General features: G+C 41.9%; 2 protein-coding genes across 2 annotated transcripts; both read right to left on the reverse strand.

Annotated features, from left to right (window-relative positions):
• Positions 1-3,097: 3,097 nt before the first annotated feature.
• Positions 3,098-16,808, reverse strand: sec22a (SEC22 homolog A, vesicle trafficking protein). The gene is made up of 7 exons (XM_034147864.1): positions 16,541-16,808; positions 14,657-14,867; positions 12,518-12,681; positions 10,695-10,871; positions 8,688-8,806; positions 6,106-6,171; positions 3,098-4,565 (listed from the first exon to the last, which is right to left on the reverse strand). The coding sequence occupies exons 2-7, from the start codon at positions 14,836-14,838 to the stop codon at positions 4,365-4,367; spliced, it is 909 nt and encodes a 302-aa protein (XP_034003755.1). The 5' UTR covers positions 14,839-14,867; positions 16,541-16,808; the 3' UTR covers positions 3,098-4,364.
• A 14,654-nt stretch (positions 16,809-31,462) lies between these two features.
• On the reverse strand, positions 31,463-121,373 carry pdia5 (protein disulfide isomerase family A, member 5). Its single transcript, XM_034147372.1, has 17 exons — positions 121,268-121,373; positions 111,189-111,315; positions 105,868-105,955; positions 94,588-94,671; positions 94,399-94,444; positions 91,651-91,743; positions 89,017-89,077; positions 84,876-84,943; positions 81,142-81,233; positions 75,894-75,965; positions 69,185-69,321; positions 59,865-59,935; positions 57,786-57,949; positions 55,350-55,480; positions 46,044-46,114; positions 35,336-35,470; positions 31,463-33,520 (listed from the first exon to the last, which is right to left on the reverse strand). Exons 1-17 carry the CDS (start codon positions 121,286-121,288, stop codon positions 33,449-33,451), a joined length of 1,533 nt encoding a protein of 510 aa, XP_034003263.1. The 5' UTR covers positions 121,289-121,373; the 3' UTR covers positions 31,463-33,448.
• Positions 121,374-122,593: the final 1,220 nt, after the last annotated feature.

The raw sequence follows: 122,593 nt of genomic DNA on the forward strand, positions 1-122,593 counted from the left end.
ACACTACATACTGATATACACCTGACATCAGCAGGAGAGGACTCTTTAAAGTAGAGACACTACATACTGATATACACCTGAACATCAGCAGGAGAGGACTCTTTAAAGTAGAGACACTACATACTGATATACACCTGGACAACAGCTGGAGAGGACTCTTTAAAGTAGAGACACTACATACTGATATACACCTGAACATCAGCAGGAGAGGACTCTTTAAAGTAGAGACACTACATACTGATATGAACCTGAACATCAGCAGGAGAGGACTCTTTAAAGTAGAGACACTACATACTGATATGAACCTGAACATCAGCAGAATATGTCCTACATTGAAGAACAGTAGTGTTTCAAACCTGTTAACATGTTCACGTTGCTCACCAACAGATGGCAGCAGCACTACATCACTTTGGTTTTAAAACATGGAGGTCCTTCGTCTTCTTCTCATCATCATCATTACTGTTTATATGTGATGTAAGAGCGGGAAGCAGCATGCTAATCTGCTGATTAAAACCCTGAGTGTTACTTCATCTATTACAGCTTTAATATGTATGTTTGTATAGAAGTCAAATCACTGCTCATTACATTAGGAATTAATGAAGGGTTTTGAGTAATTAAATACACTTGTTTAAAGATGCAGTGCTGGACAGTTATTTAAATTAAATTAAGCATCTTTAGATAAAATAAATTAGGATTTGAGGATAATTAAAGGAATGAAAGTCCACTATACTGCAGGCTTTTCTCCGGGGAACTAAAGCACATTTCGGAGCAAATACAATCCCCAGTTTTAACGTTTATGACCTTTTCAGAAACAGCCACCCTGAGTGAGCTGTGCCACAAAAACATAGTCACCGCTGACATTCTGGGTGCATGCTGGGTTGGAATTGTGTTTCAAGTATTCAATTGGCACCCTTAGCAGCCATTTGTCATGAAAAAATAATAATCCTGCTACATGAATCTACATCTGGAGGAAATTGCTCTTCCTTGTAATTAGACTCGCACAAATTACGTCAATTACAATCATATTCATTATACCTCATGTGCCATTACCTGGTAATTTCTCTCTTCTCCAAAGAGATCATTTACCGTATGCTGGAGGCTGCAGATCTCAAGGTTGGGTACATGTTTTCTTTACATGATATCCCTCTCATTACAGGACGCTAGGGATCAGAGTCACAGATAAAGCATCAGATCTCCTCCTACGCCTCATTAAGCCTCAGCAGCGCTACGACGAAAAGGACCACAATCGCTGTTAAAGAAAAAGGATGTCATTGTAATGGTAATGTCCAAGATTTCTTTAATGCTCCATGGTTGAGTTCAGAGACAATTACAGGGGGAGATATGATTCAAGTGGATTTAAGAGGACCTGATATCACTATGATGAAGACATGTAATGTGCAAGAAAGAAAAACCCCACTTCTGCTCTTCGATATGCCTTAAATCCGGTTTTTACAACACATTATTCCCTTAATTTGACATCAGATATAAATGTACGACACACTTTCTTGTTGAAATAATTACTGGGGATGTTTAAAAAGGCATTGTTTTCACTTAAGTGTTAAATAAAAAAGCAGTCAAATTCAGAAAATGAGTAAAAACCACACATACAATACGTTCTTATATACGTTCATTCCCAAATAAAACCAAACGTGGATGCGGTAATGTTCCATATTTGGAGTATAAAAGCGTTGAATTTCAAACACACATTTACAGTAACTGCTGCAGGAAAGGAGAATGTGAAGCCAGTGGATGGGGCCCGAGCCATATTGTGAAAAGGAGCGATTAGGTCATGTAGGTGTGGTGCTGCTGTTGGAAAAAACATTCAGCGAGCCGGATGAATCATCAGAAATGTCCCCGGACAGATCTGTAGTGCAGATGCCAGATGGAGCTGCATAGCTATTCTCCATTTTCACTTTTAACATTTTCCAGAGAGACAGATTGTTTGAAACGAAAGACGTTATGACACTCCTGGCTCAACAGTAGAGTGAGCTGCTCATGGACAATACAACTCCATTCTTTGTTAGCATTTGTTGGGATGGTGAAGGAATTTGTACCATAATAATTCCCTGAACAAATCTCACACTGCCTAACGAGGACAAATGTAGCATCTCCTGACTTTAAAGGGGCCCTATTCTGCTCATTTTAGGTTCATATCAGTATGTAGTGTCTCTACTTTAAAGAGTCCTCTCCTGCTGATGTTCAGGTGTATATCAGTATGTAGTGTCTCTACTTTAAAGAGTCCTCTCCTGCTGATGTTCAGGTGTATATCAGTATGTAGTGTCTCTACTTTAAAGAGTCCTCTCCTGCTAATGTTCAGGTGTATATCAGTATGTAGTGTCTCTACTTTAAAGAGTCCTCTCCTGCTGATGTTCAGGTGTATATCAGTATGTAGTGTCTCTACTTTAAAGAGTCCTCTCCTGCTGATGTTCAGGTGTATATTAGTATGTAGTGTCTCTACTTTAAAGAGTCCTCTCCTGCTGATGTTCAGGTGTATATCAGTATGTAGTGTCTCTACTTTAAAGAGTCCTCTCCTGCTGATGTTCAGGTGTATATCAGTATGTAGTGTCTCTACTTTAAAGAGTCCTCTCCTGCTGATGTTCAGGTGTATATCAGTATGTAGTGTCTCTACTTTAAAGAGTCCTCTCCTGCTGATGTTCAGGTGTATATCAGTATGTAGTGTCTCTACTTTAAAGAGTCCTCTCCTGCTGATGTTCAGGTGTATATCAGTATGTAGTGTCTCTACTGGGACATGTCTCCATGCTTTAATGTTCAAAAAGCTCTTTATTTCTCTCATACTGCCTGTGCTGCAGCACCTCTTTTCACCCTCTGTCTGAAACCAGAGCCCAGTCTGCTCTGATTGGTTAGCTGGCTGGTTCTGTTGTGATCGGTCAACCGCTGAGAGATGTCCCACCCCTTAGGCTATCACGTACAATGTGAGGGAGCGCTAGCCAATAGAAGCGCGAGTGTTACATAGTGATGTCACTATGTTCCAGAATTAAAGAAGTCCAATGGAGGCGTTTGGAGTGAGGGAATTTGGGGATTTTAGCCTTTGAACACCATTTACATGCATCAAAAACTTGTATAACACACGACAGGAAAGTGAGAAGCATAATAGGGCCCCTTTAATAGACTGAATGTGATCGCCGTGATAGCATGCATTACACAGGCAGAGGGTGAGAGACTCAGTTTTTAGTCTTCTTCAGTGCATTGGCAAACCATTTCGGACCCAAAGGATCTCGAAGAAGATCGAGCCAGAGGCTACTCAGATACTCTGAGCTGCCTGTGGCCTCAGAAACACAGCAACTCGTCTTTACTGCCAACTCAGACCTGTTTATTCACACTTCACACGTGCATAGCTCACACTCGAATGCTAGCAGACTGTGTGTCTGTGTACTGGAGCAGGAGGTGCTTTAGGAAAACTGAAAAAGTCATAAAACATCACATACCTTTCCCTCAAACACATGTCACTGAATCAGTCAGTTAATAAATAGCAAAAAATGACATAACTCTATTGGCATTGGCTCCTGAATGCACCGCCACTGAAATGAGAACCACATACACACACAAGGCAGCATTGCATAGTTTAAAACCAAGATCTAAACCAGAGTCCTGCACCACGTCAGAAACACATGAGTTAATGTAAAATAAATGTAACAGACTGGATGTGATGGAAATGGGAGAAGAAGTAATTAAAAAGTAATAATGAGTCCTAACTGTGCACAAAACATTAGAGATTTCAAGGTGTTTAATTCAGCCGTGTAACGTGTGTTAAGCCTTACCTTAGGAATGGATATAGAACATTATTTAACATTAAAATGTGAACGGAGCTTGAGTTTAAGAAGCTGTCATAAACGTGTTTTTACTTAACATACAATAAAACAAATAATTTAAGTATTTCTTACAGCATAAGAACCAAAACACCAAGGCGAATTCCTTGTAAGTTAAAACCTAGTTGACAATAAAAGCGTCTCATTCTGATACACTAAATCAGATGAGCATTGAAACACCTGGAAGTTTGAATACATTTCTGGTAACAACTAAAGCTGAAGTGTTAAACCTCGCTATTTATTTTTGGGGTGTTGCAAAACAGGAAGTGGGGTGCAGGAGGAGAATGAGTACAAGTGGACACATGCAGGACTCTGATTTGAAAGTGGCTGCACAGAAAGGAAGTCCAAGCAAATATTTTGATCAGACAATGATGGGGGTTATTCTCAAATGATCCCAATCAAATCCATGAAGGATTCAGGCACCTCCAAATCCTCTCAGAGATCAGTGCACTGGTGCTGGTTAGTTTCTTTTGTGCGCAGTGGCGTCTCCGCTGTGTTTCCACGACTGAAGATTTGTTTTTGTGTCTCAGGTCTTTGTCAGACATTGTAGTCCGGAGCTTTGCCCTGAGGCTGCCTGAGTCTGATCTGCAGCGTCATGAAGGCTGCCACCGCCACGTGGAACAGGATCTGCCACATGTTCCTCAGTTCATACAGATACATGTTGGACAGGCAGATGAGTGCAAACGCCAGGAAGGACTTACTGTCCCTCCAGACGGAGAAGTAGGCGAACAGGAAGCACTGGAAGGAGAAGAATGGGACATTAAAAAGGACATATTTTACCGATAAACATTCCTGTTGTCATCTTGCAATATGCTCATTTACATAGACTACCGGCAGCTACTGTCTAAACTAAATACTGCGGTGATGAAACACCATATCATGGATTATCAAGGATTGTTTCTGAAACAGTATGGAGCTCAAAGGCTTTCTCTCTTGCCGGTTATACCACAAGGTGAGTTCCTTTTTACTTCCTGCTTCTTCACACACATGCTCTCCAGTACAGGTTAGCTCTGAGTGTTAGCGATGCTAATGTAAACACCGACCATATTACGTCCAGAACAGTCGGGCATTGTTTCTGATAGCAACGTTTCTGATAGGGCCGTGGGTGTAAAGCCAGCCCACATTTATATAAATAGTTATCACCGCAATAAACCGTATTTCATTTGGTCTTAATTTACATTATTTAATTTCATATTCTGTTCTTGTACATATCATATTCTATTGACATGTAAATAGACTTTTTGCACTACTTTTCATTTTGTATTTGATTATATATGTTGCATTGTTGGAGGAGCTCAGGTCAGAAGATTTTCATTGCCATTTCCACACTGTAGCTTTGAGCATATGACAATACAACCTTTGAGTCTTTTTCAGGTCATTTAACATGACACAGGGTTCATACACTTTTTCACCAATGATTTTCAATGACTTCTCCATGACCTTTACCTAATTTTCCATGACCAAAAAAATTACTCTTTCTCAGCGGTACCACTGAAAATGGTTTATTTTAACATGGAACAGGAAAATAAGGTCTGAAACATGTTGTGCCTATCTAAAACAAATCAAATAGGCTTACTAGCTTCTACACGCTAAAGCAACTCAAATCTCTCACCAGCAAAATACCTCGTCAGTTAAATGCCATTTTACGTTTCATTACTATACGATACAGTATGTATTATCATTATAGTATTACTATTTCGGCATTTGATGCAACTTTAGTTACATTTCCATGACTTTTCCAAAACTTTGGGAAAAATATTGTTTTCCATAACTTTTCCAGGGCCTGGAATTAGCATTTTGAATTTCCATGAGTTTTCCAGGTTTTTAATGACCGTAAGAACCCTGATGACATGTCTCCATGCTTTAATGTTGAAAAAGCTCTTTATTTTTCTCATACTGCCTGTGCTGCAGCACCTCTTTGGGATTTTAACCTTTGCAGACCATTTACATGCACACAAAGCTTTATATAAACGCACTACAGGCAAAGGAAATAGGGCCTCTTTAACCGGTGACGTCTTCATTGTGTATGTCCTTTACGGGACAATAAGCTCAGTAAGTAAATCCCATCTGATAACTCTGTTCCTCTTCATCAGTCTACCAATTAGCAGAGCTCCACTTAGCATCAGGAGCCGCACAAAAGGAGCTGATGAGAATGTTTTAGACGAGGTAGTTGGTGATTTTTTTCTAATGTTAGTCTAGCTGACACGCGGCCGAGCTGTAAAGTGCAGAGCTGTTAGTCAGACAGTCCCCCCCCCCCCCCATGCAGGCGATCACTTACCTGATACAGACAGGCCGCCGTGCCCAGGAAGAAGGCAATCACATAATTAAAGTCTTCGTCGTCATTCTGCACACAGAAAGAAAAAAGGTAATTTTTTTAAACCAGTCACGCACGTCTAGACAAACATCATAAAACCAACGACAAGAAAATTCATTTCATTTTTTCTCATTGACGTTAATTGAATTTGAAGTGACATCGAGGGACAGAATGGACGGCGTAAAGCAGACCGAGGATTCAGGGGAAGGACAGTTTAGATCCTCTGGTAGTTCATAACTTTATTTGTGAGTGCACACTTCACGTCGGTTATATTCTGTCATTGAAAAACTAAAATGATGAATGACAGAGTTGAAGCAGAGAGTGGCTCTGTAAACTGAGATGGATGTAACCAGCAGACAGTTTAGCTTAGCTTTTGACAGATTGTTTTACTTTTGACTGATTTGCCCAAAAGGTTTGACATCAATCTTTGTTTAAAATCTGTCTGAACATCTGCCGGCCTTCATTTTGTGCACCTTGTCACCTAGTTTGATATGATTGATAGTCAAAGCTATGAAAATAAATCAGAGGTCAGAGGAAGATAAAAACTGAAATTACTTGGATGTTACTACCTCAGGCAGACTGAAGGTTCAACTAATTAGGAATGCACAAAAATAACAAATGATAAAAAAGTGCGGGAAGAGGCAGGCTATTTGGGGCTTCCACCTTAAAGGAGACCTATCATGCTATATTTAGGCAATAGCATAGGTTTCAGATATATAGAAATATCTAAAAAACATGTCTATGAAGTGTTTTGCTCAAAATACCAAACAGATCACCCATTCTAGCCATGCCTCATATCCCTCTATTTCACTTCCTGTTTCAAAAGGGCTGATTTTGGGAATAAAGATGTTTTTTTTTTTTGAAAGAATTGATAAAAAAGGAGGGGTCTGAGCTCATGCGGGACCCGGCAGCTACTGTCTAAACTAAATTCTGCCGTGATGAAACGCCATATCATGGATTATCAAGGATTCTTTCTGAAACAGTATGGAGCTCAAAGGCTTTCTCTCTTGCCGGTTATACCACAAGGTGAGTTCCTTTTTATTTCCTGCTTCTTCACACACATGCTCTCCAGTACAGGTTAGCTCTGAGTGTTAGCCATGCTAATGTAAACACCGACCATATTACGTCCAAAACAGTCGGGCATTGTTTCTGATAGCAACTTTCTGATAGTGCCGTGGGTCCACATTTCAGATATTACGTCATATCGGACGCAAATCTGGATCAGCTCCGTTGTAGCCCCGTTTTTAGAGATTTGGGTACGGAGGAAAAGAGAGAGGGTTTTATTTTCTGACGCTGCGTGAGTTCCCCGACACACCGGGGACACATATTCATGTAGAAAAGACATCACAAAGTGCATTTTGCATGATAGGTCCCCTTTAATAATAGAAAAAAAATGCCTATTTAATTGAAAACACAAACTTAATGACAATTTTGATATTGGAAGTTATTAAACACATGTCACATATGTTTGTTAAGATAAAAAATGAATTCAAGGTCATATGAAAACCACAACTCAATTTTAAGAGAAACTGAAACTGTTTGAAATGTCTCCGTTATCCAATCCAACTTTATTTATATAGCACATTTAAAAACAACAGAGTTGACCAAAGTGCTATACATCAATACATATATAAAAAAAGCAGCATAAATAAATAAAATGTAGACAAAACCCATAGGACAAAAATAAACTAATGTTTAAGCACGAGACAATAGAGTGCCACAGTGACGCGTCCTAAAACCCAGAAGTAAACTCCTTCCGGTTCCTTCGACAAAAACGCAATGCAATTTCTCCATAGGATTTTAGAAAATAGCTGGAAATAAGGTCTGTGGTTGAGACACATTGAAGAGACGGATCACGTTTTGTTCAGCCGGATAATCTCCACATGTCTACCCTACTTTTATAATTTTCTAATCATAAATCTAGTCGTCAGAAGCAAAATGCTAACGTTATGCTATAAAGGAACTACAGCAGGGTCGCTGCTTCAACGTCACGCCAATTTAAGATCCATATTCAAACGTACAGATTCTAAATGGAACAAGTTGAAGCGTTTGTTTGAACAGTTTGCAGGAGGCAGGGACTTGCTTTCAAGCAGAACAGGGCAAACAAACTTAGAGGAGTGTTTACGTGTTCGGTGTAATGACGTACAACGGCCTCGACAACTTCTGTAGTCCTATTCAGCCACTTGTTAACAACCATCGTTTTTCAGACACGTGAACTCTTCAGAAATCACCAGTGGGGTCACTGCTGATGGATTTAATGTCGTAGAACAAAACGTGATCCGTCTCTTCAATGTGTCTCAACCACAGACCTTATTTCCAGCTATTTTCCTAAATCCTATGTGTAGAGATTGTACTGCTTTTTGTCGAAGGAACCGGAAGTGGTAAAATGCTAACTTACTTCCGGGTTTTAGGACGCGTCACTGCACCACTCTATAAAACCATACTTATAGCCACAGACTGAAAACCCTCATACATGTTGTAAAAACATTTAAAAACACAACAAAATAGAAAACCCCCAATTTAGAAAAATGTAGTTATGTGCTCACCTGCATGATGCTCTCTATAGCGTGCACCCCCCTCAGCAGGTTGAGGCCTCCACAGAGGACGCTGAGCACGCAGGACACGATGCCGGGGAGCGTCACCGGATCCAGCATCTGGGTGGGAGCTGGAGAGAGAGGACACGTTAATACAGGCTGAACACAAACTGCCTGACTAACGAACTGCAGAAGCACTAAGAAAAACCTCCTTCCAAAGGATAATAATAATAATAATGTATTTAATTTATATAGCGCTTTTCTAGAAACTCAAAGACAAAAAAAATCATAAAAACATAATAAAGATCTCCTCCCAAAGGATAAAGCAGACATTTCCTGAACTGTCATTATTTATAAACACTATGATATGCAGGATAAAACCATACATCCTTGAATAGCAATGAGAAGCCACACATTCACTGCTTTGAAATCTTCTCACAACTTATAATAATATTCCGGCACAGTAAAAAGAGTGATGCATCACTGGTATGAATTAGCATACTTCCTCCCTCAGGACAACATGATTTATGTTCTCAGAAAAGTGAGAGTGGCAAGGGCAGCGAACAGAAAGCGAACAAAGCGTGGAGAGCAGGATGTCAGGAGGAGCAGAGCGGCTCCAAGTGACCCGCGGAGGCACCGCTTAGCTGGGGGGGGGGCTCAGGTGTGACGGAGAGTACGAGAGGGGGGGTGTGTTCTGGAGCAGAGGGCAGAGAGGCCGAGACACAGAGCAGCCGTCGGACTGAAGGAGACGGTTTCTGACCACTAGGACTGCTCATCCAAAATGTATTGCAATATGGACCCGTGCAATATTCAAATCACAGTTATTAAAAATAGTTATTTAGGAATCTACAAGTTCAATGTGAACTGATCAAAAACCATCTCAAAAAGCAATGTGAAAAATATCAGGTGCTTCTAATGGCGCATTTCCACTGCAGGGCCTCGCTCGGCTTAGTACGGTATAGTTAGGCCTTGTTAGGCCAGGCTCACTTTATGCTGCGTTTCCATTACAGTTTAGTAGCTGGGGCAGTAACTATAGTAACGCAGTGTAGGCGGAGCCGTGACGTCATCTTCAATGCGAACCACAGAGAACCAACATCAGCCGTTAGCTGTTAGCCCTCAGAGCTCACAGCTCCTCATATCTGTTCAGAAACTAGACAAAAGTGAAACAAGTACAAACCACAGACTGTCTGTGTCATGGTGAATACAGTCGCTGCTTTATTTATGTCTGTATAGGCCGTTGTTGTGAGTGTGGACGGTCGGAGCATATACTGCGTTAGCTTAGCCGATCTCCATTCAGAAAACACGCATTTTAAAAGGTTTTTCGCCTGCCGTCTGTCTGCAGACTTGTCAAAGCATTAATTCATGGTTTTTACTAACCGGTATCAGTATGTTGTTACTTCGGCATCATTTTGAAACGTGTATTACAATTAAATCACGGTCAAATATGTTCATCTTGTTGTAGTTGTAGCCCCCTTGCCAGCGATTCTCTCTCTCTAGTTTAGCATACTCAGCCCGACTCAGCCTGGTTGTTGGCCCGCTAAGAACCTCGATTTTATGGGGCCAGAAAAACTGTGAAAAAGTACCCGCTAGCCGGAACTACGCCAAGTGGAAACGCAACCAAAAACGGGTCGGGCACGGCACGGCACGGCACGCTTAAACCGCGCTCTAGTGGAAATGCGCCAAAAGTCTCCAGAGTTGTCCCTTCACTGCCGCAGTATATAATATATCATTCTCAGGAAATCAGCAGTGACCCTTCGATGTCTTTGTGTTTCAAAGACCAATGTCACTCCTGTTAATTAGAGCCAGTAATGAGAGCAAGATAAGATAACACTGTATTGATCCCCAGGAGGGAAATTAAGTATTATAAGCATGTGTGTGTGTGTGTGTGTGTGTGTGTGTGTGTGTGTGTGTGTGTGTGTGTGTGTGTGTGTGTGTGTGTGTGTGTGTGTGTGTGTGTGTGTGTGTGTGTGTGTGTGTGTGTGTGTGTGTGTGTGTGTGTGGCTGCAGCTCATGTCCTACCGATGCCTTTGTATTTGGAGGATGTGTGTGAGAAGCCGTTGACGCTGCGCAAGTCGTCGGCGGAGAGCTGGTACGGCGGCCGCAGCTTGATCTCCGTCTGCATGTCGGAGAGGTTGATCTTAGTGGAGAGAGAGCGCGGGCTGTTGTAGCGCTGCTTGGTCTTCTGGATGAAGGTGTCTGAGGGAGGAGAGACAGCACAACGACAGAATGTGAGCTTGTATCTCCACTAAACATACAATCAGGAAAACCACTGTCTCATTGCATGCATATATTTTGCTTTCCATTTCTTTGTTTTAACATTTATTAGAACAGGTTCCTTGACACTGAGTCTCACACAACATGGTACAGATACAATATCATACTGTTATATACAAATATATATATATAATATAATCAAAAAGTACAATATACAATAGTAATTATCAACAAAGCATAAGAAATATAAAGTCCAATTAGAGGCTTACAATATATTCACTTTGCCAAATAGCTAACAACAGGTGACCATTTCTCTAAATACACTTCCATCTTGAGTTGTAGTTTCTCTGTTACATTTTCCTTGCTTTCCATTTCTAAATGACAAACACTGGTTATGCATTTTCAAAACCCAATAAAAAGATTTTGATCTGAAGAACAGAAGGAGTAAAACAAGAGAGGGGCAGTTTAAACATGTTCTCCGACATATGAAATGACTCGGATCTGCCTTTTGTTTCTTCATTACTTACATGTGCATTTTAGCAGCCGTTTACAATGACCAAAACTGATGTTGTTTTCCCGGCTCTTACTTGTGTCACCTAGTATACACATAGGGTCTCCCATGTGATAGTTAGCTGTGATAGTTAGCTGTAACATGCTGCTATCTATCTATCTACCTACCTATCCATCCATCTATCTATCTATATACCTACCTACCTTACCCGATGCCAGCCAGCCAGCCAGCCAGCCAGCAAGCGAGCCAGGATCGAGCGAGCGAGCGAGCGAGCGAGCGAGCGAGCGAGCGAGCTAGCTGAGCGAGCGAGCGATGCCAGCCAGGCCAGCCAGCCAGCCAGCGAGCGAGGAGCGAGCAGCCAGCCAGCCAGCCAGCGACCGACCGACCACCGAGCGAGAGAGCGACCGACCGACCGACGAGGAGAGAGCGACGCCGACGACCGACCGAGCGAGCCAGCGACCAGAGCGAGCAAGCGAGCGCGGAGAGCGAGCGACCGACCGACCGACCGAGCGAGCGAGAGAGCGACCGACCGACCCGACCGAAGAGCAGAGCGACCGACGACCGAGCGAGAGCGAGGAGAGAGCGACAGACCGACCGACCGACCGACCACCGACCGACCGAGCGAGCGAGCGAGCGAGCCAGCCAGCAGCCAGCGACCGACCGACCGACGAGCGAGCGAGAGAGCGACCGACGACCGACCGAGCGAGCGAGAGAGATACCGACGACCGACCGAGCGAGACGACCGACCGACCTAGCGAGCGAGAGAGCGACCGACCGACCGACCGAGCGAGAGAGCGACCGACCGACCGAGCGAGCGAGAGAGCGACCGACCGACCGAGCGAGCGAGAGAGTCGACCGACCGACCGACGAGCGAGATAGTCGACCGACCGACCGAGCTAGCGATAGATGCGACCGACCTACCGATCGATCTATAGATCTACCTACCTACCGACCGATCTATCTATCTATCCATCTACCTATCTATCAATCTATCTCTCTATCTATCTACCTACCTATCTATCTACCTATCTATCTACCTACCTACCTATCTATGTATACCTAAGGTCTCCCATGTGATAGTTAGCTGTAACTTGCTGTGAAACCCAGTGCAGCTCACCAAATTCGATGAAGGAGTACGGCCGCACGGCGTTCCTGATGCGTTTGGGGTCATAGGTCACGATGAACTCCTTCTGCAGCTCGTCCAGGAAGCAAAAGGCCAGGACGTTGGGGTAGCTGGCGGTGCAAACCATCAAGTATCCAACTCCCAGCGCGCTTGTGAAACTGAAATACACACACACACACACACACACAATACTGCTTTTAATGCACTGCACTTCTTTCTGGTGACAGAAACCCTGGGAACTTGTAATGAGGACACCAGGCTGAATGCTCTGCAGATAAAAGAAAAACACAACAGCATTTTGTATTCGCCTGGCTGCGGCTCTAAAACAGAGAACAAACACTATTCAGCACATTTGAGCCTCAAACTCACAAAGCTAATTAAACACAATTTCACATTCACATGAACCTTGGCAGGGAATCTCTCTTTTGGCCCTGAAGTGTTAATTGATAATTGCAACGACAGCAACATCTAAATTGATGCGAAACACGTCAACAAACAGAGCAGATGGATGTGAGCGGGCAGCGTCCAACAGGAGGAGGAGGCTTTGGCAGAGGAGCAGAGTATTTGCTGCACAGAGAAATTGTCTCAGCAATAAGAGTTTGGGCCAAAATATCCTGAAGCCAAACCCGGCCCGTTTTTTTGTTGCGTTTCCACTAGGCGTAGTTCCGGGTAGCGGGTACTTTTTCACCTCTTTTCTGGCTCTCCAAAATCGTGGTTCTTTCCGGGCCAACAACGAGGCTGAGTCGGGCTGAGTATGCTAAACTAGTGAGAGAATCGCTGGCAAGGGGGCTACAACTACAACAAGATGGACATATTTGACCGTGATTTAATTGTAATACACGTTTCAAAATGATGCCGAAGTAACAACATACTGATACCGGTTAGTAAAAACCATGAATTAATGCTTTGACAAGTCTGCAGACAGACGGCAGGGGAAAAACCTTTTAAAATGCGCGTTTTCTGAATGGAGATTGGCTAAGCTAACGCAGTATATGCTCCGACCGTCCACACTCACAACAACGGCCTACAGACATAAATAAACCAGCGACTGTATTCACCATGACACAGGCAGTCTGTGGTTTGTACTTGTTTAACTTTTGACTAGTTTCTGAACAGATATGAGGAGCTGTGAGCTCTGAGTGCTAACAGCTAACGGCTGATGTTGGTTTGCTGTGGTTCGCATTGAAGATGACGTCACGGCTCCAGTGTACGCACAACAAGTTGTTTTTAAAAGAAAATCCAAATGATTTAAACATTTGAAAAACATCTCTTTAACGAGACAGTCCTGGCCAAGATAGGCTGCAGCAGTTACAGAAAACTGATTTAAAAAACAAGAAAAGAAAACATCAAAATGTCTTCATACAAAGCATCCACAGTCTTGTGTTCCAAATATGTCTACATTAAAGTTAGCGATTAATGTCACCGATTACTCATTATTATGCAGAATGATAGCAAGGATTATCCTCCTGCTTTCATGACAAAGACCAATAACAGTCATTACAGCTTCTACGTCTCAGAGTATCACAGAACAGATGAACCCTGGCTCTAAACATCCTCCCTCATTCGGACCTTTACTCTCTTCTGACCTACTTCAAACGCTCTTATTGATGAGACTCTGATCAAAAGAGATGCTGCTCTTTGAAAAGGTATCGCTGGCTCATTGATGAGTTTCTTGTGAGTTCATGTCCTCTGTCTTAATAAGTCTAATTAGCTCTTCACAAACAGAGCTCGGGAGCGTTTCAAAGCATTTCCCCGAGCACCAGCGGGCCTTTTAGAAACAAGTTGACTCCTCAAATGAGGCCGTAGCTGTCAAATCACTCAAATTAAAAAGCATTTCTCCATCAAAGTTGTGTTAGAAGGTCAGAAACAGAGCAGACACGCTGTCAGCGGCTGACAGTTTAATCACCCAGGCTTGTCAAATCTATAAACTTAAATCTCTAAACTGTACTTTGTTGAAAGATATATTGAGTGATAGTCATACAAATACTGCTGCATTGTAACAAGAACACATAGCTATCCACATTCAAGAGGGTATGGCTTGATATACTTTGTTTCTTACGCCTGTTTGAATGATATCTTGACTGTAAAGGGTGCCTTTAAATAACCGAACACTCAACATCTCACGTGACCTACTTGACATTGAAGGGTCCAGTCTTCAGCGTGCAGCGGTCAGGGAACTGGCTGAGTTTCTTGGAGAGACCCTTGATGTTCTTCTTGGTTTCCTGAAGCTCTTTGTCCTGCTCGTAGTCAGTGGAAGCAGAGAGAGGAAGGCCGTCCCCGACCCGGACCACCGAGGCGAACAGCACCATCGACATCTTACAGCTCTGGCAAACTCACTGAAGCTCTACAGACAGATTGTTGAGTGTTTAGCTAATACATCTAATGTTAAGGTTCAACACAAGGCTCTTCATTCAAACTGTGAACCAAGCATTTTGTTCAAATGCATGTCTAAATAAAATGGGGCATGGTATAGCTGGAACAATGATAAAAAAAAAAAAACATTGATATCTGCGATCATTGTGATAGCTTAACAATCATTAAAAGTCACTGATTAACCAAAATCACTATTTGATGGAACGATATATCGTGTCGTCGTGGCGATAATCGCATGCATCACATCGCAGGACGTGCGATTTTGTTTTTTAGGACGTGCGATATTAAGTAGGCAAATTAACTCAAACACGTCATGTTACAATTATTTTGCTGCTTGCTACAAAAGGAAAACTTGTGCGGCTCTCATGTCAGGGGTACTTGAGTGACCAATCACAATCAAATCTCCAAAGCAAACGGACCCGGTGATTAAAGGTAAAAACACTGAATAAAGTAGTTTCATGTGTTTCTCCAGGGCAGTTCTGCGCTGCTAACCGAGCTAGCTCAGGTTGTTGCTCTGATAACTTAAGATCCAGACGTCCGTGACTAAAATCCTTCATCCGGTTAAATATAGTTAGAAAAATACCAATTGTATAGCATTAAAGTTCAAGAAAGGATGGTTTGCAGACAAAAAAAACTGTGTTTTCTTCAATTCCTGTATTTTTTCATATCGCAGGGGAAGAAAATCGCAATGTCAGTTTTTTCCAATATCGTGCAGCCCTAGTACAGACCATATGGTGATACCTAGTATGTATACATGTAAAAAAAAAAAGAAGTAAAATATCAGGGGGCTAATATCTGTAGGTTGGTGATTTCAACATAATCGACCCAGGGAAACATACATTGAACATTTGACCTTGGAAAAAACCGATCATTGCTGAGAACATAAACCATGAAAGCTCTACTTAATGGGCCATTTAAAAAATATATACTAAGCTGGGGAACATTATGGGATCCCAGGAACATAGAGACGCCCCATGGGACTCACTACATGTTACTGTCGGTGGCATAATGTTAATATCATGGACCTCTGCTGCTGTTTTAAATAAAGATTTGAAGATATATATGGTTGTGGTCGGTTGTGTGTCAGGACCATGGACAGCAACACACAGACTGAATGAAGGGGCGTTGGGAGGAAGAAGAGGCACTACATCACGACGAGATTTCAGCACACTGGTGGCAAAACATGAACATATCACACCCTCATAGCAGACTCAATGGTTCAGTAATACTAATTGGTTAATTAACTTAAACAGCAGGAACTAAAAACGACGACGGTTTGACAGAGAAAATACGTTTGTGCTAGATAGCTTAGCATGGCATAGAAGCTAAGAAGCAACGTTAGCTTTGTTTACACCCGTTTTCAAAACTATTCCTATCTACACGTTTCGTGTGTTGAACCGTTTGTCTAAAATGTAAGCATCCCGTGTATATAATAATAAAACTAGCAAACACCAGACCTTGTTAGCCAGCTAGTCACTGTTAGCGGCTAACTGCATTAGCTTTTTCACTAACGTTTCCTTACAGCTAACGTTAGCAGCTAACAGCTAGCTCCTCTGCGAACCTTAAACTCCGTAGAAAGTTAGAATGAAAAACAACACACATGTCAGACGGAGTGGGATATTAAGTGAAGTATTTAACACCTACCTAAACGAGTGTTGCATCCTGTGCTAATCTGTGATAGAGCAGATGTTACATTTAGCAGAGAGCAGCACTGCAGAGCAGCAGCTAGCAGGTCTGTTTACGTGGCTGCTTGCTGTGCATTGTGGGTAATGTGGGCAATGTGGGCATGTATCACAGATTATTTTTTTAAAGAGGCCACATGTGAATTAAAACGACATTCTGACCAAAAGTTGTTGTTTTTTTTTTGTTCTGAGATTTCCAGAAGACATCTTTTTAATTTAATTTAAATATATATCTTTTTTATTTTTCTCCTAATTCTGATTTTTAACTCAGATATTTTACTTTTTTTTCAGAATTCTGAGATTAAAGGTAGGGTAGGTAAATTTGAGAAACCGGCTCGAGATACACTTTTTGTTATATTCCATGGAATGCTCTTAACATCCCATAGCAATAAATATCTTAATGCTCCCATGTCATGCTTTTCCGGTTATTACCCGTCCCCTTGTGTGTTATGAAGGTTTTTATGCATGTAAACGGTGTGCAGAGTCAAAACCCTCAAAGTACACCCTGTAGCGAGTAAAACTCTAACACAGAAAATACCTCCCCAAAACGCCTCGTTGGAGATACGTCACTGCCCATTTGATTCTTCCGGGTACCGCCTGATGTCATGCGGTACCCGGAACGAAATGGACCAATCCCGAAGAGCTATGGCCACACCAGCAGCGGCGTGTTCCTCCTCCAGAGGTTCGAAGAACCGGCATTTCACAGACGAAAGCTTCCAAAACATTGCCCAGTTTGAGGCCGGATATGCACAGCTTGTTTGGACCGTTTGGAGCAGGGGAAGATCCGGGTATACAACCTGTAAATTTGCATTGTTATTTGTGTATTTATCAAACAAGACTGTTTAAATGTGTAAACTGTGTTGGACTGCTAAGCCATTGACACAGTGCTAACTGTGCTAACTAAGTTGCTAGAGTTTCCATATATCAACTCTAATATCAGCAGATGGCCTTGCATACATGTATCTCATAGCAGGAGAATGTCTGCATTCACACACAAAATACCTATTGACAGTATACTGCCGTGCGGTCAGTCGCGAAACGTAATTACATTATAGCTGGCGTAGCGTGTGTGCAACCGATCTAACACACGGAGCTAGAGCTAGATTTGGTCGGAAAAACATTTTTGTGATGCTACGTTGCTAGCGTTTAAATATATCAACTACAATGTCAGCAGATGGCCTTACATGTTTGTCATGGCAGGAGAATGTTTGCAGTCACACACACGGAATACTCATACAGTATAGTCCGGGTGATTTACCGTACATTGTGACAGTACATATACTGCATGTAGCTAACGAGGCTAGCTGTATGCTAGCGCAAAACAATGTATTCATGCAAGTTACATTGTATGACCGAACGTAGCAGAATACCCGTATACGATTGCAATTATAAACACGTTATTGCTAGCCTAATATGAACCACTAGCTTTTGTTCATAGTAGTTTTATTACACTGCATTATAGTTGCCTTTCCTCCAAGCTAACGTTCATATCGTGTTAGCTACCAAGGTAAACAAAGCTAGGTTAGCATATTAGCAGGCAAGCTGTTCATTACACAACTACTACTAACGAATCTAAAACAACTAAGTTTCTCTAATATTTTGTGATTTGCATTTGATTTCGTCCAGCCAGATCCTGGCGGACAATCCATGACGGGGACGGGACTTCTACTACTACTGAGGCCTCGTGCTAAAAGGCACCGCACCGCACCGGCTGTGCGCAGGCAAGAGGAGGAGGAATGGATGATATACCGTGTGTATATGTATATTTATGTTCATTTTGTACATTTCTAAAAATAAAGTTTAATGGAAATACTTAGTAGGCCTATCCTTTCTTCCCTGAATTCATATATTAGCAAACCATGATTTGATTTCTCATCAAACAGTAGTAGTTTATAACAGGTAAAAATAACTTACTCTTTGTTATGTCGGCTCGTGGGCCACAACGGAAAGGCAAGGAGACATACACGAGTTTACAAAACCACGGCACATTTATTGTGGTAAATGCAGAGATAGGTGGTCGAGGGGAGAGGGTCGCTCAGTTCGTCCTTCTGCAGCCGCTTTGGAGAGAGACTCCGGGCCGCTGGGATTAATAGCACCGGCTACGGAAGTGTCCGTGATCGCGCTGATTACCCTCTTCAGCTCCACCCCACCGTAAGCCCTGCAACACACCTGCACAAAGGCCCTGGGGCCGTCACACTCTTCTATAACAACAGTTGTAGGTTCAGTTCGGTTAGTTAGTATAAAATATCAGCTGTACCATTACACTGATGTTCCCCGAAAAAAGCGGGCGGAGCCTCTCTGGTGGTTGACTAATCAGAACAGAGTGGCCGAGCTGACCAATCGGAGCACACTAGGCTCACAGGGAGGGGGGGGCAAGAGCTCCAACGAGTCGTTTAGTGGAGAAAGTGAATACTGCTGAATACACATGCTTGACAGAGATGCTGTATGCGAAACCAATGTGAGTTTGGAAAATTGCACAGTATAAATCTATTTTAGTATACCTCAACAATGTAATTATGATCAGTGGAAATGGCCATGACATGGGCCCTTTAAGTGCTTTGACAAAAAATCCATAAAAAAATGTCATCTGTGGAAGCCGTAGTACTGTAAAAAGCACGACCAATCATTTTAGCCGGGCCGGCTAAAATAACTGGATGGCCTACCTGCCTGTCAGCCTTCCATCTGTGCACAAATTTATCTCGTGCCCTCATTGGTCATGTGCGCGTTCGTGTGTGTTGGAGGAGGGGCTCTATAAGGAAGTGGCAGATTTTCTCCGGTTGTGTATTTTCAAATTCTAGCGATCTCGAGCCGGTTTCTCAAACTTACCTACCCCACCTTTAAAGTCAGAAGAACTCAATTCTGTTAAACGTTTTATCACATCCTGAAAAATAATTGTCATGTGGCCCTAATCCTCTTCCGTAGTTCTGAAGCTATCTGGATCTGTATACATGGACCTACCCATCAACCATGTTACTATATTTGTAGATTTAACTTGGATAATATAATATATTTTGAGCTTCTACAGGGAAAATGTCTTCTTGTTAAAGGGGACCTATCATGCAAAATGCACTTTTGTACGTCTTTTATACATGAATATGTGTCCCCGGTGTTCCAGGGAACTCACCAAGTGTCAGAAAACACAACCCTCTCTATTTTCCTCCATACCCAAATCTCTAAAAAAGGGGCTGCAACGGATCTGATACAGACTGATCCAGATTTGAACACTTCTATGTCGTCACAGAAGTGGCACTACGGCTATTGGGCCAACTCTCCACCTATCAGGGGAATGTGGGGTTGGGCCACGGCCGGCCATTGCCGCTCGAAAGCGCTGGAGACGCTGTAGTACATATGCCAGGCCTGTAAGTGGCGCTGTAGTCTGCCACAAAAGCAGCGAAGAAGACTTCCCACCCATGGTTACCATGGTTACCCTTCTGTTCATTCACCGCTGTGGCTTTTTTTCTCCCTCCCCGAGGCAAGCGTTTGCTCCCGCTGCTGTAATTCAATGCAATCCCTCCCCGTCGAGGCAAGCACTGTAATTCTCTCCGGTTAGTCCACCAGCAGATGACAAACACCCACCTCTCCGCCTCTTCCAAGGAACGAGGGGAACGTGCGGCAGAGTTTCAGTTTCAGTTTCTTTCGCCGGTCAAGATGTCCGTTAAAGTTTCAATCTTCCGGACAAAATTAGAAAAGTGCCGGTCAAAGGTCTTCTTTGTTATTTATTGAGCTTTAAAACAAATGAATAACGACTCTATATAATAAAACACGGAGGACGGAGATCTCTTTTTCTCCCCCTCTTCTGACAGCCCAGCAGCTGATCAGAGCACGTCTCCCCTCTCCTGCAGGGGGGCGTGGTCAGCAGAATCAGACCCGTAGACAGCAAACAGCACATAGAGCGAAATGAGGCATGGCTAAAATGCATGATCTGTTTAATACAATATATACCTACAATATATCATTTAAATATAGCATGATAGGTCCACTTTAAATTAAAATTATAACAGCAGAATAAAAAAATACTACTTCTGTTGTTATTTTTTATCTTACCATGACCACCGACCATATTTCATTATATATCCCACAGCCAATGGAAATATGAGCATTAAAAAACCTCGAAATAATATTAAACTCAAGGTCATCTCAAACTGTAGACGTTGCAATTGCACAGTCAGTGTCATAAAGCTCTCAGTATTTATCACACAGGACAGCATAAAACAAAACACCCACGAAGAAGAGTGACAGTGCACGCTGGTGAAAGAGATAATGAACTGTAGAAAATACATTACATTAAAACTACTATTAGACATGTTAGGTCCAACAAGGTGGGTACACAGTAAATACTGTTCTACCACAGTATATTTCCCTCTATAACTGAGCTTGTTAATATTCATGAGCTCATTAACTTTATGATAGATTCTATGTTTCATAATTTACATTTTCATTATCTTTTTATTCTTTCCTCTCTCTCTGCTCCAGTTGCTACTTTCCCACTGAAAGCTGGCAACAAATGAGCCGCTCTCCGAAGCATCTGAGACCAAAATGTTTTTTTATGTTAAAATTAAAATAACATAAAGGATGAATAATGAGTACCCAGAGCCTGCAGAGCATTAGTGCTCCACACAGACCTGAAATAGGCCATCTACTGACATCAGCTTTTTCTCCTGCTATTTTCATACGTTTCTCTTTTGAATATGGAAGAAAAACATCTGTGGCGAGAGGAGAACACAAAACAGAGATGGTTAGTGGCCTCATCTTTCATACATGCCCATACAATCTCCCTGTAGCTCAAAAATGTGTGTGTGTGTGTGTGTGTGTGTGTCTCTCTCTGTGTGTGTGTGTGTGTGTGTGTGTGTGTGTGTGTGTGTGTCTCTCTCTCTCTGTGTGTGTGTGTGTGTGTGTGTGTGTGTGTGTGTGTGTGTGTGTGTGTGTGTGTGTGTGTGTGTGTGTGTGTGTGTGTGTATGATGGATGTCTGCTGCTGCTGACAGCTTGATGAATAGCCACAGGTCTCAGCGAGTGTTCAGTGCACACAGTGTCAGGTGTGGAGAGGCAGTGCCGTCACTCACTGTGAGTCTCGGAGGAGCAGAAACACAAGCATTCAAAAAGCTCTGAATATGTCTCTTTCTCCGCATGTCATCATTATACATTTCAACTTTGAGCTTAGCAACTCTTGAGGAATATGACAACTGAAAAAGTACAGCTGCAGGAGAATCTCTTCAGGATTTTGACAGAAATACATACAATTAGATTGTTAAGGGACGACCTGTCTTGAATGACAATCATTATAAATACATATAATGCAATAGTTATGGATCCAAAACGGTGAGGTATTGTGTTACAGCAGCAGCAGGTTATCAAGGCATTGCACCGGAGTGTTTATTTTAAACAGTAAATACAGTATATGCATATTAACCTGAAGGAGATACATATATATAGAGAGTGTCAAGAAAGTACTATATGACAGAATCAGAATCTGAAATCCTATATTTACATTTGCAGCATGACAGCAGCAATGATACAGTGGAGATTAAAAGCCAAATGAAAGGAAACTTAAATATTTCTATACTTAGATATATTAAATCAGAAGGCAAGCACACTTTATTAAGAAGAGTAAACAAATCAAGGAGCCTGTAATGTTAACAGGTGTTGCATAAAAAATGTTTAGTATGAACACCACTATGTGGTTTATAGACTATTTTGACTATTTAGATGTTCATATTTAAAATCTTGCATTGACGGAGACTTGCTTTTAGTCTAAGGCACCATCAGACTTACCTAACATACTTGTTATTGTTTGTAATTGTCTTTATATTAAGTGTATAAAAACACTACTTTGACATGTTATTTTATGGTGTGGTAAGGGACGTTAGGAGAGACCTTATATGTATTTCTTTATGTGCATGGATGACCTGATTGCCTTAATTGGTTTGTGTTGAAAGTATGTATTATCTAAGTGTTTCAATGTTTGGTGACTTCCATGTTTGTGCTGAGGACTTCTCCAGGGCTTATCCTCTAATAAACTTAAAAATCTAAATATGGATGGTGCTGTCAATGATATGAATGATGCTGTGTACCGCAGATTACATTTAAATGTAGGTTGTGTTGCTTTCAGGGCGTAGAGATGTGGGCTGCAAAATGAGATTCAATGAATAGAAAGCATTTGATCATTATCTTAAAGGTCGTTTTCATCAGAGATACTCACAAAGTCAAACAACAGTCCAGTGGCGGCCGGTCCATAGGGGCGCTAGGGGCGCCGCCCCACCTCTTCCCATATTGAAAAAAAATAATAATAATAATAATTAAAATTAAAATAAAAAAAAAAAAATATGTTTAAAAAAATATATGTTTTTATTTTTATTTTTAATGAACAAGGTAAATATTATATAATTGGTATCAGTAAAATGTATAATCTACAATAAAATCTCGTTTAAAATTGTGTTACGATGTCTAAAGTTACTGATAAGTCACATGTTTCCTGCCTGGCCTTGCCCATGCACCTTTTCTCGTCTGGGCGCTAAGAGAGGAGCCTTCAACCAGTGCAGCAGCAGCCACCAGCAGCTGACTGTTGCTATCTGTAACGTGTAAACTATGCCGCGAAAATATAATTTCAGCCAATCAGCGTCGTCAAAGATGACGGTCACCGGGCGCCAATGTCAGCGCCCAGTGCAGTCTGTGAGTAGTTTGGACAGTGACTCGTATCCGGTTGACGCAGTAGTTGATGAGGATGGCTTCGTGTGCAGGTGGAGTCTCCGGACCTCGGTCCCCGGCTAATTCTGTTCAAGAGCTAATCTCCAATCCTTTCGAAAGGAGAAGTTTGGCAGATAAATTGTTGCTTAAAGACCTTGCACCGGACCAACCCGATTTGAATATATCGCAGCAATCTCGTGAAAAAGACAACATTTATACACAAGGCTTCACAAGTAGCTGGTACACAAGAAAGGCTTGGCTAGCTGGATGCAAACAGGTAAATGCTGTCTTTTGTTTCCCATGCTTGGATATCACTTTATATGTAGAGAGGAGGTTTCCCATGGTTGTTAGAAGTTTATTAATAAGTGGGCATTTATCACAGAAGTGATTGTTCTGTCTCCACGTTTGTTGCATTGTCTGTGATGTATTTTCCAACGGTTATAGCTCCTGTTCTGTCCCAGCAACACTACACGGTTTGCAGCTCCACCACATTTTTGGTTTATCTTCGGTGTCGCTTAAAATCTGCTTCCCATCGGACTAAAACCTCCACGTAATCTGAAGACAGATACTTGAAGTTATTTAAACCTTTTGCAAACTTTATGTTCTTTCTTGCTCTAGCCTTGCCAGTTACATTGTACATAACACATATATTATCATTATGCTAACTGGTTGTTCGTGTTAGACGATGTAGCTTTTTCATTTCTGAGTTATTGCTATATGTAAATAAGCCTGTTTGTAAATAATCCTCAGAGAAACAAAGAAAAAACACAATTTATGACATTTTGTGCTGTGGTTATTTTTTTTAAATTGCATTTATTCACAGTTCAGTTTGAAATGCTGTAGTGACTTGTATTGAACCACTTAAATATTTATAATTAATGCTACTGAAAAGATGCTATTAATTTTATATCTCACATGCAGTTCACTGTAAAGCTACTTGGTGAAGGTGTTGGTTCATAAAACATGAACAGTTTTAAGAAAGAAAAAAACAGACCAGTTCTGAGAACACAAATTCCTGGTAAAGTAGTAGATGTTCAGGTTGATAAATAATATTTTCCACACTGAAGATTATGGAGGTATTGATCAGTCTTCTCATATTTTTAAGCCTCGATTTCTCCTTTCCCCCCCCCCTCTAACATCACCAGAAGTCATCATTTAAGGGGTCATTTCTCGAAAAAGAAATTTCGGGGGGAAACCCCCCGGACCCCCCGGGTAGGTCACTTACGGTACGTCAAGAGCCCCACCAAAAAAAAAGACCACCGGCCGCCACTGCAACAGTCATATATTAACGTTGTATGGTTTTCAGTAAATCTAGCTTGCATCTATTTGCAGAAACATGTATTGTTTTATGTGAGTGGAAGCTTTTCATTCAAAGGCTTTAAATCGATCAATTGTAGACATTTGACATTTTCATGGTACAGTTATTGATGGATTTCCTAAGCTTTCATTTTCAGATTTCTATCAGCAATATCGTAAAAGGGACGTTGTTCTTCACAGGGTTGATTGACAGCTGGATTGGATAGCTAAGAGAGTGAACATATGGATCTTTCCGGAAAGGATGCAAATCATTTTGATTACTGCCTCACGAAACAGAGGTCTCTTTATTTCATTGACGTCTGGTGTGTCAACCAATTTCTCACAGCGCTGGCTTAAAGGGGACCTATCATGCAAAATGCACTTTTGTACGTCTTTTATACATGAATATGTGTCCCCGGTGTTCCAGGGAACTCACCAAGTGTCAGAAAACACAACCCTCTCTATTTTCCTCCATACCCAAATCTCTAAAAAAGGGGCTGCAACGGATCTGATAAAAACTGATCCAGATTTGAACACTGTCCTGACGTCAGGACGGTGGCGCTACGGCTATTGGGCCAACTCCACCAATCAGGAGGAGACAGCCACGGCCATTGCCGTTCGAAAGCGCTGGAGACGCTGTAGTACATATGCCAGGCCTGTAGATGGTGCTGTTCTCACTGAATCAGCCCTTGCAGAGCAGAGCTAAAAAAAAGTGCAAATTGAGCGAAATGAGGCATGGCTAAAATGCATGATCTGTTTGGTATTTTGAAAACAGAAAACGTATAAATATACCTTATATAGGTATGGCCCTACAATATATCATTTAAATATACCATGATAGGTCCACTTTAAAGAAAAGCAGAAATAACCTTAAAGAACAAACGTAGGGTTAATAGAAGTTCAAATCAACAAAACAAGCTTTTAATAAAAAACAAGGGGTCATTTGGAGGCTTTTATACGAGACACATCAACAACATAATGATGATGTGAAGAAGCAGAGGTCAGGTGGAGGGTGCAGGTTGACGTCACGGAAATAAAATCCTGAATGGCCCAAAACACAATTATCCATAAAGGGAAAATGGCTTCTGTTAAGGGTACTTGAATCTGACCAGGCCTTGACTTTGTATAAACAACGCTGTGCCCTCCATTCCTTAAGCTCATACTGCACAAGTTTAAAAAAGCTTGTTCCTCCCCCTCCAAAAAAAACCAAGAAAAAAGCAATGCAAATCAGGGGAAAGTGATTCAAGCCCTTTGAAAATCCTCCAAAAGCAAATGGGGATTGAGAGGCTGTTTGTATCATTAATCAGGCGGCACTGCATGCATCCCAACAACACTTTATCTCTGCAGACCTGCTGCATGACCTGGAGACTGAAAACTCTCAGGTCTCAAAGTCACTCCTTCTCCGCAGCAGCACATCTAGAGAGAGCCTATACATAGAGAGGCAAAGTCCCTCCCTTTCCTCCATGGGACCTTATTTCGGAAAAGTTATGTATTGAAGTCAATGGAGAGAGAAAGATTATCTTTCGATCCCGTTTGAATTGTGCCACGAATTACACATATGATGTTTGTCAATTTAAAAGATAATTTTGCAAGTTAAAAAAAAAAAAATGTGTGGTAAAACTGTAAGTAACACTTTTTTGGTGTGAAACCGCTCAATGACCTACATCTCCCGTCTCGCACCACACACCAAGACGGCCGTCACGTTGGCACATTTCACTTCTTTCTTTCAGAATGAGGCGGAAAGTATTAAAAGAGGTGAAAATCACTCCAAGTCTGGGCATGTTGAGAGCTGTACATACACACAAGGGGAGTTAGTCGGTTCGTAAGAGCCAGCATGCGGGACCGGGATTCTGGGATTTGTAGTCTTTCTAGTTGCGTATTTTTCATAGTCTTATATTTCAACAGTTTTACGACAAACTGTGACTTTTTTGACATGGAAATTATTATTTAAGATTGACAAACATCATATGTGTAATTCGTGGCACAATTCAAACGGGATGGAAAGATAATCTTTCTCTCTCCATTGACTTCAATGCATATTTTTTCCGAAATAAGGTCCCATGGGTCGGAAGTAGATGGGCGGGACTTCGCCTCTCTATAGAATACACAGGATAACATATAAAGAAATAAGAGAGAGAATACAATACTAAACCAGACACACTACTACGACAAAAGTCATTTAATTGATTTATAAATGCACTCGCTAAGAAAACATAGTCCGTTCCACTACGTGTTCCTGTAAGTGTTTACTTCCTGTCCGTCTTCTTCTGTGGATTTCTCTGACTTCCAGCGTCTTTTAACCTCTTTCCTTACTACTAGGGACAGTTTAGCGCTATTCAAAAACGTATCCATGGTGTTTTCTGACGGAGAAAGCTATGACAGCTGACGTTGAATTGACCGGACTTCTTTCTGCGGATTGATATGACTGCCAATAGTCCCTTGATCCTCCTGAAGTCAAGCGTCTTTTAACCTCTTTCCTTACTACTAGCCATCATGAATCCAAACGTTTCGTGCTCTCCACAAATATAAAAATGTATATTCAAGAAGTTATCCACGGTGTTTTCTGACGGAGAAAGCTAATGTTAAAATGACTGGACTACATTCTGCGGATTGATATGACTTCACTTGATCCTCCTTCACAACGGTATGTTCTTCTTAGCAACGGTCTGTTAGCAAAAATCAACAACTTCTGGAACGTCCAAATTGACCAATAAGAATCGAGTATTCAACTAAGCTGTGTAATAAAAACATAGAATACTTTAGAAAAGTGAATGTTATCTTTTTTTAGTAAGTAAGTATAAAGTAATTATAAGCCTCATTTGACAAATAACAATAACACTGTTAGACAGGTTTAGCAACATACTGACAATGACAATTAGGTTTGTTCTCAGGGTGGTCAGACTAAAACGGTCATGAATCCAAAGAAATTAAACCACTATTAAATATCTTTTGGGGAACACTAATACCCAAATCAGTTTCACGTGTCTACTAGCTGCTTACGCATATTTTTACTCCAGATCAAAACTAACTGTAACTACCAGTAAACTGAAAATGCATCTTGATTGTGGGGGAAACTTCTGAAGCAATTAGAGTCAGGACTCAGAGAGAGACACGATGAGAGCTGGAGCTTTGATGGGAAAAACAGACGGTTTATTTGGAGCTTCAGCCGGAGAATTCACAAGACATGCACGGGCCACGAGTTGACCACACGGTTGAGATGCCACAATCAATTCTGCAGACCCCTCCTGTAGCTCCAGGTTTGAACTAGTTCAGAGTGTAATAATCATCATTCTTCAATAGATAGACTAAACAGCTGAGGACACTGAATCACATTTGTTGTCGCTTATGGCTCGAGGTCATCTACACCCCGAGAAGGATTTGTTCCAGGTGTCCCACAACAATAACTATCTCTGACAGAGCGTTGCCCGGTCACAAACTGGTGATAACAACAAAATGCTAGGACAGCCCCTCCTTAAGGGAGATAGCATGCTGCCCAAGGCGGGGCATCTGCGTCAGAGGGCAAAAGGTAAACATCTATGGAAATGATTCCCTGACATTGATAATAACAATACAATCCTAATATTGAAACATTTGATTTATGAGCACTTTTTACTCAACAACCCTTTACACAGGAGCGAGTCTTACACACGTTTCCCAGGACTTTGATCCTAAAAGCAACGATTTAGAGTCTTTAAGATGCTCGTCAAAGTGGGTTTGCAGACGTGGATTAATGGCAAGATCTCTTCTCTGACGTCAATGTGAGCGGGGTCTCTTTGAGGTCCGGTGCAATTTCTCATAATAAAGCCATCAGTGTCAGATCTGCTGAGTGGTCCATTTGTTTTCTTTCTGAGACAAAAACTCAGAAAGAAAACACTGGCCGTCAGCCGACCGGCAAGGTCGACTTCCATTTATTTCACTGAGCCAGCAGCGATGCCTGGTGCTAAAATAACTTTAAACCTATTGTCAGGCTGTGGATATCCTGTCAGAACTACTCGGGTAGATTCAGACAGACTATTGTTATTGTTATTGTTATTGTCTGTCTAGTGTCTGTGTTTGCTATAAAGAGTTGTGGCATTTCTTTTCAACTTTCGTCTGAGGAATATTACTGCTGTAAAATATCTTTCAATGCGCATTCCTTTTGAAGGGATTCTTTAAAGCCTCAAGACGTTTTTGTGCCACTTGCCACTTACAGTGTTACACTGCTTAGTGGAGTTCTCGGTTCTGATTGGTCAATTTGGACATTCAGAGGTTGTTCATTTTCGATAATAGACCGTTGCTAAGGGGGATCAATGGACTATATGGGGCGAAGCCTGCAAGCTAGTTCAGGCAGTCAACTCGAGCACTCATGCTGCATTCATACATAATGCCCCTTGCCACTCTACGATCAACCAAACAGAGTCTCCTTAATATGCCGCTCTATTTAACCGGCCAGATCTCTCTCCATGCATTGCTTGCTGCTGCTATTGCTGCAGCTACTTCCACGTCGCTGCTGCTCGCCTGCCCCCCCACCACCCCAGCTTCCACCTGTAGGCTCGGGGGTTAGTTATTTAATCATCACTCATCGTGCTATGTATATCTGTGGAGTGATGAGGCCCGAGCCTAGACGCCAAACTCAACTATATGCTACTTCTAATAAACATGTTAAAGAAACACGTGAGTTGTCTGACTGAAATGTAGTCATATCAATCTGCAGAAAGAAGTCAATTTAACATCAGCTGTGGACAACAAACACTTGTCTTCATCCATCAGAAAACACCATGGATACTTTTTGAATACTCATGTTTTGGAATATATTTTGGATTCATGATGGCTAAACTTTCCCCAGTGAAGAAAAGGGGAACAAGTCAACACTAACGGGAACACAGTATGGGCTCCGGCCGTGTTTAAAGACTAGTTCATGGGAAAAATAAATGTGAACAGACTTGTTTGGACATTTTTAGGATAATAGATATTTCTAAACTGTCCCCAGTAGAGGAAAGCAAAAGAGCGTAAGAGAAGGAAAGAGGTTAATAGACAGAGCACTAAATGTCGCGTGCACATTTGTTTGAAATGACATTGACCTACTGATGGAAACCATGATCACTATCATAGCAAACATTGAATTAGCAATCATCACAAAGTAAAGCTGAGGCTGATGGGAGGCCGTTATTTCTGCAGGTTGAAAACAAACTACTGGACAAACTAAATAGATGTCCTCAAGGAGAATCAGTCGTTGTTACATTTCATCCAGTTGGAAACATGAATGTGTGCACCTCATTTCATGCTAACTGATCCAACAGATGTACACATTTCACTGTTGATTACATAATAACCATTCCATCCTACATCTGCTCCCTGATCTCACGGCGAATTGTAAGTGGCTACTGCCTGAGATTGCATGCTGTGGTTTTATTAAATGTGCCAACTGCTAGGACTGTCTTAGGGAAGATAGCATTTAGATGCGCAGCTCCACTGTCCTGGAATAGTCTGCAATTGAAATGGAAACTGAGCAATCTGGTGCCACTCAATGTTTTTAAAGCTCGGTTGGATGCTACTCAATCGGAAGCTGTTGGTACCTGTTCATGTGGATAGTTATATAAATTGTAATCCCTGTAATGATGCTGTATGATGTCCTTTTTGTTGTTCTGTTTATGTTTTTATGTTTCATGTGGAACCAACTTGAGCAGAGGCCTGTACTACGAAGCTGGTTCAACCTAACCTGGATATGTTTGAGTTAGCCGGTTGGCCTAAGCCAAAACATACGCGCTCTCGCTAAACTGTACTACGACGCTGGTTATCAAGTGGATCGCTCAAGCCAGCCGTGTCCTATCTAGTTAGGTGCGCGTTCACATGAAAGGGGTGGTATTTGGAGCATTCGACCAATCTCAAACACGGACAAGTGTACTGACAGCCAGCGTCATACTTCCTGAATGAAAAGTGAACTTTAATATTAGTCAAATATGAAGAAGTTAAACTTTAAACATCCATGAGTTAAACACTTTATCCAGGATAAAAGCCACATAGCTGCACCTGCAAGGTGAATACAGCTGGTAAAAGAAAAAGTGTTTGAATGCGTACATTAACAGGTTTATGAAATCACTGCCCCGTCCAAGACACGAGTGGATCTGACTTTAATTACATTTGACTCGAGTGTTTCGTCAACTTAATGTGTTGCTTAAAATAATACTTCTGCATACAGTATGTGACACTGAGTGTTGCACGGCCAGATACGGCTCAAGAAGCTGACTCAAATAAGGAAATATATGATACATTATGATGTGATATATGAATGATAATGGGACACATCAACGTCTGCACTCACAGTGCCGCGGACTGTACTTAATGTTACTCTGATCCGGTTACTTATGTCGTGGCAGATATTTAAGTAAGCTTTCTTAACGCTAATATTATAATAGTCAGATTGCTCTGAAGATGGGAGGGGATATTCTATTAATTTTCACGTTCACAGTCAGTTGATTTTTGCCGGCCGTCTTTCCTGCAACGGCAGTTTTTCTGTATTTCCTCTATCCTGTAATATGACTTGATAGCTTTAAACTCCGCACACGGAGCTCTGATTGGTCAGCAGGCGGTGCTTTCACTGAGTTGATCTCTTAGCCTGCAACCTAACCTCTCCGGAGCAGGTTTGCCGCTCAGCATAAGTTACCATGGAGATCTAGCCCGCTAAGAAGAGAACCAGCGTCGTAGGACCGGAAAGCCAGAGTTTTCCCTGAAGTCAGCCGGCTAAGCGAAAATCCAGCTTCGTAGTACAGGCCTCTGGTCTCCCTTGAAAAAGAGATCAATGATCTCAATGGGATACACCTGGATAAATAAAGGTTTGAAATGAAATGAAATTAGAAAAACACCCCTTATATGTCTAAGAAAACTAACAAACAGAAATGTGAATGTTGTAGAAAAATAAGTGACAAGTATTTTGGAAATGTTTTTACTTTATTGTTTTTTATCTCGCAAGGTCCTTACTGCAAGGGGAAACATTGTACATATGACTGGGCACAGACAATCAACAAAGGAAACAATGACTTCTTGGCATTATTGTGATCAATTCCCACACAACATGGGTCACTTTGGGTCTTTCTATTATTCCACCAATGTGGGACAGAGGCTCCTTAACAAAAACAGCAAACAAAGGAAATGATGTTTCCCTCCAGAGGAGAATGAACACCTAATTATATCAATATGTTAACACCCAACTGTGCGAAGCGCTCTTACGAAATGCTCTAACATACCATGAAATATTAATAATAGTCGCACTGAACACAGAAAAGTGTTTGGTGCCAGCCAGAACATTTAAACAGTCAATTCAATTGGAATGAGTTCATTTAAAATCCCCATGAAAATGAAATGGTTCAGTAACATCTACTGCAAATGTGTCTTCTCCAACATGTTGTCATAGCACAGGATTGTTTTTAACTTGGGGAACAAATGTAAACAATATTTAATTTGGTGACCTAAGGGCTCGACGTTATTCAGCTGGAATGCAAAATGACAAACAAACTAGTTCCCTTTAATTGTGTTTCGCTATCCCTGAGAACCTTATTCATAATGAAAGAAACCGAAAGTCTTGAATAATAAAACACAAGTTCAGCTACAGATTAAATATTTATAGTGGCCGAAGCGTGGGAGTTGAAAACACACAACAAACCATTACCACAAAAGGAATGATGGTGGTGTTATGCTGCCAAAGTGGGAGGGGGTCTGGAGACTTTAATAATCCCGGGATGTACAACAAATTCATCCATTGAATTAGGATGTTAAGCACGGTCCAGCTAACTGAAGACGAGGAATTTCAAGCCAAGGGATTGAAGGATAACACAGATCCGAATTTTGTCATTTTGGCGTTGTTCAGTTTTGCAGAAAGTGTCAGAAAAGCGTGGGAATAAAACAGACCCTTAAAAATAAAAAACAACAAAACCCTGAATGCCCAAAGTGTAAACCAGAGGTCTGATTTAATCCAGCGTCTCCCTGAAAGCAGAGAGGATTGTGAGAGTCCATGATTATTATTTCTGTGGAAGATTCATGTGCTGGACAGTTTACCATCATCAACATGCAATATTTAGACACATATTGTATGCAAATGAGCCTCGCTGAATCCCACACAACATTTGGAAACCATGACAATAAAGGACAATGCACAAGAATATTTGGCTTTTCATGTTCTTGTTTTCTTCTCTGGTCCATAACCTGAAGGAACGTCACGGCGTCCGATCCCCTTCGTTTGATAATTCTGCAAATCCAGCATTTTTTCATCTTTTCTTTTGTATATCTTTAAGGCCACAGTTTTTAGAAAAACAAAATTAAAAAGCCAAACAAAAGCCTGGAACCATTCAGAGTATTGAACCTTTGGCTAAGATTTAAACTACTTCATAGCTACAGTGCCTTTTTACTACAACAGCACATTTCACCGTACAACATGTGCTTTTCTTAGGTGTTAAATGCAGTTATTTATCGTCTAATCTGCAATAAAGCAATATTCTGGATGGCTCTGGACGTGACACATGGAAATCTTGGAACAAACAGGCGTGTGTTTCTACTTCTAGAGACAGAGGGGGGTAGATGGGACTGTTTCGGACCCCTGTGCAGTCTCCACCTTTTACTATTGATGCCCACCACCAGTATTGCATAGATAAAGTATAGGGTGTAGTTTTTCACATATGTAGTCACAGTGTTTGGGGCAAAAAGAACTAAACATTTTTGTCCGTGTATTTCCCGCCCCTCCGTGAAAAAGGAGTCTCGCTCACTGCAGGTTCTCTGTTGGATTTATTACAAACGTGATCACTACGGTATCAAAAAATAGCTGAGGTCATCAAATCTCCCACCCTGTCAGGGTCAAGGGTCACAGTGCAATGACAAACTGTGCAGTGCAACTCCCCCTCCCTGCTCCCCCCCCCCCCCCTCTCAGAGCTCCTCCTTCCTCTTCACCTGGTCACGTCCTCGGAGGCTGCGCATGAAATTGATGAAGCCCTCCTCCTGTGGAGAGAGAGGAACAGAGAGGTTAGAAATCTCTTCACACTTTCTACAACATTGGTGCATGTGCTTCTGGCTGCAAACAAACTATGACAGTTACGGGCCGTCTCCACGGCAGCGTTAAAAAATCTTGAAACGCTTCTGCCCATTCACTTTGAATGGGGTGACGTCACTTTTTTTCGCTTTCGCCGAAATGCATTGTGGGCAGGCGAGCGGAGATTCTCAGGATTTTCAAGATCCAAAGTTGAACAATGTTCAACTTTTGAAGCTGAGGAGGAAGCGTCAGCCAATCAAATGCCGTGTACGCAAATCTGACAGTTCAAGCTCTAGCCAATCAAACGGCGTGTATGCTGGGAGAGACAGACCGCAGGTCATTTCCTCATATTCCAAAACATGGAGGAGAAATTAGCGGTAGCGAATCAATCACCCGGTGCTTTATGACCAGACCTACCGGGATATAAACCGGAGGAGCCAGGCATGGAGGGAGGTGGCAGAGACAGTGGTATGTTTTCGCCTGTTTTGGGGAGTTTATATCCAGTTTACTTCGGGCTTTTTGGCTTCATATGTCGCGGGCGGGAGATTCATGTGATTGGTTGATCGCAAAAAAATCCCCAAGCCTCAGATACGCCCACCTCCAAGATTTTTTTAACGCTGCCGTGGAGACGGCCCGTTAAAGGTAGGGTAGGTAAGAATGGAGAAACCAGCTCGAGTGCGCTAGAATTTGAAAGTACGTAGCCGAAAAAAATCTGCCCCTTCCTTCAGACTTCCTTACAGAGCCCCTCCTCCAACACACACGAACGCGCACATGACCAATGAGGGCACGAGATAAGTTTGTGCACAGATGGAAGGCTGACAGGCAGGTAGGCCATCCAGTTATTTTAGCCGGGCCGGCTCAGATGATTGGTCGTGCTTTTTACAGCGCCACGGCTTCCACAGATGACATTTTTTTATGGATTTATTGTCAAAGCATTTAATATATTCATTGCTATCGGGATGTTAAGAGCATTCCATGGAATACAACAAAAAGTGTATCTCGAGCCGGTTTCTCAAACTTACCTACCCCACCTTTAAGCAAAACAATTATAGGTTTTTTTTATGAACCAGCTTAATTTTTTTAAAGGGGACCTATCATGCAAAATGAACTTTTTGATGTATTTTATACATAACTATGTGTCCCCGGTGTGTCGGGGATCTCACGCAGCGTCAGAAAATAAAACCCTCTCTCTTTTCCTCCGTACCCAAATCTTTTAAAAACGGGGCTACAACGAGCGGATACAGATTTGCTGCCGATATGACATCATTTCGGATGGTGGACCCACAGAGAGTTGCTATCGGAAACAACGCCCGACTGTTTTCGACGTAATCTCATCTTTGTTTACATTAGCAAGCCTCGCTAACACTCAGAGCTAACCTGTACTGGAGAGCACATGTGTTTAAGAAGCAGGAAATAATCCTTGATGTGGTTTAGAACAGGAGGGCGTTTTATCACAGCAGAATTTCACTTGATCTAATTCTGATCAGGCATTAGCTCCGCCTCCTCTTCTTTCTTTTTTTTAAGCCAAGGAACCCAAAATCCGCATTTCTCTAACAGGGCTGCAAAAGAGGGATATGAGGGATGTCTAAAATGCATGATCTGTTTGTAGTTTGAGCAAAACACATCATAGACATGTTTTTATATATCTGAGACCCATAATATATGCCTTAAAATAGCACGATAGGTGCACTTTAAACAAGAAGAAAATGGGATTCTTGGTACAGTTTCTGAGACGGTAAGTAACAACCAAGAGAGAATGAGGTGAGACATGTTGCACTACTTACCCCACGATCGCCGTTGTATTTTTCCACAAACTTGCCGTAGTTGTAGTGGTTAAATGTCGGGTATCCCTCCACTTCCTCCTGCTTACAGAGCTCGTTGTTCTGTCCTCGTGTGCAGTCTACAGCCGCGTACATAATCTGAGGAAAAACAGAGCAGTAACTGTCAGTGTGTGATGTTGCACAGAGCACAGAGCAATATACATAACAGAGAAATCACTGAAAGAGGACATACAGTATTCTGCTCATGTTCATATCTTTATTTTGCACAAGTTTCACATAGTGATGTCACTATGTTCAGGAAGTAAACAAAGGAGGCATTTCAGACATGTACAAAAACCTATATTACACATTACAGGATAGGGAAACCCCAAAAAGAATAATAAGGTCTCTTTAAAAAAAGGTGCAGAATTATCCGATCCGTGAAATTGTAAAACATAAATAAAATCTACGACTCAATTCATGTAATTAACACAAAGACTCTCATGTGCCATTTTCTCTTGCCTTGGAGAGCATGTTCCAGAAATCCTAGAATGCAAGTTTATTATAAGAAAGTTCCAAAGTGCCGTAGTAAGTATTTCATCTACGTTTGAGGAAGAGCCATTTTGTATAATATTGAAATGTAGATGAATAACCCACGTACTCATTGTCCCGTCTGTGGATATTAAACCCAGAGGACATCCTTGTCTTTGTGCAACCTTTGGAAAGGGTTATTAAAAGATTGTTTTATTGCTCGGTCACAATGATTTTAATTCACAGCTGGCATTTTCTATAGTTTTGGTTCACCTTCTCATCAGCACTCCGAAGCAAATACCTTTGATATTATTGTTGATGTACGAAATAGTACACAGGACAGGAAAATGGTAATAGAGAGCTCATTAATAACCAACTGTAAAATGAACATCTACTACGTGACAAGTTCATGTTTTCAGCCTTGTGGCAATAATGTCGCGTTTCCACTACCCGGCCTCGCTCTGCCTCGCTCGGTATGGCTGGGCCTCGTTAGGACTGGCTCACTTTATGGCGCATTTCCATTACAGTTTAGGAACTGGGGTAGTATCTATAGTAACGCAGTGTAGGCGGAGCCGTGACGTCATCTTCAATGAGAACCCCAGAAAAACAACACAGCCGTTAGCTGTTAGCACTCAGAGCTCACAGCTCCTTATATATGTTCAGAAACTAGACAAAAGTTAAACAAGTACAAACCACAGACTGCCTGTGTCATGGTGAATACAGTCGCTGCTTTATTTATGTCTGTATAGGCCGTTGTTGTGAGTGTGGACGGTCGGAGCATATACTGCGTTAGCTTAGCCGATCTCCATTTAGAAAACAAGCATTTTAAAAGGTTTTTCGCCTGCCGTCTGTCTGCAGACTTGACAAAGCATTAATTCATGGTTTTTACTAACCGGTATCAGTATGTTGTTACTTCGGCATCATTTGGAAACGTGTATTACAATTAAATCACGGTCAAATATGTCCATCTTGTTGTAGTTGTAGCCCCCTTGCCAGCAATGCTCTCTCTAGTTTAGCATACTCAGCCCGACTCAGCCTCGTTGTCTCTGGCCCTAGACCCACGATTTTATGAGGCCAGAAAAACTGTGAATTAGGACCCGCCGGCCGGTACTAGGCCAAGTGGAAACGCAACCAAAGACGGGCCGCTGACGTCACAGCCCTCTTAAACCGTGCTCCGCGCTGTAGTGGAAACGCGCCATAAGCAAGCTTCTCATATATGCCTTTTTCCAAATGTAGACGTCTAGTTTCTCTCTCCAGGTTACAGTGAAGTGACAGAAGCGTTTCTGTTCAGCTGGCTGGTGGGGGGAACAAAAAGAATCCCACAACAATCACTCCGACAAAAAAACATTGAGGGAGATTGATGTTCCAGGGCTTTTGCATCGATTAGGGACAAACTGCCCCAATGAGGCGTAAATGCCATCGCAGTGATACACAGCTCGCTCAGCTCAGAGTCCTTTTGGACAGCTCAAATGTCTCCCTCTCTGCCGCTTATTGAACTTGTCACCGTCAAATAATTGTTTCCCGTCCACTTCTCTGCTCGAGCTGGATGTGGAAATGACAGATCTGCAGCGGAAGGGAAACGCATCGGACACTTTTCTGTGTGCGAGAAACCGTGAAGCGACGCTGAACACTTCTTGTCATAATTACAAAAATACAAGTGCCTGTTCCCACACGAATGTTGAGTATCTGCATAAGCGCCGACATATTGTTGGATGAGCACATTGTTGTTGAGTGGTGGCTTTGTCTGCCTCAGCAGCTGTGAGCACAAAGTGAGGGAATGAAGACTTCTGCACACCATGAGGAAGACACGGCCTATAAAAAGGGATGCGTCAATGTGCTCCCACATCAAAAAGGATTCTGGGAAACGCTGCGAGCGAGAGAGTATATTCAGCAGGACTGAGGTGTCTCACCTTTACAAAAAGCAAAGTAGTCAACAGAATTTTAGCTGACAACACTGCCTGAAACCATCCTATTATTCATGCAGCTGGGCAGTTCACGTCTTTGTGTTTGAGTTATTTTGAGAAACACACAGAACACTTTGGGCAGCAGGAGCAGCTGCAACGAGAGACGCAATGTAACTACCATCAGACTGGACTGACGTATTATCACATAGGTTTATATCGCAGTATGCTCATCATAACTATCATGCAATAGAAGGAAGTTCATGTAACCCAAAGTGTGTTTCACTGTGTCTGTGTCTATCTCTGTGTGTGTGTGTGTGTATGTGTGTGTGTGTGTGTGTGTGTGTGTGTGTGTGTGTGTGTGTTCAAGGTTCTTTATTGTCAAACTAACATAGCTACAGAGTAATTATGTTGTTGAAAATCTTATCGTGTGTGTGTGCGCATCTGTGTGTGTGTGAGTGCGTGTGTGTGTGTGCATCTGTGTGTGTGTGTGTGTGCGCGCATCTGTGTGTGTGTGTGTGAGTGCATGTGTGTGTGTGTGTGCGTGTGCGCATCTGTGTGTGTGTGTGTGTGTGAGTGCGTGTGTGTGTGTGCATCTGTGTGTGTGTGTGTGTGCGTGTGCGCATCTGTGTGTGTGTGTGTGTGTGTGAGAGTGCGTGTGTGTGTGCATCTGTGTGCATCTCTCTGTGTGTGTGTGTGTGTGTGTGTGTGTGAGTGCGTGTGTGTGCGCATCTGTGTGTGTATGAGTGCGTGTGTGTGTGCATCTGTGTGTGTGCGCGTGTGTGTGTATCTGTGTGTGTGCGCGCGTGTGTGTGTGTGTGTGTGTGTGTGCGTGAGTGCGTGTGTGTGTGCATCTGTGTGTGTGTGTGCGCATCTGTGTGTGTGTGTGTGAGTACGTGTGTGTGTGTGCATCTGTGTGCATCTGTGTGTGTGTGTGTGTGTGTGTGCGTGAGTGCGTGTGTGCATCTGTGTGTGTGTGTGTGAGTACGTGCGTGCGTGTGTGTGCGCATATGTGTGTGTATGAGTGCGTGTGTGTGTGCATCTGTGTGTGTGTGTGTGTGCGCATCTGTGTGTGTATGAGTGCGTGTGTGTGTGCATCTGTGTGTGTGTGTGTGTGTGTGTGTGTGTGTGTGTGCATCTGTGTGTGTGTGCGCATCTGTGTGTGTGTGTGTGAGTACGTGCGTGCGTGTGTGTGCGCATATGTGTGTGTATGAGTGCGTGTGTGTGTGCATCTGTGTGTGTGTGTGTGTGCATCTGTGTGTGTGTGTGTGTGTGTGTGTGTGTGTGTGTGTGCGTAGACCCCAGCAAGATTAGCCAATGCTCATGCTAATGCTAACAGGGATCCTAATACAGAGCTCTGATACCCTGGGTGGTATCAGTCAGACTTCCTGTGAATCGACAGGAGAAAATGAAGCCGTACAGTCGTTGTTCTTCAGAGCTCTGCAGCAGATCAATCCCTGATCGATCTTCAGGCGACAGCAGCCCCACATCATTTCATTGATCCGGTTTCAGAGGAGATGTGGCTCGCTCTCAATCCATCAGTGTCAGTGCAGAGCGGAGCAGTAATCACACAGCTCTGATAAACTCACACTTCCCCCAAGATAGTCTGCAAGTCTGCAAGTCTGCTACTAAAGTGAATCAAAGAACGAGGAATAATCTCCCTTTTATTTTGATTACTTAACCCTCGTACTAAACACATATTGAACTATCCGTACAGGCCCCATCGAGCTCAATTAAAAGAGAGGAGAAGAGAAAGCAGACTGAGGCGGGAACTCAGCACTGCTTTCAAAAGACAACACAGATCTTATCATCCAAAAGTAAACAGAATAAATATATAATTCATTCAATCCTTGGATGTGATTACACAATATAATTGTATCTGTAATAGTTATGTGTATGGTTTGTTTACCCACAGAACTACTTGAGTACTGATATATAACATCAATATAATGTACTATGATGTTAGTTATCTTAATGCCATTTTTTATTTAGATTAGCTTAGTTTAACTAATAGAGTGGCGAAGTCCCTCCCTTTCCGGGGGACCTCCATGGGACCTTATTTCGGGAAAAGTATGTATTGAAGTCAATGGAGAGAGAAAAGTTATCTTTCGATCCCGTTTGAATTGTGCCACGAATTACACATATGATGTTTGTCAATTTAAAAGATAATTTTACAAGTCAAAAAAATTAAAATGTGTCGTAAAACTGTGAAGTAACACTTTTTTTTGTGTGAAACCGCTCAATGAACTCCATCTCCCGTCTCGCACCACACACCAAGACGGCCGTCACGTTGGCACATTTCACTTCTTTCTTTCAGAATGAGGCGGAAAGTATTAAAAGAGGTGAAAATCACTCCAAGTCTGGGCATGTTGAGAGCTGTACATACACACAAGGGGAGTTAGTCGGTTCGTAAGAGCCAGCATGCGGGACCGGGATTCTGGGATTTGTAGTCTTTCTAGTTGCGTGTTTTTCATAGTCTTATATTTCAACAGTTTTACGACAAACTGTGACTTTTTTTATATGGAAATTATTATTTAAGATTGACAAACATCATATGTGTAATTCGTGGCACAATTCAAACGGGATCGTAAGATAATCTTTCTCTCCCCATTGACTTCAATACATTATTTTTCCGAAATAAGGTCCCATGGGTCGGAAGTAGATGGGCGGGACTTCGCCTCTCTATTGTTTAATGGATGGGTTTTACATGTACTCTCTTTAAACAACTTTAAAACCCGAATGAAATGGGGTGTATAAATACGTTTTATTGTATACAACTCCTGTAGAGATGCTCCCATGTTGAGGTGGATAGTTGTGACTTTTTATTACATTAATGGGCCAATTGTTGTAGCTCTGGCCATCATTGATGTTAGTTATAAAAGCAACACCACCACACTCTTAAAAACAAAAGTTAAACACTAGATTTGGAAGTAAAGAAATATCTGCAATAACCAGTCATTACCCAGCAGTACAAACCTGTAGTGCATTGATCCCTCTGACCTCTGAATTAGTCATTTTAATATGATGTTTTACTAATAGGAAGTGTTTAATGATGATGATAATTAAAAAGAAGACCCAAATTAATCTTCAATACCAGCTATTACAATATCAGTTCAGGGAAAGGGACTATTTGTTTGTGTTTACACCTCTTCTTGTGCAAAATGAAGTCACATTAAACATTCATTGTTTTCCAAGTGGCGGTGTTAAGGTAGTACAAGTCTCAATATAATATTACATTAAATGTCACTTGTTAGACGCTTTTATCCAAAGCGACTTACATACTCAATACTGTGGACAATCCCCACAGGAGCACAACGACATGCTGACTGCAGTGGGACTCGAACTTGCTATCCCCTGATTCGAAGTCCAGCACACTACCCACTGAGCCACAGCCTCCCTCCGTGTGTAATTGTATGGTGTGTAATTGTGCGAGGTTGAGCTGCATTGTGTGCAAAATAGAAAAGGTAGAAAACACACCGCTAAATACTACATGGCTTTGATTTAGGTCTTCATCGAGGAGGGGAAAGAAATGTAATTAGCGCCACGGTCATGGTCAGTATATCTCCGTTCAGGACATTAACTTTACGGTATCAGCGGTAAAGGCAGGTCATTTTGGTCAAATCCATAAAAAAAGAGTTCTCAGTACAGTGGCAACACACAGCTTCAGGAAACATCACTTCCAGCCAATGTGCCCCTTTAAAGCTGCTATTGATTAGAAATGTGGGGAAAACACAAACAGCTCTGAACACGGCTCCCTCGCTGACATACAGCACAGAATGTGGAGTTTTAATTGTTTGCGTCTTCAAAGCAGGAGCTAAGCTTGTGTTTGTCTTTGGTAAATGAGGCGAGGGCAGCTAATAGAGTGTGATCAGCAGCGGCCGGACAACTCACTGGGGCTCGGCTTTATAAATAGAGACGGCTGCCAAGTAAACACATGGCCAGTTCTCAAGATTTACTCCTGTTCAAACACAAGCTCACACCTCCGCTGGCCACTGGAGGGACAACGAGAGAGGAGACATCTTACAGTTCTGCGTTTATGTAACCTTCTCAGGTATGAGGGGTTTAGCATCTGGTGGAGGAATCATCACACGGATCCAAACACCAAAGCTGGGGACTGTGCCAAAGTGCCTCAAGCTGTTGTGGCCGGAAGATACTGGATGTTTAAAAAAAACATTTCTGACTGTTCTGAAAGTTTTCTCTTCAAAAATAAAGTCAATATTCTTCCATGAGGTAGTATGGGTCTTACTAAGAAGGACATATTCTGCTCACTTTCAGGTGTATATCAGCATGTAGTGTCTCTACTTTAAAGAGTCCTCTCCGGCTGATGTTCAGGTGTATATCAGTATTTAGTGTCTCTACTTTAAAGAGTCCTCTCCGGCTGATGTTCAGGTGTATATCAGTATTTAGTGTCTCTACTTTAAAGAGTCCTCTCCTGCTGATGTTCAGGTGTATATCAGTATGTAGTCTCTCTACTTTAAAGAGTCCTCTCCTGCTGATGTTCAGGTGTATATCAGTATGTAGTGTCTCTACTTTAAAGAGTTCTCTCCTGCTGATGTTCAGGTGTATATCAGTATGTAGTGTCTCTACTTTAAAGAGTTCTCTCCTGCTGATGTTCAGGTGTATATCAGTATGTAGTGTCTCTACTTTAAAGAGTCCTCTCCTGCTGATGTTCAGGTGTATATCAGTATGTAGTGTCTCTACTTTAAAGAGTCCTCTCCTGCTGATGTTCAGGTGTATATCAGTATGTAGTGTCTCTACTTTAAAGAGTCCTCTCCTGCTGATGTTCAGGTGTATATCAGTATGTAGTGTCTCTACTTTAAAGAGTCCTCTCCTGCTGATGTTCAGGTGTATATCAGTATTTAGTGTCTCTACTTTAAAGAGTCCTCTCCTGCTGATGTTCAGGTGTATATCAGTATGTAGTGTCTCTACTTTAAAGAGTCCTCTCCTGCTGATGTTCAGGTGTATATCAGTATGTAGTGTCTCTACTTTAAAGAGTCCTCTCCTGCTGATGTTCAGGTGTATATCAGTATGTAGTGTCTCTACTTTAAATAGTCCTCTCCTGCTGATGTTCAGGTGTATATCAGTATGTAGTGTCTCTACTTTAAAGAGTCCTCTCCTGCTGATGTTCAGGTGTATATCAGTATGTAGTGTCTCTACTTTAAAGAGTCCTCTCCTGCTGATGTTCAGGTGTATATCAGTATGTAGTGCCTCTACTTTAAAGAGTCCTCTCCTGCTGATGTTCAGGTGTATATCAGTATGTAGTGTCTCTACTTTAAAGAGTCCTCTCCTGCTGATGTTCAGGTGTATATCAGTATGTAGTGTCTCTACTTTAAAGAGTCCGCTCCTGCTGATGTTCAGGTGTATATCAGTATGTAGTGTCTCTACTTTAAAGAGTCCTCTCCTGCTGATGTTCAGGTGTATATCAGTATGTAGTGTCTCTACTTTAAAGAGTCCTCTCCTGCTGATGTTCAGGTGTATATCAGTATGTAGTGTCTCTACTTTAAAGAGTCCTCTCCTGCTGATGTTCAGGTTCATATCAATAGGAGCGTGAGTGTTAAATAGTGATGTCACTTATTATGAAAGTAAACAAAGGAGTCCAGTCCAGTCGAGGAAACACAGGGATTTTAGCCTCTGCAGACCATTTACATGCACTAAAACCTATAGAACACACCCCAAAAAGCATAATAGGGCCTCTTTAAACGCTTGTGTTTCTTGATGGCAGTTTAAAAAAATGAGACTCCATTAAGGACATATGGAAGCTTATGCTCGTGTGTGTCCCAGTTAATGAGTCAAACATGTTTTACAGTTGATCTAATTACTATTATTTCTCCCTGTGTAGAGACAACATATCTTTATTGTGGGTCCCATACTGTTGTCATCATTATTTCTATGGGTACTCTTAGAATGATGGAATAAAGAAAGGCATGTTCAATTTCCTGAAGTTGCAGCTGAAGGGCTCAGAGTTGTACAATAATTTAAAAAAGTGTATTGTTTTGAAGAATTGTTACAAAGGATTGCCTCAGAGAAATGGATGACTAAGTAATCGGGGATACGTCACTGTTTCTCACCATCTGGCAATCATTGTGAAAAATTCCAAACAAATGAGAGAGCAGCATTGCCTGAGCTCTGTGAGAAAACATTGAGCATTAAGCAATTCAATAAAACTAAAAAAGCAACAATAATATGATGGTGTTTTTTTTAAATTGTCACTTTGAGATGATATATCCGAGCTCAAAGTATTTCTAGACACGCAACGTTTTTTTTCTTTGTGTGAGTGAGTCACGGTTACAGTAATGAGGTTTTGGAAACACTGAGCCCTGCAGCAGAGAAAGTGAAAGGGAGAAGAGAAGATGGAGGAATGTGTTGTGACTTCACGAATCACCTGAAGCTCCAGGAGTGCAGAAGACTGGAGGAGAATGTGAGGGCTTTAGAAAAGTGTTCAAACTCCTATCAACAGCTTTTATTTTTCTCACACTGCCTGCCTCATTTTTGTATTTTCCGTCTCTCCTGTGACATGTCTCCATGCTTTAATGTTCAAAAAGCTCTTTATTTTTCTCATACTGCCTGTGCCGCAGCACCTCTTTTCACCCTCTGTCTGAAACCAGAGCCCAGCCTGCTCTGATTGGTTAGCTGGCAGGCTCTGTTGTGATTGGTCAACCAGCTTAGAGATGTCCCGCCCCTTAGCCCATCACGTTCAATGTGTTGGAGCGCTAGCCAATAGAAGTGTCAGTGTTACAAAGTGATTTCATTATGTTCAATGGAGGGAATTAGGGGATTTTAGCCTTTGCAGATGACATGCCCAAAACCTTTATAACACAGTACAGGCAAAGGGAAATCCCCAAAAAGCAGAGCATAATACATGAATATAAACTAGCCTGTGAGTTATCCAATAACATATTTTTTTGGTCAGAGACCTCAAATATTACGGTGAAAGAACTCATAACTGTATGACAAACGTTTTAGTTAGGAGTTTGCAAGACATCCCGGTTTAAAGGGGACATGCACATTTTTTTTTAGATCTTTTATGACTATCTAACGTCTTTTAAAGGTCACCTATCATGCTATTTTTAGGCAATAGCACAGGTCTCAGATATATACAAATATATAAAAAACATGTCTATGAAGTGTTTTGCTCAAAATACCAAACAGATCACCCATTCTAGCCATGCCTCATATCCCTCTATTTCACTTCCTGTTTCAAAAGTGCTGATTATGGGCATAAAGCTTTAAAAAATAAAAGAGGAGGGGTCTGAGCTCATGCGGGACCCGGCAGCTACTGTCTAAACTAAATACTGCCGTGATGAAACGCCATATCATGGATTATCAAGGATTATTTCTGAAACAGTATGGAGCTCAAAGGCTTTCTCTCTTGCCGGTTATACCACAAGGTGAGTTCCTTTTTAGTTCCTGCTTCTTCACAGACATGCTCTCCAGTACAGGTTAGCTCTGAGTGTTAGCGATGCTAATGTAAACATGCACCGACCATATTACGTCCAAAACAGTCGGGCATTGTTTCTGATAGCAACTTTCTGATAGGGCCGTGGGTGTAAAGACAGCCTACATTTCCGATATTACGTCATATCGGACGCAAATCTGAATCAGCTCCGTTTTTAGAGATTTGGGTACGGAGGAAAAGAGAGAGGGTTTTATTTTCTGACGCTGCGTGAGTTCCCCGACACATCGGGGGGACACATTTATGTATAAAAGACATCAAAAGTGCATTTTGCATGATAGGTCCCCTTTAAGATAGTGTTAGGCTGTCAAACAGTGTGAGCCTGTATTGCAGCAGAGGCCCAGCAGTCTGTGTTGTTGTAATCATTTGAGACCTGCTAGAGCCACTATGGAAATATGTTATATTAAACTTTCTGTTATCGTGCAATCTTATGCACCGTGTTCGTGTAATATGCTTTTCTTCCATGTTACTTCTTCGAGGTGTTTAGTTTCTGCATGCCAAGCTGGATTGAATGTGTCTTTTACTTTGGTTCTCTTCTGTGTGATGTGTAGGTTGTTAAAGACAGAATATAACTAAACTAACTCAAAGAAGTGCTTCAGGGAGGAAACCCGAGTACGCCAGCTTGGAATAATTGGAGCGCGTGTATTTTCAGTCTTCAGAGAGTCTTTGTGCTAAGCTAAGTTAAAACACAGCTAAGCTCTAGCATTTCACTGAACACACACAGAGATGAAATCAATATTCATCTCACTGTGGGTCATGACAGAGAACTGTTTTCTTTATTTTAAAGTGTCACACCACTACTACGGGGTGTAAATGTGTGTGTTGATGTTAAAAAAGCACCGCTCACCTTTCTGTCCTCTTTGAAGAGCTCAGCTGCCGTGGTGAAGTGGGGAACAGAGTTTTTACAGTGTGGACACCCTGAAGAAACAACAGAGAGAGGGGATGTTAAAGGTAGGGTAGGTAAGAATGGAGAAACCAGCTCGAGTGTGCTAGAATTTGAAAATACACAACCGGAAAAAATCTGCCCCTTCCTTCAGACTTCCTTACAGAGCCCCTCCTCCAACACACACGAACGCGCACATGACCAATGAGGGCACGAGATAAGTTTGTGCACGAGATGGAAGGCTGACAGGCAGGTAGGCCATCCAGTTATTTTAACCGGGCCGGCTCAGATGATTGGTCGTGCTTTTTACAGTACTACGGCTTCCACAGATGACATTTTTTAATGTATTTATTGTCAAAGCATTTCATATATTCATTGCTATCGGGATGTTAAGAGCATTCCATGGAATATAACAAAAAGTGTTTCTGAAGTGAATTACCTACCCCACCTTTAATATACATCTTAATACGACACATTTACACTATATCTAGCTTTACAGTACGTCTTGAACAGCAGCTTGTACAGGCAATAATGCATGTTACTAGTTACCTGTAAAAATATATAATCTAATCTGAGTCTCAAAATCTCTGTTTAGAGATTGTATTGATAGGAAAACCTGCCTTTCATTATCATATTCAAACAGTCGTAGTATACACCAACAATTAAACACATACTACAGTTTAAAATACTACAGAAATCAAAATCTGAGCTGACAGAAAATGCTCCGTTTTAGTTTAACACACACAGTTAAAGCTCACACACACTATTTTATAAACATATAGGTTCACCTGCTCCTCAACATCTGATCCTTTTACAACAAACACTATATGATATTTTTGTAATCCTGCTAGTAATCCCCAATTTGTAAAAATGTAACAGTAATCCAATATTTTGTACGTAACTGTAAGCGAATAAAGTTACTTTTTGTATCCTGATACGTAATCCCGTTACATGTAATCCATGACCTCCCAAGCCAGCAGATATGAAAGAAATCACTGCTGTACTTCATTCACTGAGTCCCAATCATAAAGCGATGTCCCACAATCCTGCAGTTATTGAGAGCTTTACACCGCATTAGAGATGGTTCACTTGCACGTTACAAGGCTGTTAATCTCTTTATTGCTGTCATAAACTCAACCTCTCTGCTCCAGCAGCTATACATTTACAGCCAGTCGATACTAACACAAACACACCGTGAGGAACCAGATCACATTTACAGGCAGACGTTCACTTCCAGTCGGTGGAAACATTTGAGCGGACCACGTGTGTACTTGCTGTCAATAAGTGTAATAACTGTGATGAAATCTTCTTTTCTCTACGAATTTCTGTAAATGTTTTTGTGTTTTTGTTGTTGATGTTGCTGTGGTTGAAAATTGGAAAGGAGAAAATGGCAAGTACAGCTTTTGGTGTGACGAAGATTGTCCAGTAAGAAAAAAAAAACTGATGGCAGTTGGTGGATAAATGTAAAGGGTTAGGGATACAAGTCAATTAGCCCTTCACAAATAACTCTTAACCCTTTGATACACAAGCTATGCAGACCCCTTCTAAGGGACAACATGGGTAAAAAATGACCCGTATTGACTTACAATGTTATTTCATGCATGGCATGGAGTGTTTCTTAGCTATATCTTTGGAAATCCATTTATTTAAAGTGGACCTATCATGCTATATTATAATAATATAGTGTAGGACCATACCTATATAAGGCATATTTATACTTTTTTTTTTCAAAATACCAAACAGATCATGTATTTTAGCCATGCCTCATTTCGCTCAATTTGACAATTTCTAGCTCTGTTTTAGCAAGGGTTGATTCTGTGAGAACAGCACCATCTACAGGCCTGGCATATGTACTACAGCGTCTCCAGCGCTTTCGAACGGCAATGGCCGTGGCTGTCTCCTCCTGATTGGTGGAGTTGGCCCAATAGCCGTAGCGCCACCGTCCTGACGTCAGGACAGTGTTCAAATCTGGATCAGTTTTTATCAGATCCGTTGCAGCCCCTTTTTTAGAGATTTGGGTATGGAGGAAAATAGAGAGGGTTGTGTTTTCTGACACTTGGTGAGTTCCCTGGAACACCGGGGACACATATTCATGTATAAAAGACGTACAAAAGTGCATTTTGCATGATAGGTCCCCTTTAATCATTTAATATTCCAATAATTCATTAAACACATCATTATTTTCAATCAACCTTTCAAAATGTAGGAAATAAAACAGTTTTTGTAGTAATACATCAGGTTTGTATACATGGGTCATTTTTTACCCATGTGTGCAAGTGTGATAATGATAAAAAAAGAAATTCTATAATAATAATTTTGTTAAAAATAATTATTTTATCAGTGATTTGGACCAAACAATACATTAGGCTGGGTGGTGTGTTTGGTCTTTTTAGCCCACATCTTTCCATTGCTCCTGTAATGTGCTTTTGGAGGTGGGGCGTGCCCTCCATGCGCCTCTTCATTCACTATATTGACAAAAGTATTGGGCCACCGACACATTACACCTACAGGAGCTTTCATGACATCCCATTCCAAATTCTTAGGCATTAATATGAAGTTGGTCCGCCCTTTGCAGCTATAACAGCTTCTACTCTTCTGGGAAGGCTTTCTACAAGATTTTGGAGTGTATCTGTGGGAATGTTTGCCATTCATCCAGAAGAGCATTAGTGAGGTCAGACACTGATGTTGGACGAAAGGGCCTGGCTCTCCATTCTAGTTCATCCCAAAGGTGTTCAGTGGGGTGGGGGTCAGGGCTCTGTGCGGGCCAGTCAACTTCTTCCGCACCAAACTCATCCAACCATGCCTTTATGGACCCTGCTTTGTGGGGCACAGTCATGCTGGAACAGAAAAGGGCCTTCCCCAAACTGTTTCCACAAAGTTGGAAGCATAGAATTGTCCAAAATGCCATGAAGCTCCCGGCGCACAGTTTTGGTGCTGATATTAATGCCAGAGCTGGAACTCTGCAGTTATTGAGTCAGCAAAGCTTTGGCCACTTGTACGCACTATGCTACTCAGCATAGTGCTCCAAATCACTGTAAAATAATTATTTATAACTAAATAATTATTATAGTATGTCTTTTTTTCATTTTTATCACACTTGCATACATGGGTCATTTTTTACCCATGTATGTAAACCTGATTTAGAAATACAGAAACTATTTTAGTTCATAAATTAAGAAAGGTAGAATGAAAATAATGATGGGTGGTGATCAAAAATAAAATATTTAATGAATACTTGGAATATGAAATGATTAAATAAATTCATTTCCAAAAATATAGCTAAGAAACACTCACCCATGCATCAAATAACATTGTAGGTCAATATGGGTCATTTTTGACCCATGTTGTCCCTTAGAAGGGTCGTGATACAAAAATGATTTGTATTCAAAAAGTAAGAAAGGAAAAATGAAAGTAAGAATTTGTGATGATTAAAAACAAGTTAATTGAGGAATACCTGGAATTCTGAATTATTAAAGTACTTTGTTGCAAAGATATTTACAATTAAAACTCACTCGTTGTGTACATGTTGTGTATCAAAGGGTTGAAAATATGTCAATTATTTCTACATTTTTTGAAGGATACATATTTATTGTGTGAGACAATTTTCCTATGAATGTATAAGAAGTGCTAATTCTGACGGTGGGGGATGGGATTTACAAAGGCACAGGGTGAAAACTGTGTCCATGCACCAACAGAAGATAGTAAATAAGCATAGATTTGCACACCTACAGAATACCTACTCAAAACAAAAACCCTTTTGGTCAGATCGCAAAAATGTTTCCACATGTGGCCCTAATCCTCTTCCGTACATAAAGACACAAACAAGAAATAAAACTCCTTTGGAAAGTGTCCAGAGAGATGAGGGAATCTGGTTTTAATCAATCCTGCAGATCCTTCCAAGACCAAGGGCTCGGCACTTTGAATCAAGACAGTTATTGAATCCAAGATAGTATGTACTTTCAACTTAAACACATTCAGGGCACATGGACAAAGGGTAAACTCCTCGAATTATGTTTATACTAAAATATGCCCGAGCTGAACCCCACGAATAAAAAGTAAAGACCATCTGACTCAGCGAAAAGTCCTGAGTTTGAATTCACAAGAGCTTTAGTGACGTCCGACACATTACAAAGGTGTTGGATAAGCGTGGCATTTTAATCAACAACAAACTGGGAAAAGCTTTGTTGTATGTAAGTCTCTAACTATAAATGTAATCCCTTTAAGACCCTTTTTAAGACCCTTTCCATACATTTTAAGACCTCATCGCCACTTGGAGTTCTAACCGGTTACATTGGCGACACACTTTACCTCACATTTACTATATACAGTATTGATTGTCCTTCCTCCTTATCTTCCAACTATTTGGACGCAGACTTGCATTTCCCCATAACGATGTTGCTTAGCAACCGGCGTAAACGGACCTTCGCGCGCTATCAAGCAGTGAGCGTGCGATGTCCTGTTCAGATGACGTCAAATCCAACGGGATGCCATAAATAAACTACACAGAATCACACTACACACCTACGCAATGATTACATTCAGGCACACTGTAGAATACAACCTCTTTGGACAATTTATATACTTATTGAAAACAAGCTACCAAATGTAATACCTTGGAAAATGCCGTTTAATACTTTTTAATAGCCTTCATTTTCGCTAAATTCATTTATCAACTTTTAATACTTTTTAAGACCCCGCGGACACCCTGTAGAAGCTCCCCTAAATATGATTATTAAAAGTCTGCATCTTGGTAGAAGTATAGCAAAAGTTGTTCAGTTACTCATTGGTTTTCCACTGTAAACATAGTCTTCAAGGCTACAAGTGCACCGACTGTTTGTGGCATTCAGTTACCTCAATTATATTAAACATCCACTCTGCCTCTCTTTTCCCAGCTGCCTCCCTCAGCTTTCAGCACAGCTCAGAAAGCTATTTCCTGCTGAAGCACCCTTTAAGCTGCAACATGAAATGGCCTTTAAACCTTTAAAGGTTCCGTCTCAATTCTGAAAGGGATAAATCAAAAATCACAGCGTTGTACCCGGCTTCCCCTCACATGAAGATCACAGACCGACCACGCAGGTCAGAGCGACACGGTGCGATGAAAGCACGGGAGCATTTCAGTTTTAACATCTCAGATCACTTCTGTCATCAGAGTTTCTAGAAGCAGCTCAGAGGGAGGTCTGCTGGTGATAATAACACACTGATTTCTCTCTAACTGCACACACACTTCCACCTGTTTCCTCATTATGACTGACGTGATGACAAGCAGATAAAGAGACTGCCAGGTCTTTTCTCCATCGCTCATTGATAAAGAAATGTGCAATTAAAGAAGCAACACTAGAAAAGAGAGAGCCTCAAACCGGTATTGAGAACATTAGACGAGACTCAAATGTAAAACTTTGTGTATAAAATATAGAATAATAGGGGTGTGCAGGATTAGTCGACGCTACCCTCGCTAGTTGGCACCAGAGATATACAGTAGGTTGACTAAATGTATTATTCACAGTGGCGAACCGTCAGGGCCTTCAAGGTGTTCAGAGAATACCCTGGAACACTCAGCAACCAATCAGATATTTTTCTGGGTCTCTGGGCAGAATATCCTTCAACAAGGTATTCTATGGGTGTTTCTCAATGTCGAGGAAGGCTGCTCCAGAGCCACTATTTCAAGCATACTACGTCATCGAGTGCCGCCGAAGGACTGTTCCAATGTCCAGCATACTTGGAAATCTACCGAGCCCGGCGTACTTCGTTTGGAGAAATTTCGAGGCTGCACATGAGTAGACTCCGCGGTCTTAAAATCGCTTTGCGCACGGACCAATTTCCCCAAATCTGTGGCGGAAAATGTAAGAGGCGGGGCCTCTCATATGACGCACACCTGCACACCTGCTCGCCTGTTCCACTCTTCGTTTTCCGAATGCTAGGAAGTATTCTTGCCTCGCTTCTGAAGCAAGACATGTGCTACCAAGCAAGCGTACTCGACATTGAGAAACACCCTATATCCTTGATAGAATGCCCTGGCCGTTGCACTGAATGAGAGCGTACCTTTGGATTGACAGTTTGATCAACCAATCATATATTGATTTGTAGCCAATGGGCGTATTCTTTCAGAGTTCCCCTCGGTGCCAGGGTATTCTAGAAGGCCCGGTAGTTCACTGGAGAGACACTGGGTGTTTCTCAATCGCGAGTACGCTTGCTTGGTAGCACATGTCTGCCGAGCATCTTGCTTCAGAAGCGAGTCAAGAATACTTCCTAGCATTCGGAAAACGAAGTGTGGAACAGGCTAGCAAGTGTGCAGGTGTGCGTCATATGAGAGGCCCCGCCTCTTACATCTTCCGCCACAGATTTGGGGAAATTGGTCCGTGCGCAAAGCATTGTGGGGATTTTAAGACCGCGGAGTCTACTCATGTGCAGCCTCGATATTTCTCCAAACGGAGTACGCCGGGCTCGGTAGATTTCCAAGTATACTGGAGATTGGAACAGTACTTCGGCGGCACTCGATGACGTAGTATGCTTGAAATAGTGGCTTTGAAGCAGCTTTACTCGCGATTGAGAAACACCCAGAGGATCTAGATGAATGTGACGAAGCAATTCATATATGATTATTTTCTCCTTATAGCTTTGTGAAGCACCTTGAGATGACGTTGTTTTTAAAGTGTGCTATATAAATCAAATGTATTATTAATATTATTATATGCCGTTTTATTGTTTTTAACGTTGAAATGGAAAGTGCAACAGGTGAAGAAGATGCTGTTGCGGAATTGTTGCGAGTACCCTTTTCAAGACGACAATTCAGTGAAAAGACGGACATTATAACGGCGTTGGGGGGGGGGGTGTCTACAGCCTAAATTAAACCTCTGTTAAGCGTCAGGGGCATTTGTTGTTATAAAAAACTAATAAAAAACAACTTCCTGACTTTTTTTTCATCGCATTTATTTTTAGTCAAGTTTTAATTGTGCAGGTGTGAGGCTAAACTGTAAGTGAGTGATCCAAACGTTTGTGTATAATATATATATATATATTGAAGCATCTCCTGCCTGAATGTCTTAGCAGCTGCATCTCATCACATGCTCTATTAGACTTGTATAGACTCTCCTTGCACTATTCTATTCTATATTATTTGTATTTACTTGCACTATTTAAACTATTTTATTGAGTTGCACTGTTGGAGGAGCCTGTGACCTAAGACTTTCATTGTCATAACTACACTGTAGCTATGTACACATGACAAGAAAAGCCTTGAACCTTGAAAACTTCCTCTCTGATAAGACCCCAGTGAGCAGGGTGCAGATGGGGGGGGGCAGCAGGTTGTTCCTGATGTGCATCTGGAGCGCCTCTCTTTGTGGATTGAAGCGTTGAAAAAGAGCAGTCTGACCGCTGAGCTCTGAAGCTCGATCAGACACAAAGGCCAGAGGTGCCGAGAGCGTGGATGTGGGGATTGATAACGATTGATAACGATTGGTAATGATTGATAATGATTGATAATGATCCCATCTGTATTCCTGCTGCTGCTGTGTTTGGTGTGAGAACTCAGATGTCATAACACCGGCTCCTTAAATTATTTAAATTCAACAACACAGGCTCACTTTGTGGATGTCTCATTTAGATGAAGAACAAGCTGCGAAAAGTTGAAATCTTGCAAAGTATATTTGTGTAATGCTTAGTCGGAATATGTCTCGACACTCGATATAAGACCTAATGACTTAAGAGGTAACATTGAAGTGAGATATAGGGTCTGGTTTTTAGACAATACATATTAAGTATCTTGTTAAGACTCTTGAAAACGTCTTACTTTGAGTTGTATCTCAGATAAAAAAAAAGGTAACATTTTTTTAATGGAAAATCACCAACTAACACCAGAAAACAGATTTTTTTTTTTGCATTTGGGGCTTAGTATTTAACACATAATTTCCTGATTCTGGTCAAATATACTTGAAAATAAGTTTTCCTAGCTAATTACAAGATCTGATTAATCTTAATATTCCATCCTATTGCAAATTACAAGGGAAAAATACTTGTTTTAATAATTATTTGCTTGTTTTTGGAGCAGGATTTCTTCCAGTGTTGGAGACAAACATGAGGAGTTTATTTCAAAGTGTTGACTAACTATTCTAAACTTGATGTTGGAGAACAGTTTAATTCAATGTCAGAAACACAGTCGACTCAATCTCTGAACAAAAAGCTACATTTCATGTTTTCCAGGAAAGCTGAATTTTGAGCTGGAACTTTTCTCCTGTTTTTCACAAATCTATTCACAGTCATGTGAATCATATCTCAGTCTCCCGGAGGCTCAGGCGGGGTTTATATACGGCGTGATCAGGAGCCTGACAGGCAGCTCGGAGGTTATGTAAGCGCGCTGATTTAAACCCAAGATATGATCACACCGGGTCCAACAGAGAAGGAACTGTGACTCACACGCCGTTAACATCTCAATCAAAACACCAAGGCATATATGATTGAACCGTTTGTGAAAAGTGGCAACAACAGAATAGCCATTTTAGGAGGTGTATTATAATGGCGCATTAATTCCACTGCAGCGCGTAACACGGTTTAAGCATGCCGTGCCAAACCCGGCCCGTTTTTTGTTGCGTTTCCACTAGGGGTAGTTCCGGCTAACGGGTACTGTTTCAGTTTTTCTGGCACTCCAAAATCCAGGTTCTTTCCGGGCCAACAACCGGGCTGAATATGCTAAACTAGTGAGAGAATCGCTGGCAACTACAACAAGATGAACATATTTGACCGTGATGTAATTGTAATACACGTTTCAAAATGATGCCGAAGTAACAACATACTGATACCGGTTAGTAAAAACCATGAATTAATGCTTTGACAAGTCTGCAGACAGACGGCAGGCGAAAAACCTTTTAAAATGCGTGTTTTCTAAATGGACATTGGGTAAGCTAACGTTGTATCTGCTCCGACCGTCCACACTCACAACAACGGCCTATACAGACATAAATAAAGCAGCGACTGTATTCACCATGACACAGACAGTCTGTGGTTTGTACTTGTTTAACTTTTGTCTAGTTTCTGAACAGATATGAGGAGCTGTGAGCTCTGAGTGCTAACAGCTAACGGCTGATGTTGGTTTTGTGGTTCTCATTGAAGATGACGTCACGGCTCCGCCTACACTGCGTTACTATAGTTACTGCCCCAGTTCCTAAACTGTAATGGAAACGCAGCATAAAGTGAGCCTGGCCTACCAAGGCCTAACTATACCGTACTAAGCCGTGCGAGGCCCTGCAGTGGAAATGCGCCATTAGTGTTTGCTCTTACATGGAGCGTAGAACATGACCAGAGCGTGCTTCTTCTTCTTCAGCGCCTCTCGGAAATCCTCTAATCCAAGATGGCTGACGCTGGAGGGCTTATCCTCCCAAGACTGCTCAGGTGGAGGAGGCGCCTGGGGACTGAGGACACAAAACAGTCATTATTATGTGAGGGCAAGACACTGCTTTACATGTATTGCAAGTATGGTAAAAGCAAAATGTAGTTTGCATAGACAGTATTACCCCTACGAATACAAAGGATATATTAAAACACTCAATGACTTAATGTCTGTTGACCTCTGCTTGCACACTTAATGGTGTCTTTAGCAGCTGGACTGATGTCATCGCAGGACTATAATGTTTCACAGTGACCCTTTGCCAGGATTAATGTATTACTGTGAGAGGAAGAAGCTAAAGCCTAAAATGACTGCGATGTAGTGGAGTTTGAGTCTGGGTCTGATGCCAAAGTGTGGCTCACGGCAATATCGCATATCCTGCGCAGGGAGGCGGGTTTAAGTGTTTCAGACTTCTTTGTAATACGGGTCAATGTGTCACAGGAATCATGGGAAGTTGAATGAATGTTTATGGGTGTTCTTGGACTGCAATCCACCGCAAAAGAGTGTCCATAACTTTTAGTTTTTCAGCAGTTTGCAGAGCTCAAAAGTGTAGAAGTAAGCCTTCCATAAGATGTCATGATTTAGTTCATAGTGCCTTTTTACCATGACTGTCTGTCTTCTTTAAATCCTACAAGTATAGCTTACAGGAAACTTAGAGTAAGATAACATGTGACGTAAGGTCCAAATGTGAAGGCTGCAAGATGATCTCATTCTTATTACATGGCTTAGTTGAATACTCAATTCTGATTGGTCAGTTCAGAACACGTGACACGTTGTTAATCCAGTACAGACAGATCGCTGTCAAGGACTTATTGACCGTTGTTAAGGACGCTCACATCTGCAGAAAGAAGTCCGGTCGATTTAACTGTATACAGTTTGGCCGAAAAGCAAATTGTTCGACCTGGGACAAGAAAAACAGCGGAGAAGTAACGGGGCAGAAACCCTCCTTTTTACGCAACGGTCCAGATATAGACATCAAACGGCAAAACATATTCAGTTGCCAGTTGCTTTGGCATTATGGCAGGGATATCCAGACACTTCCCAAGGTTTGACATAATGAATTGTGCTACTTTTAAAGCAAGCAACGATGTTTTGTTGCTACGTAGTTCAAACGGTAACAACGGACTATTTTTCTTAGCGGATGCATGTCATTTTAAATAAATAATAGCCTACTATTTTTGAAATCAATAAAAACATTTTCTAAATCTATAAAAGCATTTGAATTAATATTGGGAGTCATATCGTTACTTTGTTGAGAATGTGGCCGTGTAATAAGCGGGACAATGTGCAGTGACTTGGTCATTATGGAGAACACCCTTCAGGCAGATCAAGATCCCTCCGCGTCGCGTCGGGCTCCTGATCTGACCTGTCGGGTGTTCTTTTCCCCATAATGACCGCCTCGCTGCACATTATCCCTTACTTAAGACACATACTCCTTCACATACATTGTACATGATAGGCTAAGGGGCGGGACATCTCTAAGCAGTTGACCAATCACAACAGAGCCAGCCAGATAACCAATCAGAGCAGACTGGCTCTGGTTTCAGACAGAGGGTGAAAAGAGGTGCTGCAGCACAGGCAGTATGAGAACAATAAAGAGCTTTTTGAATATTAAAGCATGGAGACATGTCCCAGTAGAGACACTACATACTGATATACACCTGAACATCAGCAGGAGAGGACTTTTTAAAGTAGAGACACTACATACTGATATACACCTGAACATCAGCAGGAGAGGACTCTTTAAAGTAGAGACACTACATACTGATATACACCTGAACATCAGCAGGAGAGGACTCTTTAAAGTAGAGACACTACATACTGATATACACCTGAACATCAGCAGGAGAGGACTCTTTAAAGTAGAGACACTACATACTGATATACACCTAAACATCAGCAGGAGAGGACTCTTTAAAGTAGAGACACTACATACTGATATACACCTGAACATCAGCAGGAGAGGACTCTTTAAAGTAGAGACACTACATACTGATATACACCTGAACATCAGCAGGAGAGGACTCTTTAAAGTAGAGACACTACATACTGATATACACCTGAACATCAGCAGGAGAGGACTCTTTAAAGTAGAGACACTACATACTGATATACACCTGAACATCAGCAGGAGAGGACTCTTTAAAGTAGAGACACTAAATACTGATATACACCTGAACATCAGCAGGAGAGGACTCTTTAAAGTAGAGACACTACATACTGATATACACCTGAACATCAGCAGGAGAGGACTCTTTAAAGTAGAGACACTACATACTGATATGAACCTGAAGATGAGCATAGTATGTCCTTTTTAAGTGGTGACTCACTTGTGCATGAACTCGATGATCTTGTCTTTGTTCCGCAGGTGTGGCAGCGTGTACTTGTCTTCACCTTTCACGAAATACTTGACGGTCGGGAACCCGGAGATCTTGAAGCGCTCTCCTACAGCTTTGTGCACGGTGGTGTCCACTGCGGCCAACACACCGGGACTCTGTGGAGGAAAGACAACGGAGGACAGGGGGTGATATAATGACTATAGCGCCTAATTAGACCAATGACAGTCCTTTACGCTGAACTGTTACATGACACCGAGCAATTTAAACTTCCAGAGAACAATCCCAAGTTCAACCTCTGCTAATGAGCACACACTGGTTGTGTATATATAACGTGAGCGCTGCGTTAGTAAGACCGGCAGAGAAGGAAGGAGGGGGGAAATAAATGACATGCTGGGTCTTGAGGGCTCAGGGTGAAAGAGGCTCCAGTCCATGTATAACTTATTTACAAAAAATGTCTCTATAAACACACCGTACCCGAAAAGGAGCAGGGAGAAGAAAATAATCTTATATTACCGGCCCTTTTCTCACAATAAATAAATAAATAAATAGAAATAGATGGTCTGTCCTTCATATTTTCTTATTCACAGCCAATCATAAGAGTATCGTAGGAAAATAAGAGAAACACAAAAACGTACAACACCAAAACATCACATGTACCAGGAAAAGTGCGACATCTGAGTCGTACTGGAGTCATACTGGAGTAGAACGTAATAGCTGACAATGACAGTCCTTTACGCTGAACTGTTACATGACACCGAGCAATTTAAACTTCCAGAGAACAATCCCAAGTTCAACCTCTGCTAATGAGCACACATTGGTCGTGTATTTATAACGTAAGAGCAGTGGCGGCGCCAGGGTATGGCTGGGGTAGGCTACAGCCATACCAAGAAATGGCTTAGCCCCACCTTAGCCCCACTTTAGCCCCACCATGAAAAATGATGTTAAAGTAAGCATGTTGAGAACACGGATTGCGAAAATATACGGGTCGTGTCCACAACACACAAACTGATCCTGCTGTAACAACAAGTGCACGTTACTGATGCAATATGGTTGAGACCATTCGGGCTTATGCTAGAAGAGGGGTGCAAGGAATAGTCTAAGTAGTGGGGGAGTTTTATACACTAAAGGTGTGGAAATTCCCTGGCATTATAATATCAGCGCGGCCGCGGTCAGATCAAAATGCCTCCGAATGCAATTTGAATAGACCTGACCTACAGCCAATCAGAGCAACGCAACGTTGGGTCTGCGTCATGCCTTACTGATTGAGATCAGTCAGAACCGCCATTCAGTATCCCCATTGGATCTTCAACGTGTATTATCATACGTCACGTTCACAGTGATCCCTTTGTATTTACTACAAGTCAAATGTGCCGTTTTATTTCATACAGTTCAATTTTGATTGAGACAGGGAAATAATCGAAACCTCACGCGTGGCGTTTCACTGTCAAGGGGGGCGATATAGCGTGTATGTAATTACATTGCAAATACAGACTTGAGCCCCACCACTGTATGAGTTAGCCCTACCATAGATTACCCAACAAAAATACTCTGGCGCCGCCACTGCGTAAGAGCACTGCATTAGTAAGACCGGCAGAGAAGGAAGGAGGGGGAAAATAAATGAAATGCTGGGTCTAGAGGGCTCAGGGTGAAAGAGGCTCCAGATCATCAATATTAGATAACGGCCAGGCTTTCCCCCATTGACCTCCAGCGCTGGGCAGAGAGCCACGAGGAGAAGGTCCAGGCATCGGGCCGGGGAGACGCTCACGGATGAGATAATTGGAGGTTTATAGGCCTTGCCCCTGGCTGAGGAGTGTTGCATTACCACAGAGGACAGAATGGCGGAGAGGAGGAACACACCCGACTAATCAGAAACACATCGAGAGGCGGGCTGCAGGACACAGCGACCAGCATGGCGGCCAAAAAGCCTTCAGGCCAAGAGGAGGGATTGTTAGGAAGTGTTAATGAGGCGCTGCTACGCCCACATAGATCTGTGTGTGCAGCAGAGTGTGAGATATGGAAACACACAGGCCTGTAAGCATGCTGCACGTAAAGGAAGGTTAGGAAACTCACGTCTGCAGCCTTGTTGAGGATTTCAGCAGCTTCATCATACTCTGGCTTCATCTTCTTGCAGTGTCCACACCCTGAAGGAAACAAAACACACATGAGAGCCCAAACTATGATGGATTTATGAAACTGATAGCAGATATTTAACAGATATGCCTTTTTAAAAACTCAAAACTACACACTATTTTCTGAAACATATTCATTAATACAAATACATAATTGGTAAAAAAGAAATAACTGTATATATCCCTGAAGAAAGGACTTCTCTAAAACCAAAGCAGAGTGATGCAATGATGAAGCAATCTTTGCACAGCATTACGTCCCGGATCCGTCGGGTTGAATCAATGCGTCTAACCGCTGTAACTCTCTGGTGTTTTTGCAGATTTGTCAATGGGGTTACTTCTGACATGCTGAGGGTGAAACCATAAATGAGATGACAAGGGTCTCTCATGTTTACCAGGAGAGTTCAGTCATGTCTGATTACTTCCTACATGATTCACTCTCAGGCATGGGGGTGCGTTTGTTTCTGAGTAAAACTGTTAGAGGTAGAACGAGAGAGACTGGGGCTGCATCTCACTTCGGTTAAATGGATTCCTTGCGTCCCTCACTTGCGTGGTTTCCCTGCGACTAGTCCCTCCCACCAGGGAAGCATGGAGAGACGCAAGGAAACCACGAGAAGCAGGGAAATGAGTTTTAAGAGCAATGGGACGTCCTTTCCTCCGGAGCGTCACGTGAAGCGACGTCCGTTTGTGATGACTCCGCACAGCTGATCGTCTGACAGCAGCCAGATCAGTGCATGCGCTGCATCGTCCAATCAGTGAGCGATACACAGTATGGGGGCGGGGCGAGTGTCTGAGGATTTCACCGGAGGATGATCTGGTAGTTCCTCGATTATCACTCCTCGATCCTCGATCCTCGGTCCTCCGGCACAAATAAGGCCACTGGGACGCTACTCAAGATGGCGCAGACAAATCAACTTCCGGTGATACCGAGAGCGAGGAGCGAGGAAATGAAAAATAACCGAAGTGAGATGCACCCTGGGTGAGAGTGAGTGAAGAGTACAGTAGTGAAGGAAAAGCAAAAGCAAGATAACATTATTGCCGGTTCTTTTTTAGGTTCATATTTAGTGTCTCTACTTTAAAGAGTCCTCTCTTGCTGATGTTCAGGTGTATATCAGTATGTAGTGTCTCTACTTTAAAGAGTCCTCTCCTGCTAATGTTCAGGTGTATATCAGTATGTAGTGTCTCTACTTTAAAGAGTCCTCTCCTGCTGATGTTCAGGTGTATATCAGTATGTAGTGTCTCTACTTTAAAGAGTCCTCTCCTGCTGATGTTCAGGTGTATATCAGTATGTAGTGTCTCTACTTTAAAGAGTCCTCTCCTGCTGATGTTCAGGTGTATATCAGTATGTAGTGTCTCTACTTTAAAGAGTCCTCTCCTGCTGATGTTCAGGTGTATATCAGTATGTAGTGTCTCTACTTTAAAGAGTCCTCTCCTGCTGATGTTCAGGTGTATATCAGTATGTAGTGTCTCTACTTTAAAGAGTCCTCTCCTGCTGATGTTCAGGTGTATATCAGTATGTAGTGTCTCTACTTTAAAGAGTCCTCTCCTGCTGATGTTCAGGTGTATATCAGTATGTAGTGTCTCTACATGTCTCCATGCTTTAATGTTCAAAAAGCTCTTTATTTTTCTCATACTGCCTGTGCTGCAGCACCTCTTTTCACCCTCTGTCTAAAACCAGAGCCCAGTCTGCTCTGATTGGTTATCTGGCCGGCTCTGTTGTGATTGGTCAACCAGCTTAGAGATGTCCCGCCCCTTAGCCTATCACGTTCAATGTGTTGGAGCGCTAGCCAATAGAAGCGCGAGTGTTAAATAGTGATGTCACTATGTTATGGAAGAAGAAAAAACAATACATATCTTGATAAAAAAATGTTTTCTTAAAAAAGTGCCTTTCCCGATTCAACAAAGTCATTAAATTAAAATATGAAGTATCTCCCAGCTCCAGATTTTGAGTGCCAAAATTCAAAAGAGAGTGAATTTCATTAGGTAACTTCACCATCGGCCAAATACTGTATTTCTCTGTCCTTTAATTAGGAAGCCAGACAGCATCACTGGTCTTTTTGCTCTGTTTAACTTTGTATTATCTGAAGGTTGTTGTGTCTGCACGCCTTTCAGTAAGCACATGTTAGCAAATGTTTTTTTAATAAAGCAGTTTCAAGCATTATGAATATATAGTCCCTGTTTGGTGTGAAGGTGTGATTTAAATTGCATGAGGATCCAAGACGCCATCTCATGCAATGTGCAAGATGTTTCATGTTACGATGTAATGCAGACGCTGTTAGATCTGGAATTAGCACGGCTTTTTATGAGCAGCGCTGTGCACAGATGCGTGAAACAAAGTTGGTACATTTTTTGGGTCCATTTCCAAACCTGCTAAATTGTCCTTGTCAAAACGGTTCAGGGATTCCTTTCTTCAAGATACAACGCAGAGCTGGCACAGGCTATTAATCAAGAGAGACATGCCTGGTGGGAAAAAATCTCTGTCACTGTGGTGTGCGATCCTCAGATCGGAGAAACACAGTGACTAAAGGACTTTGTCTGACCCTTCAAACTGATGAGTAAGAGAGAAACCAAATGTCTGTCCTGTGCATTCAGAACGAGTGGTGCATGAGGGGCAGGGTCAGTCAGTGTGTGTGTGTGTGTGTGTACAGAGATGCACTGAAATATTGCTGATTCAGAGTGTAGGGAAGTACAAGCTGACCACACACACACATCACTGCAGCTGGAATACAAACTGATGCACGCAGAAAAGGAAACGGCTGGTGAGTTTTCTCAGTAAATGTTGGATTTTTGAGGTGATTTCAGGTCATATTCTCTGGGTCCACTGCAGCAGTACACTTAGCCTGGAGCTACTTGCTAAGTGGTCAGTCAGGGGAGTTTTAAATTCAGAACGAATAACTTCCTGATGTACCAGCTGCAGCCTGAATGCAAACATTAAGGTATCTCACTGTAAAATATAGCTATATCTGCCGGAAGACTGTTCAACATTTTTCGGAGGAGAACTTTTGTTTTGGTCCCAAACATATCGAGGCTCACTGTGGGAATTTTCAGATGGATGATTTGCCGCCGTAAAGAGCTGCACGCAAACACCCCCCCGCTGAGAGCTGTTCAGAGGCCGCAGAGAGAGGCCGCTCTGAGATGTGGACAGAAAATGCAAGCTGATGGTGGCGGTATGGAGACCATTAATCTCACTCTGACAGCAGGCCATTAAGAAAAACTGCATTGAAGCAGCAAGGCTGGGCATCTGTCAGTGTGTGTGTGTGTGTGTGTGTGTGTGTGTGTGTGTGTTTATGTGAGACAGAGCGATATGCGGTGTAATTGTGTGCCATAAATGCTTGTCTCATGGAGTGAAATATGTTTTTGATATGCTCCACAGTGAACAGATATTTGCTGAAATGATCTGATGCTGTTTGTTTTAACAGACTGCCCTTCAGTGTGTGTGTGTGTGTGTGTGTGTGTGTGTGTGTGTGTGTGTGTGTGTGTGTGTGTGTGTGTGTAGGGTGAGTCAAGTGCAGGGACAGAACATCAATAGGCGCTTTCACACCGCAGTACTATTCCCACAAAGGTTCATCAGAACTTTGTTCATGAGAACTCTTTAGTTCTCATGAACAAAGTACAGATCGCGTTCACACCGGAATAAGTCCCTGAGGGAGGATTAGGCAAATGAAGCTGCTGACGTCACTTCTTCTTCTTCTTCTTCTGCTTTGGGTTTACTGGCAGGCCACAAACAACTTCACGGCGTATAATGCCACCCGAAGTCCCCGGCCGGAAGTCCCCGGAGTTGGGGACTGGCTTCAGTAGAAGCTGCTGGGACTCCCAGCAGCTTCTACTGAAGCCTTCAGAGGTAATCGCCAGAACGCCGACACCTCCTCATCTCCACCTCTCCCATGTTTTCTTTTGTGTTGCCATAAGTTAGTCTCTCTGCGTTTGTGCGCTGGGCTAATGCTAATGCTAATGCTAATAATGCTAATAATGCGAGGATAATAAAATGGCGGCTTCACAAAACTTTTATGGAGTTTTACGGGGCGTGGTTTGCAATCTGCCCAGCCAATCAGACATAGGAACCTTTTTCTCCCACGAAAGTACCTGCTCTCTAGCAGGGACGGAAAAGGGGGTAAAAAGGTTCTCATGAACTAATTTTAGTTCCGGCTCTTTTTGGTGTGAACGCGACATTTCGGAACTATATCGGAACTAAAGTGGGAAAAGTACTGCGGTGTGAAGGGGCTATATGACTCCACATGAGGACAAGGAAGACTATTCTGCTTCCTGGGCTGTTTAAACAGACATCCCTGTGTAGCATTTTTCAAACATTTTATAAGGATAAAAACTATCAAAAAATATGTCATTCAGTCATGTTTTCTGCCCTAAAATAACTTAATCAACTTTTGACATTAAAATAATTCCTGCGAGATAGCTCAATAAGGTGCAGAGTCTGCTAAATATGAATAGTAGTAATGTCTTTGACAAACGTGCCAACATATTTCCATTAGGAGAAACGCACTGCACTTTCCCGAGCGTCAACCAGCGCTCCGGTCCCAACTGTGTGCGTCAATTTTTATTGTCCCCTGGTTCCCGCTGAGTTTGGAGCTTCTTGCCACTTTTCCTTTTTGCAGTGCTTGTAAAAAAATGTGCGCATGTTTCCTCAAGTTGTTTCTTCATTTGCATGTGTTTTTATTTTATTTTGTATTTGTTTGTATGTTTATGTTTGCCCCTGTCGGCCACCGTAGATTTGAGTGAAAATGAAGATGTTCTTTCTAGAAGTTGTTACCTTATTAATACAAAAAACAAAACTAGGGTTCACTTTTTTTTATTACTGGAAATGAGGTAAAAGCTGCTTGAAATGTCTTTAACTGAAGTTATACATGCAAATACTGTGATACCACTGACGATGACTTTTTGCATTAACCAACCATAACATATATCATCCAAAATATATCTATACATCTATGAATTGGTGAATTTCTTAAAAGTGAAGTAGCTTGCCATAAGAAAAACAACCTAGTTCCGTCTCCTTTTTTAACGTTTGATTTTAAAATCAAAACAGACTGACCTGATTAAATAAATGATGTCACTTGGCTGTTCTTATTTGGCGGATCCAGAAATCCCATGACATTACATTTGCACTAGCCAACTGCCAGGTGTTAGATTAAATATTTGTGCAAACATTTTGGACTTTTTAGGTAGTAAATAATGACACTGCAGTGTATAAAAGTGAAGTGCCTTTATCACTTCAGCAGCTGGAGACTGCGTTTTGCCCTCAGGTTGGGGGGGGGGGGGGGTGGATGTGTTTCTCCCAACAATACATTATCCAAAGCGACTTACATACTCAATACTGTGGCCAATCCCCACAGGAGCAATTTGGGGTGAAGTGTCTTGCCCAGGGACACAACGACATGCTGACTGCAGTGGGGTTTGAACCTGTGACCCCCTGATCCCAACACCTACGCACAACCCACTGCGCCACACGCCGCAGCAAAGTATGTGATGAAATCTTGAAAACAATTAATCGTCATTATTGTGAACGCCAGGGAAAAGGACGCTCTTGTTATTTATTCGTTTATTAGCGGAGGCTGATAGGCGTGTGGCGCAGTGGACTATTGCGTTGGTGTTCGGATCAGGGGGAGCACAGGTTCAAACCCCACTGCAGTCAGCATGTCGTTGTGTCCCTGGGCAAGACACTTCACCCCAAAGTGCTCCTGTGGGGATTGGCTACACAGTATTGAGTATGTAAGTTGCTTTGGATAAAAGCGTCTAACAAGTAATGATATGAGCATGGAGGGGAGGGGAGGGAGGAGGTGAACCGTGGGTGAAGGTGATGGAGTTAGCGGAAAGAAAAAACAAAAAAAGGTCCAAAAATAGACCCAGAGTTTGGATTGTGTCGTGAGGCTGCTGCTCTCACAATGTGTTTCTAAATAGGGTGAATATATTTGCATGATTTTACAGCTCCCTCTCACGCAGGACCAAACAAAAGATATCTAAACCACTGACAAAACCTGGCATGTTTACAAAGATCTGCAGAAACGGCAGTATGGTGCGTGAATAGCACTGACACCAGGCTCATGTGAACCATATGGCAGCAGAGAAGGATCTGCTGTGAGGATGAGCTCCACTGTGATCATGAGATACAAAAGGGCTAAAGTTACTGCAGCCAGCCTAATTCCCCGTCTCTGACTATTATAACAGATGATGACGTTGATGTTATTTGCGTGACTAACTAACAGTTCAGCCCTAGAGCATTGGCAATGGTTAACACAGCAGGAAGGAATGTGAAGCTCCTCACACACTGATGCAGAGATTTGACTATCCAGACGACTTTCTGAAGACTCTCTGTATTTCTGAGGGTGAAAAGTGGGTTTTTAATTAAAGGACAAGGCTGGCAAATCTCTGCATGCATGTCTTATTACTGGCAATCTAATTAATGAAAAGATCAAAACTCACAGTCAATTCATCCTACAACAAATATTCCACTGTGTTTATATCATTCAGAGAGCTCAGTTGTTTTCCAGAAACAATTAAAAACACATATCACAGTTTCACTTTGTGATATGTCCCTACATTATGACGTTGCAGTTTATTCTGATCTCACATACACTCTCCTGGTGCTATAAATACCGTTAGCAGCAAATGTGCATTCATCTGTGTCATGATTGTGCAGCACTTGCAGATAACAAGAGAGATAAAGACTACATCACACCTCGTTCAAGTCACAGTGAGTCAGAGAATTGTTGAGCTGTTGCAAGAGAGGTATTTTTAAAACTCGATGCAAATAAGGTTCACCTCAGTATTTAGTGACGGATAATACAAACGTTATAACTCTAGACAGGCAGGAGGTTACAGGGACGAGATGGACTTTAGTTAAATGTGGTGTGTGAAGTATTCTAAATAAATAACAATGACATTACTCAAATGTGAACGGTGCCCAGCCAGTTTCACAAACTAATTAACTATCCGCTGTTTTATTTTACACATTTGTAATGTCATATTTTAAATGTATTAATGATTTAAGGTAATCTTCAAACATTTGCTTGTTTTATTTTTTCTAAATTTGAACATATGCCGTTTTCTTGTAACTGAAATTAAATTATTCTTTAGACAAAGAAAATAAAAGTACTGAACAATTTATCAATTCAAATAAAATTCAAATGTGTACGGTGCCCATTCCCAAACTCAAGTTTCACTCAGGGTTCATACACTTTTCCACCAATGATTTTCAATGACTTCTCCATGACCTTTACCTAATTTTCAATGACTTCTCCATGACCTTTACCTAATTTTCTATGACTTCTCCATGACCTTTACCTAATTTTCTATGACTTCTCCATGACCTTTACCTAATTTTCTATGACTTCTCCATGACCTTTACCTAATTTTCAATGACTTCTCCATGACCTTTACCTAATTTTCTATGACTTCTCCATGACCTTTACCTAATTTTCTATGACTTCTCCATGACCTTTACCTAATTTTCAATGACTTCTCCATGACCTTTACCTAATTTTCCATGACTTCTCCATGACCTTTACCTAATTTTCTATGACTTCTCCATGACCTTTACCTAATTTTCTATGACTTCTCCATGACCTTTACCTAATTTTCTATGACTTCTCCATGACCTTTACCTAATTTTCTATGACTTCTCCATGACCTTTACCTAATTTTCAATGACTTCTCCATGACCTTTACCTAATTTTCCATGACTTCTCCATGACCTTTACCTAATTTTCTATGACTTCTCCATGACCTTTACCTAATTTTCTATGACTTCTCCATGACCTTTACCTAATTTTCTATGACTTCTCCATGACCTTTACCTAATTTTCTATGACTTCTCCATGACCTTTACCTAATTTTCCATGACTTCTCCATGACCTTTACCTAATTTTCAATGACTTCTCCATGACCTTTACCTAATTTTCCATGACCATAAAAAATGACTCTTTCTCAGCGGTACCACTGAAAATGGTTTATTATAACATGTAACAGGAAAATAAGGTCTGCATATGAAACATGTTGTAAAACAAATAACTTACAGTATGTATTATCATTATAGTATTACTATTTTGGCGATTAGATCAAATATAAATTATATTTGATGCAACTTTAGTTACATTTTCATGACTTTTCCCAAACTTTGGGAAAGATATTGTTTTCCATAACTTTTCCAGGGCCTGGAATTTGCATTTTGAATTTCCATGACTTTTCCAGGTTTTTAATGACCGTATGAACCCTGTTCACTGCTGTTTTGTTGCATAAACAATACGCTGTATTCCCAAAATAATATCGCTGATCAATGAATAATTTATCCCTCAACAATGCCAAACATTTGTTTTTGAAATGTGCCGTTTGTATAATATCTGTATGGGTCTTTTGCATACGTGTGATGTTCATGATTACTGCATTATGACACCGTGATGATAAAATAATTGGTTGATAATTAAAATAATCTTTTTTTTATTTTATATAATTAAATTTTTTTAACAGGATGAGTGAGGGTAAAATGACATTACATTCACCATTTCATGACACCAAGAAATTAATTGGCAAACATAATTTGACTTAAATTAGATAGTACCAATGAATACTTCATCCCCACTCATTTCTTTCAAAACAAACAAACACTTTGGTTGTTTTTTGTGTTTTTCAACCTGCTTTCCCCCGGGACAGACATGTAAATCTGATTATTATTATTATTGATTTTATTTCAATATTGTTTTTTGTAGTTAAAGGTGGGGTATGTCATTTTGGAGAAACCAGCTCGAGTGCGCTAGAATTTGAAAATACACAACCGGAAAAAATCTGCCACTTCCTTACAGAGCCCCTCCTCCAACACACACGAACGCGCACATGACCAATGAGGGCACGAGATAAGTCTGTGCACAGATGGAAGGCTGACAGGCAGGTAGGCCATCCAGTTATTTTAGCTGGGCCGGCTCAGATGATTGGTCGTGCTTTTTACAGTACTACAGCTTCCACAGATGACATTTTTTTATGTATTTATTGTCAAAGCATTTAAGATATTCATTGCTATCGGGATGTTAAGAGCATTCCATGGAATATAACAAAAAGTGTTTCTGAAGTGAATTACATACCCCACCTTTAAGGTCTTGTTTGTTGGTATTGTTGACCCTGGTAGAATGGTCTCTTTTACTCCCTTTATTGTACATGTGAGGGTCTATGTATGTATGCTTTCTGTGTTTGACAACGTCACAAATAAAATCATATATAATGTAAGATGTAAATGTGATGTGTGTGTGCTCCGTTACTCACAGGGGGCGTAGAACATGATGACGGCGGCAGGATGTTCCTCCAGGAAACTGTCGAAGGAGTCGTCGGTCAGGTGGAAGACCGGGGAGTCCGTCTCCGTCCACGGCACCTCGGGGGTCTTCGGCTGGGGGGCCTGCGGGCTGAAGGAGGAGGAAGAGGTAAGGTACGTTTATTCATATAGCACATTTTCAGACACAGAGGCAATTCAAAGTGCTTTACATCATTATTAACACTTGATAAGAAGACGACAGAAAGGAGGAAGAGGGGACAACAAGGGCAACAGAAGTGAGGAACTTGTGAAAGACGACATTCCAGCTGGCTCTGTACGAAGCAGAACATCAGACACAGCTGTAGACCCTTCTCCACCCAATGTGTCTCTCACACACATCTGGAGCAAAGCAGCCCTGCCTTGATGACGACACACACACACACACACACACACACACACACACACACACACACACACACACACACACACACACACACACACACACACACACACACACACACACACACACACACACACACACACACACACACACACACACACACACACACACACACACACACACACACACACACACACACACACACACACACACACACACACACACACACACACACACACACACACACACACACACACACACACACACACACACACACACACACACACAACACACACACACACACACACACACAAAATCCGGCATGTTTACATTTTTAAAGCATTATTTGTTTTAAATGTTCATCAATGTGCACTGTCCCTCTTCAAATAAACGATTAAATAAATGTGTTTTTATTGTGTTTTTAGCACTTCTTAACACGTGGCTTGTGTGGTCATTTCATCTTTTATGATTCATATGATGCTTTAATGCCTTGTCTATGTCTGGGAAAAGCGCTTTATAAATACATTTTGCTCACTTACTTATCATCAAACACATGTGCTGCAGCCGCATGAGACTTCATATCTTTTATAAACATTAGAATTGTGCAACCAAGGTGCTGCATTCACCTTTTATCCAGAAAGTCATCGGTCTAATAATATACATCTCTGTGATAAATAAAGAGCTCTGGATCAGGGGTTTATCAGCGGCTGAAGCTGCACACAGGCCTTATCAGATCACGGCTTGTGTTGTTCTTCTGCAATACAAGATGCAATTCTGTCCCTGGTTGCATCTATACAACCATCATGTCCTGGTGTAACAGCGCTGCAGAGGACACCTGGTTGCATCTATACAACCATCATGTCCTGGTGTAACAGCGCTGCAGAGGACAGCTGGTTGCATCTATACAACCATCATGTCCTGGTGTAACAGCGCTGCAGAGGACGGCTGGTTGCATCTATACAACCATCATGTCCTGGTGTAACAGCGCTGCAGAGGACAGCTGGTTGCATCTATACAACCGTCATGTCCTGGTGTAACAGCGCTGCAGAGGACAGCTGGTTGCATCTATACAACCGTCATGTCCTGGTGTAACAGCGCTGCAGAGGACGGCTGGTTGCATCTATACAACCGTCATGTCCTGGTGTAACAGCGCTGCAGAGGACAGCTGGTTGCATCTATACAACCATCATGTCCTGGTGTAACAGCGCTGCAGAGGACAGCTGGTTGCATCTATACAACCATCATGTCCTGGTGTAACAGCGCTGCAGAGGACACCTGGTTGCATCTATACAACCGTCATGTCCTGGTGTAACAGCGCTGCAGAGGACACCTGGTTGCATCTATACAACCGTCATGTCCTGGTGTAACAGCGCTGCAGAGGACACCTGGTTGCATCTATACAACCATCATGTCCTGGTGTAACAGCGCTGCAGAGGACACCTGGTTGCATCTATACAACCATCATGTCCTGGTGTAACAGCGCTGCAGAGGACAGCTGGTTGCATCGATACAACCATCATGTCCTGGTGTAACAGCGCTGCAGAGGACGGCTGGTTGCATCTATACAACCGTCATGTCCTGGTGTAACAGCGCTGCAGAGGACACCTGGTTGCATCGATACAACCATCATGTCCTGGTGTAACAGCGCTGCAGAGGACACCTGGTTGCATCTATACAACCATCATGTCCTGGTGTAACAGCGCTGCAGAGGACACCTGGTTGCATCTATACAACCATCATGTCCTGGTGTAACAGCGCTGCAGAGGACACCTGGTTGCATCTATACAACCATCATGTCCTGGTGTAACAGCGCTGCAGAGGACACCTGGTTGCATCGATACAACCATCATGTCCTGGTGTAACAGCGCTGCAGAGGACAGCTGGTTGCATCTATACAACCATCATGTCCTGGTGTAACAGCGCTGCAGAGGACAGCTGGTTGCATCTATACAACCATCATGTCCTGGTGTAACAGCGCTGCAGAGGACGGCTGGTTGCATCTATACAACCATCATGTCCTGGTGTAACAGCGCTGCAGAGGACAGCTGGTTGCATCTATACAACCGTCATGTCCTGGTGTAACAGCGCTGCAGAGGACAGCTGGTTGCATCTATACAACCGTCATGTCCTGGTGTAACAGCGCTGCAGAGGACGGCTGGTTGCATCTATACAACCGTCATGTCCTGGTGTAACAGCGCTGCAGAGGACAGCTGGTTGCATCGATACAACCATCATGTCCTGGTGTAACAGCGCTGCAGAGGACGGCTGGTTGCATCTATACAACCGTCATGTCCTGGTGTAACAGCGCTGCAGAGGACAGCTGGTTGCATCTATACAACCATCATGTCCTGGTGTAACAGCGCTGCAGAGGACAGCTGGTTGCATCTATACAACCATCATGTCCTGGTGTAACAGCGCTGCAGAGGACAGCTGGTTGCATCGATACAACCATCATGTCCTGGTGTAACAGCGCTGCAGAGGACACCTGGTTGCATCTATACAACCATCATGTCCTGGTGTAACAGCGCTGCAGAGGACGGCTGGTTGCATCTATACAACCGTCATGTCCTGGTGTAACAGCGCTGCAGAGGACAGCTGGTTGCATCTATACAACCGTCATGTCCTGGTGTAACAGCGCTGCAGAGGACGGCTGGTTGCATCTATACAACCGTCATGTCCTGGTGTAACAGCGCTGCAGAGGACAGCTGGTTGCATCTATACAACCATCATGTCCTGGTGTAACAGCGCTGCAGAGGACAGCTGGTTGCATCTATACAACCATCATGTCCTGGTGTAACAGCGCTGCAGAGGACACCTGGTTGCATCTATACAACCGTCATGTCCTGGTGTAACAGCGCTGCAGAGGACACCTGGTTGCATCTATACAACCGTCATGTCCTGGTGTAACAGCGCTGCAGAGGACACCTGGTTGCATCTATACAACCATCATGTCCTGGTGTAACAGCGCTGCAGAGGACACCTGGTTGCATCTATACAACCATCATGTCCTGGTGTAACAGCGCTGCAGAGGACAGCTGGTTGCATCGATACAACCATCATGTCCTGGTGTAACAGCGCTGCAGAGGACGGCTGGTTGCATCTATACAACCGTCATGTCCTGGTGTAACAGCGCTGCAGAGGACAGCTGGTTGCATCTATACAACCATCATGTCCTGGTGTAACAGCGCTGCAGAGGACAGCTGGTTGCATCGATACAACCATCATGTCCTGGTGTAACAGCGCTGCAGAGGACGGCTGGTTGCATCTATACAACCGTCATGTCCTGGTGTAACAGCGCTGCAGAGGACAGCTGGTTGCATCTATACAACCATCATGTCCTGGTGTAACAGCGCTGCAGAGGACAGCTGGTTGCATCTATACAACCATCATGTCCTGGTGTAACAGCGTTGCAGAGGACAGCTGGTTGCATCGATACAACCATCATGTCCTGGTGTAACAGCGCTGCAGAGGACAGCTGGTTGCATCTATACAACCGTCATGTCCTGGTGTAACAGCGCTGCAGAGGACAGCTGGTTGCATCTATACAACCATCATGTCCTGGTGTAACAGCGCTGCAGAGGACAGCTGGTTGCATCTATACAACCATCATGTCCTGGTGTAACAGCGCTGCAGAGGACGGCTGGTTGCATCTATACAACCATCATGTCCTGGTGTAACAGCGCTGCAGAGGACAGCTGGTTGCATCTATACAACCGTCATGTCCTGGTGTAACAGCGCTGCAGAGGACACCTGGTTGCATCTATACAACCATCATGTCCTGGTGTAACAGCGCTGCAGAGGACACCTGGTTGCATCTATACAACCATCATGTCCTGGTGTAACAGCGCTGCAGAGGACACCTGGTTGCATCTATACAACCATCATGTCCTGGTGTAACAGCGCTGCAGAGGACAGCTGAGATCACTGAGGAACTTCATCTCTGCTTCCACGTTTTGCTCGCCTTTCTGATATTGAGTAGATGTCAAAGAAACGTCATGCTTTCAAAAGAACATTTTCAAGAGTCTAACCTATTTCGCAAATGTCACAGCTGTATTTTTTTTAACGTGTAGAAACTCCTGTCAGTGCAAAAAGCCAAGGATAATATCTTACTCTGTTGAAGGAGGAGGAAACTTAGAGGGGGGTAAAACACATTGAACACAAGAGAAACTTCATAAAATATGTAGACACAAGTAGGGGGTGATACACGTGGGAGAGGAGATAGAAAACCCTGAGGCAGGCAGTGCTACAAGAAGAGCACAATGGAAACAATGCCTCGAAATATGAATGCAGCAAATTACATAACCCTGACAACTTTGAGAAAAAGCAGATCTTTCCTCATCTCAAACTGATCACAGATGTGATGAGGCTCGCATGGAGGCCGATTCCCACCCCCCCCCCCCCGTTTAGTCCCTGTATGTCACCTCTCCTTTCATTTCATACTGAATTATGAGGTGTTATGATACTCAATCCATCAATGTAAAACAAGGTGAGTATTCTGACAGATGGCAGAAGTACACACGTCCTTTACTCAAGTAGAAGTACAGATACTCGTGTTTAAAAATACTCTGGTGAAAGTAGAAGTACTGACTAAACTTCTTTACTCAAGTAAAAGTAAAGAAGTATGGGCTTTGAAATGTACTTCAGTAAAAAGTACCCATAACTACCAGCTGCTTTAAAGAGTACCTGACCTCCCTTTATATTAATAGAACAATAATGTCATTGTTAGCTAATGAATGTTTCCATGCTGAACAACGGCAACATGACAACGTTTTCATTGGTCCCTCTTCTTTAGAGAAGACCAGGAAATGATGGATACACGGATCGTGTTCAAATCAATAGGCACGCAATGACTCTAAATAATAATGATCATGCCACCAAACACACATTCAAACTAAAGGAACCAGCCTGTTTGGGAAATGTGAGAAGTAGAAAGTACAGGTGTTTGTGTTCAACATGTAAGAAGTAGAAAGTACAGGTATTTGTGTTCAACATGTAAGAAGTAGAAAGTACAGGTATTTGGGTTGAAAATGTAAGAAGTAGAAAGTACAGGTATTTGTGTTCAACATGTAAGAAGTAGAAAGTACAGGTATTTGTGTTCAAAATGTAAGAAGTAGAAAGTACAGGTATTTGTGTTCAACATGTAAGAAGTAGAAAGTACAGGTATTAGTGTTCAAAATGTAAGAAGTAGAAAGTACAGGTATTAGTGTTCAACATGTAACAAGTAGAAAGTACAGGTATTTGTGTTCAACATGTAACAAGTAGAAAGTTCAGGTATTTGGGTTCAACATGTAAGAAGTAGAAAGTACAGCAGGTATTTGTGTTCAACATGTAAGAAGTAGAAAGTACAGGTATTTGTGTTCAACATGTAAGAAGTAGAAAGTTCAAGTATTTGGGTTCAAGATGTAAGAAGTAGAAAGTACAGGTATTTGTGTTCAAAATGTAAGAAGTAGAAAGTACAGGTATTAGTGTTCAAAATGTAAGAAGTAGAAAGTACAGGTATTAGTGTTCAAAATGTAAGAAGTAGAAAGTACAGGTATTTGTGTTCAAAGTGTAAGAAGTAGAAAGTACAGGTATTTGTGTTAAAAATGTAAGAAGTAGAAAGTACAGGTGTTTTTGTTCAAAATGTAAGAAGTCAAAGTAAAAAGTCGTCAGGAAAATAAGTAGTGGAGTAAAGTACTGATACCAGAACAATGTACTTAAGTACAGTAACGAAGTATTTGTACTCCACTACTTCCCACCTCTGCAGATTGATCGTCTGATTTCCTGCCTGGCGACCTCTCTGAATCACACTGCGCGGCTCTGAATTAGCCGAGCAGTAAAAGTTTAGGACGGGGAAGGGACCTGCTCTGCCTCTGGGTTAAAGAGAGCGTCGCTGGCATATGTCCTCTGCCTGTCTCGCTCCGTTTCCTGTGATATCTGTGAAAACTCTGCTCCGTGCCCTCTGGTTGCGGCCCGATGGACGGTCATGGCTTTAACACAAATGGACGACGGAGGAAAGAGGGGGAGAATGCAGGAGAGCAAAGCCATGGAGGGAGAAACCAGGTTACAGGCAGAGCGTGAGGCGAGGTGAGAAAGAAAAATGAGACAGAGCAGGTGTAGATTGATGACACCCTGTCAAGGTGAGTCAGGGTCAGGAGGGAAAGGTGTGATGAAGACCACGGAAGAATGGAGAGGGGATGCCAAAAATGTCCACTGAGACTTTAAAGCAGTTTGCTCATTGAAGTTTGAGAGCTCTGTTCTTTTCATTAGCTAAAACAGCTGTGGACACAAACATATTGCAGTCTGCGCTTCAACACGTCTTGAGTGATGAAGACTTTACTCACTTCTTCATCCAGTCCGCAATATCCTTCGCTGTGCCTCCGTAGTTCTCAAAGTGGTGAAGGAACTTCCCCTTCCTAAAAGAGCACAAAATGAGGTTTAGTCCAAACCACATGTCAGCAATTGGAAGAATATGGATTGGTGCGGTTGAAAGACTTTTAAAAACCACAGGCAATGTAATAATCAGTCATAGTCATATCATACAACACTACAAATATACTTTAATTGTATATTTCTACAACATTTCTACAATTGTATTTGAAGGGAATACCCTACCTAAACATGTCTTCTGGATAATAATAATAATAATAATAATAATAAATGATATTTATATAGCGCCTTTCAAGGGACCCAAGGTCGCTGCACATGGTGGACAAACAAAACAAACAGACAATCAAAGGGCAAACTAAAAAGGAAGCCGGGGGACCAAGAAAGGCCTAGGGCCCGAAGGCGCAGGGTGAACAGGTGTGTTTTTAATAATGATTTGAAGATGTCCAGGGAGGCAGCATTACGGATCTCGGCAGGAAGTGCATTCCAGAGGGTGGGGGCCGCAAAACTGAACGCCCTGTCACCAACCGTTCGGAGGCGAGAGCGGGGGATGGAGAGCAGGCCCGTGACTGAGGACCGCAGACTCAGAGAGGGGGTGTAGGGATGGAGGAGGTCCGATAAGTACTGGGGGGGAGAGGGCATGGAGGGATTTGTACGTGAGGAGGAGTGTTTTGTACTGAATCCGGGACTTGACCGGCAGCCAGTGGAGGTGGATGAGGGTGGGGGTGGATGAGGGTGGAGGTGGGGGTGATATGTTGCCATGGCTTAGTGCGGGTGAGAAGCCTAGCGGCAGAGTTCTGGACGTATTGGAGCCTGGCCAGGGTTTTGCTGGGAACCCCGGACAGGACTCCATTGCAGTAGTCCAGACGGGATGTGATGAAGGCGTGTATGAGTGTTTCTGCCACAGAGTCAGAGAGTGAAGGCCGGAGTCTGGATATTATAAACTCTAAGAAGTTCAGTAGTAGTAAATACTAAAGCTGTATACAATTTTAAAAAAGGCATTATAGTAGAAACCCAACTTTAACGAGGACTGTATGCTCCAAAGTACTGGATTAAGAAGTCATTTTCTCCATATGATTAGTAACAAATGACAATTTGGTCAAATATAATTATATAAACCATCTTAAAAAGAGTCAGCCCTAGTAAATATACCAAGGTGCATTTGGTATTGTAAGGTTAAAGACTATACAACACCTAGAAATAATTAAAGGGGCCCTATAGATGCTTTTTTTACCTTTCCTGAAGTGTGTTCTATAAGTTTGTGTGCATGTAAACCACATGTGTCAAACTCAAGGCCCGGGGGCCAAATCCGGCCCGTGGTGGATTTAATTTCGGCCCGCAGAATAATTTCTAATTACTATTAGATCTGGCCCGCCGGTATATTGCACGCACACCTTCCTCAGCTCAGAGCCTGACCCCAAACATTGATGACCTTGCACCCAAGATGAGATGCCAAGTATCTGGCTTGAGCTAGCATCACAGAGCAGCACACTGAGTTTACATGGATGTTTCCTTCTACACTTTGTTTCTTGAGACAACAGGGCATGTTTGGTTTCTTCTTTGAGGGAAATAGTTTTTTTGAAGCTGTTGTTGGCCTGTGGAAAAATGTAATGATAAGAAATGACTGAGGAAAAACTGCAGATAGAGCCATAAGAAATGAATGCAACTGATTATTTAATGTTTAATGTTGTTTTTATAGGCAATAATGTAAGCTTTGTTAGTTCCAGGTTGAATATGTGCAATAAGTTCATTTCAATAAGTTCTGCAATAAACATTGAACCAGTCCGGCCCTCCACTAGTACCCATTTCTTTATTTTGGCCCACTGTGTATTTGAGTTTGAAACCCCTGATGTAAATGGTCTGCAAAGGCTAAAATCCCAGTGTTCCCTCCAGAGGGAGTTTCTCTCCCGCATTTACACTGAGAAAACCAAGTTATTCAGCTCATGTGTGTTGGTTACAAACACACAACAGCTCAAAGTCTAAATGAAATGTAGATCTGACGAAAGGTTAAAATATGATTGATGCCACTTCCTTGTATTTTGAATGTTACATTACAGATGCCAGTGACCCCTCTGTATGCATTTAAAGTGAGCTGAAAGCGATTTACTCAGCTGCAAATTCTGAGTAGATAAAAAATGTGAGCATATTTCCTTCATAAGAATGAGTTTATCTACTCTGCTGTTCGCTGCGACTCAAAGAAGGCTCAGAGCAGGAGGATCAGTGTCAGGAGTAACTGGCTTTCTGCAAACACAGTTACAGCTCCGGAGACACAGAGCGGACACTATTAAAGGTGATACACGATTACACACACACTGGATTTTGAGCTTAAAAACTCGCATTTTAAGTGATCCGAATGCCGCGGTGGAGAGAGGAGCTGCTTGGAATTCAATCAGTGAGATTTATGACCAACTCTTTATTCACCTGTTTTATCTCCGCTGCTGTAAATCCACTGAAACCTTGTTTAAAAGTTAAGTCGAGATATGTCGAATTAATGTCATTCTTGGGTAAAGGACACAGGAAAGACAAAGAAGCTCAAATAGTTTCACTTTCATTGTTGCTTTAATTGATAGGAAGTGGAGGGATGCTGCAGTATTGGCCGGTAAGCTTCCTTAATCTGCGGGGCTGGCTGAAAAGGTAAAAGACCTTGAAACCTCTCTCCTGCAGCGGAGAGATAACTCCAGCGGTGTTGATGCCGATTCACCCCGCAGTGATTAGCTGTTTATCAGCCAGGCGCTCATTACTGAAGCCAATGGCCTCGGCTGGTCGTTAGCTAGCCCTGCGCTGACACTAATGCACTCCCTGCTAACGGGCTGGCTCCAGATCAGCACGGGCGCATGTGTGTGTGTGTGTACAGCAACACACAAAGAAAGAAGTGCAGGAAGAGGGCAAATGCACACACACACACAGACTTAGCACAGAGGCACTTAATCAGTCCCGGTCTAATTAAAAGGCCAGACTAGAATGAGAGAGTGTTTAATGTGGAAATGAGGGTGATACAGCTGCTGCAGGAGGAATAAGAAGAACAGAGCGGCAGCTATGAAGCACAATGTGAACAGCACTGTAAATATGAGGATAGTAATGCTGTGGCTGGGGGGTTTCTGCATTAACAAACACCATCAGTCTCACTCTCAGCCCCTACTGTGTAAGTGGCTTCAATGTTATAGTAGTAAAGCGAAATGAGTAGATTAACCAACAGCATTTCAAACACTAAAGGGGAAACGCTGAAGCCAAACGCTAAATCGATACAATTTAAAGTGTTCTTTGAGATGAAAAAAACATTGGCACGGTATTTTAAAGCCTTTACTTAGTCTGGCGTATTAATTATTTAAAACACTGGCTCATCTTGAGTGTTTGGGCAGACAACAGCTCTGTGTGAAGGAATGCAGCCCCACTGAGTTTTCAATGGGCAGCTGCGATGGCTCAGTGTGGCTCCTGAAGAAAAGGCTCTGCCAGAAAATATAGGGTTGTGAAGTGCAAGAAGAAAACTTTTGTAAATATTTGGTATTTTTCTTTGCCTGTGCTGCAGCACCTCTTTTCACCCTCTGTCTGAAACCAGAGCCCAGTCTGCTCTGATTGGTTAGCTGGCCGGCTCTGTTGTGATTGGTCAACAGCCTATCACGTAGGATGTGTTGGAGCGCTAGCCAATAGGAGCATGAGTGTTACCGCTACACAAAACGTACTTCTTAATCCATTATTTTGGAGCATACAGTCCTCGTTAAAGTCAGTTTTCTACTATAATGCCTTTTCTTTGATTGACTACAGCTTTAGTATTTACTACAACTGTACTTCAGCGAGTTTATAATATCCAGAAGAAAGGTTTAGGTAGGGTATTCCCTTTAAATAAAACACATGTTGTAGAAATATAACCAGTTAAGTAAGGTTTAAGAACATTTTTGTTTTGTATTAAGACAGTTATTATATTGGCTGTTACATAGTGAAGTCACTTTGTTCAGGAAGTGATCAAAGGAGTCCAATGGTGGCTTTTCAGGCAGGGTGGGGAATGTGTGGAAGAGAAACTCTCTGAATTAAACACAGGGATTTTAGCCAGTAGCCGCTTTCACACCAAGTACTTTGCCGTACTTAGTTCCCAGCACTTAGTTCCCAGCACTTAGTTCCCCCATGGAACTAAAGAGCCGATCGCGTTCACACCGGAATAAGTTCCCTGAGGGAAGATTACGCAAATGAAGCCGCTGACGTCACTTCTTCTTCTTCTGCTGCTTTGGGTTTACTGGCAGGCCGCAAACAACTTCACGGCGTATACTGCCGCCGGAGGTCCCCGGCCGGAAGTCCCCGGAGTTGGGGACTGGCTTCAGTAGAAGCTGCTGGGACTCCCAGCAGCTTCTACTGAAGTCTTCCGAGTAAATCGCCAGAACGCCGACACCTCCTCATCTCCACCTCTCCCATGTATTTTTTTGTGTTGCCATAAGTTAGTCTCTCTCCGTTGGTGCGCGGGGCTAATGCTAATGCTAATAATGCTAATGCCAGCAAATACAATGGCGGCTTCAAAAAACTTTTCCGAGTTTTACGGGGCGTGGTTTGCAATTCGCCCAGCCAATAGAAATTGGTACTTTTTTCTCCCCAGGAAAGTACCACCTCTCAACAGGCACTAAAAATGGGGGTAAAAGTACTCTTTTTGGTGTGAACGCAAAATTCCAGGCACTAACGGAACTAAACGGGAAAAGTACGGGTAAAAGGACTCCGGTGTGAAAGCGCCGATATTGCAGACCATTTACATGCACTAAAACCTACATTACACATTAGAGGAAAGGGAAACCCCCCAAAAGCATAAAAGGGTCTCTTTAGCAATTGGTGAGCATGAAGGAAGGGGTTATTAACTATTTTGTTTGATAAATGGCTTCAACAACGAGTCAACAATCAAAATGTACTTTTTCCATTCACTTCAGCTCTACTTCATATCCAAGAATACAGCACCTCCTGAGTGAACTCCATGCTCCTCGACAATAGCTCTCACATCCTTGACTTCCTCATGTGAAATTACTTTGTCCAATATACTGAGAAACTTTTTCCTTCACACCAATTTTCTGAACCTCCCTGGCAAATTGTACGTCTGACACCCCCCCTGTCTGCCAGTGTTTAAGAGCTCTGCGCTGGCGTTTTCTGTTTGAAGTGTCCCGACTCAGATGTTCTGAGCCTTGGAAGTGAGGCTGAGCCCTAAGTGAGACGGATGAGAGGACTCCAACTCACTCAAAGTAGCAGAAAGTCGGGTAGCCTTTGACGTTGTACTCCTGCTTCAGGCCGTCAAACTCAGCCGGGTGAACATTCATCCCCGCCAGCACCTGGAGGAAAAACAACGTCAAGGGGGAAATAAGGTGTTTGCTGTCAGAGAGGTGGAGAAAGCAGAGACACAAGAAACAGAAAGGACATGAAAACAGGTGAGCCATGGTCAGAGGACTCCGTAATGAAAGTATGATTACTCAATGATTGAAAAGAGACTTCATTGGGAAAGGACATACTGCGCTGTAGGTCAAATGAATGTTGATGAGCGAACTGTAATCACATTTAACTTGATAACACAATTAAATAAATAAGCCCCCTTTTGTGGACGTGATTAATGTACAAAATATATTTATAGACAAGAGCTACCTTTAATTGGGTGCAGCAAACTTACCATTTTAATTAAGTGTTTTTTTAAACAGTTTTCAATTTATTTGTTTTCCATGTTTTTCACATTAAGATGCGTATAACAACATCAAACCCAAAACACCCTCCCCATTAGGAGTGCTCTACATTTTTAGATTAATGTAAAGATGTATTTTTTGATTTTAAACTTGTGGGACAAAGACTTTTTGTTTGTCCTTGGGGTTGTGCATCGGGAACGGTAATGTTGATACATAAATACAAGGCATTTTGACTAAGCTGCTCAACATTGACAGATTTTGTTTGAAATGCCATCATATAGCCTTGACCTCATACTTGCCAACCCTCCCGATTTTCGCGGGAGACTCCCGATTTCATTGCCCTCTCCCGGTTTCCTCCCGGGGTCATATTTCTCCTGCATTTCTTCCTATTTCTGACAAAATCTGATTTACTCACGACTGTTTCCACTCGGACTTTAATACAGCTACACCATTGTTTGGTTTCCATGGTAGCGCCTATCTTTAGTAGCGCGAGCAACTGAAACTCTGAGAGGGTGTTCAGCATGATGAGGACGATAGTCACAGAAAACAGAACAAGAATGGACAACTCGACCCTCTGCTCACTCACCAGCCCACACATGTGCTCCATCAAGGATGGTGCTACAGGCAGCAAGGCATTGCACTTACAACAACAATAAGCATGTGTAGATGTTGGTGTCATCTTTAAAAGTCAGTTCCCCGGGGGGTGATACACGTGGGAGAGGAGTTCTAACAGCTCCGGCGAACCACTAGCAACCGCCCCCCCCCCTGTGGTTTTGAAATGATTTCTCAGGTCTCAAGGTTGGCAAGTATGCTTAACCTTCAGCTGGGTGGAATACTAATGTTAGCAGGATATTGTTAGTGTACTTTAATGCTAATGTAAGCATCTTAAAATGCTTATAGATTGCTAACATTCAGTATGTAATGATGTTAGTTTACTCACATTAACTTGCTAGTGTGTGCAGTTAGTAATACAAATAAATACATCTCCATGACGCTGTTTCAGTCTATCCCGTGAGTCAGACGAAATAAAACGTGAATGTTTATCTTTAGCGTGTTATAATGTGTACATATACAGCCTCTGCCTTTGTGTCAACTTTTTAGCATCCCAAGAATGTATATTTATGGTATTTAAAATAAATCTGACATTTCCCAGATTTCAAAATGTCCATGAGTCTTTGTCCTCTTGAGTCTTTTCAGATATATCTACCTGACTGCACACAACACTTCAGACATTGACCTTACATCTTCCAGTCTCTATGACACAGAGGCGAGTAATGTGTACAACTCTGCTGAGCACTAACTCAGTATTCAAACCTGTCACTTCTCCGTAGTCTCTTGTAATAACTGGCACGCCTCCAATAATCCATCTCAGCCTGGCAAACAAACCCCTTTGTGTTCTGAGCAGGGAACTTGTATGCATACTGTTAATTTCCAGTTAAGAGGCTTACATTTCACAAGCTAAAATGCTCCATAATCAGACAAACATGCACTTAATTATCCTTTCCTCCTCTGTGTGAGGCAAGCACTACTTCACGGTCTCCTCAGGCAGCTGCTCTCTTATTGTCAGACACCCTCAGATCCCTCTTCTTCAGGGTGCTTCAAGTGATTGTGAACACAAAGCTTTTGTTTCCCTAGCTGATCACATATGCCTCTGGTTGCTTTTGTGCTGGCATCTCTCCAGTGCTTTTAAGGAAAACGTTACCACAGCTGGAAACAGAGCCCCCCCCATTTTTAGTTGCTGTTGTAATACTGCTTGTCTGCAAACTGACAACACAGGTCTTTAGGGGACCCTTGAGACCAGGGAGGAGAAGAAAACATGATAAATACAGGAGGGAGGAGGAAGCAACACTAAGACTGGACGGACTAAACTGATATTCAATATATTTAGGTGGTGGTCTTCAGCTAGAACTACATTAGCCGTGTATTGTGGATGCGGTGCCAGGTAAAAAATAAATGAATTCAATAATTATAAACCTGCAAAATGATATCAACTACTCAAATAATTTAAAACAGATTGAGATGCAAGGTTGGAAGACTTTTGAAGGAACTACTGTGATTGTTCTGGTTTGTCAAAATACAGATAAAGTTTAAATGAAGTCCAGCAGAGAGGGGTGTCCTGAATACTGAATGTCCTCTTCCAATATCAGAGTCCACATGATAACAAAGGTATCCCAACTGTAGCTGTGTACATGACAGGATGTATGATTACCTAGAAGAGCATCAGGACTGTTTTAGGCATATGATAGCTATGTGATTAACATGATGATTCAGCCTCTATGGAGATAGACATATGACAAGCATGATCATTTCTGACGTGGAGCTAATCTGAAGTAAACATTGAATACTGCTTTCTATTCCTCCATCTTGTGACTGTGTAACTCCCTCTCTTGGATATCAGCATGTGAAGGAGGACACTGTTCAGGAACTAGTTGACGGTGACGAGTGATTATTATTAATTTTAAGTATTATTTTGAGATAAAGTCAGGATTTTGCGAAAGTCCGATTTTTTGAGAAAAAGTCAGAATTTTTAGATTTTGAGAAAAAGTCAGAATTATGAGAAAAAATATCGGATTTTCATTAGAAAAAGTCAGAATTTTGCGAAAGGTCAACATTTTGAGAAAAAGTCAGAATTTTTAGAAAAGTCAACATTTTGAGAAAAAGTCAGAATTTTGCGAAATTCAGAATTTTGAGAAAAAGTCAGAATTTTGAGAAAAAGTCAGAATTTTGAGAAAAAGTCAGAATTTTGAGAGAAAGTCAGAATTTTGAGATTTTGAGAAAAAAGCCAACATTTTGAGAAAAACTCAGTATTTTGTACATGACAGGATGTATGATTACCTAAGAACCGGTATTCCTCCATCTTGTGACTGTGCAACTCCCTCTTGTATATCAGCATGTGAAGCTTGTGAAATTGCAGGTCTCCCTTGAAAAAGAGATTTATGATCTCAATGGGACCAATCTGGTTAAATAAAGGTTTGAAATGAAATGGACACTGTTCAGGAACTAGTTGTACCAAATGCTCTGTATGTGATGACTACTTCCATTCTTGAGAGGATACACATGGATCCTGATATTGAAGCTCAAGGGTAGTGTACTGGTGACGACAATGTACTGGTGGTCATTTTAGCAGGAAGTACAACAAGGGAAGGCTTTGATTGAGGCCAGTTTGACAGATTGCTCTCCTGCAGACTGCCAAACTTAACAATCCAGACATCCACAGCAGACACATCTCATGTAATCAGCAAACCTCAGAGCTGCAGATCACAGATCAGTTATTGCAGTGAAACAAGTGAGCAGACTTACATATGTCCCCTTGGTCTCTGTGGCTGCTTGCTGAAAGACGGGCTGCATCCTTTTACAAACACCGCACCCTGTAACAAAGATAGAAATCACGAAAAGAAGTTATGACAGAGAAGTCGATGGGAACCAGCGCGCTGACAGCATCAATGCAACTGTCAACAAAATGTCCATAATCTGACAGAGGGGATGTTTTTTTTGTCAATAGCAGCTTGCGTTGTGTCATCGGCAGTGAAAGAGGTGACGCACTGACAACACACTTTATTACATGGCTTAGTTGAATACTCGATTCTGATTGGTCAATTCAGAACACGTGACACGTTGTTAATCCAGAACAGACAGACCGCTGTCAAGGATTTATTGACCGTTGTTAAGGACGCTCACATCTGCAGAAAGAAGTCCGGTCGATTGAACTGTATACAGTTTGGCCGAAAAGCAAACTGTTCGACCTGGGACAAGAAAAACAGCGGAGAAGTAACGGGGCAGAAACCCTCCTTTTTACGCAACGCTCCAGACATAGACATCAAACGGCAAAACATATTCAGTTGCCAGTTCCTTTGGCATTAGGGCAGGGACATCTAGATACTTCCCAAGGTTTGACATCATGAATTGTGCTACTTTTAAAAGCAAGCAACGATGTTTTCAAATCACCAGAAGAAGGCAGAGAGGAAGTCAACACTAACAGGAACAGAACACGGTATGAGCTCTGCATAATGACCGCCTCGCTGCACATTATCCCTTACTTAATAACTGAGCACAACACATGGGAAACTCCATAATACTGTTTTACTAACCATGAGGTGACAAGACAATTAACTCTACACTCACGTAACACCATTTTGTTTCATCAATTTTAATTGTTTCATTAATTTACCTGAGAGAAAACACTGACCATTGACACTTAATTACTTTATATTCAATGTTTTGAACCAGGAGAGACTAATTGGGATTATAGAAAACATTTCAATATCATTTTTATGGGGAAAAAACAAAACATAAAAAATCAAGTTAAAGGAAAATAAATCAAGTAAGGGGACCTCATATTTAAGTAGAGCAATTTTAAAGCAGTTTCATACATATGAAAATAGCTCCAATTCTTTAATTTGGATTTTAAAGTATTTCTCAAGAATGTTTTATTCAGTTAAAAGTCATTCTAATTTCTGAACGAGCATTTTGGATAGAAAGCATAAACAACTCCTGAGGAAGCAGAGAATATAGTCTGGACATGTTCTCCCATAAAATAAAAAAACATAGTTCTTACGTTTTAAAGGTCCCTATTATACTGTTTTTCATTAATATGGCCTTCTAGTCAGAGCGGAGTATGACACCTGACTATTCCCTGTGTTTTTTATATTTCTGTTGTAAATGATTGTGATTGTAGTAATGTGTTTTTATTACATGTACAGCACTTTGGCTCGACCAAAAATCGCTTTTAAATGTGCTTTATAAATAAAACTTGATTTGATTTGATTTGATAATATATATTATAGGTCTCAGATATATCCAGAGCCTGTCTCTGATTGGCTGAAACACCAAACAGATCATTGCAGCATTACCCATAATCCCCTCTGTTTCAGCCCTGTTTCAAAAGTGCTGATTCTCTGTCTGTTACTTTAGATGAAAATAAGGAGCCCCTCCCACGCCCCTCTGAGAGAGATTTGGTTACAAAGAACACAATGGTGCTCTAGGAGGAGATTCAGGTGATAAGGTGGGGGGGGGGTTACCTTGTTGCTGATTGGCTAATGGTTACACAAGACAAAACATCGTTATGACATCATAAAGTGTCCACAATCTGATCAGCTCATTTTCAGACAGGTTTTTATATAAATGGATCAGGACAAAAAGAGAGAGAATCTTTGTTCCTGAAACTTTCAGAGTCTCTTTCCACAGAGGGGACACATGTTGATGAAGAAGAGACATGAAGAAGAGGGGACACATGTTGATGTAGAAGAGACATGAAGAAGAGGGGACACATGTTGATGTAGAAGAGACATGAAGAAGAGGGGACACATGTTGATATAGAAGAGACATAAAGAAGAGGGGACACGTGTTGATGTAGAAGAGACATGAAGAAGAGGGGACAGATGTTGATGTAGAAGAGACATGAAGAAGAGGGGACACGTGTTGATGTAGAAGAGACATGAAGAAGAGGGGACACATGTTGATGTAGAAGAGACATGAAGAAGAGGGGACACATGTTGATGAAGAAGAGACATGAAGAAGAGGGGACACATGTTGATGAAGAAGAGACATGAAGAAGAGGGGACACATGGTGATGTAGAAGAGACATGAAGAAGAGGGGACACGTGTTGATGTAGAAGAGACATGAAGAAGAGGGGACACATGTTGATGTAGAAGAGACATGAAGAAGAGGGGACACATGTTGATGTAGAAGAGACATGAAGAAGAGGGGACACATGTTGATGTAGAAGAGACATGAAGAAGAGGGGACACATGTTGATGTAGAAGAGACATAAAGAAGAGGGGACACATGTTGATGTAGAAGAGACATGAAGAAGAGGGGACACATGGTGATGAAGAAGAGACATGAAGAAGAGGGGACACATGTTGATGAAGAAGAGACATGAAGAAGAGGGGACACATGTTGATGTAGAAGAGACATGAAGAAGAGGGGACACATGGTGATGTAGAAGAGACATGAAGAAGAGGGGACACATGGTGATGTAGAAGAGACATGAAGAAGAGGGGACACATGTTGATGTAGAAGAGACATGAAGAAGAGGGGACACGTGTTGATGTAGAAGAGACATGAAGAAGAGGGGACACGTGTTGATGTAGAAGAGACATGAAAGAAGAGGGGACACATGTTGATGTAGAAGAGACATGAAGAAGAGGGGACACATGTTGATGTAGAAGAGACATGAAGAAGAGGGGACACATGTTGATGTAGAAGAGACATGAAGAAGAGGGGACCACATGTTGATGTAGAAGAGACATAAAGAAGAGGGGACACATGTTGATGTAGAAGAGACATGAAGAAGAGGGGACACATGGTGATGAAGAAGAGACATGAAGAAGAGGGGACACATGTTGATGAAGAAGAGACTGAAGAAGAGGGGACACATGTTGATGTAGAAGAGACATGAAGAAGAGGGGACACATGGTGATGTAGAAGAGACATGAAGAAGAGGGGACACATGGTGATGTAGAAGAGACATGAAGAAGAGGGGACACATGGTGATGTAGAAGAGACATGAAGAAGAGGGGACACGTGTTGATTGTAGAAGAGACATGAAGAAGAGGGGACACATGTTTGATGTAGAAGAGACATGAAGAAGAGGGGACACATGTTGATGAAGAAGAGACATGAAGAAGAGGGGACACATGTTGATGAAGAAGAGACATGAAGAAGAGGGGACACATGGTATGTAGAAGAGACATGAAGAAGAGGGGACACGTGTTGATGTAGAAGAGACATGAAGAAGAGGGGACACATGTTGATGTAGCAAGAGACATGAAGAAGAGGGGACACATGTTGATGTAGAAGAGGACATGAAGAAGAGGGAGGGGACACATGTTGATGTAGAAGAGACATGAAGAAGAGGGGACACATGTTGATGTAGAAGAGACATGAAGAAGAGGGGACACATGTTGATGTAGAAGAGACATGAAGAAGAGGGGACACATGTTGATGAAGAAGAGACATGAAGAAGAGGGGACACATGTTGATGTAGAAGAGACATGAAGAAGAGGGGACACATGGTGATGTAGAAGAGACATGAGAAGAGGGGACACATGTTGATGTAGAAGAGACATGAAGAAGAGGGGACACATGTTGATGAAGAAGAGACATGAAGAAGAGGGGGACACATGTTGATGTAGAATAGACATGAAGAAGAGGGGACACATGTTGATGTAGAAGAGACATGAGAAGAGGGACACATGTTGATTGTAGAAGAGACATGAAGAAGAGGGGACACATGTTGATGAAGAAGAGACATGAAGAAGAGGGGACACATGTTGATGTAGAAGAGACATGAGGAAGTGGATTTTGCATAATAGGTGACCTTTAATATGAACGTAATATATGCTCTCTCTTCACATATGCACAATAACAGCTCTTGTCTTTTGATCACAACATGTTCTGCACAGTACAGAGAGGCAGCACTTGAAAATAAGGACTCACAAGGAGCGTAGAACATCATGAGCACCGGCCTCTCCTCTCTCTTCAGCAGCTTCCTGAAGTCCTTCAGAGGAAGGAGAGAGGGAACATGATTAACAAGCCTTATCATCTATGAATGAAAGATATGTATAGTAAGGGCTGGGGGGTAATTAGATAATGATAATGTATCGAGGCTGTGAGGAAACATTATACATTGTCTAAAGTAAAGATAACAAGCACATGCCGTATCACATTTCGCAGAAGATATGATCACCTTAATCACACAATTGTTTTATCTGATTATACCTGTATGCATTGAAGTTATTTTCATTTGTCGGATGCTTAATTCACACAGGACTTAAAAAAAATAGGTTTTAACCTGTTAAGCCCCGAGCCTGTTTTTCAGGTTTCAGGCTCGAAAATGACATGCCCAAAACAAATGACTACAACTTCACTTCTAAAAGGGTTATATGAATAATTTCAAAGAAAAAAAATTAAAATTAAAAAAATTAATAAAAAATAAAAAAATAAAAAAATAAATTTGTGGAAAAAAAAAAGACCCGCCGACGGGGGCTTTGGGGCTTACTTGGTTGTTTCATATACACTTTTTATTTAATGGACACATGCTATATCAGATATATATATATTGTGATACTGAGTGTATATCACAATAGATATATCATTCTGGGATACTGACTGCATTTCCATATAGGGATGGACAATTTCACAAAGTGCCATGATGATGGGTTTGTATTGATTGATCCAGTTTGATTTTGAAATGTATTTTCCTCCTTGTGTCTTGTGTGGTTTAACTTCTTGTGTTTCCCCCTCGAGAGTCTGATTGTCTGAGTGTGTTTCACCTGCCCCTCTCCAGCTGTTGTCTTGTCTCTGTGATTAGTCTTGTGTGTATTTAGGTCTGTCTTCCCTTATGTTCTTGGTCCTGCCCGTTCCTGTCTGCATTTCTGCTCCTGCTCCTTGTGTCCCCTGGTTAGTACTCGTTAGTGTTTCTGTTTTTCACGTCAGCTGGTCTGGACCCCCTTTTTTGTATAAACTCCTACATACGCCTCCTCTATCTTCGTACTGAATTTAGGTCCTGCAGCCTTACCCTCACCGTGACAAGAAGCCTTTGTACAGTAAATCAAATGGCTAACTTTGTCCAAGAAAATTCAAGATGTCTTTAAGTATCCCTCCGTTTAGATGGAGCTCTAAAACAACTAAGAACACCGTCATCTTCCAGCTTTTCCAGCAAATTATCAGACTGTATTTTCCATATCAGCAGACACATTACAGTTATTCTGACAGCAGGTGGACCCCCCCCCCCCCCCCCCGCTGACAGTTCCTCCTACCCCTCTTCACCTCCATGAGTGTGGATACTTCCTAATAACTCACATTCAGCACAATCTTTTGTGGATACCTTCAACGAGCCTCAGGGCAGGAGAGGACGAGCGTGTGGAAACCAACAGAACTGCTGTTCGTTAAGTCACAGGGTTTTCAAAATGCTGTATATATCTGCGAGTGTGTCAGGTTGTCAGGGGAATGTCCCGGGGGGGGGGGTTGAGACGAGTGCCATCTGACCTAACTGGACGAGAGCTGTCTGGAAATGTTTTTCAGGCTTTTTTGTAAACTTCATGAACCACGCTGAGCAGCTCTTTGATGATAAAGCCCTGATATTGTACTTTCCTGTGTGGGTGTTTTGTTGCAGAGGTGGACATCCTGCTGAGTCAGCTTTAGAGGCAGATCAAACCCTCAGCAGGACAGGAGAGCTGGATCCTGCATCCCATTACCTGCTTCCTCTGTCTGATTATCACAGTTACTGTCCATCAACATTAAAGAGTCCTCTCCTGCTGATGGTCAGGTGTATATCAGTATGTAGTGTCTCTTCTTTAAAGAGTTCTCTCCTGCTGATGTTCAGGTGTATATCAGTATGTAGTGACTCTACTTTAAAGAGTCCTCTCCTGCTGATGTTCAGGTGTATATCAGTATGTAGTGTCTCTACTTTAAAGAGTCCTCTCCTGCTGATGTTCAGGTGTATATCAGTATGTAGTGTCTCTACTTTAAAGAGTCCTCTCCTGCTGATGTTCAGGTGTATATCAGTATGTAGTGTCTCTACTTTAAAGAGTCCTCTCCTGCTGATGTTCAGGTGTATATCAGTATGTAGTGTCTCTACTTTAAAGAGTCCTCTCCTGCTGATGTTCAGGTTGTATATCAGTATGTAGTGTCTCTACTTTAAAGAGTCCTCTCCTGCTGATGTTCAGGTGTATATCAGTATGTAGTGTCTCTACTTTAAAGAGTCCTCTCTTGCTGATGTTCAGGTGTATATCAGTATGTAGTGTCTCTACTTTAAAGAGTCCTCTCCTGCTGATGTTCAGGTGTATATCAGTATGTAGTGTCTCTACATGTCTCCATGCTTTAATGTTCAGAAAGCTCTTATTTTTCTCATACTGCCTGTGCTCTGCAAGCACCTTCTTTTCACCCTCTGTCTGAAACCAGAGCCCAGTCTGCTCTGATTGGTTAGCTGGCCGGTCTGTTGTGATTGGTCAAACCGCTTAGAGATGTACCACCCTTTAGCCTATCACGTTACAATGTGTTGGAGCGCTAGCCAATAGGGAGCGCAAGTGTTATGGAAGAAAAACAAGTGTTTTTTAAGTCACTTCTTACCTTTTCTGTCTCTACATGGACGATGTCCTTTGCTTCAGGGTTCTCCTCCCACAGCGGGGGTCCCGATGGGTCTTTTAAGAACGCCACCATGGACTGAATGGAGACAAAAGAAGATAGAAAAGTCAGAAATGATGAACAAAGGCAACACTTAGATCATGCAGTTGGCCTAAGAATAATCTCCTGAACAGAATGACTGCTGATAGGGCGGCACAATTAATTTAATGCTATCTAAATAGTGCACACATCCAATCAAAGAAGCACAATATTTGTTAAATAATAATAATACATTTTATTTATAAAAGGGCGAGTTTCAAGGCTCTCAAGGTCGCCGTACAAGGTATAACCGGACGAAAACAAGATAATATAATCAATAAAAACAGAGGACATGTGATGTGATCAGAGTGGATATGCCAGTGTGAAGAGATATATAAGAGATATGATATATTAAATGCTAAATATGTTAAATTAACACACTTAATAAAACCTATTAGTTGTTAAAAACCCTCCTAAATAAATCAAACCCTTGTTTTTTTAACATATTGAGAAACATGTATTGTATTGTGATTGTAATATCTGATCACAATTTGTTTAGTTTTTTTCAAATGGTGCAGCCGCACTGCTGATGATTTACCGAAGCATTGCAGAAGAAACTCTTAAGCGTAGTGGAGGCTGTAGGCAGCGGCAGATGGAAACTCGCACAGACCAACATGTGCGTCGATCCAGGAGGTGTCGGAGATATCTCACTACCTGTAAGTGTCTGGTAATGGGCTTAGTAAAGCTCTCTGTAAATATAATGCACCATATGTCTGTGCAGGCGACAGCAGGAAGTATTTCATTCAGCAGCGCTACAACAATGACAATGTGGACACGGGTGGAATATTAAAGGATTATGAAGATATCATCTGGATGTTTTTAACTGAGACTTTTGTTGTTTTCTACGCCTTTCCATCTGCCAGTGAGAGAAATATGAGCGAAACACATCGCAAGGGAGACGAATAAATTTAAAAACAGTGAATATTAAAGCAGCTATTGCTCCCAGATTTACTGACGGAGGATTTCTAAAGAACTCCAACAAAGAAAGTCTGTTTCGACAATAACTTCAGGGCTATTCATGCAAAATAAAATCATTACATGACATGCAAACTTGGGTCTTGAGGTCAAAGAGGGCACTTTTAATGAGAGGGACTGTTGATATCTGCGGCTTAAATAACAGCTGTAGTGAGTTTATTTAGTTTATTCTGTAATCTGGCTAAACTATATAATGATACATGGCTGTTGAGTGATTTACATGCTCTCTAAATACTGTAGTCATGTACTATATTTGGTTTGCCAAAGAAAGAAAATGCATCTCTAGAAAGATGTTCTGTATGTTAAGTGTGCTTCCCCAGCCTATCAAATGCTACGACAGTGGACAGTCTGTGGAAATATTGGATTTAAGTATTGATTTCCCCTGAGGCTAACATCCTCAACAGGCAGTAGATATCTATCAGACCACGTAGATACCTTCAGATGCTGCAGGAGAGCTGCTGAATGATTGCCATTTAGATGTTTTGCTCTGATTCATGGATGTAACAGATGGAGCGGTGCCACGATAAACACGTCAAGAGGCTATAGAGTAATCTGCTGAGTGTGTGTGGGAGGCTGGATGTGGAAGGTGACGCCAGATAGGTCAGGAAATATGCAAGAGTATGTTCACCTTTAACCTGCAATAACGTTTTATTGGCTATTTAGAGGCATCGGAAAAAAGCTGGCAACAAAACATTGACATATTACGGTCTTTTAAGCAAAAGCATACATAAGGTTGCAACAGAATGATACTTTCCCGGCACGATAACATCACAGAGAATATATCAGTATCAGACTATTATTATTATTGTTTTAATTTGTATTAGTATGGCCAGTTATAATGATCCTTAAAAGGACTAAGAAAACAACCTAATTTAAATATGTTACTAAATGAAGCATTTTATTTGACATATTAGCAGCACTTTATCTTGTTAAATTTACTACAAAATGAACAATAACTTCAAGCTTTTAAAAATATATTTTATTATGATTATTATGAAATAGTTATAATCCAAATGTTTCCCACTGTAACATGGGTGTCGTATATTTGTAATATGGATGTAAAATTGGTGTAATGAAGGTGTAATAACAGAGTGATATGGGTGCTATAATGGTGTTATAATGGTGTTATAAGTGTGTAATAGTGGTGTAATAACAGAGTGATATGGGTGTTATAATGGTGTTATAAGTGTGTAATAGTGGTGTAATAACAGAGTGATATGGGTGTTATAATGGTGTTATAAGTGTGTAATAGTGGTGTAATAACAGAGTGATATGGGTGTTATAATGGTGTTATAAGTGTGTTATAATGGTGTTATAACAGTGTAGTATGGGTGTAATCATTTAGTAATCACAGTGCAATATGTCTGTTGTAATGCTGTAATAACGGTGTAATATAGGTGTGATATTGGTGTTATATTATATAAAATGTATACCCTAAATAGACAATATATATCTCAGGAGTGTAATTGGAAAGTAAGGGGTCAAATTTTGAAAAACGAATTACAAAATGTGTCATTTAAGTAAAAATAGATATGGTATTATGGTGATCCAAAAAGTACACAGACACACTGCACTACTACTCAGGAAAGTCTTATAAAATAACCAACACTGAACTTTGAAATTGGAATAGACAATAACCCCCCCTGGTTTAAAAATGTCAGGTTTTAGCGGAGCACTTACCTTGAAGGTGGCGGGTCTGTTGTACTCGGTGTGGAACGTCCCATCTCTGCAACACAAAGCAGACACAGAGCTCACAACGGCAGGAGGAAAAAGCTGAACAACATCATTCAGAGAACACGGTTCCACCTTCCAGAAAGCACTGAGCTGTGGGTGAGTGATTGACAGCCAGCTGAGGTTCTGGGTACTCACTTATAATGCAGCAGCTCTGCTCCTCCATGTTTAGAGCTGGGGTCCACCTTCACTTTCTTACACAGCTTACGGCCCTCCGATTCCCTGGGAGAGAGAGAGAGAGAGAGAGATGAGAGAGGACGAGAGAGAGAGGAGAGGAGAGTGAGAGAGAGAGAGAGAGGGAGAGAGACGAGAGAGAGAGAGAGAGAGAGACCCAGAGAGAAGAGAAGAGAGAGAGTGAGAGAGAGAGAGGAGAGAGAAGAGAGAGAAGAGAGAGAGAGAGAGAGAGAGAGATGAGGAGAGAGAGAGAGAGAGAGAGAGAGAGAGAGAGAGAGAGAGAGAAGATTCATACAATCACTTTCATTCATAGAGTCATGCATAGGGTAATAGGAAATGCGGAAACATAGTCGGTATCCTAGAATGACTTGATAATGGAACCAAAGAAACACACAGTCATTCTTGTGTTTTAAAGGTAGGGTTAGGTAAGTTTGAGAAACCGGCTCGAGTGCGCTAGAATTTGAAAATACACAACCGGAGAATATCTGTCACTTCCTTACAGAGCCCCTCCTCCAACACACACGAACGCGCACATGACCAATGAGGGCACGAGATAAGTTTGTGCACAGATGGAAGGCTGACAGGCAGGTAGGCCATCCAGTTATTTCAGCCGGGCCGGCTCAGATGATTGGTCGTACTTTTTACAGTACTACTGCTTCCACAGATTACATTTTTTATGGATTTTTTTGTCAAAGCACTTCAGATATTCATTGCTATCGGGATGTTAAGAGCATTCCATGGAATATAACAAAAAGTGTATCTCGAGCCGGTTTCTCAAACTTACCTACCCCAGCTTTAAAGTGTGTTTTTTTTGTATACCTCGGGACTGTGGGAAACAGTATTTTGATCTTTCTGTGTGTACAAACATATTTTGAGATTGACAATAACATTTACTTTTGACTTTGATTTTTGTTCACCACCTGGATAAAATACATCTATAAAACCCATTTTTAAAATGCACTATGATTAGTCATCCCCAATATTAGCTACTGGAGCAGGTTGTCAATTGCTAAAAATTGTACCAGTCTTTCCTTTACTTAGCCTATTTAAACTCTCCTTGGTGAAACTATACTAGTAGAACAATTCATCTGCGTAAAAAGCATCAACAATCTCACAGCTTACGGCCCTCCGAGTCCCCGAGAGAGGAGAGAGAGAGAGATTCATACAATCACTTTTATTCATAGAGTCATTCATAAGGTTTTAGGAAATGCATTTGTTGATAGAGGAAAGGTGGAAACATAGTCGACGAGTCAACACGTTCCATGCTCTCTTGAGAAATCCGATGTACCAGTTTATCTGCCGATTGAATGGTTCTCATAACTCTGTCATTATGCTGCTTTCAAATCCGTTGTCTCAGTGCTTGTACGATACCAGTCACCTCTGTGGAAACATTGGTATAACTGCCTTTTTTTTAATCTATATTTGAGTGTTGTATGTCTTAAAAAATGGACCATGATGATAGTCAGTATCCAAGAATGATATAATGACAGAATCGGACAAATGTAGGTTTTTTTTTTTCACCTCCTGGATAAAATGCATCCATAAAACCCATTTTAAAATTGAAACCTCCCACACACACACTACGATTAGTCATTCCCAATTAGCTACTGGAGCAGGTTGCCAATTAATACTTTTTTGTACCAGTCTTTCCTTTACACACATCATTTCCCTTCTGTTCAGTAACCGCTCTTTGTACCGCTACTATTATGTATTCATTTCTATATTACATACCTAATTCTGTTTAAAAATATGCTTTGCTGGCACGATTTTTGTTTTACAAAGTCTTTCCAATAACGCTTCACCGAAGTGAATTAGGAAAAGTGGAAGGTGGAAGCTGCGTGAAGACATAACTGCATTTACATTTCAAAGACCAATCGAATCACATGTGCGTGCAGTGCTATATAAACCAGGCTCTATTTATTAGCTGCTCTGGTTCACATACATGTGAAATGGGATTATTATGCTGATTACAGCCTATAATGTACCACTTGTAAGCATACAGAAAATAGGCTTATTTCTGTAATTGAAAAACCAGAGCATAGTTGAAAAGGAAATAAATATGCATCGAACCACCTACACATACTTCACATTCGCTACAGAGAGGTAATATGAGCAGCTTGAAGTACTCTTCTGATATAAAAGAGCAAGGTATATGTGCTTTTCATTTAGAGAGAGAAAGACATGGAGGGAGATCTGAGCCGGAGAGAAGGCCGGATGCTAATAAATTCAAAGAGAAGCTGGAATTCAATTACGGCTCCAAGACCCACAGAGAGGCAGATATACGTTCGGTGTATTTCTACGAGGAGCGGTGTGCACGTGTTGACAGACAGTCCTTCAGGTAATGACTGTGTGCTTAAAGCCATATTCTGCTGACTCATGAAGGCAGATGGCACCGGCAGGACCAGATGTGACCTTGACACGATCTGCAGAGGACGCTCCAGTCATCCGATTTAAAACCAGTCTGCCACTCATTGAAAAATGGCCACAAGTGACAGAGGCTGAGAGGACAACACTGGGATAATAAGCCCTGAATTAAACAAGGGACCCTCATTTCAGTGACTTTTAAAATCATTCACAACTGGATATATTGTGAATGAAACATGGTCAGAATCTCTCTGGTTGTTCACGGACGCATGCTGGCAAGTCAATAAGTGAGATTGCTGATTTCAATCACTTTAAAGTTTGACTTTGGGGAAAATTTGACTCAGTACAGTAAATGAACTAAGGATCCCAAATTGAGATTGCCGATCGTTGAAAAAAAGATCTTGGTGCAATTTGGCAGGCTTTCGTAGGGAAGAGTATTAGGGCCAGATGAGAACATTCGTTTTGGGTTGAGACCAAAAGTAAAAAAAAAAAAAATGGTTAGGTTTCTGAGATAAAAGTCAAGTTTCTGAGGAAAAGAAACGTCGGAAAATCTCAGAATTGAAGACTTGACTTGACTTTTTTTAAACAGATTAAAAATCACTATTGGTCAGATCTCAAATATATTTTCTTCCGTACTTTCGCGATGTGTTTATCCTCAAAAAAAGGTATTTAGCGACGCTCAGTCCGATATAGATAATGGAGAAAACATGGCTTACTATTGTGTTTGAACTGGACTGAGCTGGTCAGTCCTGGCATGAAATACCATCATGTATTGTTAGAAGGCACGATTTGCAGCAATGTGCAAAGGCCAGGTTACATGTCCTGGCTCTGACGAGTACAACAATGGATATGGGCTTTCAGTCTCTTACTCACACAGTCAGACTGACTCACAGAAAAACAAAGTTGCATGCCATTGTGATCTGCCCTTTCTCTGAATCAACCAATGACTCAGCAGTACGCCTAAATCTCAGAACAAATGGAAGACCAAAGAAGTGAGAATGACTCGCTAGTGTTCAGCACACAAAGGCAATTAATGGCAGTTCATCAGAGACCAGTCCGTCGGATGATAAGCACCGCTGTGCATTCATCTCTAGGGTAACCTCAGTCTATGCGTCAGAGCAGGAAGTATACAACTGTTCTGGTAGAAGTGGAGGCTGAGCAGGAGAGGAGAAGGCGGACGAGAAGTAATAAGGTGCTGACAAACAGATGAGGTGACGATATAGAGACTGTAACATTGCAGCAGATGCCAAGAAAAACAACGGTCCAATCATGTGTTGTTGGAATAAGTCATAATGCTCCAGGAGACATATTGGTAAAGAACAATTACTCATCACAAAAGTGAAAGAGAGAAAAAAGAGAAAGACTGTTCTCGCCAACCCTGAGGATTGAAATAAATAAAAAATCAGTTTGTATCTTACTCCTTTAGTTCAAATAGGCCTTGGGTGTGTACAGCATCATTGAGGAAGTGCACTGTTCCAAATATTTGGTTCAGAATTTGTTGGAACGATAACAAATGTTGAGGTCTTTGGGTTCCAGTTGAAAAACGCATATATTCACTATAAATATTTGAATCCTGTTCGTAAAATATGGGGTCGAACCTGCTGTCCAAGGCAAACAATTCCCAAATGAGGTTCAATTAAAGACCTAGCGAGCTAGAGAGCGATAGAGAGAGAGCGACCTAGAGAGAGCGACCGAGCGAGATCGACCGAGGCGACCGAGCGAGCGAGCGAGCGACCGAGAGAGAGAGCGACAGAGCGACAGAGCGACGAGCGAGCAGAGCGAGCGACCGACGACCGAGCGACCGACCGACCGAGCGACCGACCGACCGACCGAGCGAGCGAGCGAGCGACCGAGGACCGAGCGAGAGAGCGACAGAGGACCGAGCGAGCGACGACACGAGCGAGCGACCGAGCGAGCCGACCGAGCGACCGACCGAGCGAGAGACCGACCGAGCGAACCGACCGAGCGAGCGACCGAGCGACCGACGACCGAGCGACCGACCGAGCGACCGACCGACCGAGCGAGCGAGCGACCGACCGACGAGACCGACGAGCGAGCGAGCGACCGAGCGACCGAGCGACCGACCGACCGAGCGAGCGACCGAGCGAGCGAGCGAGCGACCGAGCGAGAGCGACCGGGAGCGAGCGAGGCGACCGAGCGAGCGGAGGCGACCGAGCGAGCGACCGAGCGAGCGACCGAGCGACCGACGAGCGAGGCGACCGAGCGACCGAGCGACCGAGCGAGCGACCGAGCGAGCGACCGACCGACCAGCGAGCGAGCGAGGACCGAGCGAGCGAGCGACCGACCGAGCGAGCGACGACCGAGCGACCGACCGAGCGACCGAGCGACCGAGCGACCGACGACCGAGCGACCGACCGAGCGAGCGACCGACCGAACCGAGCGAGCGCAGCCGACCGAGCGACCCGTGAGCGAGCGAGCGAGCGAGACGACCGAGCGACCGAGCGACCGACCGACGAGCGAGGGACGAGCGAGCGAGCGAGCGACCGAGCGAGCGAGCGACCAGCGAGCGGAGCGAGCGACCGAGCGAGCGAGCGACCGAGCGAGCGACCTAGAGAGCGACGAGCGACAGACCGAGCGAGCGACCGAGCGACCGAGCTACCGATCGAGCGACCGAGCGAGACCGACCACCCAGCTATCGATCTATAGAGCTACCCTATCTATCTACCTATCTATCTACCTATCTATCTACCTACCTATCTATCTACTATCTACCTACTATCTATCTATCTATCTATTCCTATTATCTATCTATCTATCTATATATATCTATCAGTTTGATATTAAAGAGGTTACTACTGTTGAAATGTGCAACGGCATTTCCAAAACCTTGGCAATCAGGTTGTGCAACAGAGACCCTTTTTGTGACGGATTAATTATGGATTCATCATGCAAAAAGGATGAAGCCCCTGCATGCCATTTAATTACAACTCTTCCAAAACACAAATCCCAATCCGTGCTGTGCTTGTTTGTGCTCAGCTGCTCTCATTGATCCAGACAAGATCCTGCTTGTACCGTTCTCGTCGTGAGCACTGTACTTCCCTTCAGAGGTGGGAAGTAGTGGAGTACAAATACTTCCTTACTGTACTTAAGTACATGTTTCTGGTATCAGTACTTTACTCCACTACCTATTTTTCTGACCACTTTTTACTTTGACTTAGTAGTGTTCTTACATTTTGAACACAAACACCTGTACTTTCTACTTCTTACATTTTGAACCCAAATACCTGTACTTTCTACTTCTTACATTTTGAACACAAATACCTGTACTTTCTACTTCTTACATTTTGAACCCAAATACCTGTACTTCTACTTCTTACTTTTGAACACAAATACCTGAACTTTCTACTTCTTACATTTTCCAAACAGGCTGGTTCCTTTAGTTTGAATGTGTGTTTGGTGGCGTGATCATTATTATTAGAGTCATTGCGTGCCTATTGATTTGAACACGATCCGTGTATCCATCATTTCCTGGTCTTCTCTAAAGAAGAGGGGACCAATTAAAACGTTGTCATGTTGCCGTTGTTCAGCATGGAAACATTCATTAGCTAACAATGACATTATTGTTCTATTAATATAAAGGGAGGTCAGGTACTCTTTAAAACAGCTGCTAGTTATGGGTACTTTTTACTGAAGTACATTTCAAAGCCCTCTTTACTTTCACTTGAGTAAAGAAGTTTAGTCAGTACTTCTACTTTTACCAGAGTATTTTGAAACACGAGTATCTGTACTTCTACTCGAGTAAAGGATGTGTGTACTTTAACATCTCTGCTTCCCTTCCTGTATGAGCTCATCCTTCCTGGTGGATCCCAGTTGGCCAACACTCAGGTGCCTGTCATCTGTTCAAAGTGTGTCATTCTGGCCCTCTTTCCTTTGGCAGCGCAGACCGTTCTCACGCTGTGATATGCGGACTGCTCTCACTCTCCCTCTGTCCACCATGGGCTCACAGCTGGAGGTTCGATTGGGAAGTGGCCCATTTGAGACGGTGGTGAAACATGCCAAGTAGCACAATGCCTTCTCTACAGAGCCTGGCTCCGGATCTGTGTGTCCTATAGTGATGAACCGGGATAACTCTAGCTCTCCTGTCAGAAATGTGGCTGGGTTTCAAATAGAAATCTTCTGCTTAGCATTTAAGGTCCCCTATTATACTGTTTGTCATCAATATATTATAGGTCTCAGATATATACAGAACATGTCTCTGAAGTATTTGGCTCCAAACACCAAACAGATCATTGCAGCATTACCCATAATCCCCTCTGTTTCAGCCCTGTTTCAAAAGTGCTGATTCTCTGTCTGTTACTTTAGATGAAAATAAGGAGCCCTCCCCACGCCCCTCTGAGAGAGATTTGGTTAAAAAGAACACAATGGTGCTCTAGGAGGAGATTCAGGTGATAAGGTGGGGGGGGGGGTTACCTTGGTTGCTGATTGGCTAATGGTTACACAAGACAAAACATCGTTATGACATCATCAAGTGGCCCAAATCTGATCAGCTCATTTTCAGACAGGTTTTTATAAAAATGGATCAGGACAAAAAGAGAGAGAATCTTTGTTCCTGAAACTTTCAGAGTCTCTTTCCACAGAGGGGACACATGTTGATGTAGAAGAGACATGAAGAAGAGGGGACACATGTTGATGTAGAAGAGACATGAAGAAGAGGGGACACATGTTGATGTAGAAGAGACATGAAGAAGAGGGGACACATGTTGATGTAGAAGAGACATGAAGAAGAGGGGACACATGTTGATGTAGAAGAGACATGAAGAAGAGGGGACACATGTTGATGTAGAAGAGACATGAGAAGAGGGGACACATGTTGATGTAGAAGAGACATGAAGAAGAGGGGACACATGTTGATGTAGAAGAGACATGAAGAAGAGGGGACACTTTGTTCCTGAAACTTTCAGAGTCTCTTTACACAGAGGGGACACATGTTGATGTAGAAGAGACATGAAGAAGAGGGGACACATGTTGATGAAGAAGAGACATGAAGAAGAGGGGACACATGTTGATGTAGAAGAGACATGAAGAAGAGGGGACACATGTTGATGTAGAAGAGACATGAAGAAGTGGGGACACATGTTGATGTAGAAGAGACATGAAGAAGAGGGGACACATGTTGATGTAGAAGAGACATGAGAAGAGGGGACACATGTTGATGTAGAAGAGACATGAAGAAGAGGGACACATGTTGATGTAGAAGAGACATGAAGAAGTGGGGACACATGTTGATGTAGAAGAGACATGAAGAAGAGGGGACACATGTTGATGTAGAAGAGACATGAAGAAGAGGGGACACATGTTGATGTAGAAGAGACATGAAGAAGAGGGGACACATGTTGATGTAGAAGAGACATGAAGAAGAGGGGACACATGTTGATGTAGAAGAGACATGAAGAAGAGGGGACACATGTTGATGTAGAAGAGACATGAAGAAGAGGGGACACATGTTGATGTAGAGGGGACACGTGTTGATGTAGAAGAGACATGAAGAAGAGGGACACGTGTTGATGTAGAAGAGACATGAAGAAGAGGGGACACATGTTGATGTAGAAGAGACATGAAGAAGAGGGGACACATGTTGATGTAGAAGAGACATGAAGAAGAGGGGACACATGTTGATGTAGAAGAGACATGAAGAAGAGGGGACACATGTTGATGTAGAAGAGACATGAAGAAGAGGGGACACATGTTGATGTAGAAGAGACATGAAGAAGAGGGGACACATGTTGATGTAGAAGAGACATGAAGAAGAGGGGACACATGTTGATGTAGAAGAGACATGAAGAAGAGGGGACACATGTTGATGTAGAAGAGACATGAAGAATAGGGGACACATGTTGATGAGAAGACATGAAGAAGAGGGGACACATGTTGATGTAGAAGAGACATGAAGAAGGGGACACATGTTGATGTAGAAGAGACATGAAGAAGAGGGGACACATGTTGATGTAGAAGAGACATGAAGAAGAGGGGACACATGTTGATGTAGAAGAGACATGAAGAAGAGGGGACACATGTTGATGTAGAAGAGACATGAAGAAGAGGGGACACATGTTGATGTAGAAGAGACATGAAGAAGAGGGGACACATGTTGATGAAGAAGAGACATGGAGAAGTGGATTTTGCATAATAGGTGACCTTTAACAGCATTTCCTAATATGGAGTTGTTGGCAGAGGAAGAAAGAGAGGACACCATACTCTCCAAAGTCAAAAGTAAACAGTAAAAATAGAAAATCATGGGGTTGTCTTTGAAGAGGAATGTGAACTTCTGAGTTTAGTTTCTCTTCCTCTCCGTCTTGGATCCCGGATAAGCTTGAGAGAGATTGTGAATGCTGCAATGAGCGCTCGGTGTCAAAGGGGAGTTACAGCCTTCCTCACAGTTTCCTGTTCTATGATACATGCTTTCCTCTCTGGTTCATGCAGTTGATGGGTTGACAGGTATGAAAAGAATTAAATAAAGTAAGTGGAACCGAACACCAGGAAAGAAAAAAAGAACAACAAGCTAAAGTCAGGTCACTGGGGAGCAGAGGGAGCTGTGGTTAGTGGGAGAAACACTTCCACTGTGACACTGGAGATAGATGTGCTCTAATGTTAAGGATGACAGATGGATCGTTCTGCAGGGAAGAGGGTGTGGAGAATAGAAAAACAGATTTAAACCAGAAATATATCACTTTTTATAGGACTTTAAATGCAACAAATGACTGTTTTAATTGACTAAATACCTGTTTTTATTTTTTCGTTAATTGATTAATTGCTATTAATGGTTACTGAGACCTAAAGGTGACATCATTAATAGCTTGTTTGTCCAATAAGGTCAAAAACCCTTCAACTATTACATTAACAATGACAGAAAAGATACGATTATCAATCTCTCTGTATTAAATCATTTGGTATAATGTCTATTTCTATTATACTAAAAAGACCATTTAGTGAGAGAAAGTTTTCCTTTGTTCAGTGATTATGTTTAATTTGTTTTTGATGAGGGAAACAATTATCGTGCCAAATTTAGTTAATGTATTGTTTTATTTATGCCGGGTTTTGGTACGTGTCCTTGTGTTTAAACATTTACAAATGAAATGAGATCATTTGTTTCCAATAACAAAGAAAAACATGTGGATATTACTCAAAGCAAGGCAATGAATGTTTTGGCCATTGGTGCCAAATTGGTCCCCTGAATTTGAACGAGTATCAAATAACTATGAGTATTAAAATAATGACCCTATAGGCCAGGGGTAGGGAACCTTTTTCCTCTCAAGGGCCATTTCAATTTTTATAACATCCTCCGAGGGCCGTACAAATGATTGAACTCAACTTCTGCTTAAAAATACTAAAATCACAGCCCATTAATTTGGCCTTTCTGTCATGCTGTGCAAAGAAAAAGCAACCTCTTAATCCAGATATCTCACCATGACTTGCGTATGCATGCACGTGCACGGTGTGTAGAGATGTCCCGATCACGTGATCGGGGATCGGAGCCGATCACTTGATTTTCAAAAGATCGGAATTGGGAGAAAAAGATCGGGGATTGGGAATTTTTTTAATTTTTTTTAATGTTACAAAACAAAAATGACCATGTTCACGTCTTAAAGTCATCCTGAGGCCTTAGTTTTGGTTTAAAATTACACAACATCATGTATGTGTTGCTTCTTTTGGGCTTGTTTTCATAGACCTGGTTGCTTATTTCTCAGGGCGCAGTGTCTAATAGTAGCAGTAAGCTAACGAGAGGCTACGTTCAGCTGGTGCCTCGGGAGTCGGGACAGAGAATATATATATCCATGTTGGATAGAATGGGTAGTTGAGTACTGTCATTTAAATACAAAAATAACCTTAAGGGACAACTTGAATGCTTTTTTCCTTTTCTTTCTCTTAATGCATTGCATAAAGATCGGATCGGGAAAAATCGGTATCGGCAGATTGTCAAAATCAAATGATCGGAATCATCGGGAGCAAAAAAGGTGATCGGGACATCCCTAACGGCGTGGCATGACCACCAAAACAGAAAGATATGGACACAAGATGTGTGCAAATGTGTTTAGTTTCCTATCCATGTGAACATGATTTAAGTGGGGGGGTGGACCTCACCTAGGGGGGTCCGGGGGGCATGCTCACCCGGGAAGATTTTTAAATGTTGAAGTTAAAAGCATCAATCTGGAGCAACATTAAGAGCTCTATGGATACATCCTCTCACCCCATATGAAACAGAACTGTAAGCAGATTTTCTTTTTCTTTATATATAACTGTATTTACTTTTGTGTTGTTTGCGCTGTAACCAAATAATTCCTCTTGAATACGCCAACAGAGTGACTGATAATTTTAAATGTTGCACACGCAACTAAACAACATAAAAATCCCTCTTGATGGGAGACATTCAACCAGATTTAAACAAATGACTCAAAGAAATGTTAAGAAACTCTGACAAAGAACATATTTTGGCTTCACTCTCGGAGGGCAGAGAAGAAGCATTGCCTCCATTAATCATTAACCATGTTGAGATAATATGTACACAAAAGGGAGAAGTGAAAAGGGAGAACTTAAATGGTACAAAGAGATGTAAAACCATTAGAGCCCCGGCTTCAAAAGCTCTCCAATAGGTGAGTGGCCTGCTGTCAAATTACACCCTCACAAAGGAGCCGGTGGAATAAGGCCATTTACACCCCGGTGAAAAAGGAGAAGCCATAAATTGTGCAGATGGATGGCTGTGGAGACATTCTTGGGAGTAGTAAATTGTTCTGCCTTTTTAACTGCCGTCAGAAAATTCCTCGTACAAGAGGGGCCGTAAAGTCGAAAAAAGACAAGGAGTCAATGGGCGTGATGGAGGGAGAAGAAGTCCCACAACGTGTTTTTAAAAATCCCATTACTTACCCACAGTTGACCCAGGCGATCGTCCCCTGGCCCTTCACTGTCTGGGCCACGTCGGATAGCAGTTTCAGGTGAGAGTCCCCTGATGTAGCTGCAGACACAGAGAATAAACCACGGTCAGCTTTGTCACCAAAACCGGTCAATAGCTCAGGAGAAAGCTGGCGGACACAGAGGAACACTGTCATGTCCGAACGAGACGAGGGGGGGGTTGAGTTACAGTGAAGCTCGCTGTCTTACTAAAAGGCCCGAGTACAGAAGAAAGAGATCACTGAGACTGGGATGGAAGAGGGGTTTCCAATAGCTTGATGGGTTCAGGGAGGAGGTTTAAGTTACATTAGCTTTCAACGTGGTACAATAGTGTGGCTAAGCAGGGGATGGGAGGATTATATTTTGGGGGCACAAAGACTTCTGGAGCACACCGACTGTTCGGATAACGGAGGAAGCACAGCAGGTGTGTTTTGGGGATCTGGAGTTTGTACCTGCTGCATGCTGCTTCCCACCATATCCTAAGACATGATGAACACGAGTGTGAACTCATTCATGGACCACATGGAGGGTTTATAATCACTGGAGACTTGCACAATGCACTGTGTCAGAGAGGAGACATGGCTGACTTTGCTTTGTGTTAGGAAAGAGGAGAAACTAGTGTAATAAACTGTACCAGCTTCAACAACAACACACGGTTATATTAGTGATTTCCATCAGATATGGCAAGCGAAGTAGATTCCCGCGAGTTAAGTAAACAACGTGTAGTCCTTGTGTAATACAATACATCATTAATATACTCCCCCCCCCCCCCCCGAAACCAAATGTGTTTTATTCACTGCAAGAGAACAATTCCTCCCTGAGCTCCAGGCTATATTTAGACCTGGGGGCACTGACATGACTCCCCAGGGTCTCGCTCTGTAACAAAAACATCTGGCAGTTCAGGATCAGTTACTGTATAACCATGTATGGAGCAGATTATGGCTGGTGGAATTTCAAATATGCTCACTTGGGGCTGGGCAATATGACCCAACGTTTCTATTGCATTAAAGCTAATTTCATCTCTTGATCAAAAATGTTCAACAGGTACAGTATAGCATGTTTTGTGGAAATTCAATATACAAGTATTCTCTATGTTTTATTTACTGTTTATTGCAATATAATTGATACAGCAAAATATATATGATAGATGTTTTAATATCATATTTAGAATGGTGCAGGAATGAGGTGCTGTTTACACGAGAACGCAAACGGTTGTATCCGCTACTTTTCTCTCGCATATAGCCCGTTCGTTCACACGAGGCCGTAACGGAAACGCGGAAACGGACCCCGCAAACGATAACGGGTCCCAAGGTGGATAGATCTGCAAACGGAACGCTCTGGGGGGTCAAACGGCTCAGTGTGTACGCCCTATACGATCATTTCCTGATAACGATGAAGCCATAGCCCCGCCTCTCCCGCTCCCTGCTGTAGCATGGTCAGTAGCTACTGTCAGTAGCTACTGACCAGGCTACAGATGTTAGTGCAAAATCTATAGCTCCTCTACCACAACCATCAGCAACAAGTGTACATGGAGAATTACATGAACTACATGTTGCTAAATCCACCGCGGGGCATAAACAGAAGGGCAACCATGGCAACCATGCTCGGGGGTCTTCTTCGCTGCCTTTGGTGTATTTTGTGGGGCCACTTACAGGCCCTGCATATGTAGTACAGCGTCTCCAGCGCTCCCGAGCGGTCTCGTGTGAACGGAAGACTTTTTTGATATCGTATTCGGTTCGTTTCGTATGCGTTTGCGTGTAAATGGGGTCCGAGTCTTAAAACCCGGAAATTAATTCGCATTTTTATCACTTCCCTTGTCTTTTAGGTCAACGTTTGTTCGAAAAGTTAAATGCCAAAAAATAAGGTCTGTGGTTAACACAAGCTGAAGAGATTTAAAACACGTCAGTAAATACTCCACTGGTGAATTTCTGAAGCTTTGAACGTGTCATAAAAACCAACAAGTGACTAAATGAGACTACTAAACGTCTTCACACCGAACATTAGCGACCTTTAGCTTAGCGGTGGTGACGTGAAGTCATGTGACCGTGCTGTAGTTTGTTTATAGCTAGTTATTTATTTTACAAAAAGCGTAATAGTGGTTTTAATATGTAGAGATGATCCTGTTGAATAAAACGTGTCAGTATGGTAAACGCCTGTTTTTCAGAGAGCTTATTTTCTGCAATATTCCAACATCTAATGTAAAAATACCATTGCTTTTAGTCCAATAAGCGCTTGCGATGCTAGCTTTCGGGTTAGCCTGCTGCACCACTCTTTAGCATCTATTGCTACGCTCACTTTTAAAACTTGATGTCCTCAAAACAAAGTAAAACTCACTGACTGTGACTTACTGCAGAGGGCCAGAGGCTGGTGATGGGCAAGAACTGTGCAATAGTGTTTTTTACTGAATGTAATGTTGCTTGAAGTGGTCAGATAATTGGCTGGTGAGGAAGACATTAAACCAGCGTGGACGAAAACGTGCAAAAGCAGAGGAGCCTCTGAGAGCATCTCAGTGATGCTGCAACCAGTGATCAATCAGAGCCGGCTCGATACTGGAAGCCTTTATCCAATGACCTCGCTGATGTGGGACATGAATAATAAAACAAATACATCTTTGGCTGTGGGGCTCTCAGAGTCCTGTGTAATTTATTGAGGCATGAGAGGCTCTTTTAAATGGAAAATTAGTAATTTCTAGCAGCTCCATCAACAAGCCTGCTGAGTGCAGTCTTCCGAGAACTATGCAAATGGAATAGAAATCTACCGAAAGGGTTCCCTAATGTTTCGGAAGAAGACGCTGCTTTAAAGCTCTGTTTGACTGCATAAAGTGTTTTTTTTCTATTTAACGCTTACTCTCTAATTCTGTGAGATAAGTGTTTTCTAAGTTCATTACGGAGATAAAACCCTGAGATCTCCCCCTTTAGAGCACGCTGCAGGCTACATCTGCACAGAACATTAATTTTAAATATATTCGAAGATACTGGGGTAAAATGTTTTTTAATCTGTTGTATCAGATTTGGGCAAAGGGCCACGGTGCAATTGCATTTCCTTATTACAGAATTAATTGAGTGTGAAAAATTGGGACATACCAATTGTTGGGGAAATAATTTCTAAGGCCCATAGCTTTGACCCAGTTTATCAGTTCTGTCCTGACTGAGCACACGCACCTGTCACCTTGGCTGCTGTGCTCTCAGTGTTCTGTCTCCCTGTTCCTGCCTGTTAGCGTCAGCTGATAGAGGTGTTATCATTCTATCTTGTTCTGCTCAATGTTGATTATTCTCTCTGAACTAGCTAAATACACGGGTCTGGGGGTTCTTCAGAATCGATTGTGGCATCTCAACCGTGTGGTCAACTCGTGGCCCGACATGTCTTGTGAATTCTCCGGCCAAAGCTCCAAATAAACCGTCAGTGTTTGTCATCAAAGCTCCAGCTCTCCTCGTGTCTCTCTGAGTCCTGACTCCCATTGCTTCAGAAGTTTCCCCCACACCAATGATGACAATGACATCTATGGCTATTACTTTCTCTTACACTTGCTATTTGATTGTGTATTGTGTGCATAAGGTAGGAATTATTGGGATAATGTTGCATTTATGCTACTACACATAATTAAAGGTGGGGTAGGTAAGTTTGAGAAACCGGCTCGAGATCGCTAGAATTTGAAAATACACAACCGGAGAAAATCTGCCACTTCCTTACAGAGCCCCTCCTCCAACACACACGAACGTGCACATGACCAATGAGGGCACGAGATAAGTTTGTGCACAGATGGAAGGCTGACAGGCAGGTAGGCCATCCAGTTATTTTAGCCGGGCCGGCTCAGATGATTGGTCGTGCTTTTTACAGTACTACGGCTTCCACAGATGATATTTTTTTATGGATTTTTGTCAAAGCACTTCAGATATTCATTGCTATCAGGATGTTAAGAGCATTCCATGGAATATAACAACAAGTGTATCTCGAGCCGGTTTCTCAAACGTACCTACCCCACCTTTAAAGGAAATGGCATTAAGATGTGAAATTATCTGCAACTTGTTTCAGTTCTCTAAATCAAGATGTCGGACAAAACATATAATGTGGGTTCGAGACAGTCAAAAGTTTGTATTTGTAAGTGTGCAATCATTATTTTCTGTTGTCACAAATTATTTATTAATGACACATTGAAGCTGTTTGGATGTCTTTTAAACGTAGCTAAAGGCTTTATTGGTGACGGCTGCTAACCAAGTACCTAAAAATGTAAATTAATTGTGTTTAATAATGCACGTGTACAAGTTCATAATGCATCAGCACTTAAAGCTTGATTTGCTTATCAATAAAATAAGTTGACAATTGTGATTTTTGCATTAAAAAAAGACACAAAATGCATCTTTAAATATATACAGGGTTCATACACTTTTTCACCAATGATTTTCAATGACTTTTCCATGACCTTTACCTAATTTTCCATGACCAAAAAAATTACTCTTTCTCAGCGGTACCACTGAAAATGGTTTATTTTAACATGGAACAGGAAAATAAGGTCTGCATATGAAACATGTTGTGCCTATCTAAAACAAATCAAATAGGCTTACTAGCTTCTACACGCTGAAGCAACTCAAATCTCTCACCAGCAAACTACCTCGTCAGTTAAATGCCATTTTACGTTTCATTACTATACGATACAGTATTTCGGGGATTAGATAAAATATAAATTATATTTTATGCAACTTTAGTTACATTTCCATGACTTTTCCAAAACTTTGGGAAAATTATTGTTTTCCATAACTTTTCCAGGGCCTGGAATTAGCATTTTGAATTTCCATGACTTTTCCAGGTTTTTAATGACCGTAAGAACCCTGAATATCATATATTTTGTCTGTGAAATATTAGATATGACAAGTGTTAATTGGTTTTTCCAACGACCTCTACAGTGACAAGCTGTATAAAAGTCATTAAGATAATAAGCATTTTCTATGATTACTGTACATTTTAACGGGTTTGACCTTATTTTAATGGGTGGGGTGCCAGTCAGAAACAAGTCTGACAAATAATAGTCAAAAAAGGAACACAAATAGTTAAGTCAAACGATACACAAAGTCATTCAATAATCCAGCACATGAACCGCAATGCAGTACAAAACTAATCACCTTTTCAGTTATATTTCATTGCAATATAACACACACAGATAGATATATATAGTTCAATCCAGTTTATTAGAATCCAGTTGGATGTTCTCTCCTCCCTTGATAGAAACACGGAGGCTAAACCAAACATGCATGCTGCTAAACATGAGATCATGTTAGATGTGGAAGTGTGTGTTCTCTGACCTGTCTTGGTGTACGCCACCAGGACGTTGGTTCTCGTCCTCAGAAGCTTCTTGAAGTCTTTGTGGTCGCTGACCTTCTCTATGAGAGGAGACACCTTCAGCGCCTCGAGCACCGGCAGCAGCCACACCTGAGGAAACACAAAAACACAATCATTTATGATGCTGTGCAATAGCTGCCCACTGCTCCTGGTACTAGGATGGGTTAAAGCAGAGAACACATGTCACGGTGTGCTCTGCATGTGTGACCATTAAAGAGGGTTTCATTCCTCCAATTCTATTCTATATGTTGGCAAAGTATAGAAAGCTGACATTAGATGGATTGATGAATCTAATTTTGTTTGAGGAGCTCAATATCACACATTAGTTGCTTTACAGCTTCAACACCCTAGGGCTGTGCGATTATGGCAAAAATCATAATCACGATTATTTGGGTCAATAATTGATATCACGATTATTAAATACGATTATTCATTGACTTTGAAAAAATCAATTTATTGAACTTTAAAGCAAATACAAATAATAATTTGAACAGTATCTTTTTAACTGTTGATTACCCTGAACGTATAATTCAACTGAAAAACCAATACAAAAATAAATAAAATAAATGATACACTTAAAGGTAGGGTAGGTAAGTTTGAGAAACCAGTTCGAGTGCGCTAGAATTTGAAAATACACAGCCGAAAAAAATCTGCCACTTCCTTACAGAGCCCCTCCTCCAACACACACGAACGCGCACATGACCAATGAGGGCACGAGATAAGTTTGTGCACAGATGGAAGGCTGACAGGCAGGTAGGCCATCCAGTTATTTTAGCCGGGCCGGCTCAGATGATTGGTCGTGCTTTTTACAGTACTACAGCTTCCACAGATGATATTTCTTTATGGATTTTTTGTCAAAGCACTTCAGATATTCATTGCTATCGGGATGTTAAGAGCATTCCATGGAATATAACAAAAAGTGTATCTCGAGCCGGTTTCTCAAACTTACCTACCCCACCTTTAAATAAATAATATCAAAATAATAAATACCAATAAACAAGATCAACAAATATTTTGGAGCGCACTTCCCCAAGCTACTAAACATATATAAATATGATAAATACAAATAAATGAGACCAAAATTAATTAGATCAAATATGTTGCAGTGCACGGTCACACCCTAGCAAAGCAAAATAATTGTTTTTTTCGATTATGTTGTTTTCGTAATTGTGGCAGGCCAACATCGTAATCGATTAAAATAAGATTAATTGCACAGCCCTACAACACCCTCTGTCCGTAGACCCTGCACATATACGGAAACAATCTCCAAAAAGGAAAAGGAAGTGTTTCTTTTCACCCTGAAGTGCCAGGATCTGAAAAAGCTCACATTTTTAGCTGATTTCTGTTAAACATTGCTGTTATTCTCCCCGTCAAAATGTTAGTTGTAATAAACCTTCACAGGCCACCGGGAGGGTTTAGACTTTAAGACTTGTTATGAAATTAAAATGTCAAAGCTATGAGGGGTATCAGTTAGATCTAAGTGAAAGAGTTTGATGCAGACCTACACTCTTATAGCACTGACTGCAGTAGTCCAGTAGTATTGTTATATTTTCTCTGAAGTGGAAAGCTATAGGAGAGCTTCAACTTGGACTGAACTATGAATCGATTTTAAATTGAAATCGTAATTTGAAATGATGCAATTATCAAATCGCAAAGCCTGCAATTTTTTTCTTCTTGTGTGTCAGTCATCCACACCAATCAGAAGTGCTGTGCTCCACATGTACCAGCCATTGTTAACCAATCAGAAGTGGCCCATGATAGAAGGTGATAGACAGATTGATCCAATCACCTGCCAAGTATTTTTGAAAGTGCCTGCCTTTTCCAAATGGCTTCCAGTGGAGCTTTCCTAGATGGTTTGGTGAAACAAAGCATCTGAGTCAGGTTAGTAATGCTCCATCACATGTTTCACATCTATTACAGGGTGAATCTGAAACTGAAGCTTGACTTTAAAGCAACCCAACGGACGTTTCATGTAAGTTTAGTTCTTTCACTCGTAGCTCGGGCTGCGGGGGTGCTAGAGACGGGAGCACGTTGATACGACCTTCCTAGCCGGAGATATGGCCGCATTTCACAATAAACTTCCGTTGGGTCGCTAAAAACAAATATCGCAACCGCAATTGTTTCCCCTAATTGTGCAGTCCAAGCTTCAACACAGCTTTTATATGGAAACTGATTTATTTTCCCATGGCTCAAAGGAGACAGGATGTTGCCTTCAGTGTGGACCTGTGCTAAAGGTGGCTTCAAAGTAAGCAACAGATGGGTGCATCTGCTTCATTAGTCCGAATGGTGCATTCGACTTTCCCAAACGCTGGTAGTTGGGCTAATGGTGTGTAGCACCTAATATGGGTAACAAAGCCCATATTGAGAAGCTTGCACTTTAATCAAAGAGCACTAAAAAAAAAACACAAGACTGATTACACCGGAGCCATATGAAGTGAATTCTCTGCATTCTAATGGTCTCCGTGCCATCACCATTCATTAAAAAGCTCTTTGTTTCTGCCTACGGAGGACTAAATTAGACACAAAACATCGTCTGCTCGCTCAGCGGATCCTTCCTGATGAGTGATATCACCTGGAATGAAAACAAGCACCTGTCAGGCTCATTTTCTCATTTTAATTCTCAACTGGGTGCTCTCCTGAGGGAGGCTGATGGGAATCTTAAAGAAGGACACTTTGCACACCAGTACACTTCTAAATGAGCATAGACGAGACAAAGTGCTTAGACAAAAGGATGAACAGAGACCTTGTGTTTCATACAAACAGATACAATATGCTCGAGGCATTTTATTGTGTTGATCTCCATTTATTTTGTCACTCGATGATGTCAGTGCATGAGGCCGATTAGCTTTATGTGAAGACAAGATAAACACAAGCTGTGTCACTGTTTGTTTTGAGACCTATGAAAATCACACTGAGGGGGGGGGGGGGGGGGGGGGGGGGGGGGGGGGGGGGGGGGGGAGGGGTAATGAGGGTGGCTCAGTGACACATGTCCTGTATAGGTGGGCATTTAGAGAGCGTGAGGAAGATTAGGAAATGATTGCAGGCTGTCTTATTGCCTCAGCCCAGAAGATGTGTTTTGTTTGGCAGCAACAAACTGGATTACTGAAAAACGACACGCCTGATTCTGATGTAACTTTGAGAGATGCTGGTCAGTTTCTCTGGCAGTGGCTCAGTCAGTAGGGGGCTTGGACCGGGAGCTGTAGGGTCGCCGGTTCAAGTCCCCGACCAGACCTAAAATATGGAGTGTGGACTGCTACTTGGAGAGGTCCCAGTTCACCAGTTCGCCCTTGAGCAAGGCACCGGACACCCCCCTTCCCCCCCCCCCCCCTCCCATTGCTCCCCAGGCGCTGTGCAATAGCTGCCCACTGCTCCTCGTACTAGACCCCTGGTACTAGGATGGGTTAAATGCAGAGAACACATTTCACTGTGTGTGCTGTGTGCTCTGCATGTGGGACCATTAGAGAGGGTTGCATCCCTCCCAATTCTTCTTCCATTCTCTGGAAGGATGCTTAAAGGAATCCTCAGATCAAAACCTCCATTAGGCTTGCAAGATGGCTGAAATGTATAGCGTGCTAATTCACAGAAGTCAACATATCTACCACCACTCCAACAGGACTGTCAACCGTTAATCCATCCATGTTAAGTATGTTCCAATAAATCATGTTCACAAAAGCATGCTTCTTCCAGTGGGGCTTTGGTACTATGAGGAGTGTTTTGAACAGATTTTAAGGACAATTTGACACTCTTATAGGCAACACTCTGGCCTAACTTTGAAATACATCATAACCATTATAAATCCAACATGCACACAGCTGCCAACTACTGCATAAGATCATCACAAACAAACCAGAGCCAGGTTTAAGGAGTGTAATGATGGATTTTTCAGACAGGCACTTTGATTTTTTTGGGGGGTTTGCCCTTTCCCATGGTGTGTTATATACGTTTTTGCATGTAAATGGTCTGCAAAGGCTAAAATCCCTGTGTCCCCTCCAGAGGAATGAAAACATCTTCATCAAGGGAATATTTACTTTGACATAGATACATATCTGCTTGCCATACAACTGATTTATTTGAGCAAAATGCCAACTCTACACAAACTAAGTGTAAATAGACTATTGAGTTCTCTACCGTCACGGTTTCTTAGAAGTATTGATTGTGTTTTGAACAGTGACCGTAGACGGCATACTGTATTGAACACATTGTAAACATACCGACGGTCATTCACGGCTTTAAAAAACAACAACACGGGTAATAACTTAACGTTAATGTGCAAACAGACACTAAATACTTCCTGCAGCATGACATTTTTTTAACCTACACATACAGTCGGGGCAGCTGAACAACATGTATGCTGTTGTAAAGCCAACACTTCTCATGGTTGTGATAAAGAGTGATTATTCTACTAACTAAGCATCGTCACGTTACAATATCAATAACTTGACTTCACTGACGGCTGTCCTACAAAGAGTTTTAAATGACAGATTCAGAAGCAGCACTACTGCTAAACTGGAGTTTGTTTTTTTACAATGTAACACACAAGCAGCTAAAATGGAGAACTTGAATGAAGCAGGGAAGTGCATTTCGGTGATATGAAGGATGGAAGTAACTAAATTAATTGATAGTAAAAATGTGCTGTGACGAGGATTTATTTCCATGTCTCCGAGTTATCTCCTCGCGTGTTGCTGCTATCTCATCTTCTGCTCGCTTGTACGATTCATTTTTAAACTTGAACTGCAAATGATTAATGTGAGAAAGTGATGATAAACCACCTTTTTATCAGATCACGGCAGTGTTAATAAAAACACTTGTATAGTTATCTCTCAATAGTTCAGTGGAAATGAAATTCATCACATGGATTTTTCGGAAACTTTCCTCTCTCAAAAATACATATTATTCCCATTTGTGTATTTTAGGTGTTAATACAACATGTTTACACATTTCTGCTCGTATTCGAAGCTCTTTCTGCATTAAATGTTTCCTTTAAAGGGGACCTATCATGCAAAATGCACTTTTGTACGTCTTTTCTACATGAATATGTGTCCCCGGTGTTCCAGGGAACTCACCAAGTGTCAGAAACACAACCCTCTCTATTTTCCTCCATCCAACCCAAATCTCTAAAAAAGGGGCTGCAACGGATCTGATAAAAACTGATCCAGATTTGAACACTGTCCTGACGTCAGGACGGTGGCGCTACGGCTATTGGGCCAACTCCACTCAATCAGGAGGAGACAGCCACGGCCATTGCCGTTCGAAAGCGCTGGAGACGCTGTAGTACATATGCCAGGCCTGTAGGTGGTGCTGTTCTCACTGAATCTGCCCAGAGCTAGAAATTGTCAAATTGAGCAAAATGAGGCATGGCTAAAATGCATGATCTGTTTGGTATTTTGAAGAAAAAAAAAGTATAAATATGCCTTATATAGGTATGGTCCTACACTATATTATTCAAATATAGCATGATAGGTCCACTTTAAAGAGACAACAGCCTTCAAATCTTGGCCAGGACATAGACAAAACAAGTTTTTAACAACTATTCCTCGCTACAATTTGAGTAGATTCTGATTTTTGTGACTTAAACAGGCCATTAGAAAAACATTTACATTTTCAACATGGTAAAAATACCAATATTTATACTAAACAATCTAAGAAAAGAGACCAAAAGTAGGCCAGTGTTTCCATTATTTCACCATCTCCTGTAATGACATGATACAAACTCTGAAGACACAATTCAACAGCTCCACAGTCAGCTTTCAAATCTGAAGCATCAACGTCTCACACAGACTGAACATTATGACCTTAGAGAAGGTGGGATTCATCGCAGAGTTATTCTATCAGACGTACGTGTGCCTCTTAAACTGGGTTTTACACCGATACGTGTGATAAGCCAATTGAATCTCATACGTATTGCCGGCTCACAACATTAAAAGGCAAGAGTTCATTAAAAATGACCTTGTTGAATTCAGCGTTTCCACCGTGATCAAAACATGAGCTCTGTTCAAATGCCACATAATCTGCGCTCACTATCAGACATCAGCTTAAATGTCAACTGGCATGAACCAAGTGTGAACCTCTGAATCCATTTTCATAACTGTAATCTACCTGAAACACTTTCATCATCGATCAAACGGGAACCATAGATGGGGTAAAGCTTTTTGATAACATGACTCAAACTGAGAATAAAATATATCAGTACTTTATTCATCCGCCTTTCTTATTTGCCATAAAGGTAAGTCCCGTTACGTATATAGCTGAACAACATATATGCTGTTGTAAAGCCAACACTTCTCATGGTTGTGATAAAGAGTGATTATTCTACCAAGTAAGGATAGACACGTCATGTTACAATAATATAAATAACTTCACTGTGCTGACAGCTGTCCTACAAAGAGTTATAAATGACAGATTCAGAAGCAGCACTACTGCCTTATTTGCCATAAAGGTATGTCCCGTGCTGTAAAACTGTGACTCAATAAGCAGCAGGTGATTAGCCCCTTGCCTACGAGCCCACACCCTCCATCTGGTGTCACTAATCTGCTTCAGAAATGGCATCTAGTTCTAAGGGGCAGTACTGAGTCAGCACAAATCACACCAGAGTTTATCAGGCACTTGCCTCAGGTTTCCTGGGCCTAATGAGCCGTACAGGTGTGTGGACGGGCTGATTGTAAGGACACAGCATCCGATACCACATGCAAACTGATGATCTAGAGAAGCTTCTTAGCTTTCAAATGAGCAGAGGAACAGTCAATTAGCAGTTTTGGCATCTATTACACTTCAGATAGTATCAATGGAAGACAGGGAAGACGATTAGCGTGCTAACATGCTACCAAACTGCTTCTGTTGTGGGATCAAACTGATGCGGATCCAACCTTTTTTACGATTTCAAAATGCTTTCTAATAACTATCCACTATATCAGATATGAAACATTCACTGGTCCAAGCTTTTCTGTTCAATATTATTTCAAAAAGATCATTTGGGTTTTTTCTCGACTGTTGTTCGGACAACATTGAAACAAATCACCTTGACTCTAAGGAATTGTAATGAAGATGTATCATAGGTGTCAGTGCCTACATTGTTAAGATAACTTCCCAACGTAAACAGATTTTTAAAAAGGCATTAATTGGAGTGTGGGTGGTCATTTCCCCAAAAAACTTTTCTTTTAGATAAACAGGGAAGTAGAATCTGTTTTTGGGGAGCAAATCAATAAGGGCCACTCCCCATGGCTGATAACCTTACTTATTATGGGAATCTGGTAACAACATGTCACTGAAAATAGGTCGGGTCAAACACATTGATTATTCCTGGCCGAAAAAACATTTAGAGTTTACCCGCCATGGGCAACAGATAAATTGTTAAGTGTGTGTGTAGAAAGTTTGGATTGAATTGTTTTGACAGCAGACCTCCACCACCCAGACAGATGACCTCTAAGTGCTGCAGTGGTTTGTAGCCTCCTTTGTGAATCACACACACACCACCACACACACACACCACACACACCACACCACACACACACACACACACACACACACCACACACCACACACACACACACACACACCCACAACACACACACACACACACACACACACACACACCACACACACACACCACACACACACAACCACACACCCACACCCACACACACACACACACACACCACACACACAACACACACACACACACACACCACACACACCACACACCACACACACACACACCACACACACCACACACCACACACACACCAACCACACCACACACACACACACACACACTTTTTTTGCCAACCAAAAGTGCCAAAATGACTAATTTTACAATGCAATAAAATACCATATCCGCACACAATACAACAATACATACACATGTTTTGAGAGAATCCTCAACATCCAGACAAGGCAATCACCAAATATGAAATATGATAACTTGACCTAAGGTTATGTTACCCGGTAAGTCATTTTACTACACCGTGTATTTGGTGTGGCTGTACAAACAAAAGCTGCTACTCAGCATGTTAACCTTGTCACCATTTCTTTTGACAGCCTGTCAGTTTTGGCACGGTACCAACATGTCAAACCGTGACACTGTACACACACACACACCCAAGATCCACCCATGTTTGCAGTGACTGTACTGCAACAGGAAGCTGGACAGGAGACGGCCTGGTTTATACTCATGTGACAATTGAATTTATAGGGAACACTTTACAATATGAAAGAAGTATTTCTTGATGTACTTGATTTGATTCAGCTATGCATTCCTAATACATTGGCCACTGAGAAGCACATTGAATGGATCTACTTGAAAGTGGTTTAGATATAATCTTTAAATGAGGGATAAGATCAAGGAATATTATAAGTGGACGGTGTGTTTAGAATAATTACTGAGGACTGTTTAATTTGTATGGAGACAGGTATGTAGCATAAAGTACAACATAATACCAAAGAAACCCGCTAATAGTCAAGTTTTGTTGTGAACTTTTTCCTGAATTGAAGATACAACTCTTCCCAACACTAAAGAAAATAGACACAAAATAAAACTAACACAATATTCATAGAGCTTTTACTTAAGTTATCAGAAAAAACCAAACATGTGAATAAAATATTTGTGTTTTGGACTGGGGCAATTTGAAAACATAACTTAGTTTAGACTTTGCAAATTTGCATATGCATTTTCATTATCAGATAAGATGAAGGCACAATACAACAGCTGCAGCTCTGTTCACTTCTGAATCATATTTGCAAATGACCACTATATTTCCATGCAGTTAAGATTTGCACTGACTAACCAATTCACTTCTAACAGTCACATGACATGGAGGATACTATACTTCTTCCAAAGGGCACTTCTGTTAAGGACAGAAACTAGTACAACCCAACAGAGAGTAGCAGAAACTTTTGAACTTTCAATTCCCTTTACAAACTCAGCTGGCTGAACCGATCAGTTTCTGTGAAAATGAGTTATGCCGTGGTATTAACACTAAGCTACCGAGTGAATGAAACTAAGAAGAGATACACTTTAAAGATGGTATGCTGAGATAAAGAGAACGTTTATCAGGTCTGGAAAACGTTAACCAACTAAGTAGGTTTACAGTACTTTGAGTTACTTGTACTTGACTTAAGTATTTCCATTGTTTACTACTTTCTTCTACTCCATTACAATTCAGAGGTAAATATTGTACTTTTACTCCACAACATTGATGCAAGTCCTTTAGTTACTTATTTCATTAATAATGAAAAACAATATAATCACAACACCTAAGAATACTTTTTTCACCTTTACCAGTTTGATAAACACATTAATGCATCAATAATTATAACCAAAACATATAATATATTATTCTTAAATGGGACAATCTGCATAATGAGTACTTTTAGTACTTTAAGTATATGTTGATGCCAATACTTGGGTACTTTTACTTAGGTACAAGATCTGAGTACTTCAACCACCTCTGATTAAGCTGAGAATACTACTGTACTTTATATTATTCTGAAATGGGCCATTGTGCAGAATGAGTACTTTTACTTGAGTAACATTTTGAATACAGGTTTTTTTTAATTTGTAACAGAGTATTCCTACACTCTGGTACGTATATGTACAAGATATGAGTACTTCTCCCCCCTCTGGAGTTATATGCTACCGAGTGAATGAAAGTAAACATGGAGTTAAGCTGAGGTAAAGATAAGTTCCTCAGGTCTGTTGGTGTTACCGAGTTCCCTGGACGGTCTGGTTCTCACAGGGGAGGGACCGGGCACACAGGCGACCGTTGGCCAGGAAAACCCCGCTTAATGTGGGCAGCTACATTTCAAATCCCGGTGACTTTACCACAACAACCGCACAGCCCTCAAAGCATTACTACATTGTTTCCAAGTTCAGTCAAGGGCTGTCAACTTTACCTCCTGCACGGACAGGCTATGGAGACGGATTTCTACTGTCGGTTTTCCCTCCTTAACGCTTCTTACCGGACACAAATCCCTCCGCCATGTGCATGCAGGCACCGAACAGCCCTTACCGTTTACCGGACACACACACCGGGGTTTGTTTGACTCACCAGCAGCACCAACATGAACATTTTCTCCTCTCATCCGACTCCCGTGGCGCTGGTTCCAAGAGGCCATGATGCCGTTGCCACGTCTGGATACGCAGGCGCAATCGCTTTTTCCACGGATTCTTGGGCACGGCGCAAGGCTTCGTGGGAAATGTAGTTGTTGTGGGGAAGATTCGGCGGGAGGTGTTCCACCCACCTGGCGAGTGCAATACGGGATAGCAAATGAGTCAGAGGTGGGAGAAGTACTCAGATCTTGTACTTGGGTAACTTGTGTGCTTTATTCTATTTTATTGTATGTTTTTATTGTGTTTTTATTGTTTATTGTGTTTTTCACTATGTAGGCTTTTGTGTTTTTAGCACGTCTTTATTCGTATGATGTTTTAATGCTTTGTCAATGTCTGTGAAAAGCGCTTTATAAATAAATTGTACTTACTTACTTACATACTTACTTACCTACTTACTTATTTACTTACTTCATTAAAAGTAGAAGTACCAAAGTGCAGGAATACTCTGTTACAAGTAAAAGTCCTGCATTCAAAATGTTACTCAAGTAAAGTACAAACGTATTAGCTTCAACATATAAGTAACAAAAGTACTCATTATGCATATTGGCCTAAGATAGATAGATAGATAGATAGATAGATAGATAGATAGATAGATAGATGGATGGATGGATGGATAGATAGATATAGATAGATGGATGGATGGATGGATGGATGGATGGATGGATGGTGGATGTATAGAGATTTTCCTATCAATAAAATCATTGTTGATCATAAATATCTTGGTTTGTTTTTTTCTAAGGTGCATTGTTCTGGTGTCTTGCATAATAAACAACCATCATCATTGATATTTATTCTCTCCTTTACTTATTTGCATTGCATTTGATGTTGAGGTAATCCAGAAGTAAAATAAAGTAATCAGGTTGTATGTTATACGTGGATTGGTTTCTGATGACTTTTTTCTAAAGGTAGTAATTGTAACAGATTACATGTTAAGTAGCCAAGTAGCCCTCTCAACCCTGCATGTTCTATGGATAGCGACGAGTGTATTCTACATGATTTTGTTTTTATCACCATATTGCAGCCATATTGGAACACAACTAATTACACAAGAGGCTAATCAGTAAATTGGCTTGTGAGTGAACGGCTGTTAATTAGCTCTTTATCAAATCGACTTTCTTTCCTTTGGTTTAATTATAGCTTTGAATGTGGTCCCTGCCCAGTATCTCTGTATGCAGTGATTGGGTCCATTCCCCTGTACAAATGAATGCATTAAAAGAAAGGAAAGTTTTTTTTTTAAAACATACAAAATTAAATAAATCACATA

The sequence above is a fragment of the Trematomus bernacchii genome, unplaced genomic scaffold, assembly GCF_902827165.1.
Source record: "Trematomus bernacchii unplaced genomic scaffold, fTreBer1.1, whole genome shotgun sequence".
In the NCBI taxonomy this organism is placed as follows: Eukaryota; Metazoa; Chordata; class Actinopteri; order Perciformes; family Nototheniidae; genus Trematomus; species Trematomus bernacchii.

What these genes read in the sequence shown, in the direction of transcription:
- sec22a (XM_034147864.1), bottom strand. Translation starts at nt 14,838, where the DNA reads ATGTCGATGGTGCTGTTCGCCTCGGTGGTCCGGGTCGGGGACGGCCTT. An exon ending in ACTGGACCCTTCAATGTCAA is followed by an intron (nt 12,682 to 14,656) that starts GTAGGTCACGTG and finishes TGTGTATTTCAG; the next exon opens with TTTCACAAGCGCGCTGGGAG. An exon ending in CTATAGAGAGCATCATGCAG is followed by an intron (nt 6,172 to 8,687) that starts GTGAGCACATAA and finishes TTCTGTGTGCAG; the next exon opens with AATGACGACGAAGACTTTAA.
- pdia5 (XM_034147372.1), bottom strand. Translation starts at nt 121,288, where the DNA reads ATGTTCATGTTGGTGCTGCTG. An exon ending in TCCATGTAGAGACAGAAAAG is followed by an intron (nt 89,078 to 91,650) that starts GTAAGAAGTGAC and finishes CTTCCTCTGAAG; the next exon opens with GACTTCAGGAAGCTGCTGAA. An exon ending in CATGATGTTCTACGCTCCTT is followed by an intron (nt 84,944 to 89,016) that starts GTGAGTCCTTAT and finishes TCTTTGTTACAG; the next exon opens with GGTGCGGTGTTTGTAAAAGG.